Below are 144,179 nucleotides of genomic sequence, written 5' to 3'. Positions count from 1 at the left end.
CAAGGCAAACGGGGTTAAGTGGCTTGCCCAAGACCACACAGCTAGGTAATTATTAAGTGTCTGAGACCGGATTTGAACCCAGGTACTCCTGACTCCAGGGCCGGTGCTTTATCTACTGTGCGACCTAGCCGCCCCCTATAAAAGGCTTTTGACAGGTAAGTGAATAACTTTTTTAAAGTCTTTCATATCCTCATTTCTCAATGCATCTTGAGTATTTCTAAGCCCTTTCCCCCCTTTATTTAAAGGAAAGAGAACAGACTTCCATATAACATGAGATATTGAAAGACTGACATTTTTTCTTATTCTAATGACCTCTCAAACTCCCCAAACTGAAACTATATATATATATATATATATATATATATATATATATATATATCAAAAAATAAAGCAATTTCAGTTTGCTTCAATTTCCAATGCCTTAGGATATAAAAATACAAAAGAAGGTAAAAAACAAAGAGACCCCAAACCCAATCCTCTCAAAAAAAATATCATTTGTCATATGGAATGGTTCTCAGGGAAAGGGAGAGGAAAGATACATGAGATATTACATCAGTGTAAGAAATAGAAAACAATAAAATTATTTTAAAAATAAAGGAACATGTTTTAAATGTGAAATTTCTTTCTCTAAACTCTTTTAGCTGTATAGAATAGAATGGAAGGTACTACCATAAATGTCATAAAATAAGACAAATATCAACAGTCATATAAATACTGAAGGGGATGTGGAAAATATATACTTGTTGAAGCTGTGAATTATTCAGCCATTCTGGAGAACAACTTGGAACTAGGCCCAAAGCACTCTAAAACTGTGCATTCCCCCAATGCTATTAGAGCTGAACCCCAAAATGGTCAAAGATAAAGACAAAGGATCCATGGATACAAAAACATTTATAGTTCTTTCTGTGGTGGCAAATAATTGGAAACTAAGGAGATGTCCAACAAATGGGATATGGTACATAGAGTTGTGGTATATGATGGTGATTGGTTATTATTGTGCTGTTACATACTGATGATGGGGAACCTAGAACTATAAGTAGATCACCTTTAAACCATGGAGTTGTGCTAAATTCACTAGAAAGGTCAAACCCATCTTAGAACTCAACAGTTAAATATTTCCCTATTCTATTCTCTTCTGGTTTGGGCCACCCTTAGGAGTGTTGCAGCCACATGTCACCTATGGTCATGTGTACATTACCTCTACTTTGTGCCAGTTTAAAGTCCTCAAACATTACCACTAAAATCCTAAAAAAAAAAATCTAAGTAGAAAACATAAAATATTGTGATATGAAAAGTCGAGAAACCTAGTATTACACAATGAGGAAAATAAGATTTTTTAAAATTATTTAAAAGGAATCAATCCTGTCCCCTGCTCAGGAAGCTTTAGTAGTTTCTAATTACTTATAGGATAAAACATAAACTCTTGTTTGTCATTTAAAGCTCCTCATAGTCTGGCTCTAGCTTTTATTTCCAGGCTGACTATATAACACTGTCCCTTTATGCCCCAGCCAAAATGGCATATTTGCTGTTCTTTGTACACAATATTTCATCTCCCTCCTTACTCCTTCATGTCTTATATTGGCTCTTTCCTAGGTCTGTTATTGCTCTTCTTTCTAGCTGTTCCAGAAGGTTTCTTGCTAGAATGTTCCATATCTTTCAAGAGGCCTTTCTATGTGTGTCTCCAGTGTTTTGGATACACTAAATATATTGTTCATTCATGTCCAAATCTTTGTGACCTGATTTATGGTTTTCCAGGCAAAGATACTGGAATGGTTTGCCATTTCCTTATCCAGCTCATTCTACAGAGAAGGAAACTGAGACAAATAGAGTTAAATGACTTGCCCAAAGTCACCTAATAAGTGTCTGAAGCCAGATTTCAACTCAGGAACATGAGTCTTCCTGACTCCAGGCTTTATCCACTTTATCTACTACACCACCTGACATCCAGTGAAACATACATTTTTGGACTTGTTTTTCCATTCATTCATTTGTTCATCTCTTGAAATTTCTGTTAATTTACCATTATCTCTATTTAATGCTGTTAAGTGAAATTAGATCTAGATTTGGGGGTGGGGAGAACTAAATGTCCATACCTTTTGACCCAGAAATCCCATTCTTAGGCATTACCCCAAGAAGGTAAGATAGAAAGCTCACATATATGGCTACAAATTTATTGAAGCACTTTTTGCAGTAGTCAAGAATTATAAGTAAATCAGTTGGGGAAAAGCTAAAGAAAATGTGGTATATGCATATGATGAAATATTACTCATTGTGAGAAACCTTGAACTTGAAGAGATCAGAGAAACATGAGAAGACTTAATTAAACTGATATAGAACAGGACCAATAAAGATATATGTATATATGTATGTATGTATGTATGTATGTATATAATGAATACAAAAATGTAAATGCAAAGAACAAAAACATGAAACTGTGCAATTATCTTAACTAAGTCTGATCATAAGGAAGACTGAGAAACTATACCTCCTTTCTTTCTTCACAGAGGCAGAGCCATAATTACAGAGGTCTGATGACAAATTATTTTATTTTCCTCTTGACAGAATGAAGATGCAAAATGAGACATATACTTGGACGTAGCCATATTTTTAGAAGAGTTTCTTCCCTGGCCCTAGAATTGTGAAGAGAGAGAGAGAACATGAAAGAAAAAAATAAAAACAAACTTAAAAATTATCCATGCTAGTAAAGGAAATGGATAATATAAACAATTCAAATCAATCCACCAATAAGCATTTATTTGAATGGTTAGTATGATATATAGCAGAACAATAACTAACCCAAAAGTCATTTTAAATGTTTTAATGTTTTGACACCTCAAATGCAATCACATTTAAAAGGTTCTAACTATGATCCAAAGATTTTAATTATACTTTTCCACCAACCAACCCATATTGATATCCAAATCTTTTTCTTATCCTAAAATTCATTTTTCACATCAAAAACAATGTCATCCTCAAAATATTCCTCTCTTCCTTCTTATAGATTTTCTCTAAAATCATTTTCATAGAGTCTCCTTCATACATAATACATTCTTTTTTAAAAAAAATTGTATTGAAACTTCAAAAACCATCATATAAAATTTAACTTTGAATGTATCCTATTTTTACAGTGGCAATTTTTGTTTTCATAATTATATTTCATTTAGTCTCATATTAAATTAGTTTTCATGCTTTGCACATATACCAGCCTGGTATGATAGGGGACTATACTTTCTGTCATACTAATTTTCCTTAAGCATTACTTTCATCATGTCATTCTCTAGCTCAAGAATCTGCTATTTATTCCTATTTGCTTAACTGTCAAATCTAAGTTGTTTTGTATGACTCTCAAGGTACTTCATAATCTCTTTCTGTTCTACCTATTTTAAAATTATTTTCCACTACTACCCAAAAGGTATGAACCACCTTTTGTTCCCTGAGGGTCAATCTTGTCAAAAATCCTTATTGAATATCCATGTGGTACAGTGAGTGTTCCCTGCCCACTCCCACCCCCATCCCTTCACTGATGCAGTACAAACCCCTACCTCCAACATCAAATCAGGTGATGAGGAGGGGGGAAAGGAACCAAGAAGGCAACAGGTCACAGTAACATAAGAACATTTAAGTAAACACAAACAACCAAATATTTAGAAAAGCATTGTAAACTTATGAATCTGGAAAGTTCCTTCTGCAGTGTTGATAATCTGCTGTTGAAAAAATTAAAAAAAATAAGACTGGTCTACCTTGTACCACTTCATATGAGAAGTCTCCTCTTCTCTCTCTTTTTCCTCTCTTTTCTCTCTCTTTCCCCTCCCCCATCCCTTCTCTCTCTCTCTCTCTCTCTCTCTCTCTCTCTGTCTCTCTCTCTCTCTCTCTCTGTCTCTCTCTCTCTCTCTGTCTCTCTCTGTCTCTCTCTCTCTGTCTCTCTCTCTCTGTCTCTGTCTGTCTGTCTGTCTGTCTCTCTCTCTCTCTCTCTCTCTCTTAAAATAAATGCACAAATGAGAGAGAAATAATTTCTGTTTCTAAAAGCCAATGAAGCAGGTGCTTTTGGTTTTCATGAAGAATTATCTGAATACACACATGGTACATGTCTATACTGTCTATACTGGGTAAGCTGGATTCCCTTGCTCTTTATTTCATTCATCAAAGAATACTGAACTTTGAATAAGGAAGACCTGACTTCAAATCCAGCCTTAGATACTTACTAGCTTATGACCTTGGGCAAATAACTTCCCCTGTCTGCCTTAGTTTCTTCAAGGGTAAAAGGGGGATCATAACCGTACCCCCCTTCCAAGATTATTGTGAGGAGATCAAATGAGATATTTGTAAAGTGCAGTTCCTAGCAAACAGTAGGGGTTTAATAAATGCTTTCCCCTGTCCCCACTCCCAATCTGTAGATTAATTTACAGCATGAAGACCTTAGATTAACTTTGAGAAATTTTTCATATTTCTGGTTGATAGCCCCATATCAGATAATATAGGAAACTCACTAGTATGCTGCCACAAACTTCCTTGCTTATAATTTTTTACAAAATTAGTAAAATTAGTAACTTGTTGGTTAAAAAACAATAGAATTCATAATGGAGCTTAGAAAATAAGTATACTTATCAAATATGGGTTACCATGAGAATTGGTTTCACTTAACTGTTTTTTGTTTGTTTCAAGGCTAGTGCATGTTAAACAACTAGCTCTCAAAAAAATTATATAGGCTACACTACATTATTAACATTTTCATGATCACTTTTTTGTTTGCTTTTTTAGTCTTCTTCTGTTTTCTAAATAATTTGGTTTTTGATAACAAAACCTCTCCCTTCTTCCTCTCATCCCTCCTACCACTCTCAATTGGGAATTGAGAAGAAAAACAAAACTTCTATTACAAACATGTATAGTCAAGAAAAATAAATTTATGTACTGACCATGACATAAATACCATGACAGGTATCTATATAGATATGCATAGATCTATACATAAATACATATATGTATGTGTATGTTTGTGCATGTATATATATGAGTAGATTTATATGTTTGTGTATATAAGAAAACATAAATGTGTATGTAAATGTGTAAATATATGTAAAAATATGTCTATATTAAAGTCTATGTCTGGCTCATTGAGCACTATGACTTTTTCATCTTCCTATTACAAGATGAGTAGCATGTTTTATCATTTGGAACTGTGGCTAGTCATTACACAGATCAGAATTTCTAAGCCTTTCAAAGCTGTTTTTCTTCGCAATATTTTTGTCATTGTATCAGTTGTTCTCCTGGAGAAATTTGGAACTACGCCCAAAGGGCAACAAAAATATACATACCCTTTGATCCAGCAATACCACTACTGGGTTTATACCCTGAAGAGATGATGAAAAAGGGTAAAAACATCACTTGTACAAAAATATTCATAACAGCCCTGTTTGTGGTGGCAAAGAATTGGAAATCAAATAAATGTCCTTCAATTGGGGAATAGCTTAGCAAACTGTAGTATATATGTCATGGAACACTATTGTTCTATTAGAAACCAGGAGGGATGGGAATTCAGGGAAGCCTGGAGGGATTTGCATGAAATGATGCTGAGTGAGATGAGCAGAACCAGAAAAACACTGTACATCCTAACAGCGACATGGGGGTGATGATCAACATTGATAGACTTGCTCATTCCAACAGTACAACAATCAGGGACAATTTGGGGCTCTCTGCAATGGAGAATACCATGTGTATCCAGAGAAACAACTGTGGAGTTTGAACAAAGACCAAGGACTATTACCTTAAATTTAGGGAAAAACCTGATATCTTATTGTCTGATCTTGCTATCACTTATATTTTATGTTTCTTCCTTAAGAATATGATTTCTCTCTCATCACACTCAATTTGGATCAATGTATACCATGGAAACAATGTAAAGACTGACAAATTGCCTTCTGTGGGGGTAGGGGGGGGGAGGGAAGTAAGATTAGGGGGAAAATTGCAAAACTCAAAATAAATAAAATCTGTAATTTAAAAAAAAATGTCCTCCTGGTTCTGCTCTCTTCATTCAGCAGCAGTTTATCAATTCTTAGAACACAATAGTATCCTATCAATTTATATAATATAATCAGTTCAGCTATTCCTTTTGATCAGGAATTGCTCAGATCCAAATCTTTGCCACCTCAAAGAGTTACAAATATGTTTGTTGATTCTTAAGTTTTGTTTGAGACTGATCCCTCCCTTACTCTTGTTGTCATTCAGTCATCATGTCCTACTCTTTTGTGGCCCTATGGACCATGACACGATGATAGTGAAATTTTCTTAGCAAAGATATTGGTTTGGTTTTATATTTATTTCTTCAGAGTCCTTTATTTTACTCTCCCTCTAATTCCCCTTTATTCCCCTTTCCTGCCTATTTTCCTATTGAATGAAATGTATTGTGTGCCCAATTCTTTGTTGTCCATTTCCTACACTCCCCATTCCCTCCTTCTTCCTTGTAAAGATTTCCACTTGCCCTCTCTGATGATTCAAAATAATTTCCCTTTTCTTTCCCTCCCATCATTCCAATGTATTTCTCTTCCTCTCCCTTTTTAAGCAGAACCATTCCCAGGCCTTCTAAGTATACTCCCTCTATGAACTCTAATAATTACGGGATTCAGAGAAGACAGAAGTATCATCTCTTCATATTATAATGTAAGTGCTTAATCCTTTTTGTTTGTATTTACTTTTTTATATTTCTCTTAATTTCCATGTTTGAGCTTCAAAGTTTCTACACAGTTGGGTCTTTTAACAAAAATGCTTGGGAGTCCTCCATTTCATTTAAAAGTCCTGTCAGGATGCTCTTAGGAGACACCCTGATTTCCAGAGCTAAAGTCCAACAAGCAGGTTGTACCTTGAACTTGACATAACAACAATCCTTTGTGCTCATCCTCTGGATGAGCTCAATCACAGCAAAATCCCAGAATTGTTTCATGTCAGCACCAGGTGTTCTTTTGACTGGGACAAGCACCTGTAATATCCAGATTCCAGTCATGAGACCCTGCTATGAATCAGTTTTCACATTGTTGCTGTCACCTCTCATTGTCAATTTAGCTATGCTGTCTTTGATATACAAATTGAGATTTGCCCCACATTAAAATGGGCAACTTTGGAATTCTTTTCAACTTTGAATTTCTGTGAATCCGTGAATAAAATCTCTTTCCCATTAGGAATCTTGAGATATTGTGGCAGATCTCAGACTGTTGCCTGGGCCTCCCTGTACTAATTTTCTTGTCCACTTAGAAAAATTGATTAGAGTCAGATACTATTTGCTTGGGATTGTCGGGGGCTAGATGCTGAGAAGCACCTCTGGAGGGACCCTGACATAATCTAATTTTCCTCCTTTCCTTGGAAGAAAAATCTATTTGCAAGCCCTTTCTCTCACAAATAAGTTAAACTTCTGTTTGATTCCTCACTCTCCTGTGTGGTTGCTCAGTTGTTCAACTTTGGCTATCCAAAGGTTAGAGACCAGTTCTATCTGGTTAACATTAAAGTGAAGTCAGAAGTGAGATTGGACACAGAACCAGACCAAATTCTTCAGTGCCAGTAGGAATGGACTAGGTGCCAGAGATCCAATTCATCCCCAGTCCCTCTGGTAAGGATCTCCATTCTCCATGTTCTGTTCCCCTACCAACTGCTCCTGCCTGATCAGTCAGATCCTGCTTTAGGCAATGACAGATGTGAGAGAGCACAGCAACCTATAATGATGGTTGCTAAATCATATCTGGCTAGGACTCCCTGGTACTTGAATTTTTTTTCTTTCTGGATGTTTACAGAACTCTTTACCTGGAATTATTATTATATTGAATTGTATATTACATATTAAAGGGTAGGAGAGGCAATGAATAAAACACCAGCCCTGGAGTCAGGAGGATCTGAGTTCAAATCTGATCTCAGACACTTATTAGTCATTTGATACTGGGCAAGTCACTTAACCCTGCTTGCCTCCAAAAAAATTAATAAGGAACTATGTAAATGTTAGCTATATTTAATAATAATAATAATAATTATTATTATTGTGATGTGCAAGGTCATACAAGTAGGAAGAAGCAGAAGTAGCAGTGAAATCTAGGTTCTCCAAATCCAAGTTTTTTTACTAAACCACGGTTTCTAACTTTTTATATGCTCTTTCTAACTTTTACTTATTTACCTTACTTATTTTGGCTTTTAATTCTAAGACCTAGCTGAAATTCCAATTCTTCTATGAAATCTTTCCTGAAAGCTCTAGTGTGATTTTCCCTGAAGTCTCTAGTGTTCATTGCTCTCCTTTGAACTCTAGAACTCAATTGCATTTATTTCTATTGCTTCTTATGGTTCCTCATTAGATTTTTAGCTCTTTGACAACAGGAACTAGTCTTATACCTTAATCTTATGCATCTCTTATAGCCCATGAATGTTGAGTATTTGATATCTATTCAAAAAGTATCAGAATTATTAATTGATCCTTAGACAGTACATATGCCTAAAAATCTGTAGTGCTGAGTATCAAAGGACAAATAAGTTTTCAGTGTGACAAAAGTTAACTGCTCTACATAAATAATTGCAGCATCCAACTATGAAAATTTAAAAGGTACAAAACACTGAGCTAAAAAGGGAATAAAATCAGTGCAGGGAGGAGGCCCAGGCAACAGTATAAGATCTGCCACAATATACCAGGATTCCTAGTGGGGAAGAGATTTTATTCACAAATTCACAGAATTTCAAAGTTGGAAGAACCTCAGGGACCACCTAGTTGAATGCTTGTATGAACAGGAAAGGGCTATACTTTCAATATAGACAGACCAGGATAAAGGATAGCCAGAACCATTGTCTTTTTCCTGATTCATCACAAAAAAAAATTAGAATTGATGTAGTTTAATATATTGCATGTTAAGATCAATGATAATAATGATGATGAAAATGCCTCTTTTTGTATTCCTAGCATTTAGGGCAGAGTCTGGCAATAATAATAATAATGATGATAATAATAATAAAAATGTTGATTATTAGTAGTAAACATTTATTAATTTTAACATAAATATTTTATGTTTTCCAATTATATACAATAGTAGTTTCTACCAATCATTTTTTTGCAAGGTTTTGAATTTTACAATTTTCCCCTCCCTTCTCCCCCCCCCCCCACCAACAGAAGGCAGGCTGATAGTCTTTACAGTAAATATGTATTATTGACAATGGAAATAATAGCAATCATTTATTTTTTATTTTAAAGTTGGCAAAGTGTTTTTCAAATACTATCTCATTTGATCTTCAAAACAACCTTATCAAGTGAGTCCTATTATCTTCATTTTTCAGATGAGGAAACAGACAGAAAGAGGTTAATGCACTTTCCCAGGGTTGTATAACCATTAAGTACCTGAAAGTGAATTTGAACTCTGCTTTTTTGACTCCTAGTCCTTCACTATCCATACCAAATGCAGTCTCTGACAATCACTGATCAGTTTACTGAATTGGATGAGCCAAGCAGACTCTTGTCTTTATTCCATGAACCTACTTTTTTTTTTTAGGTTTTTGCAAGGCAAATGGGGTTAAGTGGCTTGCCCAAGGCCACTCAGCTAGGTAATTATTAAGTGTCTGAGGCCGAATTTGAACTCAGGTATTCCTGACTCCAGGGCTGGTGCTCTTTCCACTGCACCACCTAGCTGCCCCACCATGAACCTACTTTTGTGGGGACAAAAATTACAGAAACTGAAGACCCAGAAAAACAACTTCTCTTTACTAAAGTCTTTTGCACTATCAAATAGTTTGACATTAGAAACTGATAAAATGTTATCATTGGGCTGAGTGAGATGAGCAACATGGGGGTGATGATCAACCTTAATGGACTTGCTCTTTCCATCAGTGCAACAATCAGGCATAATTTTGGAGTATCTGTGACGGAGAATACCATCTGTATCCAGAGAAAGAATTGTGAAGTTTAAACAAAGACCAAAGACTATTACCTTTAATTTAAAACAAAAGTTATCTTATGTAATTTTGCTATCTCTTATACTTTATTCTTTTTCCCTTAAGGATATGATTTCTCTCTCATCACAGTCAACTTAGATCAATGTATACCATGGAAACAATGTAAAGACTAACATACTGCCTTCTGTGGGGGTTGGGGGGGAAGCAAGATTAGGGGGGAAATTGTAAAATTCAAAATAAATAAATTTTTGAAAAAAGTTGTCAGTGGAAATGACATTAAAGAAGATGCATCATCATCATCTACATTGTTGCTGCACAGGTGCTTCCATTTGACTTGCCCCTGAAACTTATGGAGGTTATCTCTCCATTTGTATGAGAGTTCCCGAGTCTCAGCTTTTCTATTTGCATCTCTAGTATTCATCACAGAATTTTGATAAATGCTTTTTCATTCATTCATTTACTGCTTGGCCTGATCCAGCCATCTCTAGAGCTTCACTTCAGCCTCTTCATGATCTAGGCTCTGCACCTGAATCCTTCAACTCTGAGATTTTTTTTTGTTTGCTTGTTTTTTTTCATTTTTTTTAAAAGCATTTCTTCAATTAGAGAAGGTAAGATTGGTACTTTGGAGTCAAGTCTCCATAGATGAATGGAGTAGAACAATGATCTGGAAATTCAAGATATAGTCATCGTGTTTGTTTGACCTACCTACTGGTAAGATTGCCTAAGACTCACTGCCATCTCTGAAGTTTTATAAAGTTTTGGTTAATAACAGCCTCATAATTCATGTATACTAGACTTCATAGAGATTGTGGAAACAAATACTCCTATGTAAGGGAAATCAAGGACTTTTGTTTTGATCTCTCTGAGTGGAGAAGGTAACCAATAAAAAAAGCAAGCTACATTTACTTGGTGCCAGCTAGGTGTAAAGGCGGAATCAGGAAGACAGCTTGGTGAGTTCAAATCTGCCTCAGTCACTTCCTAGCTGGGTGACCCTGGGCAAGTCACTTAACTCTGAAGAAACTAGTAAACCACTCCAAGGGGAGTCCACGTTGGTCACCGAGTCGGACCGGCTGAAATGACCGAAGACACATCACGTTGGAGGCACGGCGCTTAGCGCTAAGGGTACAAAAAAAGTTAACGAGGGTCCTGGCTCCATGGATGTGGAGGCCTTATGCCAGGGAGGTCGGCGTCATAGCATCTCAGGGTGCTTGAGGGCGGGGAATCTGGAGTTAGAAAGCCGAAAAGGCAGTTAAGGGGCCTGGGTACAAAGGCGTCCTAGGCTGGAAGATCCAGTGGGACTTCGGGGTCCGGGCTACACTGGTCTAGACCTGGGCCAGGCCAGTTGATGTAACAAGGACAAACATAGAAGGGGTGAGCCAGTCTCTACACGCCGCCACTAAACAAAGAGGGACACTCTTTACAACGGGGCGGCCTTCGCGTTTGAGGGTTTGTCAGTGGCAATCGGGGCCGGGCCCGGGCGGCCAGGAGCGGCGCCGCCCGCCCGAGACACTGTAACTGGGCCAGATCAGGGCTGCGGCCCGGGGCCCGGCAGCGCGGCGCGGGCACGTTCTCTTTCCTCTCTCCCTTCCTGCAGCGCCCTCACGCTCCCTCCACAGCGCCCGCCCGAAGGCGCGCCCCAAGGCGCTGGGCTCGAGGACTCCTCCCCCACGCAGGGTCGGCGCGGGGACGAGGGCCCCGGACAGTCATTGCCCTGGAATGACTCCGCCGCGCCGGCGGGCGGGGCCGCGAGAAACAGGGGCGGAGGGCGGGGCTTGTGGAGGCCCCGCCCCGTCGGCCGATGCGGGAGCGCCGGGTGGGCGCTGATTGGTGGTCACCGAGGAGGGATGAATGGGGTGACCGCGGGAGCTCGGCGCGGCTGGAGGCCCAGGAGGGGAGGGGGCAGGGAGTCAGCCCGCGCGCCTGCGCAGCAGGAGGCTGTCGGTCTAACGGTCCCCGCGCCCCGCTGGTCCTCTGGGCTTGTGGCGGGCGAGGCGGAGGGGAAGGGAGGAGGGCGGCCTCCTGGTTCTTCTGGGATGCTATGGCCTCCTCCAGCCCTTTCGGAGCAGCCGGAAGATCGGACGCACCCCCCCCCCCCCAAAAAAAACAACCAAAACGCCACAAAACCCGACAAAACAAAGCAAAAATAAACTGAGACCGCTCGTTCCCAGGGCGCGGAGGCTGGCGCACATATCAGGGGCTTGTTTGACTTCATTCGAGTCCCACCTTCTGAAGGGTTCACCTTTTCCTAACCAAAAATCTCGGTGGAGACAAAGCTATAAAAGCGGGCCTGGATGCTCGGCATCAAAAAAGCCACTGAACTTAATCAGACGGGGTCAGCTTCCTATCTGTAAAATGGTGATGCTCCCTCCTACCTCCACCTGCATGCATTTATTGTTAAGCAGAGAAGGCTGAACTTGGAGTCTGCAAGACCCGAATTAAAATATTTGCTGAGAAACTGCACTGGCTGTGCCACCCTGGGCAAGTGGATTACCTCCCACCCTGAGTTTCCTCCTTTTCTAAAAAGTAGAGACGTTGCACTGAATGACAGAGGACTAAGTGATATGTGTCATGGACTCCTTCAAGTCTCATGAACCCTACTTGCTCATTCACACAATTAAGAACATAGGATTCCAAAAGAAACCAGTTATATTCAGATTCATGTATGGTAAGAACCCTTGCTCTAGGCCCTGGGGTGGTCTTCACTCTCAAGTTCACATTTTACTGGAAGACTACAACACGATTTGTGTTATTTTTGTATAAGGCAACTGTTGATTCCTACCAGAATAATTTACAGTTTTACAAATAGATTTGGCTAAACAGGTGGGATCTTTGAGTTTATCAGAAGTAGGTGTGCAGTGGATAAAGTACTGATCCTGGAGTCAGGAATACCTGAGTTCAAAGTCAGCCTCAGGCAATTAGTAACTAGCTGTATGGCCTTGGGTAAGCCACTTAACCCTACTGCCTTGCAAAACACTTTTTTTTTTTTAAAAAAAGGTTTATCAGATGTTGGGATATTGTGTTCATTTTCTTCTGTGTAATGTATGCCTAATTCTTTTGGTCATTGTCTCCCATTTCTTACCTAGTATAAAATGTTTTAATGATTACAGCTTTGTTGTATATTTTGAGAGGTGGCCCCTTCCCATTTTTAGCATGTTGATTCCCTGGATATTCTTTTATACCTTTTGTACCTCTAGATGAATTTTGATAATTTTTTCAAATTCTATAAAAGTAATTTGATAAGGTATTGGTATGTTGTTTAGAAATAATATACAATAATTACAGAGACACTAAGAATTGGAAGAGTTAGGAAAGTTTTCACTGGAAAGGAAAGAAGTTTCAAGAGCCAAGGATTTTTTTAACTTCTTGGGTTATCAAGATTTAAAAAAGACAATTTATGTAAATCAAATGGCAAACATATAAATATGAACTATTATTAGAACCCTTCCTTGTCCTGAAATTAGCTGTCCCAGGAAAATCACAAATGAATCAATGACATGACCAGGCCCCTCAAACTGCCAGGGAGCTTATAAAACATTTTATAAAATTCAATTTTTTGTTCCAAATTCTTTAAACACCCAAGCAAATAAGAAGACAAGAACAACAAAATCCATTACAAATATGTATTGTTATGCAAAACAGATTCTTATGTTAGCCATACCTCCCCCACCCCCCCCCAAAAAAAGAAAAAAGAAGCTTCAATATGCACTAAGTTCTGTCAGTTCTCCATTTGGCTGTAGATATCATGAATCCTTTAAACTGTAGCTAGTCATTATATTGATCAGAATAAATCAAAGTTGATTATCTTTATAACATTACTGTTACTGTATATTGTTCTGGTTCTATTTACTTCATTTTGCAAGAATTCATAAAAGTATTCCTTGGTGTGGTACACAGGAAAGAATATTGGGAGCCTGGATTCAAGATATAAGTTCAAATGTGACATCATACACACTAGTTGTGTGACCCTGGTTTTGTTCAAAAGTAAAATAGGAATAGCAGCACGTACCTTAATATTTGTAAAGCTTTTAGCACAATGCTTGGCACAAAGAAAACCCTATAAAAATGCTTATTGACCTCCTTTCCTCATTCCTTCATTGTTTCTTAGGAATAATAGTATGACATCAGTTATGTACCATAACTGATTCACATATTCCCCAATTGCACCCTCTTAGTTTCCGCTTTTTTGCCCACAAGAAAAGAGATGCTATAAATATATAGCTGGGTAGTATTGCTGGATCAAACTGAATGCAGTTTAGCGAGATTTTTGAGCCTAGTTCCAAATTACTTCCCAGAATGTTGACTAGTTCACAGCTCCACCAGTGCATAAATGTACCTGTTTTCCCAGTCTCACCAGCATTCAGTTATTTCCTCTTATTTGTTTATGCTATCACCTATATTTGTCTATATCATATAACCATTTTTACAGGATATGTCCACAGTCCAGTAATTTATTTTAAATTTGAGTAATTTCAAATTGCACATTCAAAACTGAACAGCAGTATTTTGTTTGAATTCTCTCTTCTGTACAGTGATCTAAAACACCACAATATCCAACATACACAAACTTCAGGGAAGGGTTATACACATGGATTGGAATCATGGTGTTCTTTGTTCCTGAATGGAATGGTCCCACAAAAACACAGGATACAGCACAACATAAGGGCATCTGTTACATATGAATACCTAAAACAACAAAAATTATATGATTATTTCAATAGATGCAGAAGCTTTTGATGAAATATAACACTGATTGCTGTTAAAAAAAAAGAAAGCAAAACACACTAGCATTTCTATATGTGTAACTTTAAATCTGCATAGTTAGAGGGCCTTTTATGTTCATTTTAAAATATCAGGGAAAGCTGTATGCATTTTGAAGTAACTTTGAAGAGCTATACAATTCAACCATTGTAGGAGATTCTGATTAGTGTTGTCTGTTGTCATTGGCAGTACTGCATGATCAAATATTGATTTTTGCTTTTGCGTTTCTTTGAATATACAATAAGACTTAAATGCATATAAACAGTACTTATTTTAAGCTACTCAAATACACTGAATTTAAGAGATCTGATATTAGAGTTGTTTCATATATCCATTTTGAGTTAATCTTCATGTATGCAGTGAGATGTTGATCTATATCTAGTTTCTGCCAGAATAATTTACAGTTTTCCCAAACAGTCTTAGTCAAATAGTAAGCTTTTGCCCCCAACTGGGATCTTTGAGTTTCTCAGAAATTAGGTTATTGTACTCATTTTCTAATGTATATTGTGTGCTTAATCTATTTCCACCAATCAATCTCAATTTCTTTTCCAGAGCTAAATTGTTTTGATGATTATACCTCTAGAGTATAGTTTGAGATCTAGAACTGATAGAATCCTCATTTTCCTTCCCATTTTTCCATTGCTTCTCTTGATAATTTTTTGACTTTTTTGCTCTTCTAGATGAATTTTGCTATTTTCTCTAGCTCTAGGAAAATAATTGTTTGATACTATCATTTTTTTGTTTTTTTTAAACTTCATCTTTATTTTCTTTATGTAGTGAAGACCTGGATGATGAGTTTAACTATAAAACTGGACAATGGATACTCCAAGTACATCAAGTGATTAAAAACAGATTAAGCAAAATTTCAACTTGATATCTTGATTGAAGTTAAGTGATTACTCAAGGAAAGAGATACAAAAAAAAATCAGCATTTTCTGGTCCTAATGAGTATAATGTTTATAAATGTTAATTTGAGGGAAAAATCTTAAAAATGTATTGATTCACCTATTTAGTCTTATCAACCAGGAATCTGTGTAAAAAATGTGTGCATGTCTACTAAAGCAGACAAAAAGTAATTTTTAGTGTTAGTAAATTCCTTCAGAAGTCATCCCTTCAAAATTTCCTAAAGACACCCACATAGTAGGCAGATTCATCTCCTAGGAAAATTGACCAAGATTGTTCTTCTAATCACTGCAATATGAGTGAACTTAGACCTCCAGACTAACACTGTCCAGGTACTAAGGAAAATGCTCGATGCAAACTAAAATGCTGAAAAGTCCTATAAGGCATTAGAAAATTGTGACTGAAAATTACAAAATATTTACTAACTAGAGACTTTCCTACCCTTGAGTATGCAGATGTCTCATTTCAATGGACAAGAATTCTCTGTGCATCCAAAGAAAGAAGTGTTGACACCACAGTCAATAGCAATAATTGCTTGAAGTCCCAGGGTATTATACTGTGGCTAATAGCTGAATCATCTTATCACATCTCTCAAAGGAAGTCAGTCAGATCATTTGAGTTGTGAAACAAATAAGTTATAAAAAACATTCTTTTTTTTTTTTAGGTTTTTGCAAGGCAAATGGGGTTAATTGGCTTGCCCAAGGCCACACAACTAGGTAATTATTAAGTGTCTGAGACCGGATTTGAACCCAGGTACTCCTGACTCCAAGGCCAGTGCTTTATCCACTACGCCACCTAGCTGCCCCAAAACATTCTTATAAATTACTAAATTTGGACTAAATGGCCAGTAAACTCACTCCCTTTTAATGTGAAAATCTGTGATTTTTGACAAAAAAAGTTGATAATTTTATATTTTACAATTCTGACTGCCAAAATTTTATTAGAATAATTTCATACTAGACAGCTGCTCCTGAAGATTTGCTTTTGTTTTGAATGATAGGTAGTTGTGTTTCATCCTTGCTGTTATTTTACCAAAGTCAAGTCTGAATAATAAATTCAAGATAAGACAATCAAGCCAGTTATAATAGACTGAAGCTGTGTTGAAGTGTTGTGCATATGGGGTTGTGTGTATACACACACACACACACACATACACACACACACATATATATGTATGGGGGGGATACACACAAACACATACACACTTTGCCTATAATTATCTAATAACTGACCTTTTATATTACTTTGACAGATTATGAAATCACAATAAAAATGAACTATGTAGTTAGAAAAAAAATTATTTTAGTCCAAAATAGGCAGCAGTACATTCACAATATTTTTTTTACAAAGTAATGGCAAATTTGTCCTTTGAGGATACTAGCAAAAATATAGCATCATTCATTTCTCAAAAATATATTAAAATTATTAGTTTGCTGGAAAAATAATTATACAAACAAAATATGCAGTCCACTGAATTATGGTTGTTAAGTTTCATAGTTAAGATGCACAAAGAATAATTAATATATCTACATATATATGCATTTATATATGCACCTATTACAAATATGCTATAATTTTTAAGTCTTGCTAGTTGAACACCGTATCCCAAAGTATTCAAGAAGGTTTACATGCAAAATCCATTTAAGTTATTTTTGGCATAAGACTCTGGCACATCAGAACAGAACCACATCCAGCTGAAGTTTTGCAGATTTAAGACATATAGCCAAGTAGATTTTTCAGTTAAAATGCAGGCTTGCTCATATATTCTTCCATTGTCTCCTGTAACATATCAGTCTTCTGTAGCCTTGACAGCAGTTTTCTTTGAGGTTTCCTGGATTTCTCCTCCAATTATAAACTCATCAAGGATAAAATATGCCTTTTTGAAATTAAATATAATATCCAGTTCACAGACATTTCCAAAATACTTGTCTAGTAATTCCACTTAACGATGTACAATCTCTAGCGTCAACAGTTCATTGTCCTGATTTTCTACTGCACAGCAAAAATATAAGCTAGCATATCTTTTATAAACAATTTTTAGATCCTTCCAGTCAACAAAACTGCTCATCTTTTGACCACGAGACAGAATCATCTGTACAATTTCTCGGGTGATCTTTTTTCTCTCTTTATCGGGGAGTGTAGTATATCACTTCTGCAGTCTTAATTTCCCTTGTCGATTGAACAGCAATATGAAATGGATCATGTTGGGGGTCCGGGGCAGCCACGCAGCACGCAGCGGGATGGGCCGGCCGAAGGGGAGCACGGGCTGGGCCAGAAGCTGGAGGCGCCGCCGGCCGCCGCCCTGCCAGGAGCCCAGGTGACAGGTAAGGGTGTCTCAGACCATGGTTGTTTCCCACAATGCTCTCCAATACTATCATTTTTACAATATTGGCTCGCCTACTCATGAGCAATTAATATTTCTCCAATTACTTAGATCTGTCTTTATATGCATGAAGAATGTAATTGTGTTCATTCAGTTCCTGTGCTTGTCTTGGCAGGCAGACACCCATGTATTTTATTCTAAATGAATTTCTCTTTTTAACTTCTTTCTCCTAGATTTGCAGAAATTCTGATAATTAGTTAGATTCTACTTATCACTTTAAGGAAAGCTCCATTTATTCCTTTGCTTTCTGGTGGGTTTTTTTTGCAAGGCAAATGGGGTTTAAGTGGCTTGCCCAAGGCCGGCAGCTAGGCAATTATTGTCTGAGACTGGATTTGAACCCAGGTACTCCTGACTCCAGGGCCGGTGCTTTATTCACTGCGTCACCTAGCCGCCCCGGTGTTTTTTTTTTTTAACAGGAATCAATGTTATATTTTGTCAAATGCTTCTGCATCTATTGAAATAATCATATAATTGTTGTTGCTTTAGGTATTCATATGTCAATCATACTTAGTTTCCCAAGTATTAAACCAACCCTGCAGCCTGGTCACAGTGTATGATCTTTGGTGATAATATTACTATAATCTTCTTTATTTAAAATTTTTATCAGTAATCATTAAGATATTTATCTGCAGTTTTCTTTCTTTGTTTAGACTTTCTCCAGTTTAGGTATTGAGACCATATTTGTGACATAGAAGATATTTGCTAGGACTCCTTAATTTTTTAAAAAATAACTATATTAATGTTAGAATTTGTTATTGGTATTATTTGGTCTTTGAATGATCAGTTATAAGTCCATGTGGATTCTGGTTTTTTCCCCGTTTGGGAATTCATTTATGGATTGTTCAGTTTCTTTTTTTAAGATAAGGTTATTTAGGTATTCCATTTCCTCTTCTGTTCATTTGAGAAATTTTTATTTTTATTTTATACATATATAAACAGAATATTGTAAATATTCATCTATTTCATTTATATTGTCAGTTTTCTTGGCATATGGTTTGGCAAAATAGCTCTAATTGCTGTTGTTTATCTTCATTAGTTATAAATTCTCTTTCATTTTAATTATGGTAATTTTGTTTTCTTTTTCTTAGTCAAATTGTATAATAACTTATCTTTTTATTTTCAATTTTGTTAATCTCTTCTTTGGTTTTCAGGATTTCTATTTTGGTGTTTAATTGGGGAAGGTCATAATTTGTTGGTTTTCTTGGTTTCTTTATTTTTTTAGATGTGCATCCAATTGGTTGATTTACTCTTTCTATCTTTTATTGATATTATTTCTCTCCTAATTATTATATTAGCTATCTAATTTGATCCTTACCACAATCCTAGGAGGTAAGTACCTGAGGCAAAGAGATGTTAAATGGTTTTCCCAGCATTAAACAGCTAGTAAGTGTCTGAGCCAGCATTTGAACTCTGGTCAACAAGTTTTTAATATTGACATTAATTGTCCATGGTACCTTTTTTTAAAAAATTATCATTTCCCCCTTCTCTCTTTTCTTTTAGTCAATTTTTGCTATTGCTCTGCCCATTTATTTATTTATTTACTTTATTTATTTATTTATTATTTACTTTACCTCTGCCTATTTTACTTCAACTGAAGTATAATAATTTCTGATCTAGTCCTTTACTGTAACTCTGTATTTTTCTATTTCAAGAGTATTTCTTTTAAACAGTTGGCTTTTGGATTCTAGTTTCTACTTTTCTTTTTCTCTTTTATGAGTGAATTCATGTCTTTATCCCATTCATATATAAAGTTTTGATTGTCTACTGTTTATTTCCTTCCAGCCCATTCTCTTATTTTACCTTTTCTTTTAATCATTAAGAATCCATTTTGCTTCTGACTCTTTAATCTGCCCTCCCACTTATTCTTCCCTTTCACTTGATTCCCCCTTCTTCCTATTTATCTGTTGAATAAGATGTTTTTCTAAGTTCAACTGTGAATATATGCAAACTTCCATTTTAAGCAGTTTAAATGACAAGGTTCAGATGTAATCAGCTAAAACTCTCTTCATGTGTGATAACTTTCCCCATTCTTCTCCCTTTCCCCTTTTTTCAGTGCATCACTCTTCCCCACTCATTCCAATATTTTGAGAAGATCAAATACAACAGAATCACACTTAAGCTCTCTGGATAATTAGATTTCTATAATCCCTGATGATGATAAAATTCTGAGGGGCTATCTGTATCATTTCTCCATATAAGAGGGTAAACCATATGGAGACATATCCAACATGGTAGAGTCAGAGGAAGTAATGCAGGAAATCCTCTTCACAAACTCCTCTCAACAGACTAAATAATGATGAGGAATCCAGAAAAAGATCACAGTGAGTCATAAGGAGACACAGGAAAGTCTTATATATCGATCTGGAGACCAATCAAGCTCAGGAGAACAGTATATGTGGAGCACTCCAGTGGCCAGGCAGAGACTATGCCCAAGGGAAAGTAAAGGTCTTAGACTGTATCAGAGCATCCCCCAGACCCACACGGGGCACTGCAACTGGGGAAAGTCAACCAAATGGCAGTTTTGTCAACCATTACCCAGTCCCTGATCACAGATCTAGGGTAGTGTAAGAATGAGGCAGGGGTGGGGGGGAGAAATGGGGAGAAGACAGAAAGAATACTGTATAGAAAACAGAAAAAGCGAACAAAGAAAGTTCAGAAGCCAGCTGAAGCAGACAAAAGCAGTAGTAGTAGTAGTAAGTAGTAGTAGTAGTAGTAGTAGTAGTAGTAGTAGTAGTAGTAGTAGTAGTAGTAGTAGTAGTAGTATGTCCCAGATCTCAGGTAGAAAGCAGGGTCTTTATTTTTTTCCAATTACAAATAAAATAGTTTTAAATTTTTTTGTAAGATTTTGAGTTCCACATTTTTCTTTCTTCCCTTCCTCCTCCCCATGACAGTGAGTGATCTGATATATTAAGTATGTACAATCATATTTAACATATTTACATATTAGTCATTTTGTGAAACAAGAATCATAACAAAAGGGAAAACATGAGAAAGAAAAAAAAGAAAAAATAATATGCAATGGTCTGAATTTGGACTCCATAATTTTTTCTCTGGATGTGGATAGCATTTTCTATCACAAGTCTTTTAGAATTGTCTGCTCCTTGAACCTTCTGAGAGGAACTGAGTCATTGATCCTACACAATGCTGCTATTTCTAAGAGTACAATGTCCTTCTGATTCTGCTCACTTGAACTAGCATCAGTTCATGCAAGTCTTTTTAGACTTTTCTGAAGTCTGTTTGCTCATAAATTCTTACAGAAGAATAATACTCCATCACATTCATATACCATAATTTATTCAATCATTCCCCAATTGATGGGCATTCTCTCAATTTCTATTCTTTGTCACTACCAAAAAGAGCTGCTATATTTTTGTACTTATAGGTCTTTTTCCCTTTTTTATGTTCTCTTTGAGATACAGAGCTAGTTTCAGTATTGCTAAATCAAAGGCTATACAGAGTTTTATAATCCTTTGGGCACAGTTCCAAATTGCTCTCCAGAATGATTGAATCAGTTCACAATTCTAGCAACATGCATGTGTCCCAGTTTTCCACATTCCCCTCCAACACTTATTAATTTTCTGTTATATTAGGGAATCTGATAGGATTAGGGTGGTACCTAAGATTTGTTTTAATTTGAATGTTTCTAATCAATAATGACTTAGAGTATTTTTTTCATACTACTAAGGACAACTTTAATTTCATCATCTAAAAACTGTCCTTTCACATCCTTTGACCATTTCTCAATTGGTTAATGACTTGTTTTCTTATAAATTTGATTCAGTTCTATTTTAGAAATGAATCCTTTATCAAAAATGCTAACTATAAAAATTGTTTTCTAGCTTTCTGCATTCCTTATAATCTTGGTTACAATGTTTTTGTGAAAAAACTTTGTTATTTAATGTAAATAAAATTATCCATTTTGCATTTTATAATGTTCTCTACCTCTTCTTCTCCATAGATCTGACAGATAAAACTATTCCTTGTTCTAACTGGATTAATGCATCATCTTTTATATCTAAATAATGTACTCATTTTGACCTATCTTTGTGATAGGACGTGAGATATTGGTCTATGCCTAGTTTCTGCCAGTTTTCCCCCAGTTTTTGTCAAATAGTGAATTCTTATCCCAGAAGCTACATTACTATTGTTTGTTTTGTACCTAATTTATTCCAATGATCCACCACTCTCTTAGCCGGTGCCAGTTTTGATGACTGCTGCTTTATAATACAGTTTTAGATCTGGTACCTTCATTGCCATCTTTCTTGTATTTTTTTCATGAATTCCCTTGACATTCTTGATCCTTTGTTCCTCCAGATGAATTTTGCTACTATTTTTTTAGCTCTATAAAATAATTATTTTGATAATTTTATTGGTATTGTTGAAGTTTGCATCTGAAAATATTAGGGTTTGGCATTGGATGTCTGAGAAAGAATTCACAAGACACAGGCTCTCTCCCAGGCAAGTAAGCATTTTATCGGACACTGTGATGACACAGTGGGCTGAGAGTTGGGAGATATTGCAGCAAGGAGAGATTTGACACACTTTCTTTTATATAGGAGAGGAGAAATAAATGATCTCAGATAATTGAATCTGTTTGAAATAGGTCTGGATGTCAGAAGTTGACACCACCAAGGACAATTAGAACTTATAATTAAGTTATAAACTTGTTTGTTAGAGGACTTTTGGCTATCAAGGAAGTCCTCAGGTACTGAAGTCTCTAGGCAGGCCAGACCTGGATCTTCACATAAAAGTTAAAGGTCAAGGATGACTTCACTTAGATCAGGAACAGAGAGCACTGCTAGCAGGAGACCAAAAGATGCCTTGGGCAAAAGCAGAGAGAGAACAGAGCCAGTAATTACATCATAGCTAGAATTCTTAATTCTAGCAAGAACCCAGGTAAGACATTTAGAGCAGACCTTGAATGATAGGGAGGAGGCTCATTAATTGTGACATCTCCCCCCATAGATATGACACTGAATAAATAATTTAATTTAGGTAGACTTATTTTTATTATATTAGCTTGATCTACCCATGAGCAACTGATATTTTCCCATTGTTTAGCTCTTATTTTGTATGTGTCTTTGTGTGTGTGTGTGTGTGTGTGTGTGTGTGTGTGTGTGTGTGAAGTGTTTTTTAATTGTGTTCAAATAGTTTCTGGATTTCTCTTGGCAGTAGTATTTTATGTTATCTACAATTATTTTAAATGGAATTTTGCCACCTCTTGCTCCTGGACTTTGTTGTAATAAATAAATAAATATATGTAATATATTGTTGGTGATGATTTATGTGACTGCAACTTTGCTAAAGTTGTTAACTGAGAAAGCAGGGTCTTTTAACATCTAGCTGGTTGTTATTTGTCCTTCATTCTTGAAAAGGACCCTGAAAAAAAAAAAGGACCTTGGTACTGGGAATGTGATGCCATGACATACAAATGAATTGGGATTTAAGTGAGGGAGGATTATCCAAATTACCAGCCTCACTTTTCTCCAGCCAGATGGGTCCAGGGGCCAGATATGGATCAGGACAAGTGGAGATGGTCCTGGATACAGTAGGAGATGCTAGCTTTTTTTAAGGTAAGGTCTTTAACAGCTTTATCTGACTGAGGCAATGTCCATTCAGCGATTAAAGATAATTGAGAAAGAAAATGAGACAGAGAATGACTTCTTTAACCTAGTTTTTAAAAAATATCAGTCTTGGAAGGGAAGACCCTCAGGGTTTCTGGCCAAAAGCAGAAACAATTTCTATTTACATTCACTCTTAGTCAATCTGGACACAAACAAGAACCAAGTGGGACTTGGCCTGGGAACTATTTTTGTTGGCTAATTGATGAAAGCCAGAGTGACTTGAGGGCTGTAAACCACAAGATATCTTGCCAGGTATCTGCAATCCAAACAACTTCTAAACATTTAGTCCAACCTGCAGAGGAATAACAGGGCAAAAATCTGGACCAAAAGGTGCCTACAATTCTATTGCTCTGAGACTACAGAGCTTTCCAGGTGGCTAAGTGGGGCAGAGTTCAGTAGCAGTGTAACTCTTGTTGAGATGGAAACCCAGGTCAGGAATTTGCAGAGCTCAGACCAGGGAGGCAGCATTCAGACTTTGTCCTAGATCAGACCACTTTGAGAACACTGAAAACTTATAGGTCTTCAGCCTATCCCTGAGACTCTGGAATAACATAAAAAAAGTTAAGAAAGCAGCAGCATGAGTCTAGACTGTCCCTCCAGAAATGCAACAGAACTTGGCTTTTAACATTAATCCAAAGCCAGGAAGAATGGGCAAACAACAACAAAAAGAACTCCACCATAGAGGAGCTATCATGGTGGCAAGGACTCTCAAGACACAATCAGAAGGGAATGATTCCAAAACAACTACAAGCATTGCATCAGGAAAAAAAAAATGTGGGTGCCAAAACCCAGACAGAATTCCTGAAAAAGATAAAGCCAAGATATTGTTTTGGGGTTTTTTAAAGTTGAAAACTGGAAAAGAAATGAAACCTATGGAAGAAAGAATTTGGAAAGGAATTAAGGATTTGGCACTAGTTGTACAAAATCATGTCCAAGAAACTTAACTCCCTGAAAATTCAAGTGGACCAAATAGAAGCAAATGATTCCATGAGGCAGCAAGAAATATAAAAGTCAAAAAAAATTTTTTAAATAGAATATAAGGTATCTCATAATAAAAAAAAAACTGTCCTGTAAAACAAGAAGAAAATATGTAAGAAATTTAACATATAAGTGGCATGAAGAATTGATGAAAGGTAACCATAGAGGGCAAAGTAAGAACAGATGGATAAGGATACCAGGAAAGGCTAGAGTTGCCACCTGAAGTAGGTCTTAAAGGAAACTAGGGATTCTAAAAGTTTGAGATTGGGTAAGAAAACATTCTAGTTCAAGGTAGATAATTTGCATAGTAGAGTATAATAGAAAGGAGTAGAATATAAAAAAGATTGGAAATGTTAGAAGGGACCAACTTTTGAAGAGTATTATATAATAAAGACCTTTATATTTGACCCTGGGTGGGGAGCAGGTAACTTGGTCAGACCTATACTTCAGGAAAATCTTAGCAGCTTATTGAAAGTTGGATAGTAGTCAAGGGGACATGAGGCAGTGAGAATAATTAGAAAGCTATTCTTAGAGAAATGAATTAGGCTAATTAGGCTATAGCTATGTGAAAAGTTAGAAGGGAATGTATTCAAGAGAAATTATAATGAAAGGAATGATGAAGTTTGTCAACAGATTGATTATGTAAAGTAAGCAAGAGAGAGGATTCTGATATGGCACCAAGATTATTATTATCAGGCAATTGGTTATTCAGGACTGAAGCTCAGGAGAGTGAATGAAGGAGTGAGGTTTGAGCCAGAATTGAATTCATGGGAATGGAGAGAGAATTTTCTCAGAATCAGTAGGTAATAATTATAAAAATCTTGCCTGAGTGTTAAATTTGGATTTAATGAATTTCAAAAAAGGAGAGGTTGCTATAGAATGAATATAATAGCGGTAAGAGAGATAAGCATTATTCACTCTACCACCATGACCAATGAAGGGAAAGGGGGAGATAAGTGAAAGTAAAACCAATACTGGTTGGAAAGGGTGACAGGAGGAAGTCAGATCTCAAAGACTGCAAAAGATGAAAGAGAGAAAAGGTTTAATATGAAATCTCTCTGAGTCTCAGTTTCTTCATCTGTAAAATAAAGAGATTGGACTAGATTACTTTTAAGGTCTCTTCTAATTATAAACTTACAATTTTATTATATATGAATCTTTTAGTTTTTAATCTATCCTTTTGTTTAGGGTTCATATAATTTTCTGGGAGTCATAAAGGGACAATGAATCTGTGTTGTGTTTAGATTTTTCTTTAACTTAGGACTAGTTAAAGAGAATTTTTACATTTCTCTAGCATTTTGAAGTGTTTTCCACATCTACTGTTGTGATGCAAAAACACTTTGGAGGTGGGTCAAAAAATAATCATTTTTTTTTATATGAATCAGCTGAAGCACATGGGGTGTTGCGATTTGCTGAAGAGCATCACAAGTCTCCAGGAAGGCCTCTGGACACCCAACAAGCTCTCTCACCAAACCAAGAAAGTCAAATTAGGCCCAGCCCTTAGCAAAATATGATTTAGTTCAAATTAGTTGCTGGCTCCTCCTCCAGGAACCATTCTAACAGAGAATTCTAATAATTTGTATTGGCTTTAAGATTTGTAAAGCTCATTACAACTATTTTATACTCATAACAATCCTGGGAGATAAGTACTTTCAGTCTCTCCATTTTACAAATGAGGAAGACAGAAAGAGTTTAAGTGACTTACTCAGAATCACATAGCTAAGTAAATGTCTGAGACTGGATTTGAACAAGGTCTTTCTAATTCCAGCTCAGCACACTATCCATTCTGCCAATTAATATCCTCTTCCCTGGCCCTATATCTTCATGATTATCTTGAATTGAGAGACCACTTAAGGTGCTTTCCCTAAATTTAGCCTCCATGAATTGGATTTATCCTTAATCCCTGATCCCCCAATAAGATTGTGTTCTATATATATTGGTTTGTAATAGTCTTAATTAATTTGTGGTAAATAAAGTACTAATTGATAGAAAAACTTGCATTTTTAAACAGGTCCCCATGCCTTAATCCAAAAGACTAATATAAAAATTTGGGACAAAAAGAAAAGCTATATTTATTTTGGGGGGGGGACAAAAAGAAAAGCCATATGAATGAGAAGGAGCTATTTCTGGACAGGGTCTATTTGAGTCCTTAAATCCCATCACATAGAAAGCAGCCTACTCCTGTTTTAAAATGTTGGCAAAGATACTACCTCTGGTTTGCTTTATGACTTTGGGATAGGGAACAAAAGAATTTTTTTCCTTTTTTTCTACCAATCTTTTTTTTTGTAGTTTTGAGTTTTATATTTTCCTTCCTCCCTCCTTTTCTCCCCTCTCCCCTTTATAGTAAGCAATCTAATATAGGCTATACATGTGTAATTATGCTAAACATAGATCTATATTAATCATGTAAACATAATTTCTAAAGAAGTGAAAATAGATTTCACACCAAAGAAAATGGAGAGGTGCATGGTAGGTGTGAGGCAGTTACAAAAAAAATCAATGAGAATTAAAAAAAATTTTTTAAATCGGTCTTTTTTTTAGTTCCATATTCTTTACCTTCTACCTACTCCTCTCCCACTTATTGAGAAAGCTAGGGGAAAAAACAGGTTAAAATTTTATCAATCAAAATAAATTTCCACTTTAGCTATGTTTCCCCCAAAACATATCCTTCAGTCAGCACACTATCAGTTCTCCATCTGAAGACAGCATGTTTTATCAAGAGTACCCCAGAAAACTGATTAGTTCCTTTGTATTGATCAGAGTTCCCAAGTCTTTCATAGTTGTTTGTCTGTACAGTATTATTGTATAAATTGTTCTGGTTTCTCTCATTTTATTTTGCATAAATTCATACATATGTCTTCTCAAGTTTTTCTGAAATCATTGCCTAAATAATTCCTTATAGCACAATAGAATCCTATCGTATACATCCATTCTCTGTTGGGTATGCCCATAGATTCCATTTCTTTGCCAGCATAAAAAGATTTTCTATAAATGTTCTTGTACATATATATATGTATATATTAATATTTTACTTCTTTGATCTCTTTGGGTTATAGACCTAGTAATGGTGTCACTGGATCGAAGGATATGCACAGTTTAATAGCTTTTTTGGATATGGTTCCAGATCCATTTCCAGAACAACTTAGACCAATTCACAGTGTCACCAATAGTTCATTAACGTAGATTTTTCTACAGTCACTGTAGCATGTCATTTTTCTTTTCTTTTATCAGCTTTGTGAGGATGATGGGTGTGAAGTTGTTAAAGTGCATTTATATGTGATTTTGAGCATTTCATCTTTGAAAACTGCCAATTTATATCCTTTGACCCTTTGTCAATTGGGAAACAGCTCTTATTCTTTTGAATTTGATTCAATTTGCTATGTTAGAAATGAAACTTTTATTTAAGAAATTTGCTGCAAAGATTTTCCCCCTAATTTCCTTCTTCTGATTTTATATGCATTAGTTTTGTTTTGTATCCTTTCTGTTTTTTAGTTATAAACTCTTTTTGTAGGACGCCCTGAGTCGAACTGAAAGGACAATATGGATAAGAGATACATAGGATGGACTGGTATGGATGGGTTCATCTTTAGAGATAATACAGTGAGATAACAGACCTAATTGTGTACTTGAGAGTACTTCCATTGGATATGATGAAGTGGTTTTATACTCATGGAAATTGGTATGAAAACAGGGCTTAGAAGCTATAATGCTGATATAGTTATCAAAAGCTATGTAAATCTTGCATTCTGTTTCCTGTGGTGTAGTGTAAACTAACTTCATTTCACTGTTTGCACTTGTGATGGAATCTTAGTGGCTTAGAAGTATTGATACTATCGCAATGGAATTTGCAGATAAAAAATTAGAGTAAACTCCTAATATCTCACAATAAAACAGCAGAGATAGACTTTTTGACTTCATATATTGACTTAGTGAATAAATATTTTATATATTAAAATAACATATTTGTATTGCATTTGACAGTTTTTAAAAGTGCATCCACATTATCAGAGTGGCAATATGCAGTACAAGAACATAATACTAGATTTGAAATCAGGATCTTCATGCCAGGAAATCACTTAATTTCTTCATTTCTCTGGGTATTTTACCTCTGTAAAACACACACACACACACACACACACACACACACACACACATATATGTGGGGGGGTTGGCAAACTAATCTCTAGATCTTTTCAGCTCTAAATGCTATGATCTGGTTTCATTCTCATATAACCACTCTTAAGGAGGTAGAGTAGGTATAAACACACCTTGAGGTCAGGTCCTGACTTATTTTTGTATTTGTCTTTTCTCCCCCAATTCTATTTCCTTAGCTATTACCTTGTACTTAGTACAGGAGTTTTATAAATGATTGCTGAATGTTTGAATAAATTTATAGATGATGGTCAAGTGGCTGATCTAAGGTTACATGGTGTCTTGGGATGGGGGGAATGGTGGTGTGTGTGTGTGTGTGTGTGTGTGTGTGTGTGTGTGTGTGTGTGTGTGTGTTATACCCGCCTTGTTTTGAATAATCCAAAACTACCAAAAAGGACATGTTCTCTTCCTAAAGTATATTAAGGAAGACCAGAAAGTGAGACAATGAAGAAAATACATGTAGATTGATGTAGACTTAATCAACAATGTGATATTAGCATTATAACAGAATTTAAAGCTAAAAGAAACTGTAAAGATATATATTCTTATTTTATCAGTTTACAGAAAAGAAAATTGAGACTAGAAACAGATTTACTCCAGGTCACACTGGCAGTAAGAAAACAGAGCTTGGATTTGAACCCAGACATTCTGACTAAAATCCATATCTCTTGAAAATTACCATGAGTGATGAAAGTGGAAGTTAATTGATATATTTCATAAATTTAATTTCACAGTTGATAGAGAAGGCAGTTATTTTAATAGGTTAAAGAACAAAAGAGTTAGTAGGTAATATTAAAATACCAAGAAACCAAAAGGCCAGCTTATTAGGTTCAAATGTGATGAATTGGGTCTTGTAATGTGTCTACTTGGAACAGAATTGTGCTTCAGGTATAAATGCCTTTTTGTTGCAATATGATTCAATTACATCTCCATTTTTAAAAATTGCATTTGACCTATCCCTACTCTACAACCACCTAGTCAAGCTTATCTTTCTTGGAACCCAGTTTCATCATCAGTAAAATAAGGAGGTTGGACAAGATAATCTCTATTATAGTCTTTTCCAATTCCAGCATTCTATGACTTATGATCTATATGTCTGTTCTTCCTTTAGCATCATTTCAAAATTAATTTAGATTGCTTAGACCAACAATTTCTGACATACACAGAAGCAAGTATAGAATTTCTGGTGTACAAAAGAGAAGCCTAATAAAACATGGAATTATGAATTGATGCAGGCATGCAAGGTATTATCTGACATAGAATGACTAATAACTTGATTCTATTTTTAAAGGATTCATTTTATAAATGATAGAACTGGAACACTCTCATATGATATACTGTATTAACTGCAGAAATAAAATAAAGAATGTCCATGTAAATAGAACACATTACTTTAAAAAACTGATGTTCTAAAACAAAAATGATATAGGAGCATGTATTTTTTAAAAGCAAAAGTATTTTTACTATCCTTTTTCTGGCTTAATACCCTCAAATGATAGGTTGGTTATATGTCAAAGCTAAAAATCTATCAGGGGACAAAAAAGGGACAAAAAAGGGAAAATGCATTAATGGTTCTAGGGGTGTGTGTGTGTGTGTGTGTGTGTGTGTGTGTGTGTTTGTGTGTAGTTTAGCTAGCAAAAAAAATAATGGGATGAGAAATTGAAAGAGCAGTATGTTCTAACCTTGATCCTGTCAATAGCTATGGAATGTGGGGTAAGTCATAGGATCATAAAATTTGGATGGGAAAATGAAATTTTAGATAATTTGGATTGATTTTTAATCTATGGTCCATAAATTCCAAAGATCAGAGGTGGTCTGGTAAATAACTACTTTTTTGGGGGAAATTGTGTCCATTTAAGTTTAATCTACATTACTGACATTTTCTCTGTCACTTAAATCTAAGCAATTAATATTATAAATTATGACTTGTATCTTGCCAGTATCTAAGGTGTGAATATGAACACTAAAAATTTAATAATCAGCTGCCAGTAGGAGTCTGTGGACAGATTTCAGGGGATTTGTGAATTAGTTTTTAAAATGTTTTAATAATGTTTTTAAAATGTTTTGATATAACAGTATAATTGGTTTCCTTGATAATCCTATGTATTTTATTTTATATACTCAAAAACATTCTGATCCTAGTTCCACTAGATTATCCAAAGTGTATATGATACCCCAAAGGCCTCTCAAACTTTATTTTACAAATGAAGAAATTGAAATTCAGAAAGGTTAGTGATTTGTCTGAAGTCACTCAATTTCCTAATCTGTAAAAAAAAAAAGTGATACCACCTATTTCTCAGCACCATTATAAAGAAAAAAATAAAATAATGTATGCAAAAGCATATATTATTTGCAATTGTAAAATTATAACTTGAAAATTAAAGATGTATTTAGAAATAAAGCTTATTTTTAAATAATTGTGCCATTTAATTAAATTAAGCTTTGGATTTGTCATGGTAGATTATAGAAAAAGTGCTTGGTATATAAGAAAAATGATTTGAAGGAAAAGCAGAAGAAAAAAATTTGTACAATTTTAAACAAAAGCCCAATTTCCTTTTCCTTCCAATTTGTATTCACTGACTTTCCTCTTCATCTGTACTTTTGAAACAGAACATACTCTAGAAAGAGAATTAATATTTTTCAGATGTTCATACTTCAAAGAAGTATGATAAAATAAATTGAAATTTATTTTAAAGTCTAAATCTAGATAAGTTTTTAAATTTATATTTAAACATGTTTTTATCTTTGCTGCCTCTCACCATTCACAATCAAATTGAATAATTTAAAAAACAAACCTTTCACAACAAACATATATAGTTCAGGAAAGCAAATACTCAAATTGACTATGTCCAAAAATGCCCAGGCAGTGGTAAAACTCTTCATCTTTTTTAGCCAGTCACTTCAACCTCCTTGTCCTTGTGTATATGTGAAAATCTAGGCATCTAGCTCACATGCAATTAGTGAGAACTTAAGTAAACTATTGAATTGAGTTACATCCACTCTTCATTTTCAACCCTCCCCCCATCCCCCACCCTACCCCACATACATACAGAGCCTGGTGGAGATGCCAGTGACAGTGAATTAAATGGGGCAAGAAAAGATCCTAGAGTCAACAAATTGTTAACCAATTGATGCATAACAGAAAGCTGAATGTAGACACAGCTGTTTCTTGGAAAATGATAGGAACATCAGGGAAGTCAGTCAGGTCACAGTGGCAAAGGAAGGGGGAAAACTCCGACATCTGAGAGTTAAAGAGAACTGGGCTTTTTTAAAAAATTTTTTTCATGCTGACAAGATCATGTAATACTTATGGGAATGACACTAAGGATGGAAAGATAATGGACAGGAGAAAGAAAGGAAATGTATATGACAGTTGATGCCTCTTCTTAGTCTATGGGAACTTTCCCTTTATCAACAAAGTTAATTGATATATTATCATATAATTGATAAATTCTAGGGAATTGTTAGAGGCAAGTAAGAGATTAAGTTACTTGCCCAGTCATATACCTAAAAAGTTTCAGAGACAGAATTCCAACCCAGAATGCCCACCTCAGCACTCTACACCACAGTAATACTGCTACAGATACTGAGCAGCCAGATGATATAGTAGGAAGAATGCCGGCTTTGAAGTCAGGAGGATCTGAGTTCAAATCCAACTTTCAATTTATTGGTTGTGTGACCTTGGGAAAGTCTCTTAACCTTGCTTGCTTCACAAACAGGGCTGTCTTCAGTCTTCCTGATTTTATAAGTGGTCACTGAACTCAAGATAACCTTGGAGGAGAAAATGAGGTTGGGGATTTAGCACAACAATCCTTTCACTCAAATCCAATTCACTTGCATATTATGATGTCATGGTCCTCTTTGAGAACAAAGGACAAATATCATCACATGTACAGTCAGTATATTGTAGTACCACACCATTGTGTAATATTGCTACATAGGATTACATAGTAATCCTATTTTATACCTAATTCTAAAATATTGTGTAATCTAATTATTCAGAGGCAAGCAGTCTAGTTAATCCATTCTCAGATAATGTGTCTCTTGTATCTCTCACGTGTACCTTGGACACATACTGTAAAATTAAGTCAAATAATTCTTGCTAATTAGAACAATACTGTAACTAGTCTTTTTGTTGTTTTCCTTGAGTCAACTCCAACAATATAACAAATTTCTCAGTGTTAGATCTTTTTTTCATTATTCCAAGCAATAATTCTGAAACTTGAAAAACATTTGGATTAGTGATATTAAGATTTACAACAATAGGTAAAAACTGATACTGGGGAGGAAGGGTTGGACCAGGCCATTGAAAACTATATATTTATCTATATAGTTTAAGTACAAATTCAATTAAGCTAAATTCAACAAGCATTTATACATTTAATTTCATTTTTCATAATTAAAAATAGCCATTATAGATAATAGTTGGTTTTGCAAAGGGGAAGTCCAAACTAGTTATTCTTTTTCTTTTTTAATTTTTATTTATTCTTATTTTGTACAAATAATTTCTTTATACATTACTAAAATATTCTTGTTTAAGAATAAACATAATACCCTCTCCCCCCAAGAAAATATAGACCCACATAAGTGATAAAGTAAAGGGGAGAGAAAAAGTTAAAATTGAAATTAAAAAAAAAAATAATAATTGTAGGTATGGCCAGGTGGCACAGTGGACAGAGCACTGGCCCTGGAGCCAGTAGCACCTGAGCCCAAATCCAGCCCCAGACACCCAACAATCACCCAGCTGTGTGACCCCATTGCCCTATAAAAACCAAAAAAAAAATACCCAAAATAAAATAAAATAGTAATAATAGTAGGGGTGGCTGGTTGCCTGACAGATCACTGTCCCTTGAGCCAGGAGCACCCAGGTCCAAATCCAGCCTCAGACACCCAACAATCACCCAGCTGTGTGGCCCCAGGCAGGCCACCCATCCCCATTTGCCCTGCAACACCCCCCCAGAAAATAATAATAATAATAATAATAATAATAATAATAATAATAATAATAATAATAATAATGCTTCAGTCTATGTTTCAACACCACCAGCTCTGTCACAGGTAGATCACATTCTTTAGGATAAGTCCATCACAAAAGTTACTTCCATATTTTTCCACCATTGCCATTGCTGATCATAACTCCTTCCATTCATACTTCTCTATTACCATGAACTATATTTTCTCTCTCCTTTCACTCTGACACTGCTGTAGGGTAGTTGAGTGGCATGGCAGACAGATCCCTGGCCCCGAACCCACATACCACCCCTTACCCAGCAACCACCACAATATATCTTCAAATTCAGTTTTCTCCCGTGCTTCATCTATAAAAGCTCCTTTTACCTGCTCTATTAAATGAGAAGGTTCATATGAGTATTATCAGTATTATTTTTCTATCCAGGAATACATGTAGTTCATCATCATTAAGTCCCTCATATTTTCCTCTTCTCCTCCACTATCTATGCTTCACCTGAGTCCTGTATTTGAAGATCAAACCTTCTGTTCAGCTCTGGCCATTCCAACAGGAACATTCAAAATTCATCTTTTTCCCTGGAAGAGGATGCTCAGTTTTGCTGGGTAGTTGATTCTCAGTTGCATTCTGAGCTCTTTTGCCTTCCAGAATACTATATTCCAAGCCCTATGAGCTTTTAATATAGTTGCTGCTAAGTCCTGTGTGATCCTGACTGCAGTTGCACGATATTTGAATTGTGTCCTTCTGGCTGCTTTGTAATATTTTCTCTTTGACTTGGGAGTTCTGGAACTTGGCTATAATATTCCTGGGGGTTGGTTTTTTTTTTGGATCTCTTTCTTGGGGAGATCAGTGGATTTTCTCCATTTCTATTTTGCCCTCTGCTTCTAGGATATCAGGGCAATTTTCCTGTAATAATTCTTTGAAAATGATGTCAGGGCTCTTTTCCTGGTCATGACTTTCAGGTATTCCAATAATTTTTTTTAAGGTTTTTGCAAGGCAGATGGAGTTAAGTGGCTTGCCTAAGGCCACACGGCTAGGTAATTATTAAGTGTCTGAGACCGGATTTGAACCCAGGTACTCCTGACTCCAGGGCCAGTGCTTTATCCACTGTGCCACCTAGCCACCCCAATTCCAATAATTTTTAAATTATCTTTCCTCAATCTGTTTTCCATATCTGTTGTTTTTTCAATGAGATGTTTCACATTTTCTTCTAATTTTTCATTCTTTTTTGAAGTATTGAGTCCTGATTGCTCATAAAATCAGCAATCTCCCTGAGTTCTATTCTTTGTCTGATGGATTTGTTTTCCTCAGAGAGCTTTCTTATCTCCTTTTCCATCTGGCCAATTCTGCTTTTTTAAAGCATTGTTCTCCTCAATAACTTTTTGAACTGTTTTATCCATTTGACCTATGCTGGGTTTTAACCTGTTATTTTCTTCAGCATTTTTTTGGATCTCCTTGACTAAGCTGCTGACTTCATTTTCATGTTTTTCCTGCATCTCTCTCATTTCTTTTCCCAGTTTTTCTTCTATCTCCCTCACTTGATTTTCAAAGTCTTTTTTGAGCTCTGTCATGGCCTGAGCCCAATTTCTGTTTTTCTTGGAGTCTTTAGATGCAGGAGCTTGTACCTCCTCATCTTCAGATTGAGTGTTTTGATCCTTCTTGGGATCACAGGCAAAGTATTTATCAATGGTGTTCCTCTTTTTTCCTCTGCTTACTCATTTTCCCAGCCTGTGCCTGGTTTTGGAGTGCTTCCTGAGCTTTTGGGACTCTCCCACAAGGATCTCAGTGTGTGAGGCTCTGTCTTCCCTCCTGGTCTGTGAATGACCACAAGCACACCCCTCTACCATGGGGTTGAGGTGGGGGGGGGCTGCTGTTCTATGGGGGGGGCTAGACTATGATCAAGATCTGAATGTGGTCAGAGCCCCAGAATCCTGCTCCAGGGATAGAGGACAGAGCTTGGCAGTCTCTCTCCACTCCCCTCCCTAGGCTCAGCTTGCTAATGCCTTGGGAGTTCTTGCTTACTGGTTCCGCCTGCTTCTGGTTCCTGGATCTGGGCTGCTAGAGCCATGCTGCTTGCTGTGTGTCCTGAGGGCTGGGCTTCACATGCTTGTTCTGACAGAGGTCCCCCTGCTGTTCCCCCAAGTTGTGCCTGGTACTCCCTGGCGTCTAGATCAGGAAACTGCCCCCACTGCTGTGAGCAGCGGCTCCTAGTGCCCTGGGGCTGCTTCTGGGAGGCTGAAGTTCCTTTGCTCTGGCAGGCCACCCTCTGGTGGGCCACCCCTCCGACCCTGTGGAGCCAAGCCTTCCGGCTCTTTTCCAGGTTACCTTGGATTGGAGAATTTTGCCTCACTGGATCCCTCTGTGGGTCCTATCTCTCGAAAATGTAGTTAGAGTCCTTAGTTTATAAGTTTTGCTCCAAAGCAACTAAGAGAAGGTCCTCTCCTGTTGCCATCTTGGCTCTTCCCCTCCCCCCAAATAAATCTAGTTATGCTTTTTCTAAATTTAAATTTGAGAAGGAAGATTTTTTTTTTAGGTTTTTGCAAGGCAAATGGGGTTAAGTGGCTTGCCCAAGGCCACACAGCTATGTAATTATTAAGTGTCTGAGACTGGATTTGAACCCAGGTACTCCTGACTCCAGGGCCGGTGCTTTATCCACTATGCCACCTAGCCACCCCCCTGAAGGAAGGAATTTCAAGGGATGAGTAAGTGGTAAGGTAAACAACACAGGCTACATAACATAGACAGTAATGGTCTCAACATTCTTTGATGCGCAGTTTACCATAATACATGACAGTTTCTAAGACAGCCATATAATGGTTCTCAGACTAATTGGTCAACACTGGAAGCTATCTTTTGATGAGTCTGATATTATATCTTATCTGCTTACCTGTGTCAATTTGAAAAAAAATTAAAGGGAAGCATTTCAATTCTGCTTCTTCCTTTGTTAGGTCCTTAGCTTTTATGATGGGTTCAATGTTATTCTCTCTGCAGGTATAACTCCAAAATCATTGTATCCAGTCTGAAAGCACTTCTACCTGTAGAATACTGATATGCCCTTTGGGGCCTTGTTAAAATGACAACCAATAACTTGCTTAGTCACTGAGATTTAATATTTTTTCATCATCTCACAAGAGCCAATGAGCATAAACTTAACTTTGCTACTGAACTTTAGTGGCATTTTACTGCCTTCTGGATTTTAATTGATGTTCCTTGATGTTTGAGACATGTCAAACTCAATATGTCTAAAAATAGACTGATATTTTCTTAAAAATTTATACCTCCAACACTAATGCATTGTTGATAAGAGTTACAATTGGAAAAATGCTCTAAGGGCAATCAAATTGTACATATCCTTTGATCCAACCATACCATTACTAGGTCTGTATCCCAAAGAAATCTTAAAAAAGGGTAAAGGACTTCCACAGATAAAAATATTTATAGCAGCCCTTTTTGTGGTGGCAAAGAATTGGAAATTGAAGGAATGCCCATCAATAGTGGGTGGTATATTAATGTAATTGTATATTATTGTACTTTAAGAAATAATAAGAAACAGGTTTCAGAAAACCTGCAAAGAAGTACATGAACTACTGAGTGACATGGGCAGAACTGTGAGAACATGGTACATAGTAACAGCAACATTATGTGATGATCAACTATAATAGACTTAGCTCTTCTAAGAAATGCAATGACCCAAGACAATTCAAGAAGGAAAATGCTATCCACCTCCAGAGAAAGAACTATGGAGTCTGAATATAGATTGGAGCATACTATTTTCACTTTTTATTTTATAGTTTTTCCCTTTTGTTCCATTTCTTCTTTCACAACATGACTAATGTGGAAATATGTTTACATAATTGCACATGTATAACCTATATCCGATTGATTGTTATCTTAGGGAGGGAGGTTGGAAAGAAGGGATAAAAAAATTGAAATTCAAAATCTTATAAAACTGAATTCTGAAAACTACATGTAATTGGAAATTTTACCAAATGTTTACCAAAAAAATAAAATCATTCCTCCTCCAAACTTCTCTATTAACTATTGATGAGACTACTATTGTGCTTTACATATTCAGAAACTTTAGTCTACTAAACTAATCAATTGTTACAATGTTAATCTTACGCCACAACATTTCTTATATTTACCTCATCTCCGTTGATACATCCTCCATCCTAGTTCAGGTCCTTATCTTTCATTGAAATTATTTCAAAAGCTTATTAACCTTTCTCCCTGACACTAGTCATACAATCCTTCATATCTTCACATGACCAGCAAGCTAATAATCCTAAAACATATTTCTGACAATTTTAATCCCTATCTCTTAGTCAAAGTTGTAACAGTTTCTCTCAAGGATAATATACAGAATTTTAGTCAGCCTTTATTAAAGAGCTCCCCAGTTCAAATAACATCTAACTTTCAAGTCTTATTCCATACTATTACTCTTCATGTATTCTCCAGTCAAATTGGTCCATTAGCTATTTCTTGTAAGTACATTTTATCTCCTTTCTCTGACTTGTACAAGTGGTTTCTCAGGTCTAGGATGTACTCCCCTTCTCACTTCTACCTCTTTAAATCTCTAACTTGCTTCAAAGCACAGTTCAGATGCCACATCTTACTCCATTTCTGTTCTAGTTATTACCATCCTCTTGAAATTTGTCCATTTAAAATTTATCGACTTTATATTTACACTTAATCTCCATATATTTTGTAACTTCCTCTCCCTCAAGAATAAAAGTTTTTTGGGGGCAGGGACTGGTTCATTTTTGTTTTTGTATCTTCAGGATATGGTCCTTAGCACAGAGATACTTTACAATAAATGTTTAATTGACTTCATGCTTAAACTTGTTACTACATCAATAAGAACCAACCCCCTCAAGATAATGGGTATGAAATACTGTATTCTCAGATTCAGCTGATATATTGGTATTTCTGATTTTTCTTTATTTTTTATTGTTATAAGTGCTTCTTGGGTAGGACAGAGAAAGGGATCTACTCAGAAAATGGAGATCATATAAAAAACACTTATCAATAAAATAAAATCTTTCGGTCTGCTAAAGGTGTCCTAGGTATTCTTTCCACCACATACATTCCACAATTATAATAACAAAAGCAAAAACCTTCCTTCTCCATATATGAACCCTTATTCTGACTGGAGCCAAAGTAAGCAAAATGCAATTATGTTGTAGAAATGGCTAATGTTTATTGCATCAGAGAACTAGTCCAGAGAGATAACTTTCTGAGACAAGTTTGAGAACAAAGTAGGAGAGAGTATAAGCTGTGATTGTTGATAAGTTGATAAGTTGTAATGAGTGATTTCTGTAGAGAAGTAAAGAAGCAGGCTTTTAGAGAAACTGTGAAATCAAAAAGGATGAGGAAGCTTATATAGAGAGCAGAAGATTGTTGGGACAAGACCATTAAGGAGCAGCTTGTGGTAGTGGTTGTGAGCCAATCCAAAGGCCACCCTAGGTCTGACAATCCAGGAGAGTCACATATTGGGTATTTCAAGTGGTTTGGAGGAGAGGAATATTTAGGCATCTATTTTGTGGCAAAGCCCTATGCTTGTCAATGAGGGAGATAGATAATGAAGAGGACAGTTTGATTATCCAAGTAACAAATCTGATATCTAAGGCCAGAATTATTTCAGCTCCTATGTTAACTAGGGTTAACTAGAATGCAGATGTTGCAAGTCCTATGAATTTTACAAATGAAGATACCACTAATAATATCCTGAAAAAAGTGAAGTTAACTTGTCCAATAGGTCGCATATTACTATGTGATAGAGACAGGATTCAAAAGCCGAGTCTTCTGATTCCAAATCTAATTTTCTTCCCAACTAAAAAGAAACATGAGAAATAACTCTAAAGGCTTTGACACCTCTAAAGAAAGGTGATGATGGAGAAGAGCAAGCCGGAATTCCGTAAGTGATGGAAGCTGAGATTTACTCAAGTGGTAGCAGAAGATACCCTGGGCCCAATTCCCCCTCAGAAGGGCGACCCTTCTCCCAGCATCCCAGGCATCCCAACATAGGAACGTCTGCCAAAAAATCCCCTCCGACAATAGTGTCAGGGCAACGGCAGACAGCGTTTTCTGAGTGCGTTTGCGCTTTCCCTGGACGTCCTTGTTTTGCGATTAAAAAGCCCTTTGGCTTCGGCCGACTCCAGGTTCATTCAAAGCCCGAAGTAGCGGGGCGCTGCCGGGCGCGGGGGCGGGGGTGGGGGTGGGGCTGCCCTCCCGCCGGGCATGCTCAGTGCAAGGGCGGCTTCTGGCTGGACTCGGAACGCAATCCCGCATTCTTGGGGATTCAGACCCTCTGAAAGAGTTCAGGGCCGCGGGAACTTCATTGCTGCTACTGCGCAGACTCTCGTTTTCACGCAGGCTTATTGGGCAGAAAACGGCTCAAACTGATGGTAGACACGTGAACCAGAGCGGACCACCCCTCCCCCCGGCTCGACTGCTTGGGATTCTCAAATTTACAATCACGAAAGTTCTATTGTCTCAGGATTGGCCCTCAGTGACACATGACATCATAGAAGTTGATTCATCCTTCGCCTTCCCATTCGTCCATCTCGCCATTGTGACGTCACCATCAGCCCACGCTTGATTGTAGGTAGCCGCCTGCCTCCCCGGCTCATCCCCGCGGTTGCTCCCGGCCTCGTCCCTCCCTCCCACGGCCTCCCGGGCTCTAGCGTGCCAGCCTCGGAGCCGGCTGCCCGCTCCAGCCTCGGCCGCTGCCCTAGCTGTCGCTGCTCTCGCAAAGCCGCCGCCTCCCGGTCTCAGGTAAGCTTCCAGCTCCGGGAAGCTCGGTCCCGGACCTGCGCCCTGCCGCGGCCGGGGGGAGCCAGGCAGGCAGCGAGGGGCAGGACCGAGCCCGGCGGCGGCTCGTGCGCCGAGAGCGGCCGGGCCGCGTCCGCCCTGCGGCTGGAGGAGCCGCATGTGGCCCCGGCCGCCGCCTCGGGGGTGGAGCCGCGGCCGGGCCCGGGCGCGGGCTGTGGAGCCGCCCTCCCCGCCCTTCGCTGCATTGCCCCCGGTCTCGCCCGGAACGCCGATGCCCATCGCACCTGTTCAGCTAGTGGCGAGCCCTCGGCGGGCTCCCCGCGCCTAGCAGGCGCCGCGCGGTGTGCGGGCTCCGCGGCCGCCGGGGGTGCATGGCTTCGCCGCGGGGCGGTCGGGGGAGGTCGGGAGCCGCCGCGGCTTCCGTTGGGGTGGAGGGCGCTGCTTTGGAGCAGGGTCGGAGGCTGGAGACAAAAAAGGAAGAAAGGAGCCAACAGCTCGAGCCCGTTCGTGCTCCGCGGCCGGGAAAGAGGCGAGCGTTGGGTCCTCGGGCCAAGTGGAGCTTGGGGGCAGGGCACGGAGGGGCTGGTTGCGGGGTGCGCCGCCCTCCCCGGGCCCCGGCTGGGAAGCCCGCTCCGGTCTAGGCAAACGGAACCGCCGCGGCTTTGTGATGAGCGGCGAGAAGGATGAGCCCTGGCCCCGGGGGAGCGGCCCCGCCGGCCCCGGCTCCCCCGCATCAGCCCGCGAAAGAGGCGGCGTGTGTGTGTGTGTGCGTGTGTCTGTACGTGTCTGTACGTTTGTATGTGTGTGTGTGTCTGTGTACGTTTGTCTGTTATGTGTGTGTGTCTGTGTGTGCGCGTGTGTCTGGAGCAGACCGCCGCGAGGGGCGCGGAGGAAGGGCCTCAGAAACTTGAGTGCGGGACGGTGTGGGGGCTCGCGGGGAGGGGGCGCCTTGCACTTGGTGAGGCTCGCGCAAACCCCCTTTTCCTTCTCGCCCCCCCCCCCCATTGGATCTCTTAGGCGGGACTTGTACTGTGAGAGGGAGGATTCGCCCCTTGACTTGTGAGGGAGCCGGGCCGGGCCGGGCCTAGGAGCCGGTGGGAGGGCGCGGAGGCCGCGGCCGCCGGGGCTTCCCTCGGAGCAGTGCCGCAGGGCCGCCGCAGCCCCGCCGCCCGGCCCCGGCCCTCCGCGGTGCGCGCTTTGTTCCGTTAACCGAGGTGAAGGCGCAACTGCCGACTTGACCCTGGGTGTTGCCCAGGAGAAGCTGCATCTCACCCGGAGCACCCTTTAAAAGACCTGGGAGCTTAGCTCAGCGAGTCACCCCTGGGACAGAGAAGCCAACACACAAACAACCCCCCCCCCCCCCAAGAGGGTATAGGAGCTGCCGGGAGGGAGGGAAAAGGCCAGTCGGACGCTGCCCTGGTCAGGCCACGGCCGGATTCTCGTGCCCCGCTCTGGGTACCACAGTCCCGAGTGGCGCTGCACGCAGCTCATAGCCTTGGGGAAGGGAGTCGGGAGAGGAGGGGAACCAGCGGGACCCTCGGAACACAGGGAGACGGCCCGAGGGACTGGAGATAGCTTCCAGAAAAGACTTTAAAGAGGGGATTCGGTGGTTAAAGAAGTCATTTGTAAGGTTGTTATGTCAAAAAGCAATTAGAGTCGTTCTGCCTGGCCCCGAGTGAACCTAAAAAAATGAGTTTATCAGACACTTAATCTGGTTCTCCAGAGAAGCACCACCGTGAAAATGCCTGCTTCGGGGTGTGACTAACTTCCTCTCCATAACCTAGGTGTTTGCCTCTTCCTTCCTTTTGCCTCTGCTTCCTTTTGTTTGCTTTTTGGTCCTCTGTCTACATGAAAATTCTGGTCAGCGGTTATTGATAAGTAATTTAAGAACTTTTGTCTTTTGCCTGAAGATGGAAAAATCAAAAAATATGCTAAAATTACTGAAAACTGCAAAATCTATACCTATAGTGACTTCACAGACTTTTTCTCCCCACTTTCCATCTTCATAAAAATAAAACCCCCAAGATACTTAATTTTGGAAATAGGAGTTAGAGGAGGAGAATTATATGAACTTGGCTTTTTTCCAGAACTTCCCTGGGAGGTTCATGATCCAGAGTAAAGGAGCTAGCTTAATTTGGATTTCCTCACCTCTATGAATCCACTTTGGCAGATAAGGTTATAAAAAGACCTATCTTTATACTTGCCTCTTGGTGTTTGTAGAAAACTTCAATCTCTAGTTCCAACTATACCACCAACTGTACCCTGATACTAGTCACTTCACTGGCTCTATCATTTTCTTAGATAAAACGAAGGGATTGGATCAGTTTTCTCTTAAGCCCCTCTAACCAAGACTGACTGATACTGTGGTTTTCATCCTCCTTGCTCTCTCTGGGGTCTCTGTGGTGTTTGTTCAGGCCACTGTTTTCTCTCATCATACCCCCCCCCCCTTTTGTCTACTAACCTGAATCAGACTGCTGAAAATAGTGATTTTTTTTTCATTTCTCTACATTGCAACTTGCTATGGTACTGAGGGTAGTTAAAACTTTACTATTTTGACCTTGTACTTCTTAGGTGCAGTGCATCTTTTACATAAGACTTCACCTATCAAATTATCTTTCTCTTGCCTACCTAGTCTTTGTTGGCTACTGAAAACATATCCCCTACCAGAGTGACCACAGTACCAGAATCAGTCTCTCTCCAAGATGAAATCACTGGGCTTTCCTTTAAGTCCTTGAGTGAATTGACTGCCTCTACAGGGAGCTCATTGTACTTTGGGATAGTTCTATTAAGAGGTTTTGACTTGTAGACATGAAAACTTGGGTTCGAATTCTATTTCCCCATACGAGCATGAGAAAAGTACTTTAAACTCAGCCTCACTTTGCTATAGAATGGGAGTAATTATATATTCATTCCCCATGGGGTTGTGATAAGGAAATCACTTTTTCATACCTTAAAATGTTAAATATGAACTGTACATTATTCTTTTTAAATCAAATAAAAATATCCCTCCTTGAAGCTTCCATCCAATGCACCTTGTTCTGTTATCTGATGCCAGGCAAACTATGTTTAAGCCCTTTTCTATGATGACAGCTCTTTAAATGTTTCAGTACAAACCTATCATGGGGGTACAGAGGATAGAGCAAGTAATCCAAGGAATCAGGAAGACCTGAGTTTAACTCTAACCTCAAATACTAGCTGTGTGTCCCTGAACAAGTCACTTAATCCTGTTTCTCAGTTTACTCATCAGCATAATAACCAGGAGAAGGAAATGGCAAATGGCTTCAGTATCTTTGCCAAGAAAATTCCAATTGGGGTCACAGAGTTTTGGGCATGACTAAAAAATGACTCAACTACATGTTCTCCTTGAATCTTTTCTCTTCATTTCCTTCAATTCATCATCTTGTCATAATTTCCATTTTCTGAACCATCCTGCTTGTGCTCTATTAAACATTCTCCAACTTGACAGCATCCTATCTAAACTGGTGTCTAGACCTAAGCACACCAAATTCCAGATATAGTTGGGCCAGTATCTCAGAACAGCACCTCTCATTGTAACTTAAAGTTGCTTTAGTCTTTTCGGCTTTAACAGTCCAGTAAGTGTTATGTGCCAGGTGTTACTGATTTCATATCTTTAAAAAATGAATCATTGACTTTGCAGTCCACTAAAACTATAACTTCTCCATAGCCACCTTGTACTTGTGAAATTGATTTTCTTTAGAACCCCAGGTGTAAGACTTTACATTTATGCATTAAATTTCATCTTATATTCAGCCTGTCATTCCAGCCTAGCAAAATCTTTTTTGAATCCTGATTTATCGTTCTATGTAAAAAATAATTCATCCCTCCCAACTTGAAGTTTTTGCCTTAATTTCCAATTCCCTCTGTTTGACTTTGTTCTTTTTAAAATATAACTTCCTATGTTGGGAACATCCTTTGTGTAGGCTTACCCATTTTCCTTCTCTATCTTCCTCAAAATACCTTCATATATGTCTTATTTTTTCTAAATAAAATGAAAATTCTTTTTTTGCTTTTTTTAAAAAATACAAATATAAATCAACATGTCTATAAATTCATTTATATTATTCACAATATATATAATCTCTTAGAGGAGTTTCCACTTATTTTTTCCCCTGTGATTTTCTTTAGGTTTTGTGTCAAAAACTTATCATTCCTCTCCTCAGAAGTAGGTTTTTATAAACTTATACTGTGACAAATAAAGAGGGTATTATTGAACTATTAATTATAGTAAATTTTTTAATTTTTTTATTTGATTACTTTGTGGTTTGATTTAGACTACATTTCTCTATAGCTGTCTTACATAAAGTCTAAATGTGATCTTTGGTCTGTTATTCAACACACACATATATATATATATACTTTTATATATGCTTAATTTATTATTTTTATAAGAATGTCTCAGGAAGATTTGATTTCTATAGGCCTGGGATTTTTTCATGTATGACTGGTTTTATATCTTGTCATCTAGAGATTTATTCTGCAAAATTTTTCTTCTTGTGTTAAGGTATTAAGCTAAATGTAAGGGACTGTCAGATAAATATGTGACAGATCTCGCCCTCAAAGCACTTGTTTTCTAAATGAAGAGACAATAAACAAAATTAACACAAGGGTAGAAAATCAACATTTTAGTAGGAGAGGTTAAGACCAGGGACTATGGGAGTTCAATGGAAAGTTGTTTTTTTAAGTAGAGAGATCAGGAGAGGGCTTTGAAAAACTTTAAAGTGAATATTATCATTACTTTTAATAATAATTCTTCATTGAAAAGATGATAGCATTTTAACTAGGCTGAGGGAGGAATTGGAGGAAAAGAAGCACCTAGTATGTCAGGAAAGATTAGTCTGGTTGAGTTTAGGTTAAGTAAAGGGGAGAAGTGACAAAGCACTAATGCAGTTGTCCTTTATTTGAAAGCCATTGAAAGTTTTTGAGCAGGAGATTGACTTGACCATTGAATGGCTTTTTGGGAAGTTTACTTATACAGTGAGTGTTAAATAAATTGGGGGATGGGGAATGGAGAGATAGTGGAGGAACTACCACTCAACAAGCATTTATTAACATCTCCTTACTGGTGAGGCACTGGGGAGCAGCTGGTGCAGTAGAGAGATCTGTGGGCTCAGAGTTTGAAGATCCCAAGTTCAAACCCAACTTGGACCACTTAGTGGTCTTGGGATCCTTTGCGTGTTACTTAAACTCTGTGCTTTGGTTTCCATGTATGTGGAATGAGGAGGCTTGGTCTCAGTCTCTAAAGTTCCTTCTACCTCTGAATCTGTGATCTTGAAAAAAAAAAAGTCCTCCTTTAGGACCCTTAAGTCTCTCTTGGTCAGATATCCTGAACATAGAGTAGCTTAGGCCAAAAGAGTGGAAGTGATTGGGAGTCATGGGGAGACCTAGAGAGCAGCTAGGGAATGAAGAAGTTATCTTATATAGAAGATTTCAGGGGAATTCGGGAGAAACAGGGCATCCCAGAGTAGAACCACAAGAGCAGAATCACAAACCCTTACTACATAAGAAGGGAACAGGTCTGGCATTTCCTCTGATGGCACCTCACCTTACACTCATTGGTACTCACTTTGGTTGCTTTGGCTTCTCTGCCTTGCCCCTGTACTGGTCATCTTCCTCTTCCCTCCTTCCCCTTTCCAATTTTTTTTTGCATGTTGTTTTAACTCCCATTAAATTGTTAGCTCCTTGAGGACAGTCAGCTTTTTCATGTTCTTAACCCCAGCATAGTGCTTGAAACAAAATAGGTGCTTAATAAATAACTAAGTGTTAACGAATTAATTGGGGGAAGAACATAGATGTACATTTTGTAAAGGGTGGATTGTATGATGGAGAGATTTGAGGTGAGGAGTCTGTTCTAATGGAAATAGGTAAAGGGTGATGAGGCCCTGAAAGTAGTTGCTCCATGAGCAGAGAGAAGGGAACAGAAGAAATGGAGCTAGAAATGACAAGATATGGCAATTAACTGGATGTTGGAGGGGGGGAGGATTCAGGACATTGAGATTTCAAATTCAAGGGTAATCCCTTGAGAGATGAGTTTTTGTTAATGTTGTTGAGTCGTTTCAGCCTTGTCTCATTAGAACTCTTGGCAAAAATAAAGGCTTGCCTTTTTCTTCTCTGGATCATTTTACTGGTGAAGAACTGAGACTATCAGGGTTAAGTGAGTAAGTAAACAAGCTAGTAATGTCTGATTTCAGATTTGAGCTCATGAAGATGCATCTTCCTTTTCTAAGCCTATCCACTGTGCCATACTACCCAGAAAGGTAGTAGTGCCCTTAATAGAAATAGGGAAGTTCAGAAGGAGGGGTGGATTAGGGAAGAAAGATACGAGTTGTTTTGAAGAGTTGAATTTGATATGGTGGTCTTGGTATAAGGAATGCTTAATAGTATTCTGCCTCAGACACAACTTAGCTGTGTGACCCTGAGCAATCCTAGGTCAGCTTCAGTTTCCTCCTTTTTAAGATTGAGGATAATAACTACTTATCTCAAAATGTTGTGAGATCAAGTAGATGGCGGCATTCTTTGTAACCCTCAAAGTGGTATATAAATGCTAGGTTTTTTTTATGTAAATGTTGTTAGGACGTCTGGTGCAGAATGGCCCAGTAAGCCATGGTTGCAGCTGGGACCAGAAATATAGGTCTAAGGTCCTTAGCATAGAGAAAATAATGAATTAACACTAAATGAACTGATGATTATTAAGAAAGAGAAGACAAAAAGGGGGGGAGGAACAAAGCCTTGGGGTTCACCGGTAGGTGGTGTGTTGTGGATGATGAGCTATCTATTGTAGGAGTCCTGGCCATGACAATGACAGCCTTGATCTGGGATTGAGATACAGAGAATGGAATATTACAGAGATAACAAAGATATTGTGAAAAAAATAATCTACAAATTTTGATAGCTGATTGGATGTAAGAGTAAAAGAGATGAGAATATCAAGATTTTGAACCTAAGAAGATTATGTTGGGGCCATTATCATACACAGACATCAGAAAGCTCTGGTTGGGTTAGTGGAAGTACGACATGGAGATGACACTAATTTTGAATTTGGTGAATGAGTTGCTGAATTAGATACCTAGATGAATGACTAGCATGTTGGAAATGTAAGATTAAATCTCAGGAGATATTAAATCTTTTCTCCAATCCCCTAGTTGTCCAACATGTGTCTGTTGCCTTTATTCTGACTTTTTTCTTCTCTGTCATTATCATCTTTAAAATCATAGTTAAATTTTTTCTGTAGATCCATAATGTTGATTTGGGAGAATCCCACAAAGCCTCAGTTCTTGGCTTTGTTTTCTTTCTTAGTACTCAGTGCTTTGAACACATTAGGGCTGGATAAATGTTAATTGAATTGAAGTAATGTCTTCAAAGTTTAAACTGTCTTGACTTCCTTTTAGTCCAGTGGCTAAGATGATAAAGTAATCATAAGAATTTATGTTTTTGTAGAGCAAAGGGTCTTGTCAAATTGCTTGCTATGTTTTGAGAATAGTTTTCTAATGCTGTCACACACAAGTGTCCATTCAGTTTGTTCCCTTGGTATCATTTGATTATTATCCTGCCAATATCAGTTTGGTGAGTTGATCACTCCTCAGTATCAGTTAATATTAATTAACTTTTACAAAGGAATGATTGCCTAGAAGGTATAGCAAAGACAGGAGTACAGAAATATCCCTGAAAACCTGCAAAGGAAAGGGTCACTCTTCTTTACACATCGTTAGTCCCTGGGAGTATGGGCTCACACTTAAAAGTGGTGATCAACAAACTAACTGCCCACCAGGTTCACTTCTGATTATGGACAAAGGTACCTTGGCATCTGGGTCAGGTCAAACATGGATACCAATTGCTTGATCTCTGGCTCTTCTGATATGTTGAAATTCACAATAGAATGGCTAATTCTATTTTTTGCTTAAATCAATAAGCACAACAGAGAAAAGACACATTTGAGTTAATTCTATTTTTTGCTAAAATCAGTAAGTACAACAGAGAAAAGACACATTTGAGCCTTTGTTCATGTCCACATTGTGACAAACTGAGCAAAAGGCAGTGTTCCATCCTCAACCCAGATGCCCATAACAGTTCTTGCCTTGTTCACTCAGCTTGTATCACCACATTAAGATTTGAACTTACATGCAGGGAAATAGCTTAAAGACCCTCTCATCTCTCATTTCCAGAAGTAGAATCACCAGCTCTCCTGGTAGAATACTGAAAAGTAGAGGATATTATATTGTAAGGCCTGGTTTTTCCAGCTTCCACCCTACAATAGCATTTAATTTTTGGCTGTAAATTGCCCACTAGTATACTGGTAGTTTCAGCCTTTGGCATTTCAAGGGGAAGGCACAGTTGTTATGGAGGATGTCTGAATGCTTCACAGCATCTGGTGTTACATTCTGTAGTATCATCCTTTTCTAGAGCGTCTTGCCTCAAGGCTGTTTATTTGGAACAGAAAATAAGTTATTACCTGTAGGTTCTAGATTAGTAAATAAGATAGGTAAGACAGTCGTTTTTTCTGTTAACGAAGAGTAAATTGGAAAATTTCATGGACTATTGTAAATATTTGTGTTTTGTTTAATAACTTTCAGAGAATATATTTGTTTTTCATTGATTTATCCTAGTCATCTAGATTCAAAGCAAATTTAATAAAAAAAAATAAAACAAATAAAAAGAAACTTATTGCTGGAAATAGTAATAATAGTAGCAGGCTGATACTACCAGACTTTTTTTTAAGGGGAAATTTTTTGTCTCCAAGAAGTATATATTGTACATGAAAATGAAAAAGGTCTGACCTAATTAAGTTTCCTTTTCATAGTAGAACACATCACCTGACTACTCTCTAAATGTTATTCCCAGGCTGTTCAACTCCTACTGAACTATGGCATGTTCCCACTGTGGGAACATTTTTTGGTTGATTTGTGTCTATTTGTTTTATAATTATATGGGCCTTGTATCAAAAAAGTATCTGACTAGTACATTTTTAGAAACATGAAATAGCCAACGAAATTCCATGCCACCTCTAGTGGAACTGAAGCTGGAGGCTTTTAAAAAGTAGAGCCACTGCTGCTACAGAGGAATGGAATTAAGCCCAATAGGGACCTGTGCTGTTGGTTTTTGACAAGAGTCCTAAGTGACTGAGTTTTACAGGATCTATTTTATCATTTTTCAGTCATGTTTGAATAAATGACTCCTTTTGAGGTTTTTCTGGCAAAGATTGGAGAGGTTTGTCATTTCCTTCACCAGCTCATTTTGCAGATGAGAAAACTGAGGCAAACAGGGTTAAGTGACTTTACCCAAGGCCACACAGATTCAGGGGGATAGTGTCTCCTTTAAGAGTGATGCGTTGAGGGGCAGCTAGGTGGCGTAGTGGATAAAGCACCGGCCCTGGAGTCAGGAGTACCTGGGTTCAAATCCGGTCTCAGACACTTAATAATTACCTAGCTGTGTGGCCTTGGGCAAGCCACTTAACCCCATTTGCCTTGCAGGAAAAAACCCCCAAAAAACCTCAAAAAACAAAAAAAAACCCAAAAGAGTGATGCATTGAGCCTAATGGAGAAAATAAGTTTTCCTAAAATAGAGCTGTAGTTAAGGCTCTTAGCTATGGAATTAAACTCCACCTACCCATTCTAGTATAGTATCAATTGCTTTCTCCCTACCTTCATGAATTGGCATTTCCCCTCCCTTGCCTTTGCCCTCATCTTCCCTATCCTGTAAAAAAAAACTGGTCATTATTTTCTGTTATTGTCATAGGATTATAGATTAATAAGGGAACCTTATTGATCATTTAGTGTAGTGCCCTGATATTACAGGTAGGGAAACTGAGGTTCAGAATAGTAAAAATGATTCATCCAAGAAGACAGCTTTTAAGTAGCACAGCTGGTATTCAAAACCTTCTGACTCTAGATCTGGTGTTCCTTCCCACTGTACAGTGCCAGGAATTATTCCTGTGAAGTGATTGTTATGAAATTCTCCTTCCCCAAGGAGTAGTTCTCAGGATACCAAATTCAGTAATTATTCATTTGTGTCCCTAAGGGGTGCGATAGCTGTCTGGTATGCTATTCCTATGGGTAGTATACCTCTGATCCTATCTTTAGCACTCTTTGCATTGGTCTGTATTACTAAAGAAGAAATTACTTTAACTTTTGAAGGAAAATTTTTAGAAACTGCCTTCCCTGGTGTTTTTAACTAATCTCAGCTTTTTGTAAATCTGAGTTTCATACAAAAGGTTTCTCAGCTTTGCTCCACATCTTTTAAGTGGTGATAATCTAGGAAGTTCTGTGAAGGTAGGAAAGTTCTTTTCTCTATGATAGGTGTATCCCTATCATTGAGACCTAAGCAATTACTAGAGAAGCAATAAAGTCTAGTAGAAAAGTGGAAAAGCTCAGTTCAAGTTCCAGATCTACCACAGCTTTTACTGTTTAATATCCTTGAGTCTCAGGATAATGCTTCTGGGTAATGTTCCTGAGACTCTAAGGATATCATGAGCATATATGTGTTTTCCCAATGTAAAGTACTAAATTTGATGGTGATAATGTCCTTTTAAGTAGGTTTTTCCTACCTTAAAAGCTTTGTGCCCAATTTGTCTTAGAGTGACTCTCTGGTCCTAGTCTACAGGTGAGGTCAGTCATGTTGACTGAGCAAGAAATAATTGGGGTGCAGGAGGTATCATGTACTGTAGATACTAAGAGGAAGTCTTTCAGTGGAGGGATTCCTGGATAATGAGAGAGAGTAGCACAGGATGAGAGGGGGTCCACTTTTTGTGGGAGGGAGTCCTCTAATTGAAGATCACACATATCCATGTAAGTAGTTTTAAGTATCTACAAGCAAATTTATAGTCTTTTCTGATTGCTCCTGCAACTCCCTTACCTATACCTCAGAAAGGAGGCTATTTCATTTATAAGTGTTCTTCCTGTATAATTTTTGGCTTTAGAACTTTATATTTTATGAATTTTACATTTATTTTCTTATCCTTTCTTGTCTTTTTCCTTGTTGAATCTGTATAAGAAACAGACTTTTCAATTCTTTTTTGATAATGCTGACTTTTGAATGTTTTTGAATGTTTTTTAGGAAACATTCAGAACCCTGATTGTTTAGGGTGAGCTCGAATTATCAGTGATAATTTTGTGGAAAAGCTTTTTAGGTAAACCTATTCACATTTGCAGCATTTGTATACTTTGAAAATTCAAAGGACAAAACTAGCCTGCTCCTTATATGTATTAAACACACACACACATTCAGATAATGGTATATTGTTCATTCACTTAAACTTGTGTCTAACTCTTCATGACCCTGGTAAAATAGGAGGGGAAGGGAGGAGATTGGAGTTCTTGACAAAAATTATGGATTGGTTTGCAGTTTCCTTCCCCAGCTTATTTTACAGATGAGGAACATGAGTCACACAGTTTTGGAGGTCAAATTTAATTGATGAAGATGAGTCTTCCTGACTTTAGGCCCTTCACTCTATGCATGCTAGAGAGACAAGCAGATTTGTGTGTGTGTGTGTGTGTGTGTGTGTGTGTGTGTGTGTATGTGTGCACAACTAGCCTGTCAACTCAAAATTAATTACATAATTTACTACTTATTTAACATTGACTTCCTTTCTAATTTGATAAAATAAATTAAAAAAAATTATTTTGTCTCTTTTCCCTTCATAAAATATCTATATGCTAGATACTATACCAAGAACTTTAACTTTCGTAACAAATACTTTTAATCAAACAAAAGAAATTTCTACAGTGGTTATGTCCAAATATGTATTGTCCCATTCTACATATTAATCAATTTCCTCCCTGTCAGGAAGTGGTCGGCCTTCATTTATCCCCCAGAATCATGGTTGACAATTACTTGGTCTTTTAAGTGTTTCCAAAGAATTTTAAAATGGAGTTATTTTTCTCATAGTATATCCTAACACTTGAAAAAACTAATAGTATTGTTAATATGGCCCAGACTATATTTATTCAAAAAATGAATTTCATAATTTACTGGGTGATTTTCTGTGATTTGAACACCTGACTTTTTGTTAAAACAACTCTTGTTAAAATTATATTATGAGAGGTAATTATATCTGCATTTGATCTTCTTTTAAGAATCATGCAGTTCTATATGATGTTTAAATTTTCTGTATAAAAGGAAAACCAGCATATATATTTGAATACATTAGGAAGTGAGATTGAGTTTGAAGAAAGTAACTTGGTGATATAATTATACTCTCTTCCTGTCCTCTCCCAGCCCCTGCTATGAAGTGAAATATCTAGTATTTCTTTTAGGAAAAGTTTAATGTAACATATTTGTGACTTTCCTTCTTTGGGAATGCATTTGTTTAGAGTTTTTAGGTTGCTTCTATTTTGCACTTTGGAGATTGGAGTATGACTAATTTAATTGCACATTCAAGTAATCTCATCAGGCTTTAATCAAGTAAGATTTATAAGTGATTTAAAATTCTGATTAAAAGCCTTTGCCATATCTGCCTCTCCCAGTTATTATCCATAGTTTGTTCATTTAAAAAATTCTAAATGAGGGGCAACTAGATGGCACAGTGGATAAAAATATCAACCCTGAAGTCAGGAGGACCTGACTTCAAATGCAGCCTCAGACACTAATAATTACCTAACTGTGTGACCTTGGACAAGTCACTTAATCCCACTGCCTTGTCAAAAAGTTCTAAATGACTTTTTTTTTTAAAAAAAAAGAACATTGTTCTCTATCTGGAAATAATTACTTTAAAATGGAGGAGCCATTCTTGGCAAATTTCGCTGTAGACAAGAATGCCTTTTAACTATTGTAATGTTTCAGCTTTTAAGATGATTGCACTGGAATCTAGACTGCCATATTAGATTCCAATCCCAGAATCTCTGAGATATTAAAGACCAAGAGATTATAGGAACATTCTAATAACTTCTATTTACATAGCACTTTACCTTCAATTCGATCATTTCCTATTTGCCTCCCAAGAGAGTACAATTTGGCATAGACTCAAAGGACAGCAGCTAGGTGGCTCAGTTGATTAGAGTGCTCAACCCAGAGTCACGAAGTTTCATCTTCCTGAATTCAAATCTGGCCTCAGACACTTACTTATTAACTGTGTGATCATTTCACCCTGTTTGCCTGTTTTCTCTTCTATGAACTGAAGAAGGAAATGACAAACTACTCTAGTATCTTTGCCAAGACAATCCTCAGTGGGGTAACAGTTTAACTTTACTGAAACAATCAAACGGCAACAGTTGCTTAAAAATTTGTTATCTCATATAACAATCTCCCAATTAACTTCCCTATCTCAAATATGTCCATCTTCCAATCCATTCTCCACACAATACTTAGGTTTTTTGTTTTATTTTCATTTTTTTCAATTAACAAGCATCTATTTTCTTTCTCCCCCATTTTCTCCTCTCCACTGGAAAAAAAATAAAATTCTTGTAACAAATATACATATATATATATATATATATATATATATATATATATATATATATATTCAAGCAAAACAAAGTCTCACTAAGGTCATTTCCAAAAAAAAAAATGCATGGTTCATCCAGGTTCATCCTGTCACAGAAAATTCTTTATTATCATACCTCTGGTATCATGATTGGTCATTGTATTGATTGTAGTTCTCAGGTTTTTCAGAGTTGCTTATTTTTACAACATTATTGTGGTTCCACAGTTAATTATCCTAAAGCACAGGTCAGTAAACTGTGGGTCCTTATCACATACAATACATACAGGATCAAATACAATTCTTCTGTTTGGTATTCAAACCCTCCATGATTTTGTTCCAGACTTTTTTTATATAGGTCTTTTAGTATTTTTCCTTTTTGCATATTTTACAATCCAACCAAACTGTCCTTGCTGTATACATGTGCATTGGGGGTTGCTCCCATCTTATACCCTGGAAGATAAGAGTTACTAGGGAATTTAGGAATGTGCTTTAGGAATTTTAATGATGAAAAGTTCAGTTTGATTAGAATATAAGATAGATACATAAAGGTGTTATATAATATTAATATTGACCTTTCTAGTTTTAAATAATTGCTAATAATTATAACTTAGTGTTACAGACTTTTTATTTTAAGTCCATGACCATTAACTTGTGATAAGGGTATAATATTTGTTTTAAAAGGTTAACTGGACCAGGATCAGGAGGTTTTTGGATTTTGAATTGTTCAGTACTTTTCAGCCCTGTTCAACTCTTCATGACGCCATTTGGGATTTTCTTGGCAAATATATTGGAGTGGTGATCATTTTATAGATGAGGAAACAGACAAATAGGGTTAAGTGACTTGACTAGGATCACAATGGCTGAGGTTAGATGTAAACTCAGAAAGATTAGTCTTCCTGGATGCAGGCCTAGGAGACTCCACTGTGCCATCTTGGTTTAAATCCTGACCTTGGGCAAGTCCCAATAAAATGCTCTCTGGGCTTCAGTTTTCTCATTTGTAAATTGAGGAATTTGGAGTAAATGATTTCTGAGTTCTCTTTTAGCCCTAAGTCCTATGAGAAAGGGCAGTAGAATTATATCATTATAAGAGTCTTTGCCTGTCATTATAAGAGTCTTTGCCTGTTCCTCACATTTGTTATTAAAAAACAAACACCCTGTTGATATGTTTCATTTGTTATAATCTGATCTTCCTTTGAATAACTATGATGTGAATTAGACTATTTAATCAGCGTCCCATATGCTTCAGCATGATATATTTGTAACAGATTAAAATAACAACAGTTCCTTTTTGTCTGCATTTTAATTAGTTTTAAAAATTAATAAGCGGTTATTTTTCTCCTCCCTTCCCTACTCCCCCCCCAAAAGACTTAAACCTTTGTTACATGCATAGTTAAAACAAACCCCTCCTTGCTATATCTAAAAATTTTTTTTCGTTTTGCTTATTGAGATATTCACCCCTGTGTCAGCATCAGTCCTCATTTTGCATGTTGAGAAATTCATCTCTGTGTCAGCATCAGTCCTCTGGAATCATGGTGATTGGTCATTGCATTGATTAATTTTTTTTTTGTATTTTAAAAAATTTTTTACAGTATTGTTTTTGTTGCATAATAATAGTAGTATAATCTTCTAATTCTGCTCACTTCACTCAGATGTTTATAAAACTTAATCATGTTCAAGGCATTCCATTCATCATATATATATATATGTATATATCATAATATATATTCTATTTAATAGTGCATTTTTCACAAATAGTAATTTTGATACTAGCCTTACCACAGCCATCACTATTTAATCACTAATCATTGCCATTCTACTACTCCTATCACTGATGGGATTATATGTATGGTGTCCCAGTACTTTTCTCCATACTCAATGGTATCTGCCACATGTAACTTTAGAACCTTATCATTTTGAGTTGAAAGGGACAATGAGAAAAAAGACAGCATAATGAGATTCATATGTGGTTTCTGGAGTCTTTCTCAGAACCATGTTAATAATCTGGTCCAGTAAAGGAAATGAGTAGCCTCGGCTTTTCTTTCCAGTCTTATCTAGCTAATCTCTGACTCTTCTCTCTTTTCTGCCCTTTGATGGTATTGATTGAAGTTATGCAAACCTTGCTTTAAAGTGGATTTATATGTCTTATGATTTTGGAAATGACTCAAAGCTGATAACCATAAAAAATTATTTTTTTACTTGATCCACACACTAACTACTTCTGTATTTCCTTGTACTGTATGCTGACCTAAAATTTAGAATGTTAATGAGTCCTTTCTTGCTATCAAAAGGTTCCCTAGTGAGATGGTCTGTTCTCTGTAATAATTTTCAGCACCAAAAAGTCAAACAACATTTCTCAAAAAGGAAAAATGCAGATGTAACCTGATCCTATGTTTTTTGTTTTTCATTATTTCACAACAAGTATGAAACTCAAAAGAAGGATTACTGTTTTAAAGTAAGGCCTACTTTTCTTAATAATAGAAAGCATTCCAGGAAAGGTGAAATCTCTATTTTTTATGAATTGAATTGGTGTGTGTTCCTCTAGTCATTTGAAGGGGGGGGAGAGTTATGTTGGCATTGACCTCTGTTAGTGGAATGTAATAGATGGCATGTTTAAAGTACTTTTTTGCATTGAAACCTAGTATCTAGAAAACCAGCATATGTCTCTCTTCTACTTGAGGTGGTAGGAATGGAAAAATGGGACCTGAGAATGAGTCATTTAGGCAAGGAAATGGAAAGTGAGTCTAATAAAGTTTTAAAATATGTATATTTTTTTATTGATGCTCTTTTTTTGTTCACATCTTTGTCACTTTCTTTAGACCCCTTTGAATCAAATCTCTGAGCCCACCCCACCATGGTTAGATAGCTCTTTTGTAACTAGCAAGGACAATCAAACAAAACAAATCGACACTCCCAGCAAGTGTCTGACAACCTGTGCCTCATTTTTCACCTTCTGCAAAGAGGAGGGAAATCATGTTTACTCTCAGTCTCTGAAATCGGGATTGGTCTGTAAACTGATTATAGTTCTGATATCTTTCAATGTTTTCTCTTATTCAATAAAAAGCAACCTCAGGGTTTTTTTCAGTTGGTCCCAGAACATGTCTTGTTGTCACAGTCTTACCACTGTGAAGTCTGACAATCTCAAGTAACATTTTGTGAGAGAGAGGCATAGAGAAGGAGGAAGTAATGAATTGTTTTGGAAATTGACCCATTTTGCTTCCTAGCATTACATTCGGTATTTTACATGAATGAAGTGAGAACAAAGATAAGGTGACAGGGTCGAGCCTAGGGATTTGAGGTTGAGAAATTTCATATTTGAATTAAATGAACATATTTTATCTTGAACTTGACAATTATCTAAAAAGTGAGTGTTTCAACTTTCAAGGGATGGGGAAAGAATTATATATAAAAATGAATTTTTGTATTGTTTGCATTTTTAAAACTATTTGAAATTTTACAAAATTCCTTTTAAAAGTGAAAAAAAGTTTTTAATTTTATTTTTTTAAACTGTCCTGTTGTTTTCTTCACCCAAATTGCTTTCTAGCCAAAAGGTTAACTTTATCAAAAAAGGTAGAAACAGCTGTTAAAGTAAACAAGCAAAGAATCTATAGCAATTAAATCAACCACAGCTTAAAGAATGGATCTGGATCTGGAGTCAGAGAGAATAGCTTCCAGGACCTATAATCAGAATAGATGGCCACTAGAGAGTCAGACTGTTAACTAGTTAGGTGATTGGTGCAGATAGGTGAATAGAAGTACTAAACATGGAGTCAGGAGTAATCATCTTTCTGAATTCAAAACTGGACTCAGATACTTATGATCCTGAACAAGTCACTTAACCCTGTTTGCCTCAGTTTCCTCAACTGTAAAATAAGCTGGAGATGGAAATGGTACTGAGTATCTTTGTTAAGAAAATTCCAATTGGGGTCAGGAAGAGTTGGACACTACTGAATAACAATAAAAACTTAAATATTTATGTGGGTGGGGAGGAATCTTTTGAAACCGTTGGCTGGAGTCCTTATTGTCAAGGGAAAAGGGTTTTAGAAAGGTGAGTTCAAGATACTTATAACATGAAGGTTAATAAAAGACTTATGTAGAAGATCAAGATTAACTATTAAGAATTTTGTAACTTTTTAAAATGTAATTTTGCTTTTTTTTAAAAACTTCTTTTCATTTTAATTACTGCCTAACAATAATGGTATCCAAAGGGAAGTCCTGTGAGCTTTTGGGGGAGTGAAGGGAGGAAAACAAAAGGGGGGGGAATCAACCTAGGGTTTAGCACTGTGTGGGGGGCACTTAAGGGCTTAGTGACTTGGAAGGATTGAATAGAAAAAATAGGACATTTTAGGTTAAGATTCATTTATTTAAATGTAAATATTTGTAAAGTAAGTTTGGTTGTATTTATGTTCAGTCTCTCCAAATTAAAAAAATAGGCCTAGTTGCTATGGTAAAGGAACCCTGACTCAGATTGGTGAGAGACTATTTAATATGAGAAAAATCAAAAGGGGGGGAGGGGAGATCCTAGTTAATCAAGCTTTGATTCTTGCCAATGGAAGAGAAGCATAGGTTCTTTTCAAATAGTAGCCTCTGATTTCACAATCATTTATACTTTATCGTTATTATTGTTTTCTCCCTCTAAACTTGGTCTTACATCAGTGAACCTGACTGATGAGCCCTTGCCCCTACTCTAGATCAGGAATCCTCCTGTGATTAGTACTAGTCTTCAGGAAAAGTAGAATGGAAAGCCTGAGTGCCTGCCCATCAGTAATTCTAGAAGCAGAGATGATTTTATCTGCCTTACCAATCTAAGTGTGATTTCAGGTAGAAAGTGCTGATAATTAAAAAAAGGGAAACACAAATGATGTGAGCAAATAAGATATCCCTTTAATTCTGGTACCCCCTATGGATTATCTGCCCTCTATGGAGTCTGATTTATTTATTCTGTATGTATCCTTTTTGTAAATTTCATGTATTTCATGTTAGGGCAGGAAGGTGGCTCAGTCAGGTTTAGTCTCAGGTGTTTACCCACTGTGTAACTTAACCTTCGTTGTCTCAATGTTCTCACTGTAAAATAGAGATAATGACACCTACCTTTCAAAGTGGTTGTGAGAATCAAATGAAATAATTATAAAATCCCCTGCCATATTGTGTATTTTTTTTGTTGTTGTCATCGTTGTCGTCATCATCTTCCTACTAGCCTGTGTGCTTCTTGAGAACAAGGACTGTCTTTTGTCTTTCTTTGAATACCCAACATTTAGCATATTTCCTGGCATGTAATAAGTGCTTATTGACTGACTATGTAAATCCTAAGCCTCTGTGTAAATATCAGTTATGATTGATTTTTACTTTAAAATTGAATAGTGACTAAATATAATTTATAAATGAAAACTGAATTTACTAATTGTTGAATATTGAACCATTTAAAGGAAGGTTTAAAAGATGCCTTACATTTCTGGTATTGTGAACTACTTTGCAGAAATAATCATGGAAACTCACTTGGTGAAAATGTGATACCACGATAGCAGGACAGTAGAAAATGTAAGGGTTATGACAGGTTCCAGTAAGAAAAAAATGGACTTGGATCAGACTAGTTCAACTCTGCATTTCTAAATAGCTTTAGTGTTTGGGTTGAGAGGTTTTAGGTAAATGATAAGGAAAATAGTTCTAATGACTTTGTTGCAGGAAGCATTCTCTTTTCTGTACTTGTTTTTAAAGACTGGGCTGAACTAAGACAATAATTTCTGGAAAAGTATATTTTTGCCATCCCTATTGGGGGAGGGCGGAGGAGAAGGGGAGGAAGAGGAGAGAGAAGAGGAGAAATGCAAGCCATACAGCAGTTAAAAGAGAGACCAAGAGATCCTTGGACCAAATTCTGGAGTCAGCAGAATATTGTGAAGTTCACCATATTCTTCTTTAATTAATCACAGTAAGTTCCTGTAGATCCAGGGAACTTAACTTTATTTGTATCATGAATCCCTTTGGCCATGGGTTCCTCATCAGGAGAAAAATAGTATGAGATGAGATTCTTTATAGCTCTAGATTCATGATTCTGTTTGTAACCCCAAGGGCTTATGGAATGTGTCACATAACCACACTGAAGATAATGTAACCATTTCTAAGGTGATTTTTGCCCTTTAGAATGCTTGTTTGAATGGAGTGGGCTACAGTGACTTCAAAATTCTGAGATTCTATGATACTAATATAATAAAGCTCTGGAAAGTAAGGATAAATTCCTTGTGTTCACCTTACCTTGATCATATTTTTATTTTACTCATTACTTATAAACAGCAGTAAACATCAATGCAACTGATTTTAGACTTGCTCTGAAACATTTTTCCTTAGACAAAATTAATTTCATCACATTGTCTCAATCTCCATCAGTAGTGTCTGTTTATTTCTTATTGCTTATTGCTTTTTTAAAAAACTGTAAGAGTAAATTTTGCATGAGAGATTATGCAAGAGTCTCTATTAAAGAGTATATACCACCTCTCTTCTAAGAGACAAACACGTATATTATCATGGATTATTGAATTCAGTTTTGATTCTGATGTTTTGGAGGCTTATTTTTATTCTCTCATTGTGGTCCATGTATTGTTTATTTTATCCTACCTACATCAATTCATACAGGTCTCCCCAGAATTTCTGGATGCCTTATTGGTTTTTCTTTCAGTGTAATAATATTCATATACCATTATTAACCCTGACTGATAGAAAGCAATCTAATATGTGTTTAACTATGTTAAGCATATGTCTCTATTAACCATTGTAAAAGAAGAATCAAATCCAAATAGTAAAAAACATAACATATAAGACAACTTTTAAAAATTGAAAATAGTAAACTTTGGTCTGCATTTATACTCCTGTATATGGATGGTATTTTCCATCACAAGTCCTTTAGAATTGTCTCTGATTATTGTACTGCTGAAATAAATAAATCCATCATAGTTGATCATCACTCAGTGTTGTTTGTTAGTGTATGTAGAAAGTTCTGGTTCTGCATATCATCTTCTGGTTCATGCAGTTTCCAGGCTGTCCCGTCATGAATTCTTATAGAACAGTAGTGCTCTATCACATTCATATGTGATGGATTTGTTCAACCATTCCCTCCAATTTCCAATTCTTTGCCACCATGAAAAGAGCTACTTTAAATATTTTTGTACATGTGGGTTTTTTACTCTTTTTTTTGTAATCTCTTTGGTATATAGTCCTAATAGTGGTATTGCTGGATCAAAGGGCATGCACAGATTTATTGCCCTTTGGACGTAATTCCAAATTGCTCTCCAGAAAGGTTGTATTAATTCACAGCTCTACCAACAATGCATTAATGTCAAAGGCAATCTGAGATTCTTTTTTCTTTTGCAAGGGTTAAGTGACCTGCTCAAGGTCACACTGCTAAGTAATAAAGTTTCTGAGGCTGGATTTGAACTCAGGTCCTACTGCTGTATCTGCTGCTCTATGCCACCTAGCTTCCCCAACTGAGATTCTTTTTTTGTTTTGTTTTTTTTATATTATTATAATAATCTTTTTGTGAGAGTAATCATAACTCCCCCTCTCCCCACAAAATGATGAGAAACCTCAAGAACAGTGTTAAGATTCCAATGGCTCTGTTTCTAGGATGAGTTGCCTTCTTTATTATGAGTCCACCAAAGAAGGTGCTTCAATATTTTTCCCACAGTTGCTACCACTAGCTGTATTTCCCTTCACTCTATTCCTCCCCATTCTCATCTATTCCATTCTCTCTTTCCTTTCATCCTGTCCCTGTTCAGAAGTGGGTTATATCTAAGTGTATTATATCTAAGGGTTATATATATACCCTCTCCCACAATCTTTCCTCTCTTCTATCACCTATTTCCTCCATTCTCCCTAATCCCATCTCTTTCCTCTCATTTTTCTCTAGGGTAAGATAGATTTCTATACCCTATTGTGTGTGTGTGTGTTATTTCCTCTCTGGGACATTTCTGATGAGAATGAAGGCTCACTCATTCCCCCTCACCTTCCCCCATTCCACTCCATTGTGAAAGCTTCCTCTTGACTCTTATGTGAAATATCTTAGCCCCTTCTTCCTCTCCTTTCTCTTCCTTCCAGTACTTTCCTTTATCACCCATTGACTCCATTTTTTTTTTTACTATATCATACCATTATATTCAGCTCCTTCCTGTGCCTTGCCTATATATGCTCTTTCTAACTGCTTTTATAAATGAGAAGGTTCATATGAAGTATCAATATCTTCTTCCCATGCAGGAATACAACCAGTTCAATATCATTAAGTTCTTCATAGTTAGTCCTTTTCGTCCACCCCACTATTGTTTACCTGAGTCCTGTACTTGGAGATCAAACTTTCTGTTCAGCTCTGGTTGTTTCAGCAGGAAAGTTTGAAAGTCCCCTGTTTCATTGAAAGTTCCCCTGAAAGAGGATGTTCATTTTTGCTGGGTAGTTGATTCTTGGCTGTAAACCAAGATCTTTTGCCTTCTGGAGTATCACATTCCAAGCCCTATAAGCCCTCAATATAGATGCTGCCAGATCCTGTGTGATCCTGACTATAGAGCCACAGTAGTTGAATTACTTGTTTCTGGCAGCTTTCTGCTCTTTGACTTGGGAGTTTTGGAATTTGGCTATAATATTCCTAGAACTTTTTCTTTTGGAATTACTTTCAGGGGGTGACTGGTGAATTTCCTCAGTTTCTATTTTACCCTCTGCTTCTAGGATCTCAGGGCAATTTTGCGGTATTATTTCTTGTAAAATGAAGTTGTGACTTTCAGGTAGCCCAATAATTTTTAAATTATCTCTCTCTTGGATCTGTTTTCAAGGTCAGTTGTTTTTCCAATGAGATATTTCACATTTTCTTCTAATTTTTTTTTTTTGGTACACTTATTTATTCCTGAGTTCTGACAAAATTATTGGCTTCCTTTAGTTCCATTCTGCATTTGAAGGAGTTATTTTCTTTAGAGAGCTTTTTTTTTTTTGTTTTTTTGCAAGGCAAACAGGGTTAAGTGGCTTGCCCAAGGCCACACAGCTAGGTAATTATTAAGTGTCTGAGACCGGATTTGAACCCAGGTACTCCTGACTCCAAGGCCGGTGCTTTATCCACTACGCCACCTAGCCGCCCCTAGAGAGCTTTTTTAATTTCCTTTTCCAGCTAGCCAATTCTGCTTTTTAAGATATTCTTCTCCTCATTTGCCTTTTGTATTGCTTTTTTCCATTTGGCCTAAACTGGTTTTTAATGTTATTTTCTGCAGTATTTTTTTTGTGTGTGTGTGTTTCTCTCACCAAACTGTTGACTTGGTTTTTTTTTCTCATCCACAGCCTGAACCCATTTTCTATTTTTCTTGGAGGTTTTGAATACAGAAGCTTCAACTTGGTCATCTTCTGAGTCTGTATTGTGGTCCTCTGTGGGAGCAAAGTAATTTTCTGTGGTCAGAGACATTTTTCTGTTGTTTGCTCATTTCCTCAGCCTATATATAACTGATTTACTGCACATCCAAGAGTGGGTTTTGGGGGGGATAACCCTGTGAGTTATCCCAAGTTCTTATGACTGCTCTCTTGGTCTGTGTTCAGGTCCTCCCCTCTGCCTTGGAGCTGTGAGAAAGGTCCCTGCTCTGCTTTGGTGGTGTTGTGGGGGCCCAGAATGCAACCTGGATCTGAGTGTGGGCAAACATTTAAGTCTTACCCAAGGGAGAGCAGGGAGAGCTCTGGATGTACTGGGTGGCTCTGCCGACTCCCAGGGCAGATTCTCACTGTAGGGTTGCTCTGAGGCTGGTGCTCTGTTCCACACTCATTCTGGTGTGGCAGGCTTCTCTCATCTTACTATTATTTAGATAGAACTTTTCTTTCTATTTAGGCAGCACAGCTTTCTGAAAGTCAGAAACCACATAGATCTGACTGCTAATGAAGCAAGGTCTCATGACCTACTATTTGGGAGCTAAATATATTAGGACCCAAGTAAAGTCTATCACCATTGTGTAGAATACTGCAGAGATGAACTGTCTGATATTTTTCCTGTTTCTTCCCACGTCTCGAAGGGGGCAGTGGGAGGCACAGATGAGTTGACCTTGTTTGTATCTCCATCACTCCACTGTGCCTTTTTTCCATTTTACCTTTCTCAGAATGGTTTATGGTTTATGGGCCTTGAATTAATGGTGTTATGTTCAGTTCTGGGAAAGTCACTGGTTAAGCTGGAACATGCCCAGAATAGGATGACAAGAGAGTGAATGACCTCAAAATCTTGCCATGTGAAGGACTGTTGAAAAAAAATGGGGTCTTTAACCTGGTAAAAGCATAGAGGAAACATGATAATTAATAATTTTTCAAATCTTTGAAAAGGTTATCTTGTAGTAAAATGATTAAGCTTAATTCTGCTTGGCCTTAGATGTATAAAGCAATTGGTAGAAGTTGCAAAGGAGCCAGATATAGATATTTGACTGATTGTGGCAAGGAGTTGATACATGACCTGCTGCAGGGAATGACGGGTTTCCCCTTTCCTAGAGATATTCTGACAAGAGACTGGATTCTTTGGAAATGCATGGGAGTTCTTTTTCAGGTAGGGGCTAGACTACATGACCTAAGAGGTACCTTCTACCAGATAATTCTGTGGCCACAGGTTGTGACCTTTAATAGTAATGTTACACAGTCCAGGGCTTCCTTCATAGGGTAGGAGTTACTGAATATCCAGTCATATTCAGAGGAGAGCTCTGAGACCATAACCATAACCAAACCATAACCGTTACTTTTCCCCCAAGCTTGGGGTCCTATGTACAAATGCTGAATTTAAAGTCTGTGTGCAGAAAGATCCATAGATTGAGTAATTAACACAAATAATTAAGAGTTTACTATTGTTGAAAATTGAAATAAAAGATTTGGTTGAGCAAAATCTGTTAAAAGCAAAAGTTTTTTGATCTCTCCAGAATTCTTTCCCTAAAGTAACTCAAACTGGGGCCTTCTTGGATATTTTACCTAAAAGAGGTCAGCCCCGTGAACCTCAAACTTAGGGAGTTAATGAGAGTGTTGTATTATCAATGAAGCTACCACCTTCCAAGTCTGCCAGACTTCACATGTTGGTGTCATTCTAGACTTTTCACTTTTTCTCACCACCCACCCATATACTTTTCCAAGTCTCAACAATTCTACTATTGTAACAAGCCTTGTTCCCTCCTCTGTTTGCTCTGTTTACTTGTCCCTGTCTCAGGGCTCTCTGTCTGCAGTCCATCCTCAATCCTCTCACTCCCCTGGTCTCTAGGCCTCTCCATCTTTAGAGCATTCTTGCACCCATACTTTCCCATTACATGACATTGGACTCCTTTTCTGTTCCTCCAGCACATTCCATTTCCTGACTCTTCATTTTCACTAGGTATCTCCCACAGGCCTGGACTTCTCTCCCTCATCATTTTTGCTGCTTTATTGGCTTCCTTCAAGTCCTGACTAAATCTCACCTTCTACAATATGCCTTCTCTGATATTCTTTAATAGTACATTCTCTCTGAGATCTTTATTTAATATATTATATATTCTTTGATATAGTTGTTATCTTCTCTTAGACTGGGCTCCTTGAAAGTGAGGACTGACTTTTACCTTTCTTCACATCCCCAGGTCTTAATGTATTGTAGGTGGTTAAAGGAGGCTTGTTTATTGACTAGGTGAAAAAGTGCTTTGTTTTGTACAATAATAGCTAGCATTTTTATAGCTCTTTAGGATTTGTAAAGCACTTTACAAATATATCACTTGACCCTTTAACTTGGGGGAGAGTAGGTGTTATTACCCCCACTTTATAGATGAGGAATCTGCAGCAGACAGAGGTTAAGTGACTTGTCCAGAGTTCAACAGCTAGTTAAGTGTCTGAGGCAGGATTTGAACTCAGTTCCTGACTCCTCAGTGTTCCCTATATAAGGGGAGCTGTGATATACTGAGGTAAAGGGAGTTGGGTGTAAGAAATCTAGTCCCCAAAAATCTGTACTTGTACTGTGAATGGTAGTAGTAAATCCTCTCTTAAAAGCAACACATTGAGTATGGTGGATCACATTTATTAGGCCACCTCATCCTTTTGCTTGTTGAGTAGTCAAGTAGAAAATTGTAAACAGAATAATACAGAACAGCTGCCTTAGGTTTATACTGGTGGTTATGATAAATTTTTACTGAAGACCATGGTGGTCTTAATATGTGACCTTATCCACTGGCAGTTGAATTCTCTTAAAAACTTTGTTGGTATTGCTGACTTTTTTTTTAAGAATTGCTTTTAAAAATTTATTTTGGTGACTTTCATCTTTACATCATAATCAATTCATTCTAATTTCCCCTCCCCCTTCCCCACATTAATCTGTCTCCCTTAAGACATAGAAACAGAATTCTAGAAGATCCAGTATATATAGTGGCCATCTTAAGTAATGTATTATTCACTTTCTTTTGTTACTCAACCAGGAGGGAGGAGAGATCCATGTTCTGTTCTCTGGTATCTGGGACTTTCAATGGTTTTTCAGTTTACTTGGTCTGATTCTGAATTTTTAATATGGTCATAGAGCCAGGTTTTGTTTTTCAAATGTTTTACATTTTCATAATAGGAGAGGGATAAAAGGAGACAGTGAAAAAACCCAAACTATTGCTTTACCAGCCAACTAAAACTTGACCATCTGTCTCCTAGACTGATGTCTGTCTTCTCTTTTTTAGGCCTATAGAATCTAGAAGTTTTAAAGCTCAAAGTTCTCCATCAAATCTAATCTAAAAGTAAGGACAAGAATTAAAAATTCTTAATTAGAAACACATTCATGTGATAGAATGAAAAGTACTCTTCTTTCATGACTAGAAGTACAGAATAGGACTGGATTGGGCACTATGGCCTGTCAAAAACTTCATATAGGGGAGGCTAGGTGGCGCAGTGGATAGAGCACCAGCCCTGGAGTCAGGAGTACCTGAGTTCAAATCTGGCCTCAGACACTTAATAATTATCTAGCTGTGTGGTCTTGGGCAAGCCACTTAACCCCATTTGCCTTGTAAAAAACTAAAAAAAAACCAACTTCATATAGAGCTGTTCGTGCTTTTAGAATCTCGGCTTCGGTGTTATTGGGGAGGAAGGGAGGAGAGGAGACAGCAGCATGCCCTTGATTTTTCTTTTTGTAGGGGACTCTCAGAAAGCTAAGTCTTCCAGTGCTGCTCAACAGTTGCTCTGCAATTTATAACTTAACAAAGTTGTTCTGGCCAGTCTCATTTCTGGTATTTAACCCATCCCAGTCTTTTCTGATTCTAAAGCTGCCTCTTGTTTCTGTGTGTGTTTGGTGGAAGACCTCAAAATGTCTTTGTTCCTCTCCCTTGCCCCTCCTTTCTTTATTATACATACTTTCTTCACTCCCTTATAGATAGATCCTCCTTCCCCCTTTTCAGCTTCCATTTGTGTTCTGTCTTCCCCTATTTTAGAATGTCAGATCTTTGAAGACCTGGACTATCTTTCTTTTTACTTATACTTGTATTCCCAGTACTTGGCTCACAGTAAATACTCAATAAGTGCTGTTGATTTGCCTTCTCTAAGCTAGGGAAATCAAAGCTCACTATTTTCAGTACTGGTTTTCACTTAAAGTAGGTAACCAGAATAATGCTAATTGTAGTTGATAGCATTAGCTCTGCATTTTTGTTTTTGTTTTTTTTTGTTTTTTAGGTTTTTGCAAGGCAAATGGGGTTAAGTGGCTTGCCCAAGGCCACACAGCTAGGCAAATTATTAAGTGTCTGAGGCCGGATTTGAACTCAAGTACTCCTGACTCCAGGGCTGGCACTTTAACCACAGTGCCACCTAGCCACCCCCTAGCACTGCATTTTCAACAGAAAAATGGATGGGATGTGGATGCTGCTGATTGAGATTTAACTGGTATGTAAAACAGGAACATTTCCTTCACCTGATAAATTTTAACCTTTCCAAAATAGATATCTGTGTGCAGGCTCTTCTTTAAAATCTGCCTTTTGAGTAACAAAAAGCCCATGGCTCATCTATGGCTCCACATCTCCTCATTGTGCCTGACACTTTTGATCATGTCACTAAAATGATCATAGGAATTGGACATGGGAAATATAACACATGACTTTGTGGGGAGAGACCATTTCCTGTGTAGTCTTGGGCAAGTCCCTTGACCTTTCTGGGGCTTTGACTTTTACAACTTTCTCCTTTTTTTTTAGATTTTTACAAGGCAAATGGGGTTAAATGGCTTGCCCAAGGCCACACAGCTAGGTAATTAGTGTCTGAAACTGGATTTGAACCCAGGTACTCCTGACTCCAGGACCAGTGCTTTATACACTGTACCACCTAGCCACCTCGACTTTTACAACTTTCAATGACTGGGTGGGATTCAATGATCTCTGCAGTCCTTACTGGTTCTGATCGATGGCTCCAATTGGATATTTGATAGATACAGTCTTTCCTGTAGGTGAGCATATATATCTTTTGGTACTAGAGATCTGAGTCCTACAAAGTTCCTACATCCCATCCTGTCATCCTATTTTTTTCTTCTTGGGGACTGTGATTCAGTAGAAAGAATTGATTTGGAGTCAGAGAATGAGATTTGAATTCTGGTATTGCCACCTAACTGTGTGTGATCTTAAATTACATAATCTAATTGGACCTCAGGATCCTCAAATATAAACTGAAGGTATTAGACTAGATGACCTCTTTTTTTTTAATTTATTTTTTATTCTCATTTTGTACAAATGTTTTTTTACATTAATAAAATATTCTTGTTTACAAGTAAACAAAATACCCCTCCCCCCTGAATATAGATAGACTTGCTTGGGTGAAAAAAGTAAAGGGGAGAGAAAAAAAATTAAAGTTAAAAAAATAATAATAATAATAATTGTAGGTATGGCCAGGTGGCGCAATGGACGAAGCACCAGCCCTGGAGCCACGAGCACCCGAGCCCACATCCAGCCCCATAGACCCAACAATCACCCAGCCATGTGACATGCAAGCCACCTGATCCCCATTGCCCTGCAAAAACCAAAAAGAAGAAAAAAAAAGACCCAAAATAAAATAAAATAGTAATAATAGTAGGGGTGGCTGGGTGGTAGACAGAGCATTGGCCCTTGAGCCAGGAGCACCTGGGTCCAAATCCGGCCCCAGACACCCAAAGATCACCCTGCTATATGACCCCAGGCGGGCTACCCAGCCCCACTTGCCCTGCACCCTCCCCCAAATAATAATAACAAAAAATGTGCTTCAGTCTTTGTTCCAACACCAACAACTCTGTCACAGGTGGATCACATTCTTTATGATAAGTCCATCACAAAAGTTACCTCCATATTTTTCCAATGTTGCCATTGCAGATCGCAACTCCCTCCTTTCTTATTTCTCTACTACCATGTACTATATTTTCTTTCTCCTTTCACTCTGACTCTGCTTTAGGGCCGCCGAGTGGCGCAGCAGACAGATCCCTGGTCCTGGGGCCAAGAAGCCCTGAGCCCCCATACCAACCCTTAGGCCTAGAATCCATCTGTCCCTATGGTCCTGGAGAGGCCTTCCAATCCCAGCCCCTTGCAAGAAGTAAGAAAGAAAATGTGTTATATCTGACCACTCTTCCCCCCATGGTCCATCCTCTCCTCCTTTATTCACATCCCCACCCCTTCCCCCTGCTCCCCCCTCCTTACTCCAGATGTCTATACCCCATTGAGTATATTTGCTGTTTCCTAGCCATCTCTGATGAGAGCAAAGGTTCCCTCATTCCCCCTTGCCTCCCCCCTTCCATATCATTGCAATAGCTCATTGTAATTTAAAAAATCTTATTATGTGAAATATGTTGGACTATTTCCCCCTCTCCTTTTTATTTCTCCCATTCCATTTCCCTTTTTTCTATTGACTCCATTTTTACACCATATTTTATCTTTGAATTCAGCTTTCTCCTGTGCTTCAACTATAAAATCTCCCTCTACCTGCTCTATTAACTGAGAAGGTTCATATGAATATTATCAGTATCATTTTTCTATACATGCAGTTCAGCCTCAGTAAGTCCCTCATATTTCCCCCCTCTCCTCCAATCTCCATGCTTCACCTGAGTCCTGTTTCTGAAGATCAGATCTTCTGTTCAGCTCTGGCCATTCCAAAAGGAACATTTGAAATTCCCCTGGTTCATTGAAAGTCCATCTTTTTCCCTGGAAGAGGACATTCAGCCTTGCTGGGTAGTTCATTCTTGGCTGCATTCTAAGCTCTTTTGCCTTCCGGTATATTGTATTCCAAGCCCTACAAGCTTCCAATGTAGTTGCTGCTAAGTCGTGTGTGATCCTGACTGTAGCTCCACGATATTTGAACTGTGTCCTTCTGGCTGCTTGTAATATTTTTTCTTTGACTTGGGAGTTCTGGAACTTGGCTATAATATTCCTAGGGGTTGGTTTTTTGGGATCTCTTTCTTGGGGGGATCGGTGGATTCTCTCCATTTCTATTTTGCCCTCTGCTTCTAGAATATCAGGGCAATTTTCCTGTAGTAATTCTTTGAGAATGATGTCAAGGCTCTTTTCCTGATCATGACTTTCAGGTATTCCAATAATTTTTAAATTATCTTTCCTAAGTCTGTTTTCCATATCAGTTGCTTTTTCAATGAGATATTTCACATTTTCTTCTAATTTTTCATTTTTTTGGTTTTGAAGTATTGATTCCTGATTTCTGGTAAATTCATCAATCTCCCTGAATTCTATTCTTTGTCTGAAGAATTTGTTCTCCTCAGAGAGTTTTCTTATCTCTTTTTCCATCTGGCCAGTTTTGCTTTTTAAAGCATTCTTCTTCATAACTTTTTGAACTGTTTTATCCATTTGACCTAAGCTGGTTTTTAGCATGCTATTTTCTTCAGCATTTTTTTGGATTTCCTTGACTAAGCTGCTGACTTCATTTTCATGTTTTTCCTGCATCTCTCTCCTTTCTTTTTCCAGTTTTTCATCCAACTCCCTCATTTGATTTTCGAAGTCTTTTTTGAGCTCTGTCATAGCCTGAGCCCAATTTCTGTGTTTTCTTGGAGTCTTTAGATGCAGGAGCTTGTGCTTCCTCATCTTCAGACTGAGTATTTTGATCCTTCTTGGGCTCATTTGCAAAATATTTCTCAATAGTCTTCCTCTTATTTCTTTGCTTGCTCATTTTCCTAGCCTGGTCCTGGTTTTGGGGTCTTTCCTGAGCTTTTGGGGCACCCCCGCAAGGATCTCAGTTTGTGAGTCTCTGTCTTCCCTCCTGGTCTGTGAATGACCATAAGCACCCCCCTCTGCCACAGGGCCGAGGTGGGGGGGCCCTGCTGTTCTATGGGGGGGGCCTAGACTGGGATCAGGAAATGAATGTGGTCAGAGCCCCAGAGTCCTGTTCCAGAGGCAGAGGACAGAGCTCTGCAGTGTCTCTTCACTCCCCTCCCTGAGCTCAATGGGCTGATGCCCTGGGGGCTCCTGCTTAGCCTGCTTCTGTTTCTGGGTCTGGGCTGCCAAAAGACCCAGCTGCTGGCTCTGTGCCCTGAGGGCTGGGCTCCATGTGCTCGCTCTGGCAGAGGTCCCCCACTGTTCCCCCACTTTGTGCCCGGTGACCCCTGGGGTGCAGCTCAGGAGACTCCCCCACTGCTGTGAGCCGTGGTTCCCAGCGCCCTGGGGCTGCCTCATTGAGGCTGAAGTTCTTTCACTCTGGTGGCTGCCCCTCCAACCCGGGGAGCAGAGCCTTTCTTCTCTTTTCCAGGTTACCTTGAGTAGGAGAACTGCCTCACTGGGTCTCTTTGTGGGTTCTGTCTCTCGGAAGTTTAATTAGAGTCCTTAGCTTATGAGTTTTATCAGAGAGCTCCTAAGACTGGATCCCTCTTGTTGCCATCTTGGCGCCACCTCCTGGATGACCTCTTAAGGCCTCTTTTTATACCTATGATGATTTGGATCAGAGAGCCATGTTTCAGGGAACAGCCTTCCATTAGATCGTGCCACTGGGATTGCAAATTCTAAATTGACTGTTGTCACCATAGAAAGCATGGGAGTAGTATATGCTGAGCATAGGGGAAGCATTGCTTTCTAACTTCTGTATCCTACTCCAGTAATATATCCCAGGAATCACATTAGTTATTTTGGCAGTATTGCTGACTCTTTCAACTTAATACCTTCAGGTCTATTCATGAGTCTTTTTTTTTTTTTTTAGGTTTTTGCAAGGCAGTGGGGTTAAGTGGCTTGCCCAAGGCCACATAGCTAGGTAATTATTAAGTGTCTGAGACCAGATTTGAACCCAGGTACTCCTGACTCCAGGGCTGGTGCTTTATCCACTGCACCACCTAGCCACCCCCTACTCTTGAGTCTTTCTAATGTTACCTTTTCCTCCTAGTTTGTTTTGAATCACTTGATTTTTTTCTCTGTACCAGTTAATTCCTTTACCTTTTTCATTGTTGAAAAATCAAAAGATTAGGTTTACTTGGTTAGAAATACTCATGGTAATCAGTAGCTCATTGTAAATCTGATTGTGTATATTTTTTATTAATATTGCAGAGGCCATTACTGGCATATATTTGCTTTCTAGATGAATGAGTATTATGGAAATGGAACCAATATCATTCTGGATAAATTTGCAAATGTGGACCTACTGATGTGTAGGAGTATTTAAAATGACCACTTTCTTGTCACATACTTCTAGGCAGAACATGCCAACTAAATCAATCCACTTATAAGGTCCAGATAATGAAAACTGACATTTGTATAGCAGTTTACATGTCTTGCCTCATAACAGAAAGCTTAAATGAGATGATGAATATAATTATCATCATCACTTTATGAATTACAGCAACAACCCCAACCTGGATCACTGGAGGGGCCGAAGTCAGTGAGTTCCTTTGCACCCCCTGCCTCTGGGCAGTGGTCTAAGGAGGACTGGATCCAGCTTTTGTCTCCAAGATCCGAAGAGGTCACAGTCTGTTATAGACTTGGTGCTCAGAGTCACTCCGTGGTGGAATGACTTTGCATTTTTGAATGGTTTGTTTTTATGTTATATCCTCAGTGTCTGGTTTCTCTTTCCTAGGTGTTTGGGCAGGGTAGGATTACCTTTTTCCATTTTTGAAAACAGATCTTAGACTTTACTTTTTTGAATAGTTGTATTAAGTCAAGAGAAGGGGGGAGGTGATCTTGAACCTACTGTGTGCCAAGCCCTGTGCTTTTATTATTTGATCCTATAGCACTCCTGCAAGGGGGAGGCTATTCCAGTTCTTACAGATGAGGAAACTGAGGCAAACAGAGTGGCTTGTCTAGTCTGACTGGATTTGAACTGGGGTTTAGGTCAAATCCTGATTCTATCCTTAGTAAAATGAAGGGGGTTGGACCCTCAAAATCTATGATCCTATGATTAGATCATTAAAAATGTTCATCTTTAAGCCTGCTAAGTATGTCTCCCTAGGTAAAATACAGACATACTGCCATAAACCTGATGAGGAGAGAACCTGCACCTCACATATGACCTGAAATCACTAAACTGCTGTCTGAAGAGTAGAAGTATAAACAAACAACAAATTGTTTTCTTCTTTGCTATAGACATTAATTGGATATGAGTTGTAAGAAATAATATATTACATGCCCAACTAATGTATATCTATGAATGTAAATTTAGTGTTTTTTCCTAGAAAAAAGATTCTATTAATGCATTAAACAGACAATTTTAATATATTCAAATAATCTGAGGTCTCTTTCCAATCTAGAACTATGATCCTATGCATCTGAAATAGAATATTCTAAGAATTTAGATTCAGATCAGCAGATAGTTTATGAAGCACCTGCTGCATGTGGTTGTAGTAGGCACTGTGTTTATATGAAAACACAAAAGGCTCTGTTGTCTAGGACCTTATAGGAGGAGCTGAAAGGAGCAGCATTTGATGGGGATTAAGGATGACACCTGAGCTAAGCCTGGATGGACGAGGATGGCTCTGCAGATGCAAGGGCACAAGAAGGAATGCTGGGTTCAAAGCATTAATTCAATATCAAGTTGTCTGGTCTGACTGGAACAAAGAATGTGAACAATGGGCTGTCAGCCTGAGAAAGTTGTTGGAGGGCCTTAAATGGCAGACTAAATTTATATTTTTATCCTGGATACAATAAAGAGACACTGAATGGACATATTCAGATCTATATCTTAGGAAAATTGTTTTGTCAGTTGTATGAAGATGTTGTATTAGAAAGAGAGGAGACACTCCAACTTAGAAGACCAACTAGAAAAGCTGTTACACAAGTGGAGACCAAGTATACAGGATGACTTAAACTAAAATGGTACCAGTGTAAGTAGAGGAAAAGAGATTTAAGTACAGAACTTTATATATATATATATATAGAGAGAGACTTGACATCTGAATGTGATGAGGTGAGGCAGAAGGAAGAGACAAGATTGAATTAGAGGATGAAAACCTTAGGTGCCTGGGATATTGTGAAAATGCTGCTAATGCCTTTGACAGAAATAGGGAAATTTGGAGGCGGTATAGGGGAAAGATGGAATTGTACTTTAGACATGTTTTAATTTCTTAAAACTTTATTTTTATTCTGTAAAGCAAAAATTGTCTATATATAGTTCTTGTTTTGCATAATTCATTTTATGCAAATTTTATTGCATATAAAGAATTCAGAAAAAAATTCCACATTTCAAAAAAAACCCCAACAACCCACCTATGTTAACTTTATGTACTGGATTATCTCTCTGCTCCTGCCACTTAGCTTCTCATTCAGTGCCTTCTCAACCCCCAGCCCTCCCCCCCAAAAAAAAACCCCTCCAAGAGAAAGTAGAAGAATAGATATGTAGAGATCCCTGATCAGGGATCAAGACTTCCCTCAGAGAGATCATCTTTGCCATTCCCTCCTTCCCCAATCCCCCTCTACCATTGTGTCACTCTTCAGTCAGTCTGTGCTGGTGTGGCTGTCCCATGACCTCCTCCTTCCATTCCCTGCCTCTCTTTCCTATGACAGCAAAATTTACTTAGTGTCCACTTATGTAAAGTGAGAACTTATGTATATATAATGTACATACAGATAAGCCAAAGATCACTGTACATGAAACTGCAGAGGAGATGGCTGGCAGATAGTTGGCATTTTAGGACTAGAGGCTTGGAAGAGTCTAGAGCTAAGTATGTAAATTTTAAAGTTGTCTGCATTAAGATAAGTGAACCTGCTTCTCCAAATTTCCCTATTTCTGCCAAAAGCACCATCTTATCCCAGTCCAGCTCAGTGAATTAAGGACAAGAGCAACCACATTCTTTTGATGATTAGTGACCTATTTAGTGTAGAGACATTGTAATTTGCAAAATATCACAGTTCCCTAAAGTCTGTACTTCTTACTGAGCCCATCTGGCTTAATGCTTGCTCAGGCTTATAGTGGAGGGCAAAACCATCCCCAAACAAATTGATGCCTTCTATCCTAGCTTATGTTTTGTGTTAACTCGGAGAATGAATGACTTACTTGCTCAATCACACAGCTCCTATATGTCAGAGGCCAGATTTCAGAGGCCAAGTCCTGCTTTTTATATGTACCACCTCTTTGTTTCCTCCATATGGCGTGTTACATGGTTATTGGGATTCAGGAACAGTTTTGATAAAGAGAAAAATCTGACATAGCATCAAAGATTTAGAACTCAACCTTCCAGGTCATTGAATTCCAACTCCCTCATTTTACACAGAATCTTCTCATTCTGAAACTGAAGAACAGAGGTGTTCAGTGACTTGCTCAGGGTGGTCAGAGCTGGGCACAGCCAACCAGAGTACTTGGTTGGCAGTTTGGAGCAGTTTAGAGATTCCTGCCTCCATAAAATGTCATCACCCCTGCATCCCACCACTCACACAGACTCCTCGAGGGTTGTAGAGTCATAATACCAGTTGTCAACAAGTTTGAATCCTTTTTTTAAGCATTCTAGCTACTTTCAAGAAACTGAAGAGTAGGTGACTTCTTTCTAATCTCTGGAACTATTGCTACAGAATCCCATTCCAAATGAAGTCACAAGTGTCTTGGACTTTTGGAATGCTCCAGGTATACTTTGAAGTCTAGCATCAGCATCAGTGAAATAAGCTTTGTATGAGAGATATCTGTCCACTCTTAATGAGAAGAAAACTCTTGAGCTGCTCCTTAAACCTTTAACTAAATAAAATTATCACATAGTCCAATGATGATTTGGCTTGCCTGTGTTAGAACAGTGCTTTTTAATCTCTTTTCCTCTTCAGTGAAATAAGGTGAAATGCTAAGCACACTGTCATAGAAAGTAACATTTTCATTTTTTGTTTTTCAAATCATCCAAACAAGTATAAAGTACAAGGCTTTCTTCTCCCCGTCCCACTAGTTTCTTCTTGCCTTTTGTCTAATAATCAGCATTTCCATCCCCCACACACATACACAAAACTATGTCCTATTTTAATTTTTCCTAATTTCTAGGGTTTCCTTCCCTCTCACCTCCACTCCCCACTGTTCTATACAATGTTCTGTTATTTTATCTAATAACCAAGGGTTTACCCCAGTTTACCTAAGTTCTATTTTCATTTTATCTAATTTTTACCTGGTACAACGATTTCATTATTGTGGGAAGTGCCTTGGGTCAGTAATTCATTTGTAATCATGGAGTATTATAATTATCTTAACCTTCCACTAAAGCAGTTAAGTGATTAGGGTTTGTACCCTTAGTCTTCTTGATTGCAAGGCTGACCTGACTTGGCTATACCATTCTAGTTTTATAAGAGAGAGCAGTGGCAAGTAAATTAACTGATATAGAAAATTTAATTAGGCAAGCTACTTTCAGAGGATAGGACAGTCTGGTGTCACTGCATTCTTTTTTTTAAGGTTTTTGCAAGGCAAATGGGGTTAAGTGGCTTGCCCAAGGCCACACAGCTAGGTAATTATTAAGTGTCTGAGGTCGGATTTGAACCCAGGTACTCCTGACTCCAAGGCCGGTGCTTTATCCACTACCCCACCTAGCCGCCCCCTGACTGACTTATTTTTGACAGGCTTAAACCACCCTTCTCAATACACTTATAAGACTAAAAACCAGGGAGCAAGTATATAGATTAAAACACATAAGTCAAACTGGAATTCTTGGAAACCATATGCAAATTTCATTGATAGGATACACAAAAGTTTTAGGGGACTCTGCCCAATGAGATCAAGAAGAAATCTCAGCTCATTTGGGAAGAGAAGGATCCCACCCATTAAGTCTACTCTTAGTCTCTGGGCTTACTGATATGCTATCTTTTCCCCACTTTCCTACAGTTGCCGATTTCACCAGTTCACCTTTTAAAATCCTTGCTTTACTTCTTGCCTTTTTTTCCCTTCTGTCTCTGAAGTCTCTTTACCAATCAGTGATCCTATTTCCTTACTACAAACAGCAACATTGGACTGCTAGAATTATCCTTTAAGGCGGGGTTGTCCAACCTTACTTTTAAAAGTTTTTATTGAAACAATAAATATGTTTTGATTTGCCATTTTAAATGAGAGCTCTGTGGTAGCTCAGCTTTGTCTACTAAAGTATTTAGTAAACCCATAGGTGGGCTACCTAAAATCATCCTGTGGGGACATTTTGCTGCTTTAGGGGAATAACCCTTTCAGCTCCAACAAGTTGCTTCATATGAGCCTGAAGCACCTTAACTGTTTTCTGGTTATTCTGAATTTGAAATCTTATACTATGGATATTACAAACTTTTTGTTGTGTCTGAAAATAGATAATGATTTATGAATAGTATACATATATGCATCTAGCTAGCTAGATAACCATGCAGATTATTTCAGAATAGAATTTAGAGGCCATGAAGAAGAAGGAAAGAAAAGCATATATCTCTAGGGGGAAAAGCTAGTGTTTTGGAGTTTTTGTTTAACCCATCAGCCATCAAAAGTAATTGAAACAAATAACAAAAAGTGAAAACTACTTGAATGTTCCTTAAATATTTGAAGCATTTTTATATTGCTGAAACCATAATAAATTCAGAAACCGTTAGTAGACCTTTCCACATCTAAACTTGGGAAAATTCATAAAACAGTTTTCAGAGTTTCCAATGGCTTCAATTAGAGACACAAATCCTGATGTTTTAGAGTCATCATCCAAGATAGTAGTGTCACTGTAGACAGCTGTACATCCTCCCTGGCTTCCCATCCCCATATAGGACAGCTTTTTTTCTTGCCCCTTTTCAAAGGAACTATGTTAGAGCACATCTGGTCACATGAGGACTGCCTCTGTTCTCTTCTGACATTATTGCTATTTAAAAATGAAGCTTATTTGAATTTTCATCCCAGGGTACTTTCTCCTCCAAGGTTACCTTCCATCTATTCTGTATTTATCTTCTAAGTTTACTAGTCAAGGACATCTCCTCTATTAGACTGTATGAACTTCTTTGAGGTCAGAGAATGTTTTTATCTTTCTACCTCATTCGATTTTCGTAACTACCCTGGAAGGGAGGGAGGAACTGTCATCCTCATGTTACAGTTGAGGAAATTGAGGTAGGGTCACACAACTCTTAAGATCTGAGACCAGATTTAAACTCTGCTCTATGCGCCACTTAGCCGTCTGTGTATATTTGCATATACAGCACTCATGTAGAGATAAAACACATGTATTTTGTATTTATATGTGATATATATATGTATATACATATATGAAGTTCAAACAATAAAAATATCCTTTAAGGACTTTTGTTGTTGTTCATAGTGGTCATCCTTTAAAGGAATAAAAAGATGATTTTTTTTTTGTTTTATATTGTGAGGCCTCCCCTTGAAAAAGCTCCCTCCACTTGAAATAGATCTGACTGCTTTGTAACTTTTAAGTGATTTACCCAGTGCCATAGTTTAAGTAGAAGGAAAAATTATAAAGGGAGAAAGGTACAGGTTTTTGGGGAGCAATAAATTCAGTTTTGGATGTGTGGGGGGACAACTCAGAAAGAAAAAAAATCTAGGAGACTATAACAGATTCCTGGAGCTATGATAAGTAGAGATGAGTGGAGATGAAAGATTTGGGAGTCATCCAAAATCATTACAAGTATCATTACAAATGATAATTGATGCCATGGAAGTGTGGATGAGATCACCAAGGGAGGAGAGAGGGGGAGTATAGAGGATCAAGGATATAACCTTGGGACCAGCATCTTTTAACAACAAAAATGATTTAAAAGTGTTTCTTTTTAAATTATAGTGTAAGTGTATCAGTACTTGTTCCCTTTATGATATGCAATGACTGAAAGCATTGATGATGAAGAATAGAATTCATAGTTTGAGGGATGTTTTGTCTTTGATATCCCCCAGCCTTCAATCACTTGAACCTTTCTTCCCTAGCTAAAATCCTCCAGTGTCAGGGATCTTTTTATCAGGTTCTTTTGATCTTAGGACCTCTTTACACTCTTTAAAAAGTATTCAAGACCCCAAAGAGCTTTTGTTTATGTGGATTTACATCAATATTTATCATATCAGAAATGAAAATGGAAAAAATTTAAAATTTATCAATTCATAAAAACAGATTAATCTTAACATAAACATTTTAATGAAAAAAATTATAATTTCCTGAAAAAAATTAGTGAGAAAAGTAGCATTGTTTACCATATTATTGCAAATCTCTTTAATGTCTCAATTTACAGAAGAGAGCTGATATCACATCTGCTTCTACATTAATCTATTGTGATATATTGTTTTGATTGAAGTATGTGAGATAATTCAGCCCCACACAGATAATAGAAAAGGGAAGGAGTATTTGAAAAGTATCTGAGGCCAGATTTGAGCTCAGGTACTCGGACTCCAGCGCTGATGCTCTATCCACTGCACCACCTAGCTGCCCCAAAGGAGTATTTTAAAAGATAAACAGTAGTATTAAATAAAAATAGTCTTGACTTTGAACTCTCAGGAGTCTTTGGACTGCACTTTGAGCACCCTTGCTCTTCTCCATCTGGGTAAAGAACATGGTCAATAAGAGATAACAGAAACGTCTGCCACAATTTTCACCCCTGAGCCTGGGTCTGGTGCATCTGTTGAGCACTGTCTTGAGAACTCTGAGAAGTAAACACTACAGTAAACACTGTTTTATTTTAATGAGTAAAGATTTATTTTCTCTCCCTCCAAGTCTCTCCTCCCATTGGGGAAAAAGATAAAACTCAAATAAGATTTGCAAAGATCTGCAAAACAGATTCCCATACTGACCATGTCCAAAAACATATTTCAGTTTGCACCTTGACTATCACCTCTTTCATCATCAGTCCTCTGCAATTTTGGTTGTCTCTTAGATTGATCAAAGTTAAGTCTTTCATTGTCTTCAGTCATTGTATAAATTATTCTTCCCTTTACCCTGCTTCCTTCAGCTCTTAAAAAAAATGGAAAACTTCATAAACAGCATATAAGAAAGAGAGCACTCATGAGTATTTTCTGACCTTGATTTTAGAGAAAGCTAGGAACCATTTAATAATTAGTGCTATCTCCACAGGATTCTAGTCAAAGGGTACTGTGTACATAATAGGGTATAAAGTAGGCATAGCCAGACTTGCTGCTAATGAAAGCAGCATGTTGTCTTCCAAAATCTGAAAGCCCCCACACATCCAGAACTTTTATGCTTATTTATCCTTATCAGGAAAATAGGTGAAACATATGGTACAAAGTAGAAATCTATTCTATCCTCTATGAGGATAGCGTTTAGCCCTTTAGAAGGACATTGTTTACCTATTTACACTCTGTGATCTCCAAATGAAATATGTATGTTCCACCATGAGAGTACACAAGAGATCCTTTGGGATGTGAGAAAGTATTAGAACTTCTAATTTATGGCATAAGTTTCACAGCAGGGTGGAACTGACACATGCTCTCCTCACTTGTTCAGTGTAAGTTCCTTGGTTTATTATGATTTAACAAATTATGTAGTCTTAACTAAACTAAACCACACAATACTCCAACAGCTTAAAAAGATGCCCACAAAGAGTCTGAATCTTGGAGACAAGACTAAGAGTGCGGGCATAAGTGTATAATAAGAAGATGTCGGAGCTGACAGATTTCTTGCTCCAAATTTTAGGTCTCTACCTGCCATGATTTGCTTTAAAAACAATTTGACAAGATGATAATAAAAAAATTTAAATTATCAAGATTATATGAAATGGCATTTAAATCTACTGCCATTGATTTTGAGTGTCATCCTAATAGATTATTTAATGAAGGTATTAAGCCATCATGATTGGTAAGACATTTTTGTTGTTCTGAGCTTGATAAACCAAATAAAACGAACATTTCTACATATCATGGGACAGGAGTTGAGGTTTGTGCATGAAACTGGTAAGACATTTAAAAATTTGTTAAAAATAATGTACGTGACCCCTAAAGCTTCATATCTGCTCACTAAAAAAAGAAATTGAATGAACTTATGACTTCATTGGTCAAGGAAATTACCACGTGAGGAAATTCCCTCTGTTCCCCAAACGGTGAGGCACCTTTTTTACAACTTTACAGTTACCTAGAGCATTGCAAGTGATTTGCCTAGGGTTGTATAACATAGGTAAGACTTGAACCCAAGGCTTCAGCCTTTGAGGCCAGCTGTTATACAGTGCTGCCTCTAATGAACTTTAGAAAGAATAAACTTGAAAACAGAATTTTATAATCTATTTAAAAATCTTTCAAATGTTGAATTTTCAGAGGATTTTGAATCTATTTGTTAAAAATAATATCAATACTTTCTGATTAGTTCTGATTAACATCAGGGAAGATGGAAATGTACTAGCTGAATTTCAACAAAAGCCATTGAATAGGATTGAAAAAGGACTATTATAATTAAGTACAGCCTTTGATGCATTTCTTCCAGCATCTTTGTAGAGGGATCCTTTTCAAATGAGGCAGCCATGAAAACCAAGTATTAAAAAAACAAAACTTCAAATCATATTTTCCAATAGTGTATTCAGTCATATTATTTGCAATAAAATTATTTTAAATAATATTTTTCATGAGGACAAAAAGTTTGTTGGGGTTTTTAACTGTTAATAAAATTGAATTAATATTCATATTGCTTATTTTATCACCCTTTTGGTTTAATATTTTTGGTTTGTATTTTATAATGCACATAATATATTGGTACAACTATAGTTGTCAATATGTATTTAAGCCATTATGTTAAAAATGTTATGCAATTGATGTATATGTTCACATCCCCTGTTATTAATTGATCAGGTGGCATATCTTTAACATGAATATTCTTCTGGTACAGTGCAGAAACATACAAAACCCTTTGTTTCAGTGGGGTTTTTTTTTTTGCAATTTGAGATTTTATGTAGTAGTTTCATAGCTTTCAGAATTGAAAAGATTAGGAGATTTATTTAATAATACATGATCCTCATTTCAATTTTATTTTTAAATTTAAAAAAGTAATTTCACATTAGTTGGACTGTTAGTACAGACAACTATATTTGCTTAGTAATCATTTGCATTTAAATGAATTTCAGTGCATAAATTATCATAGTACTATTACATTTATTCCCAGAATAGCTTCATCAAGAACAGGTCACGCCAGACTAAGCTCATTTATTTTTCTGACAGTGGGGGGGGGTAATGCTGTGGGTGTGATATGTTCTAGCAAAGCATTTGATTAAAAAGTCTCTTATCTTCTTGTGGAGTGGATGGAAAAATAAGGATTTTCTGATAAAAGTTATGGATTCAGAACTGGTTGGCTATGCAGGTTGAAGAAATATTAGTGGTTCAAAGTCACCACAATAGTAAATCTCCAATGGAATAGCCCAAAAATTTAAGATTGGTCCTATATGATCATTAGCATTTTTATCAATGACTTTGATAAACAGAGTGTAGTTGTCATGCTTATCAGTTTCCAAATGAAGTATTTTCTGTTGTCCAGAAGTCTAATAGGTTCCATGTTCTAATTTTTTTTTTTGAGATAGAAATCATGAATCTCTTTTGAACCATATCTTGGTAAGTGGTTTAAGATTTTGATCTAAACCCAATTACTGTCAGACTACTTTCCAACTTTCCCAACAATTTTTCTTAAATAATGAAGCTATCTCCAAACTTAAATCTTTATAGCTGTCAAATCCAAAGGTTACTGTGATCCTTTACTACTCTGTATTGTATGTCTAATTTTTCCCAATGATCTATCATGCCTCTTCATCCATCAGGATTAATAATACTGAAACCTTTCATTTCTCCTGGTAACAGGAAAAACTGGGCAACCCTACTATTACACAAAAGACCAAAAAACACAATCATAACCAACAATTTACCAATTTGGGGAAAATGCCTAGGATTTATTAACAATCTTATGATATGACTTAATATAGAAATATGCTTTGTATTACTTTACAAATATAATGGATATCCATGTTAACTTGTCCTTTCTGTGAGGAAAGGGAGGGATTAAGGGGGAGAATTGGGAATTCAAAATTTTTTAAAGTAAATATTAGAAAATTTAAAAACCTTCAATCTTATGTTAAATTCAAGTTATATTTATACCACAAGAATGATAGAAGCAAAGTATATTTGCTCTCTAAATTTGGGCACTTAAAAACAACTCCCCCTGCCTTCTTGCCTTCTTCCTCTTCCACTTTGGTTGTGGATGAATAGATTACTATATGTTATTGTCAACAGGCCATAAGATCCCAGGATTTAGAGCTACAAGTTTTCCCTGTTTTACGAATGCAGAAACAAGGAGCTTAAAGGGACAGTGACTTGTCTAAGATCACACAGGTATTAGTGTCGAAGCAGGTATCTTAGGGCCTTCACAAATATCTCATTAATAGCTAACAACTATCTAGGAAGGTAGCTGCTAGTCTCATCTCTGTTTTACAGTTGAGGAAACTAAGGACCAGGTCTTAATGATTTCAAATACAGTGTACTATAAATACCCTTTGGATAGAATGTCAAGCTCCTAGAGGGAAGGGGGATAGTTCATTGTCCATAACCAACTGATAGAGTGGTAAGGGCAGGGGTATGAGAGCAGTACAACTGGTATTAGAAAGAATGACTGTGGTGATAAAGGATGAAGGGTCCTCATGAGTCAGAATGTCAAGTAAGTGGGAAAAGAAAAGGTTTAAGATGCAAACTAGTTTTGTTAACTATGGAGCAGACATTCCAGAGAGAACACAGTGGAAGGTGTGGGTAAATTTGGAGTTAAAGAACTTTGGAAGCAGAGTTGGGGGTGGGTTTTAGGGGTAAGAGAGCAAGCAGTGGGATTTGTACCTGGGGTTCCAAAGAGTGTGCTTACCACTGAGGAATGAAGCCTGGCAGATTGTCTGGTGGCTAAAGAACTGCCCCTTGAGGAAGTCAGGAGCAAATGAGGATTCATTGATTCAAAGTTAGAAGAGACTTTAAAGACTTTTTTTTTTTTTTAGGTTTTTGCAAGGCAAATGGGGTTAAGTGGTTTGCCCGAGGCCACACAGCTAGGCAATTATTAAGTGTCTGAGGTCGGATTTGAACCCAGGTACTCCTGGCTCCAGGGCCGGTGCTTTATCCACTACACCACCCAGCCTCCCAAGACATTCTTGTCTAACTAAGAGAATAGACTCAAGATAAGTGTCACCCACCCACCCATGCCCCCCTTTCTAGTCCCCTGGTAAAACCAGTTGTTCTTAACTCCAGTTCCAAGGCTCCATGGCACCATTCTGCTCTCAGGCATAGATTATATAGAAAGACAAAAGTAGCATGAACATTAAATCTGTACTCAAGTATGAAGATCAGTCTTTTATCTAATCATATTCAGCTTGGAGTAGTTGGGAAGAAAATTTCAAAATAATCTAGTCAACCTAAACAAAGAGAAACTACATAGATAAAACCATTGGGTCAAAAACAGCAGGGGTGGGTTGGTGTGGGTTGTGGTTACACATCAATGATTTCATTGGTGTGGGACATGTCAAACTCAAAGAAACAGATCCCTACAGACCACATATTAATTAGGAAACCTATATGTTAGCACTGTCTATCTTGTATTTTAGTTGAACATTTTCCAGTCTCTGACATAGGAAACTACATTGCTGCAGTTTTTGTTTTGCAACTTCTAGACCCAGAGAAGTAGCCGGGGGTGGGGGTGGGGGGCCGGGAGTGTCACACAGCCAGCCAGCCAGTCAGTATGTATCTTTTTCTAAACTAGAATAAATTGGGAACTATACCTAGATCCTGATCTAAAATCCACATTTCCAGCTTTCTCTCCAATTCTAGTGGTTTGTGTTTAAAATGAGAAAACCCAAGGTCAAGGTTCAGACACTTTCTAAGTAATCTGTCACTCAGTGGCAGTTCCCTTAACCTCTCTGAACCTTAATTCTCTGATCTCTCCTGTTTTAAGTAGGGACTACTTAGCTGACATCCAGATAGCCTCCCATAATCTGGCTGCAGTCTTCCTTCCTTTATACTTCATACTCTGACATTCCTGCTTTGTAGCCCAGATTATTCATCATCCCTTTAATTGTTATAGGAAGAGAAATTGAATGTTATGTTAAATCTAACCCCCTCATTTGATAGTTTAGGCTTAAGAGGCCTAGAGAGGAAAACTGATTTGCCCACAGTGAACATAGATAAAAGATGACAGGTAGGATTTGACCTTGGAATCTTCCTATTCCAAATTCATTAATTTGACACTTTACAGTGCAACCCCTCTCTCCCCTTTGTGGTCCTCCAGGGTCTCATAGCATTTGTTCTTTTGGCTAGAAAAACCCTTCTGTGATATCCTGAACAAGTGATCATCCAGTCTTTGCTCAAAAACCTCTGATGATTCCCTGAGCTCCTTAGCTCTAATTTCATTTGAGACTGTGGCCCTTTGTTTCATGGCCGTCTTCAACCATCAGCTTCTCCTGTGATTCTGCTCTCACTAAATGCTTCTCTTTACGGTCCCTTCACATGGACTTGAAATTGTACTGGGATATACATACATGTACCATCTCCCCTACTACATTACAAGCTCCCCAAAGGCAGGAATTGTCTTGTTTCATATTTGTACCTCAGGAATGGACACAATACCTTGAATATAAGTTTTTAATGCTTTTTTGAATGCTGAATGACCAACTCCTTAATTGAATTGTTATGATAATCAAATAGGACTGTATTTTAAATCAATTTATAAATATAAAGCATTTTATAAACTTGATTTTTTTGGTATTTAAAGATTTTATTTATTTTGAGTTTTACAATTTTTCCCCAATCTTACTTCCCCCCCCCCACAGAAGGCAATTTGCCAGTCTTTACATTGTTTCCATGGTATACATTGATCCAAATTGAATGTGATGAGAGAGAAATCGTATCCTTAAGGAAGAAACATAAAGTACAAGATAGCAAGATCAGACAATAAGATATCAGTTTAAATCTAATTTTTTTTAAAAAAAATTATTGTTGAATTCTTTAGAAAAATAGGGATGAGAGGAGGAAGAGCTAAAGAACCTCAAGGGTTGAAATTCTGAAGACATTTTGCCACAGAAATATTTTCACACATGTTGGTTTAATTCTGTAGTTGTATTAGCAGAGTACCACATATACTGTCTGTTAAGTAGCCTGTTAGTTTAGAGTGCTGACCCTTGGAGTCAGGAAGACCTGAGTTCTGATTCTGCCTTTGATAACATACATGAGCAAATCAGTTAACCCCTTTGGAACACAGTTTCCTCTGTGATATGAGAATGGTTTTTATAGCTGTAGTATTTCCCTCAAGTGGTTGTTGTTTGTGTAGCAAACTTCAAAGCCCTTTTACAACCTCTTCATCATTTTCTAATTCCTTCACCGCTTCTCCTCACCCCTTCTCCACTCCCTAATCCTAGGGACAGTGAATAACATAATGTACTTCCCCTTGGCCCTAACCTCTGGGAGGTGCTTAGATCCTGGGGGAGAGGACAGGTGTTTAATGAGGGCAGAATCATAGAAGTTGATGGTTGGTCATGAAAATCAAAGGGCCATAATCTCAGATGAAAGTGGAATCTTGGGGCGGCTAGGTGGTGCAGTGGATAAAGCACTGGCCCTGGAGTTAGGAGTACCTGGGTTCAAATCTGGCCTCAGACACTTAATAATTATCTAGCTGTGTGGTCTTGGGCAAGTCACTTAACCCCATTTGCCTTGCAAAAAGTTAAAAAATAAGTGGAATCTTGAGGATCATCATTATGAGCAAAGACTGGATAAGCACTTGATGTAGAGGGGCATTTTGTTCAAATATGATTGGGACTAGATAAGGTAAGGAACACCATGTGAATCAAAATCTGGGTCAAAATCAAGAGCACAGTCAAATTCAAAGGGAAGGAAAAAGTAAGACGGGAATTTCTCATGTTTCAGTGAAGGAAGAATGGTTCAGTATCAGGATCATCATCACAAGGTACAGTGCTAGACCAGGAAGTGTACAATTTACCCTCCTTTTAATGGTGCCTAATTACAAACCCTGCTTCTCTCCCCTGAGTCTCTGCTCCCCCTTCAACCCTTCATTCTCTCTTCTCAAGGGAGAATGGGGTGGGGGAGACCTAGGGACACCATCTCAGATGATGTTCTTAAATATATAACATAAAATTTAGGATTACAAAGGCGGGTAGTGTACTCTTTACTTGAGGACCAGCGCCTCCTGAGACCCCTCCTCCTCTTTGCCTCCTCTCTGCAGACCCAAGTTAAGAAGTTTTTCCTAGCCTTCCCTAATCTTACCTCTTTCCCTCTTATGTTATCTTTGCTTTGTCCTGTACATGGGTACATTGTCTCTGCTTAAGAGCAAGGATTGGCTTTTGCTTTTCTTTGTATTACCAGTGCTCAGCAAAGCACTTGGTACATATGATAGTTGACTATTTATAGGAATTTGTATCAAAATATTTTTTAGAAAATAAGTTGCCTGTGCCCCGGATAAGGATTCCTGTTTGAGACTACATTCCTGACTTCCCACCTAGCCCTCTATCCAACAGGCCACCTAGTTGCCCCAAGGATTCAATCCCTGCATAAAATATAACTCTCATATCAACCATTTCTACTTTAGTGCCAGTAAGCCCCATGCCCCCCCCCCAATGAAAGAATAATAAGTTTCTGGGTAGCTGAGTTGGTGACTGCAAAGCCAGAAGCATGAACACACTTCATTTACTTTGGAGTTTTATCTGTGACAGTTGTACTCGGAATTATCTTCCTAAGAACAGAAACGGGCTTGCACAGACCTGTCCTGACTCATTCATTGTTTCTCAAATTCAGTAGTATATATATATATATATATATATATATATATATATATATATGTTTTCAAGATGTCTCATTAGAATGTGGCCTGTGAATATGGTAAAGGCCCCCAGAACCCATGATCTTGGCCTTATGGGCACCATGCTTTTCCCTGAGTAGCCCTTCTTTTCAGATATTCCTCTCTATCTGATTGAAATTTAGAGCTTCTTCAGTCTACAACATAAACAATAGAATATTTAATTATTTTTGAGGATAGATAGGACACCTAAACTGGCCTAGAGGTTAACATTGTGGACATTTTAAACAAGATTATGACAGTGTGTCCATGAATTATCAAACCAAGAGAGAGGTAGAAATATTTGCGAGACTTTTTTTTTTAGTAGCTTGATCTAATTCATATTTTTATGTCTTTGAATATCAGTATTCTAGAGAAATTGTCCCATCACTTCACTTTTGTTTAGAGCATCTTGACCATTTTTTAGGTAATCACATGGGTGCTCATACACAGTGTCTTTCATTACACCTATTAATATGTGTTTCACCTCCCCCACCAGTTAGATTATAAACTCTATGACCCAGGTCCCTAACCTCAGGGAGCAAGTATAGGGCCTGGTTCTTTTTTTGTGTCCCTTCTAGTACTTGGCACAAGTTTCTCTCTCAGATTGGGGAGTAAGGAAATATTTGTTGAATTGTGCTACTGACATTTAACTAATCCTGGAAATGAATGATACCTTCTGTGTTTGAATATCAGAATAAAATATGGTTGATTGACCCCCCCCCAATACAAACACACACACACACACACACACACACACACACACACACAATCTCTGTTCCCCCCCCCACCCCCACCCCCACTAGCTGCTGTTTGCAACTTATAAACCTTTGAAACCTCTGTTTTAAATTCAGGAACCTGTGTTGGGTCTACATGGTTGAAACTGTTTAATTTTTTGGCATCATTGGCAGCAGAGTTAAAGAATGTTCCTGTGCCTACTTGTAACAAAAGCAGACTGTTTTTAAAGGGAATGAATTTGAATGAGAAGAGAGGAAACCAGAGAGAAATTTCATCCCTACCTCTCTCTCCTCCCCCACACTACCTTCCCCCTTGTAAGATCAATTCTATATATCTCATTTTTAACTTAACCATGTGAAATGCAGAAGTAACAAAGCAGGTTATAAGGAAAGTGTGTGGGCTTTTTTGTAGAGGTCTGTTTCTAAAGCAACACCATTGCCAGTCTCATGGGAAAGGGAAATTTCTTACAAGAAAGTCTTGTCATGAAGAACAAAACTACTCCAGAAAATTTCTTTAACTAGTTTATTCCTCCTCTTCTTTTCCTGTCTCCTCCTCCACCAGTAAATAACAATTAGCATTTATATAGTACTTAATATTTATAAAGTCAGACCACATGAAGATGCAAATAAATGCAGATACTCACCTTTAAGGTACAAAAAAATTATTCCATTGCAAGTTCTTAACCTGGTATTCTTTTAATACTTTGATAACTATTTCAATACAATTAGTCATCTTTGTTTTTCTGCAATTTGAAAACATTCTGAAAAGAGGTCCTTAGTCAGACTGCCAAAGTCATCCATGACAGAAAAAATAATTAGCATGAATAGTTGAACTTTAGAGAAGCATGGAAAGAATTATAGGAACTGATGCTCAGGGAAGGGAGCAGAACCAAGAGAACATTGTCATTGATAATAACATTTTGGAGGGCTAGGTGGTGAAGTGGATAGAGCACCGGCCCTTGGAGTCAGGAGTACCTGAGTTCAAATCCGGCCTCAGACACTTAATAATTACCTAGCTGTGTGGCCTTGGGCAAGCCACTTAACCCCATTTGCCTTGTAAAAACCTAAAAAACCCCCAATATTTTGAGTTGATCAGCTTTGATAGATGCAACTACTCAGAAGTTCAGAGAGCTAAGACAATCTTGGGAGACCTGTTATTTATGAACAATGCCATCCACATCTACACATCCAACAAACTACAGAATCTGAACACTGGGTTCACTTTTTAAAAATTTCTCTGTGCTTTTCCTTCTTATCCCATGGTTTTCTTTCTTTTCCCTTAGTGTCCCAATTCTTCATACAGATGATTAACATCTAAATATGTACAACATTCACTATACTGTTCACCTCTATGGGGAGGGGTGGGTGGGTGGGTGGGTGGGTGGATAGGAAGAATGGAAGAAAATTGTTTAACTTATAAATATTCATGTGGATGAATGTTGAAAAACTCTCCTAACATGTAATAGGAAAAATCCAAAAAACCCCAGAAAAAAAAATGGTTTAAGACCCCCTAGTGAATGACTATTGACTGACTTAAGATCAGACTCCTTTCATATGCTGACTCTTTTTTTTAATACCTTTTTCCTTGTTCTTTAAAAACAAATCTTACTGATGGTTTTTGATTTTTAGATCACCTTTATTTCCTTTAAATATATCTTCACCCTGAACAGTGAGATTTCTGTTCAAGCAAAGATTTTAAAAAAATAAGGTGGGGGAGGACTAAAAAAAGCCCAGCAAATTAAGTCCAACCCATCACCTAGTATATGCAATATTCCTCATTCTTCCTACCCCTCCAGTGATTAAGGGACAGAGTTGCATTTTCTCGGCTTCTTAGGGCTCAACTGGGGCAATTATAACTTAGAGGAATAGTGTCTCAATCATTTAATGACATCAAGGCCTCCTGCTGGTAGATTTCTTACTTCCTTGATCTGTCTTCCTAAGCCATTTAGAGGGAGGGTAGGGCTTTTGTACTTACTAGAAAAGGTGGAAAGGAGGAGGGAAGAGAGAAAATAAGCACAAGGCTTGTTGTGTTACATCTCCTCCAACATGATACAAGGGTCTCTTTGATGCTGGCTCAGAGTGAAAGCAATTGTCCTTAACTGCACAGAGATGACTCTGGGAACATTATGCAGGGGAGATGTTGAACAAGGATTTAGATGGATTTTCCTATGTCTGGCAGTTGTCTTTGAAGAACTGGGTTTTTACCCAGAATATTTTGTGTTCTGTTGGCATTACAGTATTTCTCTCATTCTACATTTTAAGATGCTATGGTGTGTAATAAGTCTTTCTCTTTTTTCCTTATGATGGTAACATTTGATGTGTTACCTGTCAGTCTATTGTTGAATCCATTTTTTCCAGACCATAACAATATAAATTCAGCTTGTAGGATAATGGACATAGAGCCAAAAGGGTCCCAGAGGTCATCCAGCACAACTACTTCATTTAACAGATGAGGAAACAGGAGGCCCAGAGAGATTTAGTGACTTATCAAAGGTGGGTAAGCAATTGGATTCAGGCTTCCTGACTCCAGGTCCAGGTACTTTTTCCACTGCACATGCGCATCTGCACATCCCTGACCATCCCTAACGGTTCTCCCATTATGTAATACTGTGGTAATATGGCAAAACCATGAACTTCAGCCTGTTGCTCAAGGCACAGTTTGAATAAGGATAATGGTAATGATCTGAATTAGTTCTTAAGTACTATTGGTTTTTTAGTCCTCTTGAATCAATGTATATGATATATATGGGGAGGGGGGAGGGGGGATCAGAGAAACTGGGCCATCTAAGCTGTGGAGAGGAGAAAGCTGTATCTTTTGTGAGTAGCCCTCACCAGCCTCTTTACTATCCTGGGACTCCTGTAAAAAAGGAGAAATAGCAGCTGGGCTAAAGTTGTAAGTCTTTAACCTAACAATATAAATTCAGGTAAAATCTCTTTGTAGAGCACTGTCTTAGGAGAACCAGAAAGAGTGGGGTGGGGGGAGATTGAGAGAGGAATCTTATTTTGAGGAAACTTTGACTGGGCAGCTTGTATCCCTGAGGAAGTCTTAAGTATTAGGTGTGTCACAGGCTCCCCAAGGTCTTAAGCACAGCAAACATGGAATAGTTTGGCACTTATCAAGCTATGGGAAGGTTAGCAGGAATTATGTGAAAATACCTTCTTGTTCTAATCGCTTTTTGAGTGTGTCAGAGAGTGAGGATAGATTCCTCTGCAGAGGACACATTCTGAGAGTAACTCCAATATTAGTGAGACTCTCCTCCCCTCACCCAATTTTCCTAGGCAGTCTGATGGAATTTATCCAGAAAAAGGAGGAGAAAGAGAGGCAAGAAGAGTTACTTAGTGTGGTGAAACATCTGGGGTCACATTATCTTTGCCTGAGGCCACTGTTGAGAGATTGTGGCAGCTTGGTGGAGTAGATAGGGCATTGGCCTGGATCTACCTCAACCACTTGTGTGACCTTGGGAAGTACACTACCTTGCTCCAAGTAGCTGCTTGATGGTTGCTGAATTGAATCAGTGTTCATTGGAGAATGCCTGTATTAAAAGCCTACTACATAAACTAAAAATTTAATAGGATAGAATTAACCCATCCCTCATGCCTCTATATTTGTTAAATCTTCTGGAGACCTGGAAAGACATGGACTAGAATCCTGCAGGATGAGAAGCCAAGGATAAATTGTGCTATGAAAGGAAGTAACCCCTACATGCATGAGTTCATGGGCATGCTTTTAGCCTGTAATCTCGGTGTTGATTAAACCACTGGCATGCTAAGGCTCATGACACCATTGAAGCAGGATTTAGCCTGTACCATAGATGCCAATCATGTTAATATCATACCAGGAACATAAAACAATGTATAATTCCCATTTGGTTAAGAACAAAGTTAAGAAATAGCAGAACTTTTTCCCACAAGTTGTTTAGTTGGAATATACCCACAGTTTGCTGCAACAGAGTCCTCAGTACATACACATCTCAAGTATCTAGTAATGTCAGGATAATTGCATATTCCTTTCATTTTCAAACTGATGAGGCAACTCTGAGGTGGTTTTGGAAGGTGCTAGAATATTACTAATATCTCAACATCAATTGAATTCTGAAACCTAAGAAGAAAACATTTGAATATTTGAAAAGCACTTTCTATCCCTTATCTTATTTGGTCCTCACAGGAAGCCTATGATATAAATAAAGGCAGGTATTAGCCTCCTCATTTAAGACCAGTCTAAGCTAGCAAATATCCTCAAGCATTTATTAAGTGCCTACTGTATGCTAGGTATTAGAGATGTAAGGAAAAGTTCCTTTGCTCAGGAAACTTATATTCTATGTATACACACACACACACACACACACACACACACACAGAGTATGTGGATGGTACAGTGAATAGAGCACTGAACTTGGAGTCAAGAGGATTGGAGTTCAAATCCAGCCTCAGACACTTCACTCTTTTTTTTTAAGGTTTTTGCAAGGCAAATGGGGTTAAGTGGCTTGCCCAAGACCACACACAGCTAGGCAATTACTAAGTGTCTGAGACTGGATTTGAACCCAGGTACTCCTGACTCCAGGGCTGGTGCTTTATCCACTGCGCCACCTAGCTGCCCCCAGACACTTCACTCTTACTAGGTGTGTGACATTGTGCAAGTCACTTAACCCTGAACCCTGATTGCCTCACATCCAGGGCCACCTCCAATCATCCTGATCCATATCTGATCACTAAACCCAGATGGCTCTGGAAGAGAAAGTGAGGCTGGTGACTTAGTACAGCACTTCCTCACTCAAATCAAGCTCATGTGCTTGTCATGACTTTACCTTCCCTGATTTTGTGGTCTTCTTAGAGAATGTAGGACAAACATCATCATCATCATCATTATTACACACACACACACACACATATGCAACTGAGTGATCTAGTGGAGAGAGTAGGTCTGGAATCAGGAAGAATTCTCTTCTTGTGTTCAAATTCATCCTTATGCACTTATCAAGTTGTATGATCTGAGCAAGTCACTTAACACTGTTTGCCTCAGTTTCCTCCTGTAAAATCAGCTGGAGAGGGAAATGGCAAACCACTCTGGTATCTCTGCCAAGAAAACTCCAAATGGGGTCGTAAAGAGTACTGAAAAATGATTCAATAACAAAGTTTTTATGGAGATGTAGCATTAACAACATAGAACATAAGGAAAAGTTTCATATAGGAGATGGTATTTGACTGAATTTTTATTTTAATTTTTAAAATAAGAATTTGACAGTCAACATACTTGAATATCTCTGTGTACAAAGACCAAAAAAGAGGATCACATGGGAAATCATGACTCTGCCAAGAATAGTTTATTGGACTTTTCAAAGTATACATCAACTTTAACATGATAATTATCTACCCTGCCCTTACTGTCTGGGTCCCCCTCAGAATCTCCTTCTGTTCTCTATTTTTTTTTCTGTTTTATTGGTACAGCACTTGGCACAGTGCCTAATACATAATAGGCACTTTCTATAAGCTCATTGAAAGAATGTAAATGACTTTTAAAAAAGTCAACATCATTTCTTTTCATAACTGTTCTCCCCCAACAAATCTGAGCTAAACAGAAGCATCTGACACAGGATTCTCTATAGGTTGCCACTTCCCTAATACACATGTACCCCACCTTATGTTTTGTAGCTTAGGAACTGTAAGGGACCTTACATGTTCTCATTTTAACAGCTGAATTGTCTGCAGAGTCACACATGCTGAACTCAGGTCTTGTGATTCCAAATCAGAGAGCTTCTAGAAATTAAAATGTGGAGACAGGTGGTCTAATCTACTAAGGGAACCTTCAAAAACTGAGTCAAGTTACTAAGGAGCAAGTCTTTTTGCCCAGTCAGGTTTGACACTTCCAGTACCTACAATGAACCAGGATAAATTGCTGAAGCCCCCCGGGAGTTCAAGATTCTGGTCGATGGTAGAATAGGGCTTAGGATTGAAGAAGAGAGAAAGAGGTTTTGCCTCTAGGTAAAAGGAATTGCCCAGACCTGCCAGCACCTCCTGATTTCCTTACCCTCACCCAAGTAGAACAATTTACCTTTTTAAAAAATGAATACTTGCTATTTTTACATCACCTTCATTTTCTGATATGTTTCTCTGCCCTTCCTCTCCTAGAGAGTCATCCCTTATAACATAGAAAGGGGTAAAAGTCCACCTTACATGCTGTGTTCTTCATCCATTAGGGTCCCTCTAATTTCCCTGTGTTCAGTTTTTTTAAATAAAATTTTACTTGAGTTATAAAGCTTTTGTCATTTTTTTTCCTCCACAATTCCTTCCCCAACACTGAAATAGAAAAAAAGAGTCAATTTCCATATAGGCAGAGTCTAAAACCATGTGACTCATTCAGCTCTATGTCAGTAACATTCATCATTATTGATCCTCCAGAATTATGGTTGTCATCACACTGATCCCTGATCTCTCACTGATCTCTCTTAAGCCTTTCAAAGTTGTTCATTTTTACAGTGTGGGTATTTTAGTATAATTTTTTTTTCCTGGTTCTGTTTATTTCAGTCTGTATCCATTCTTACCAGTCTTCCAAGGTTTCTCTGATCTTCATTTCTTACTGCAAACACTAGTAATCTATTGAATTGATACATCATAATTTGTTTAGCCATTCCCCAAAGGGAGGGTATCTCCTTGGTTTCCTCTATTTTCCCATTATTTCTGGACCAAAAAAACAGTGTGTTTCTCCTTGGTTACCTGCATTTTCCCATTATCTCTGGATCAAAAAACCAGAGTAATCAGGTGTCTCTAGCAACATCTCTGTGGATAAAATTATGAACTGGTGGCCTTGAATGATTAGAACCAAATATTGATTTAAATGGACTTGATGTCAATCTTCAGGTATGTTATAAAGAGATTGTCAAATCCTAGATTTTAGGCGAACCAGACCAATGCCTTCAGTATATAGTTGAGGGAACAGAGACATAGCAAGAGTGTGGCTTGCCCCAGGGTCACACAAGGGATGGATTACTCCAAGACTTCCTCTATTCTATAGCCTTGTTCTGTTAAACATTTTTCCTATTGATGACCAAATAGTAGACTCAGCAAATTTTTGGCTGCTGTAAAGCATTGGAGATACATCTGACAGGCTGGATTAGGTTCTAATTAGGTTCTAAAAATATATGGACAGATTAAACCAGAAAGCTAACTCTCATAAGATAAAATTTAATTGGGATAAATGCAAAGCAGTTTTAAAAAAGGTCAATTGCAGAAGTTCAAGACAAGGGAGAGAGATATATCTCTTGACAGACTTGGAGACATCCTGACTGATTTGGTGGAACCAAAATCCAGTCATCCACAAAAAACAGCAACCTGGAGTTGGCATCCTATAAACAGAATAGGTTGGGAATACAGATCAGGATCTGAGGAGAAACAGACACAGCAAACAGGAAGCCAAGTCAGATGCTCAGAAGTTAGTTAGGGTTTGCCAGGCCCAAGTCAGTACCAGAGGTCAGAGCTGGAATGGATAAGAATTCTTGGGGATGCATCATAGAATGTATTTAAGGTAGGATTCAGAGCAAACACAAAGGTTTGAGAGAATACAGTGAGTGCAGCATCCTTCAGTCTGGCTATGAATTACTTTTATGAAACATTTTTATACACAGAGAAGAATGGGGGTTGTATATAAAACCACAAAAATTAACATATATCACAATTCGCACATAAACCAACCTTCTTCCATATACCCCAACTCAGTATCTGGATGAGATCCTGGGAGGAGCATATTATAAGAAAATGCATAATATATAACTTTTTTCCCCCTTAAATGTATTTTTATTTATTTTTTAAAATAGTTTCCAATTACTTTTTTATTTTAACATTGATTTTTTTTTTTTAAATTGAGTTCCAAATTTTCTCCTCCCTTTGTACCTCTCTTACTCCTTGAGAAGGCAACAATATGAATAACAACTTTAGATTTTTTGGTTATTTTTTGCAAGGCAAAAGTGATTTGCTCAAGATCACACATTATATTAAATATCTGAGGCTGGACTTCAACTCAGGTCCTCCTGACTCCAGGGTCAGTGCTCTATCCATTGTTCCACATAGCTACCCTGAATAATAACTTATTTTAAGTTGTCCTCATTATCTCTTACATTCTGGCCTTCCTTTTGTTTGTTTTTTTACTAGGCAATTTTTTGTTTTGTTTTGTTTTTGTTTTTTAGGTTTGTTTGGTTTTTTTGCAAGGCAATGGGATTAAGTGGCTTGCCCTAGGACACACAGCTAGGTAATTATTAAGCGTCTGAGGCTGGATTTGAACTCAGATACTCCTGACTCCAGGGCCGGTGCTCTATCTACTGCACCACCTAGCTGCCCCTTACTATGCAAGTTTTAATTGATGTTTTATTTCAATTTTCCAATTGCATGTTATGAAAGTTAGTCAATATTCATTCACTTGCATATGCATATTTTTAATTTACATAATTTTCTACCACCCCACTTTCCACACATTCCCCCTCTCAGTGGTGAATATTGAACCATACCCATTTGTGTTTAACATGTTACAGACAAATCATTTTTGGCATGAGGAATTAGGATTAAGAGAAAAGAAAGAAAACCATGAAATAGGAAATAAATACATAAGAGAAATTTAAAAAAATGAATGTAATGTTCATTTAGATTCTGTAGGGTTTTGTTTTGGTTGTCCTAGCTCTCTGAACTGCTTAGAGGAGCTGCATCACTATATATTTTTAAAAAGTCTTCACTGACTCTTTTTTGGAGGGGCAACCCTAGTCCCACTCTCCTTACCTTCCCCCGCAAATACTTGTAGCATACATAGTCAAACAAGATAAACTCCAGTGTTGACTATGTCCAAAAGTAGTCATCACTGCATCTCGGGTCCATCATTTCTCTGTTAGGGAGGTTAGGTGGGTGCATTCTTCATAATTTAGGCCTCTGGAATCATGTTTGCTAATCCTTATTTTACTAGCTGTCTACACATTGATCAGTTTTTAGTATAAATTGTGAACCTTAGAGTTATCAAATAAGTCCTGTTTATTCTCTGCATACTTTTCAGAGTGGTGAAGCATTTTTTAAATCAGATTTATCAGGTGGGGTGGTTATATGACAAGGTTACTAAAGCTAATTACAGAAAGGTTATGTATTTTTTGCTGTTTTCCCATTATCTTTGCCTTCTTTCAGTTCTGTCTTTTGTTTAATGCAGCCACCTCTAAAAGACTGAAAAACTTTTAGCAGTATGATCATATATAGAAAATCATGAAGTTGTCTGTGTTTATGAGTGTGGGATAGAATATTCCTTCCTTCCTTCCTACTTCCCTCCCTCTTTCCTTTCCTTCCTCCCAACCCTGCATTTGAGAAGGCTAATAATCTCTATCTGTGTAGTCCTACAAATACATATTTTCACGAAGCAATTTTTTTTCTCTGCAGGTAGACAGCATTTTCTTTTATAAGTCCTTCATAGTTGACTTTGAATGATCATATTCAGAATAGCTTAGTCATCCAAAGTAACTGTACAATATTTCTGTTAACCTGTATACAATGAGCTGTAGGAAAGGAGTAGCTGTGAAGAGATTATCTCTTGGTTCTTTTTACACTCTGCATTATGTCATACGAGCCTTTCCATGTTTTTCTCAAACCAATCTCTTGTCATTTCTTTTAGCACAGTAGTGTTCCAGATTGATTTACTTTAAAAATAAAATTAAAATGGACAGTTTGAAAGGAAAACTGAGAAGTCCATTATGAACTGATGCAAAATAAAGTGAATAAAGAGAACAATTTATGCTATAAACTATAGAGAAAAACAACTTTGAAAACTTTTGAAATTCTGGTCAGTATAATACTGTGTCACAGATTAAGAGCGGACTATAGAGGAAACAGGCAGTTTCACCTCTATCTCTGGACATAGAGGTGATTGATATAAAATGCAGAATGAGACATTTTCTCTATAGCCAGTGTGGGTATTTATTTATATTTATTTTGCTGCATTATGCATATTTATTTGTGTATTCTTTCTTTTTATAATTGTTCAGTGGGGGGAGCAGTGAAAGAGAGTGAATAAATTCTTGCAAAGATAAATAAATTCATTTTTAACAAAAGTCCCACTTTTGGGGACATATTTCTTTTCTATTCTCTTGGTAGTCTATTTCCTGCTCCAATGAAATTTAAGTCAGGATTTTGGCGTTTACAGTAGAGCTATATCTAAAGTTTTTTTTTACTGTATTAAAGAGACATTATCTAACTAAGGTTTTATTTCCAGATAATTTTAAAGGGGAGAAAAGACATTTTGAGTGAAGAATAATCAGTGTCTATTTTGTTTCTCTTAATAGATTAAAAAATGGAAGCCTTTGATGCATCACTTAATAGTTATATGCAGACATGGCTTGGACCAAGAGGTAAGGTGTAAAATTTTTGTTTCATTCTTAGAGACACTTGTATAGCTATGTATAAGGAACCATTTGAATACTAGACTTGCTTCAGCCTGAAAAAGACAGGTTCATTTCTGAGTTCAGGATGAGATAGTCGTTATGGGCTTTTGGAAATCCTATAATTTAACAAGCTCCATTTTTTTACAAGGTTGTCAGAGTAGGGAGGAAGTCACAGCTACTTCTGATTTTAACTGAAAATCAAGGTTAGGCCCCCGAAGTTTGTGGCTCAACAACTTTGACAACTGTAGCACCATTGCCACTGGGGATTGTAGGTTCCAGGTTCAGTTCAATGAATTCTTTTTAATATTGCTGAATGTCCTGTCCAGGTAAGTCTTCTGTGGGGCAGAGCCTTACAGACCAAGAGTTTGAGTGAAGACATTTGCCAACTTTTCTAATCTTTTCACTATTTTATTTTTTACAACATCCTCCCCATTTTAGATCATGGCAAAGATATAGACTGTCACCTCTCATTCCCTGTTCCTCTTTTCCTGTCCTAGTGTTTTATTTGCCAATATGTGTTTGAATGTATGTATGTATGTATGTATAAGTACATAAATTCAGATAAATATATATGTATATATACATACATACACATTTACATATATATGTATATTTTTTCCAGCAAATACACATAAACCATCTCAACCCCATCCCCTTATTTTTTAAAAATTGGGAAATAGTATTCATTAGTAAGACATTTTCCTGATTTTTGACAGCCTTATTAAAAATTTCTTAGGAATAAGAGCAGATTTAGATCCCGGAAGGACCTCAAAGATCATCTAATCCAACCCCCTCATTTTAAATAGGATGCCAAGGTAATTAAGTGACTTGTCCAAGGTAACATAGGTAGTAGTAGAGGGAGTAAGAGTCTAAACTGCAACCCAGAAGTTCTGACTCCAGATCTAGTATTCTTTTGTTATATCATAGTGATTTCTTACCCCCTCCCCAACTTCCTGTGGGGGACCTTATCAAAATAACTTCAGAGGAGAAAATAACCAATTTCATTTTGGGGGGGGGGACCTTAAGTTTGCAATTTGACACACTGAACTTAAATTAAGTTTTTCTTTGAGCTGTAGAAAATGAAGGAATAGCTGTGAAGAGATTAAAATACCTTCCAAACTTAGGAAGGGTCCTGAAATCTCATTAATAAACAGTTGGAGCAGCTGGGGAAGGGGAAATGACTTGACTCAGGCCACACCCCAAGCAGAAGCTTGTTTCAGAACCAGGTCTTTGGGCTTCAGTAAATCATCACATCAAACCACATTGTCCCCTCTGTCTCTCTCCAGTTTCTTCTCTTTTTTATTGCTTTTAATCATTCAGTTCTGCCTATTTAAAATATTCTATTTTTCTGCTGCTTCTTTTGAATTTCTTTTTCTATTTTCACAATACCTGCTCCTCTTCTATTTACAGTAACCACATCATTCACCTTAGCAGTACCTTCCCCTCTTGGGTTTGACTTTTCTGACCAAACAGAGATAGTACCTGCATGATCAACTTCTGAATTCCAAAGGCTTTTGTCTTCCCTCCCGCAAGCAGTTCTAAAGACCTAGTTTAGATGTAGTATTTGGCCCTCTCTTTAATTTACTTTAAAAAAAATTTCTTTAGAAAGGAATGTTTGTTTTGGATGAATTATTTCTCCTAGCAACAAGTTTAAATAAAAGCTCCATTCCCACATGTTTCAGAATCCACCCTGAAGAAGTTTGTTGTCTACAAAACTTGTTGGAAATTGACCTGGTAAAGTATACTCCAGGTGGTGCTTTTTGTTTGATCCCTATAGCAGGTCATCACAATAAAAACAGTCTAAATAAAATGGGTCATAAATATTCCTTTCTGAAGAAATATTTCACATTTCCACTATTTTAATATCTGTACTGTTTGTTTCCACTCACTAAATGTTTTTTTTTTATTCTATTTCAGATTCCCGTGTAAAAGGGTGGTTTCTTCTGGATAACTATATACCTACTTTTGTCTTCTCTGTCTTATACTTATTAATCGTATGGCTAGGACCAAAATACATGCAGAATAAACAGCCAGTCTCCTGCAGGGGCATTCTAGTGGTTTATAACCTTGGACTTACGCTGCTGTCTCTATATATGTTTTATGAGGTAGGAGATGGGTTGAGATTTTATTTTTATTTCTGACTGTTACTCTTGACTCCCTCCTGTCTGTCTACATATTGCTGACCTGAAAATGAAAGGGAAAAGTAAGCAGAGGGAAGTTGTCATGCTAATGAAATATTTATTTTCAGTGGTTTTATCCAAATACCCAAGGGGTCTTTATATAAACAGGTTGGAACTTTTAGTTGGCTAATGATTGACATCAAATTTTTAGGGTTCAGAATCTTACAATAGGTTGTTCCAAGAATTTTGTAGTAATATCAGTGAGAAGAAGAGAAAACCTGAGCATTGTATTAATAATACCAAATAAGTTATTGTTGCTTGCTAATTTCATTTTAATGGCATTTTGGAGTTGGGTTTTTTTTAAAGATATAAAAGAATTATGGGGAGGAGGTATTTTTTTGGCTTGACTTAGTTTGATGAATGTGAACACATTCTAACTTAAGCAGATAAAAGTAAATTACTTGTGATTTGACTGTTAAGATTAATGCCCTTTTTTTAAAGCTTGGATAAAAGCCTGATTTTAGGTTTTGCATTCATTGGATATGTGGACTGAGTTCAGTTCAGATTTGGTTATTTCTCCTACATCACCAAGGGCTCATCAGATACAGTTGTTCCTGAGACAATGCTATAGCTTAATGGAAAAGGGCAAGTCCAATCTAAACCCACCTTATTTCTTCCATTCCCTGATGTTATGGAATGTACCTATATGCCTCTGAACCCCAGGGGCTGGATAATTTGCTCTCTGTGACTCCTAGGACAAGAGTAAATAGTCTTCCACTCTCTTGGAAACCTTCAGAGCTCTACCCTCTCTGTAGGTTTATGAAAGACTGTCCTCCAGCCAGCATTTTGCAATGGAAAATGTATTCAGTACTTCCATTCCTCACATTCACATTTTTATCTCCTTTGTAGTATGATATTAACTCTTGAAGTTAAGATTTTAAAGGAGAGGGTTGGAGTTTAATGTGATATATGTTGTTGGAAAATGGAAATTTCTATAATTTGTCTAAGTTGGCTAGAGAAAAAACCTTCCCCATGTCGATAGGTCTCTTATTGAACCCCAGTGTAAAAGATTCCTTTTTAATTAAGAAATCACATTTTTCCATAGATCTTTTCACAGACACAGTCTAACCTGTGTGGTTAGGGTATGAGTAGCTATTGTCTTTTTTTTTTTTAAAAGAATTATAACATAGAGTAGATTTCTTTACTTAAAACAGCTAAGTTTAATCGAACACTTAAGTAAGCAGAAAAATGTTAATGACTTTACAGTCACATGTATTATAAATGACAGATAATTTTAAATAAAAAGACAGGTGTCTTTGTTTTACTGTATACTCTCATTTTGTTGGTATTTATTATAACCCCATATAACCTTATATTGTAATTTAATATGAGCTGTTAATATCATGTAAAGCCCTCACCTTTTTTTGCCTTTTTTCCTTTTCTTTGTCCTGTTCTAGAACAAAGGAAGTTTAATTATCCTCCGTGATGGATGTTGGAGGATTGGAGGCAGGGGCTATTCACAGAAATGAAGTTCAGGGACTTCTGGCCTCAGCAATGTGTGCAGAACATTGATCAGTATACAAGTGACTTTACAACAATACAGTCAGATTCCTTTGAGTAAATGCTTTATTTTTCCCATTTACATAGATGATAGAGCCATCTACTTAAGGACATTTTTGTTTATGTAGTTCAAAAGATAGTGTTCTGTTCTTTGTACAACAGTATTCTGCAACTTTTAAAAATACATAGTCAGATTAAGAAACCAAAAAAACCAAGATGTTATTTGACATACTTTTTCCTTAGTATAAAATTTGGATTTTTTTCTCTTTTTATAAATTGAGCATTTTTTATATTTTGCCAGTATCTTTTAATAAAGGCTTCGGATCTTAATTTTAAATCAGTAGCAAATTAATGCAATAAATATAAGGTGGCAGGCAGGTAAAAATATTTGACTTACAACTTTATAGCTCTCCAATATTTTTCTTACAGAATCTCAGAGATGGAAGATATTCCAGAGACCAACTTGTTCAGCCCATACTGAAAAAGGATCCCTTTATTAAATACCCAACAAGTGTTCATCCATCCAACTTTGGCTTATTTATAGCTTTGGTTAGAGACAACCCTTCTGCATTTGTATAGTTGGAATCAGGAGGAAGGAAATTTTTCCTTAACATCAGTCAAAATTTGTTTCTGTAACTTCCACCCAGAAGAACAGAGCCTCGAGGGGTTAAGTGGGTTGGTCACACAATAATAGTAAGTGGTGGACCCCCTCAACTTAAAATCTGGCACTCTTTCCACTTCATTATCTATATATTGCCTCAACTTAAAGACCACTGCTTTTGGGTAGATACTGTTTGTTACTGGGAGTCTGTTCTTGGCAGAAAGAATGGAAGTTTTTTTTTATTTTATGCTTATCAGTATTATATATAATCTATGTTTGCACTGATTTAAGGAAAAGAAATCTTAAAAATTTAACTAAACTGAGTTAACCTAAGGTTAGTCATTTGTCAATTCAAGAGGGGAAATTGAAACTGCAAGTTAATATAGAATATTGTATGCAGGAGATTTGTATTTAGGAATGCCTAAATAAGTATACAGAGCAACCATGAGGGAAAAATATATACTACAAGTACTTGAACCCCATTTTTACCTGGAACTGTTGTTCCAAAGATTTCATTAATTAAAAGCACCAAAGTATGTGTGTTTTCTTACTCAAGTAATTAACATGTAGATAACAAGATATAAAGTAATTTTCATATAGCATCATGTACATACTTTGTGCTGGCACTGCAGACACAAATACAACTGAGATGGCCCCTGCCCTCAAGAAGCTTACATTTTCTGGTTTGAGAAGTTCTTAGATCAGTAAATACAAATAAGCACAATATTACTTAGGGGTCACATTCAAACAGAAGAATTAGGAAAACCTCTCTTGAAGGGAATGTACCTTAGCTTTGACCCTTGGTAATTTATGAATAGAAATGAGAAAGAACAATACAGATACATTGTGGGGAGGGGCTAGCTTTTGCAAAGGCACAAAAATACAAAATGAAAATATTTGCATGGGAAATAGCAAGTAAGTCAGTTTGACTGGAAAGGTAGAGAGGATGGTGAGAGTTATGCCAAAAAAACAGGTTTGATTTTTTTTCCAGAAGAAAATGTGATTTTTCACCTCCCAAAATGTCAAAAAAAAAAAGCATAAATGTTAATATTTTAAATGGAAATCTTTGATCATATGAGTATATATAGCTAAACCAAATGGCATTCTTTTATAGCTTTTTCTTAAGATTTTGTGAAGTGATTTTGTTTATTGTAAAACAAGAAAATTGGAACATTTGATGGTATCCATATTTAATGGGTTCATTGGTCAGTCAGGTCTATCTCTGTTCTTTGAACTCTTGAGGACGTACAGAGATATTAATAGCAGTCCATTAGTACTTGCACAAAAGCTCTTTTAGACCAAGCTGACAGGCCATCCTTTTTATTGCATGTTTTGAAAAGGTATCATGATAGAATTGAGCAGCAGTAGCTCAGGAAGCTTACTGTTCTCTAAATTGACTTGTTGGTTTTCTGGCCTTTCCTTTTGGTCTTCTTAAAATAGCTACAGCAATTTTAGGAAATTCAGATTTTTCAGTATTTAAAGAATTTGATATATGATGAATTCTTGTATCTACCACTGCTACTTTGCTGTGGCAGAAACACACATGTACCAAGTATACAGGTTTCAGCACGGTTCTCATTCTCCCAGCTCTTTGAAAGGCCAGGTAATCAGACCTCTTCCATTTTTATTGGTTGCTGCAAAGACATGATTATGAGTTGGATGTGTCATGGGTGGGAGGGGGAGTTCTTGTTTAGGTGTAGATGAGTCCTGGTGGTCCCAAATGTCTCTTTATTAACTCTTTGATTATTGAATTTCTTAGAAGCAGAAATGTAAAGGTCAAAATTACCTCCATCAAACCCATCCTTTTATAAAAAAGGAAATGAACACCACAGAAGGATAAGGACTCACTTAAGGTTACACAGTTAAGAAATGGTGGCATATAGCTCAGGCCCTCTAACTCCAAATCTATTGCTCTTGACCCACATACCTCTATTAATGGGGGTGACAACATGCAAATATATATACAAAGTAAGCTATATACAGGATAAGTGGGAAATAACAGAAAAAATGCTAGAATTAAGAGGGATTATAAGTATTGGTCTGATCATGTCAAATCTATGATTTCCAGTGGCACTATTATCCATTAAATCAAATATAAAGTCTTCTATTATTATTTTTTTTTTGCAAGGCAAATGGGGTTAAGTGGCTTGCCCAAGGCCACACAGCTAGGTCATTATTAAGTGTCTGAGACCGGATTTGAACCCAGGTACTCCTGACTCCAAGGCTGGTGCTTTATCCACTACATCACCTAGCCGCCCCTAAAAATATTTTTAATTATATTTTGAAAAGTGGATTTTAACGGTCAGGCAGGGGATGGTAAGAAGTCTAGTAAAGGCTCTCCAGATGTGGTCTTGTGGATCTGAAATTGGAGGTCTGAATTCAAATTTTGACTGTCATTCAGTAGGTATGACCACAGGTATGTCCCTTAACTCCTTTTGGGCCCTAGATTATTCAATAGTAAAAATGAAGGTGTTGGACTAGGTAAGCCTATAAGATCTCTTCTAGGGCTAAATCTATGACTCCTCTTTTCCTTTACAGTACCAACCCCATGTCCTTCACCTTTAAACCAAGTTCAACCCTTAGCTTATTAAAAAACAACTCATTCTGATTAATGAAGTTGGAATTTTAATTTATTAAGGGATTTTTGATAGAATAGTAGAAAGACTAAAGGGAAAATGAGTGCATTGAGCTGAGTTTGGGTAAGGAGAAAAGATTCTTTCTGTCACACTAAATATATAGATTTCATAATACTAGATTGGAGGTCTATCTCTCGACTACCTTTCCTCCTACTCCCTACCAAGTACTCTCCAGGCCAGTGATTCTGGCCCCTGCTATTCCATGAACAAGATGCTCCATTACTCCATTCTGGATATCTTCTGTTACTGACCCCCCCCCCCCCCCCCCATGCTTTCCCTCCTTAGTTTACCTGTTGACTTCCTTGGCTTCCTAACTAAAAATACTATCTTTTATAATCCCTCTTAATTCTAGCATTTTTTTTCCTGTTATTTCCCACTTATCCTGTATATAGCTTACTTTGTATATATTTGCATGTTGTCACCCCCCATTAAATCATAAGCTCCTGGCAGCTGGAAGACTTCTAATAAATGTTTATTGATATTGATATATTGAGAGAGATTTAAGAGCATTTCCAAATTGGTTCACATTATCTATGTTACTTTTGAGGGATGAGAGAAAATAGGTAGACAGGATTCCTCTCAATCATTTTCTTATCCATTTGCAAGACAGGAGACAATAGGTGAACCGGGTCTCTCATTTGTTTTTTTACAAAAGAATGTGTTTATTGTTAAGTGTAGCAACCACCACTTTAAACCCTGAATAGACAAAGAAGCCCTAGAGGACTATTCACTAATGGGAAACAAGGTCTGGAAGCTAGGAAGCTCTAAACAGAAAGCCCCAAGTATTGCATCCTGACTGCCTATGAATCAAGATACCACACATACCTGATTCAGGTTGGGCCTAGAAGACATGTTTCTCTGGGCCTGGTTCTAAAGACCTCTAATAGAAAACCCAGGCCTCAGGACCTGCCAAAATGACTTTCAGTTATGGCTCAAAGGAGTTCCTGAAAACAGAAAAACCAACCCTCCATTGGGCCACTGGTGCAAAAGGACATTAATGGGCATCTTTGTGTACCTTGGGCAAGTTACTTGTAATTTAAAACCTCCCACCCCACCTGGATTATTCTTTAGTGGAGCCACCAAAGTTCCTTTGCTTTGTTTACTTTAGAGGAAAATTTATATCAGTAATTTGATGTGATTGATAGGCTGCCCCATCAAGATTTCTACTAAGGGTGTCAGTCACTGATACTTGTACTAGTGTTGGGCAGCATGGCTTGTAAGGGCATGTTTTATAGAAAAAAGCTGAGGCCAACTGTAGACCTGCCCAGATAAGTAGAGACAATGAGTATCTGAGTCATCTCAAGGCTAGGGACTCCTGGCCTGGCCTACCTTTCCTGGCTTTTCTTCATCTATTTGTAAATCACTTTTTTTCCTTCCTATATCTTGGTTTCCTCAAATGTAATATAGAAGTGGAGTTGGACTAGCTAAGATCCTTTCTAACACTAATGCAAAGGCACACTGCTTAGTCGTTTCATGGCACCCCTTTCTGCTTCTCACTCGGGTTTCTCTTTAGGAGCTTTTGCCTTGTCCTCCTGACAGCCTCCATCTCTGGAACCCAGAGGCTGCAGACAGAAGCCAACCTGCTCATGGGACCTTGGTGCAGCTGGGCTCAAGGACTTTGTCCCCTCTGTCATTCTGAATTCTTAAATGACCTTGCTTCTTAAGATGACTTTTTTTTTTGGTAGCATTACAAGAAGTTCTGAGGTTTTTTTGTGTGTGTGTCTGTAGCTCTCAAGCTTGAAAAATCCATTTGATTTGTCCAGATGCCAAGCAAAAAGAATCTTAAGACAGAATGAGTACCCAAATACCCAATGACTTCATTTGTGGAGAAATGAAATGTTAACTTTAAAATGCCCAGCTCTCACTGTAGCAGATGTTTGAGTTCCGTTCATCAAATCCCAGGCCAGCTGTTATCCTTTAAACACCAGAATGCTCCCAGCCATCATTGATGATCTAATTTGACACATCAGAAGAGGAGAAATGTGTTCCAGGTTTAATGATAGACTCATCACATCCACTAGTACCAGTTAAAGCAGGCTTTACTCTGGCAAGATTGGTACCTCTTGACATATGGCTGAAAATAATCTTGGTTCATTGGAAAGAAGAGAGTAAATAATAATTGCTGAGGTATATGTATGTATGTATTTTGTTTTTTTAATCAGTTCTGCAACCCTGGGAAACAATATAGCCATAATGGGGGAGCAGCTGCTCCAGCCTGCTTTGGGACCACAATGGTGCTTTAGCCCTCCTCCCTGAAATTTCAAGGCTGTAGAATCCTCCCTTGTTTTCTGTGGTCAGAGGGGTTCTGTGGAAGGGGAGATTTTAAGCCATCCAATCTAGACCACCATCCCCTGCAAAGTTACTCTAAAGAAACTAAAAGGACACCTTGAATTTGGACCATCTTATTAGATTGTGAGTCTTTGAGTCTGAAGGCCATTTCTTTCAATAATCCTCTCAACTCTGTTGTCTTTGTTGTTATCATTGTTAAGACTATCCAATTTCTGTCCATTTCTTCTTGACCCTATTGACCATATTGTCCATTGGGTTTTTCTTGGTAAAGTCACTAGAGTATTTACCATTTCCTTCTCCAGTTGATTTAGTGATTAGGCACTTAACAGAGGTTTAAGTGACTTGCCAGAGTCACAAAGCTATTAAGTATCTGAGGCTGGATTTGAACTCGGGTCTTCCTGACTCTAAACCCACCTACTTGCCTCCTTCCTTGCTTATCTACTCATTCATTTGAGTATATGGTGCAACCCTCGCAAAAAACCCTGCCTGCCCTTAAGTAGTTTCCATTCTTCAGTGTTTACACAGATAAGTAAAATATCAGTATTTTGAGAAAGACAATAGTTTGCTGGCTCTGTTCCTTTTTTTAAATGAATCTTTTGTCTTTATTCAGTGAATAACTGCCTATTTTGCTCTCTCCAAGTCTATTTTTATAAACAGTGGCTTGACCATCAATCTCATATCTGCCATTTTCTTTCAGCCCCTAAGGATATAGTTCACCTGGGCCAGGTGATTACAATTCATCAGGAACAACTCTTACTATCTTTTTTTTTAAGGTTTTTTTGCAAGGCAATGGGGTTAAGTGGCTTGCCCAAGGCCACACAGCTAGGTAATAAGCAGCTGAGTCTGGATTTGAACTCAGGTCCTCCTGACTCCAGGACTGGTGCACTATCCACTACACCACCTAGCTGCCCCTCTTAACTATCTTAATCTTAGATTTCCTATATAAGTGTTTAACAAAATTCTTGTGGAATGAACTTCCTGTAGACATTTGTGTTATCAGCAAAAAAGTAAGAGTTGAACAACTCTGCTGTCTTGGTTATCATTGCCCTACCCACAGTAAGACAGATAGGCTTTCTGTCTTTTTTTAAAAATCTATCTTGGTTCTTCTGAATAGAAGAACCCATCAATTTTCAGTGAAATCTATGAGGTGTAAAATATATGTCCAATTTAGCAGTCTTTGTCAGACTTCCTGCCATCCCTCACTTTTCATTTGTTGTCCAGAAATCAAAAGTCCCATTCTCTGACACCACCTTCTTATCCAGCTGCTTTCTTCCCAAATCAGTTTTTCTATCTTTCAGTGAACAACAGAGGAACAACACAGCCCCTCTAGTCTTGAGTTTCTGGCCCCAAGACCTTGTTGGTTCTTTCTAGCTCATAACCAGAATTTGGGGAGCTATGTGTTTGGACAAGCCTTGGAAATTTCCTGTTTACATCTTGTGTCACATCCCCCAGCCTCTATTGTTGTCTAAAAATGAAAGCTTCAGTCATTCCTGATGAGGGCCCTCATCTTCCTCTCACCACTACTAGATGATCTCTCACTTGGTAGGTCTTATGTCTATATCTCCAAGCCAGAGGAGAACTGTATCCTCCCAAGAACATCCAGCTTCCCCATTGTTTTTAATCTTCAAATGTATAGTTGTCCTGATTACCTTCCTCTATTAGAGGATATCCTCTCCTACTTTTTTCTCCTTTTAGTTTGTTTCTGGTAAATTGATTTACAATGCAAGCAAATTTTCCAAATCCTATTCCACATAGCTTGATTTCTTGTTGTTGTTTCATTCATGTCCCACTGTTTGTGACCCCATTTGGGGTTTTCTTGGTAAAGATAGTGGAGTGGTGTGCTTTTAAGGCAAACAAGGTGAAGTGACTTGCCCAAGGTCACACTGCTAGGTTCTGAGGCTGGATTTGAACTCTGAAATGATGAATCTTCCTGACTCCTGTGCCACCTAGCTGCCCAGTCTTGTATTCAGCTTATCTTAAATGTCTGGATTATTACAGAACCCAGAGGTATCTAGGTGGGGCAGTGGATAACAGCAGTGAAACTGGTCAGGAGGACCTGAGTTCAAGGTCTGGAAGGCCCGAGTTCAAGGTCATCAGACACTTAATACTTTGTGTGACTAAGTCTCTTGTCTGCCTCTGTTTTTACCCAGCTATAAAATGGGGCTAATCATCACTCTACCATTGCTAAAATATCTGCTGACACCTAGTCCAACTCTTATTTTATGGTGAAGGAAACAGACTTGGAGAAGTCAAATGATGGACCTAAGCTACTTAGGGGTAGAATTGGGGCAAAAATTTATTTCCTAGTATACTATACTGCAATCTTTGATCAGACAATTCTGGCTAGTCCATTACAGCCTGGATGCCAAACCAGAGGGAGATCTGCTGCCTATTTGACCCTTACCAAGTCCCTTAACTTCTCAGAGCCATCTTAAGGCAATCTTAAGATCAGGCTGTATTAGCAAAGGGAATTTGCTGTCCCTGCATTAGTGAAATCACAAATAGAGATGACTGCACTATATTGTGTAGAAGGCATTTCAGGAGCAATGCAAGAGGTGTAAGGTATTGCTCTTTCCTGATCCCACTTAATGCCAGCGCCTTCCATCTGTTTGAGTACCTCCAATTTATCCTGTAAATTTCTTTGTACATAATTGTATTTCATATTGATAGTCCACCCTTACCCTTAGACTGTGAGCTCCTTGAGAGTAAGGATTCTTTTACCTTTCTTTGTACTGCTAGCACAAGTAATAGGCACTAATGAAATATTTTTTAACTGGAGACTGGTAGGGTTATAAAATCAGACAAAAAAAAATAATCCCACAATATAAACTAAAATACCATGAGGTCAGGCTCTGTTGTAAGTGGCATGCATGTCCTAGAATTGCACATTCCCCCATGTCAGTGTAGTTTCTAGAATCTCTTAGAATGCAGTGTCTCTGCCTCGAAATAAGAATAATAAGATTTCCAGCACCTGCCTCACAGGGTTATTGTGATGTCAGTTGAGATCATGTTTGTAAAATGTTTGCAAATCTTAAAGCATTTATATAAAAATATCAGCTATTAATATAACTCATGAGCTTATGGGCTATTTTTTTTTTTTTTTTTTTTTTTTTAGTTAGTAACAGGAGTATGGGAAGGAGAATACAATTTCTTCTGCCAGGACACTCGCAGTGGAGGAGAAGCAGATATGAAGGTAATTTATCTTTTTGTTCAATACTGTTCAGATTGTTTCATTTATCTTTTTGTTCAATACTGTTCAGATTGTTTCATCCCTGCCTACCCTAGCCTTCCCCCACTCTTCTTGTCTTCCTTCAGAGATTATCTTCATTCACAACACAGACAATCAAGAAAAAAAGAAAGAAAGAAAGATGTTTACATTTCTTAAAAAAATTATCTCCTCCTTAGAATGTAAACTTCTTTTGTACTAGGACATTCTTTGTTTATACCTGCAGGTTTAAGTATTAATACCTTTTTGATTTGTTTGTTTTTTTAGTCTTATTCAATTCTCATGACCCATTTGGGGTTTTCTTGACAAAGATACTGGAATGGTTTACCATTTCCTTCTCCAGCTCTTTTCAGATGGGGAAACTGAGGCAAGCAGCAGTGACTTGCCTAGGGTCTCACATACAAGTGTCTGAGATCAAATGGGGGGGGCAGAGCCAAGATGGTGACAGGAGAGGGCCTTGTCTTAGTTGCTCTGGAGCAAAACTTAGAAACTAAGGAATCTTAACTACATTTTCGAGAGACAGAACCCACAGAGGTATCCAGTGAAGCAATTCTCCAACTCGAGGTAACCTGGAAAAGAGCAGAAAGGCTCAGCTCCACAGGATCAGAGGGGTGGCCCACCAGAGGGAAAGAACTTCAGCCTCCTGGAGGCAGCCCCAGGGCACTGGGAGCCATGGCTCACAGCAGCGGGGGGAGTTTCCTGATCTATGCCCTGGGGAGCACAGGGCACAACTTGAGGGAACAGCTGGGGACCTCTGCCAGAGCGAGCATGTGAAGCCCAGCCCTCAGGGCATACAGCAAGCAGCATGGCTCCAGCAGCGCAGATCCAGGAACCAGAAGCGGGTGGAACCAGTAAGCAGGAGCTCCCAGGACATGAGCAAGCTGAGCCTAGGGAGGGGAGTGGAGAGAGACTGCCAAGCTCTGTCCTCTGTCCCTGGAACAGGACTCTAGGGCTCTAAGCATATTCAGATCCTGATCATAGTCTAGGGCCCCCCCCCACCTCAGCCCTGTGGCAGAGGGGGGAGCTTGTGGTCATTCACAGACCAGGAGGGAGGACAGAGCCTCACACACTGAGATCCTTGTGGGAGAGTTCCAAAAGCTGAGGAAGCACCCCAAAACCAGGCTCAGGCTGGGAAAATGAGTAAGCAGAGAAAAAAGAGGAACACCATTGAGAAATACTTTGCCTGTGATCCCAAGAAGGATCAAAACACTCAGTCTGAAGATGAGGAAGCACAAGCTCCTGCATCTAAAGACTCCAAGAAAAACAGAAATTGGGCTCAGGGCATGACAGAGCTCAAAAAAGACTTTGAAAATCAAGTGAGGGAGATAGAAGAAAAACTGGGAAAAGAAGTCAGAGAGATGCAGCAAAACCATGAAAATGAAGTCAGCAGCTTAGTCAAAGAGATCCAAAAAAATGCTGAAGAAAATAACATGTTAAAACCCAGCATAGGTCAAATGGCTAAAACAGTTCAAAAAGTTATTGAGGAGAAGAATGCTTTAAAAAGCAGAATTGTCCAGATGGAAAAGGAGATAAGAAAACTCTCTGAGGAAAACAAATCCATCAGACAAAGAATAGAACTCAGGGAGATTGCTGATTTTATGAGCAATCAGGACTCAGTACTTCAAAACAAAAAGAATGAAAAATTAGAAGAAAATGTGAAACATCTCATTGAAAAAACAACAGATATGGAAAATAGATTGAGGAAAGACAATTTAAAAATTATTGGAATACCTGAAAGTCATGATCAGGAAAAGAGCCTTGACATCATTTTCAAAGAATTATTACAGGAAAATTGCCCTGATATCCTAGAAGCAGAGGGCAAAATAGAAATGGAGAGAATCCACCGATCTCCCTGAGAAAGAGATCCAAACAAAACAACCCCCAGGAATATTATAGCCAAGTTCCAGAACTCCCAAGTCAAAGAGAAAATATTACAAGCAGCCAGAAGGACATAATTCAAATATCATGGAGCTATAGTCAGGATCACACAGGACTTAGCAGCAACTACATTAAAAGCTTGTAGGGCTTGGAATATAATATTCCAGAAGGCAAAAGAGCTCAAAATGCAACCGAAAATCAGCTACCCAGAAAAACTGAAGTCCTCTTCCAGGGAAAAAGATGAACTTTCAATGAACCAGGGGAATTTCAAATGTTCCTGTTGGAATGGCCAGAGCTGAACAGAAGGTTTGATCTTCAAATACAGGACTCAGGTGAAGCATAGAGAGTGGAGGAGAAGGGGGAAAATATAAAGGACTTAATGATGATGAACTACATCTATTCTTGGATAGAAAAATGATATTGATAACACTCATCACTCATATGAACCTTCTCATTTAATAGAGCAGGTAGAAGGAGCTGTTATAGATGAAGCAGAGGAGAAAATTGAAGATATATTGTGTAAAAATGGAGTCAATAGATAAAAGGGAAATGTAATGGGAGAAAGAAAAAGGAGAGGAGGAATAGGCTAAGATATTTCATATAATAAGATTTTTCTTTATTACAATGAGCTATTGCAATGATACAGAAGGGGGGAGGTAAGGAGGAATGAGGGAATCTTTGCTCTCATCAGAGGTGGCTAGGAGAGAAGACAGCATATATACTCAATGGGGTATAGACATCTGGAGTAAGAAGGAGAGAAGGGGGACAGGGGGAAGGCGGGGGGGGGAATGTGAGTGATGGAGGAGAGCATGGACATGGAGGGAGAGTGGTCAGATATAATAACATTTTCTTTTTTACTTCTTGGAAGAGGCTGGGATTGGGTGGCCTATCCAGGACCATAGGGCTGGGTGGATGCTGTGTAAGGGGTAGTATGTGGGTTCGGGGCCTCTCGGTCCCAGGGCCAGGGATCTGTCTTCTGCTCCACTCAACTACCGTACAGCAGAGTCAGAGTGAAAGGAGAAAGAAAATATAGTTCATGTTAGTAGAGAAGTATGAATGGAGGGAGTTGCAATCAGCAGTGGCAATGGTGGAAAAATATGGAAGTAATTTTTGTGATGGACTTATCCTAAAGAATGTGATATACCCACGACAGAGCTAGTGGTGTTGGAACACAGACTGAAGTACATTTATTATTATTATTATTATTATTATTATTATTATTATTATTATTATTTTCTGGGGAGTGTTGCAGGACAAATGGGACTGAGTGGCCTGCCTGGGGCTGCACAGCTGGCTGATTATTGGGTGTCTGAGGCCAGATTTGGACCTGGGTTCTCCTGGCTCAAGAGCCAGCAATCTGTTGGCCACCCAGCCGCCCCTACTATTATTATTACTATTTTATTTTATTTTGGGTCCTTTTTTTTTGTTTGTTTTTTGTAGGGCAATGGGGTTGGGGTGGCTTGCATGGGGTCATACAGCTGGGTGATTGTTGGGTGTCTGGGGCCGGATTTGGGCTTGGGTGCTCCTGGCTCCAGGGCCAGTGCTCCATCCACTGTACTACCTGGCCATGTCTACTACTACTACTATTATTATTATTTTAATTTTTTCTCTCCCCTTTACTTTATCACTTATGCAGGTCTATATTTTCTTGGGGGGGAGGGGGTATTATGTTTATTCTGAAACAAAAATATTTTAGTAATGTATAAAAATTATTTGAACAAAATAATAAACAAACAAATAAATAAAAAAGGAAAAACAAGCGGTCTGAGATCAAATTTGAACTCTGTTCTCCCTAATTCACCTAATTGCCCACACTTTTCAGTTATTGATGTGTATTGGTGTCTCCAATTAAATCTCTTTCCTATTGTCATTTCTTGATTTTCCTGCTGTATTCTTAAAGTTACGAGCTCTGGAGAACTGACTTTGTAGCTCTAACTTCAGCTCTGGGAGTATTTCACCATTTACTAAATGCTTTTAGACTAAATTGAAATTGAATATGGGTGATTGATGCATGGTGAGTGAATGGTGCCAAGATTCCAATAGAATATACTATGTTCCTTGATGAGGTTATGTAGGGACTGGTTCACTTTTGCATTCTTGGTTTTTTGATGTTTTTTTTTTTAATTTCCAGAAGTCTAGTATGGTGCCTGGCTTAGTTGATTATTTAATGAATGTTGGCCTAGGAGCAGCTTGGAGACACAGTGGATAGCATACCTTCTCTGTAGTCAGGAGGACCTGAGTTCAGATTTGGTCTCTAACTCATGACTCTTACTAGCTGGGTGACTTTGGACAAGTCACTTAACTTCAGTTGCCTTGCAAAAACCCCCAAATTTTCCTATTTTTCCTATATAGAGAGCTGACCTTAGAGTAAAGATTGCAGGCTATGAGATCCTTGGCAACTCCCTAAACTCTTTCTGGGAACCTCTGTAAGACTCTAAGTCACAGACCAGCCTATGTTGCCAGGGAAGTTTCTTCCCTACCAAGAATTCCCTATACTTGTGAAATCAGTGATTGGGAGCATCCCAATTAATGAACCTCCTTCCTGTCATTCAGATCTACTCTGAGTGTCTTATCAGGGTTCTTGCTAGAACCAAGAATTCTAGGTAAGACTTAATTACTGGCTTCTGCTTTTGCCCTAGGCCTTTTTCTTCTGGTTGCCTATTAGCAGTGCTCACTGTTCCAAGGTCTACTTGAGGCCATCCTTGTCCTTTACCTCTTATGCCAAGATCCAGATGTGGCCTGCCTAGAGACTTAATTAACTTTTATCAGTATCTGGATGTCTTTGATAGCCAAAAGCCTTCTAACAAGTTTATAACTGTATAAGTTCTAACTGTCCCTGATGGTGCCATCTTCTGACATCCAGACATTTTTCCACCTCTTTTCTTCCTTCTTTCCCTATATAAACCAAAATATATCAGATTCCTCTTTACTGCAGTATCTCCCAACTCTCAGCCCACTATGTCATCACAGAGCCCCCAATAAAATGCCTATTTACATGGGAGAGAGCCCATGTCTCATGAATTCTTTCTCAGACATCCATCCAACAATTCTTTCTCAGAACCTTGACAACAGGTTTGGACTATTGAGCACCTCCTATAAAGAGAGTTATGGAAGAAGAAACAAAGGTGAATTGTATCTAGAACCTGCCCTCAGGGAGTTATAATTGTAGTAGGGATAAAACAGGTGAAAACTAACCTTGTAATATAAAATAGAAGCATGTGATAAATCCATAAATGTTGTCTAAGGCTTTATGGAAGAAATGGTATTTGAATTGAATTTGGATTTTTATTTATTTTATTTATTCTATCTTCAGAGAATGCTCTTAGAGGGCAAGGATTATTTAATTTCTTTGTTATCTCTGAGCTAACATAGCATCTGGTATATAGAGGCACTTAATAAATGCTTATTGATTGAAAGATAAGTTAGATGGACAGAGCTTGAGATTGGGAGGGAGACATTCAAGATAGAAGGAAAAGTTAAGTTGGAATCAGATTATGGGAAGCCTTTTTTTTAAGGTTTTTGCAAGGCATTGGAATTAGGTGCTTAATACTGCTTACTGCAAATATTGATATAATCCACATAAACAAAAGCTTTTTTATTTTATTTTTCTTTTATTGATATTTTATTTATTTAATCCTTTATTGAGAATAATTTTAAGCATAGAAAGGAACTTGAAGACTGCAAGTGTCTGAGTTCGAATTTGAACTCAGGTTCTCCTGACTCCAGGGCTGATGCTCTATCCATTGTGCCACCTAGCTGCCCCTCTCTTCCCCTCTTAAAAGAAATCAGTTCCAAGATTGAAGTCAGCAGTCACAGACTTTGTTCTCTGTTGTTGTACTTCTTATTCTGAAAAATCCTGAAAGATTAGGACTCCCTTTTTTTTTCTGTCATATTTCATTCACTGAAATCAAGGAGTCTTTTCTTATATTGATTATATTCAAAGGGAATCCAAAGAGCCCATACTTTTCAATTTTTAATGTGGGTGTTGATGACCCCTTTTAAATATCTTCACTTATTGTCATTTCTCGCTTTACTGCTGTATTCTTAAAAAGTTATAAGAACTGGCAAACTTAACTTGGTGTCTAAATCTTCAACAACTCTTGAGAGTGATTTCACTACTTTAAAATCACTGAAGAAGCAACCCCCTATTCAAAGCAAGAATTCCCTTCCTCTCCTATAGACAGAATAGTAATTCTATGCTACCTCTGCTTGAATACTCCAAGGGACAGGGAAATCACTACCACATAAGACAATGCATCATACTTTGGGATTGCTCGAATTATTGGAATTTTTTTTGGCTTGTTTCATCTGTTGATCCCACATCTGTGGGATCTTTTAACTGTGGTTCTTCTGTCTATCAAATAGAAAATAATTCCTCTTTCATACAGTTAAGTATTTAAAGATTGTGACCATATTTTCTCAGTCCCTAAGTCTTCTGTTCTCCAATTTCTTTAATTTCCTTCGAGGATTCTCATGATATCTCAGTTATTTTCTTCCAGTTATATTCAAATTTGCTAACATGTCAAGCAAAGCACAGTGGTTCTCAAATATTAAAGTATATGTATTGATCATTTAAAATAAGCCATTTTAAATTTTTAAATGAAAAATAACTATTTTCTAAGATAAAAAAAGAAGTTAGAAGAGTTTTTTAAGTATATTTGTGCAAATTTCTTTAATGTCTGCCATAATTTTAAAAATAGCTAGATTCTTACCAGCTTTTGTGCATTCAACTTATTGTAACATTGTTTTGATTGAAGCATTTATGAAGGCAATTAAGCCTTCCACAAAAATGTTGTTGGGATAGGAAGGAATATTTGGGGGGGGTTGCAAGGCAATGGGGTTAAGTGGCTTGCCCAAGGCCACACAGCTAGGTAATTGTCTGAGGCTGGATTTTAACTCCTGACTTCAGGTCCGGTGCTCTATCTACTGCACCACCTAGCCACCTGTAGAAGGAATATTTTAACTTCAAATAACCTTAATGTTACTGTGAAAATTATTTTGACCTTGTAGACTTCCTGAAATGAACCTCTCCACCCCCAGGAGACTACAGAACCATTGATATAGTGGAGAGTCCCAGATTTGTCATTAAATGACTCAGGCTCAAATCCCAACTCTGTCTCACTTGTAGCTCATCTTTATGACCTTAAGCAAATCACTTCTCTCTGTACCTTAGTTTCCTTTGAAATGAGGGGATCTTTTGGATACACTCTTGAGGTCCTTTCCATATGTGTCCCTATGGATCTTTACCCAGAGTAGAAGACAGTGGAACCATCAGCTTCCTGGTTCTGGGCTTTAGGCTCTTAATGCAACTGGAGATCTTGATTGGTTGGTTTTATTTTGGTTTTGGCAGCGGTATGATTCTCTGTTGATTCACATTGAGCTGATGGTTTCCTCCCTTTCCACATGAGCATCTATTGAGCCTGGTCTTCTCACTTCTGTAATTCTGTATTCACCTTGCCAAACACAGGACTTCAAAGCCATAATGGAAGGTACTGGCCTCCTCCTTTGTATCTTTGTTAGACATTAACAGACACTCTGTGTGACTCTTTTGAGGGCTAAATAGAAATTCAAGATGTCCCAAAAGTCATAGTGCAGTTTTAAGTTAAAATAAGCTATTAACAAAGGTGAGAAATTTGTCCCAAAAGTTACAAACTCTAGCTTAAACCCACACTATGACTTTTTTTTTTATTTAAGGCAATGGGGTTAAGTGACTTACCCAAGATCACACAGCTAGGCAATAATTAAGTGTCTGAGGCTGGATTTGAACTTGGGTCCTCCTGACTCCAGGGTTGATGCTCTATTCACTGTGCCACCTAACTACCCCTGCACTATGACTTTTAGGACCCCCTGTAATATCCACAGCAAGACAACTTTGGAAAGACTTCCCAATAACCATGCCATCATCCTCTTTCTTCTCCACTTCTTCTTCTTAAAGGCAGGTAGGTAGTGCAATATTAGAGCACTGGACCTGGCATCAGGAAGTTTTGTTTGATTCTTTTCAGTCATGTCTGATCTTGTTTGGAGTTTTCTTGGCAAAGATACTGGAATGGTGCTCCATTTCCTTCTTTAGCTCTTTTTACAGATGCAGAAACTAAGGCAAACATGGTCAAATGATTTGCCCAAAATCACACAGCCTGTAAGTTACTTGAAAGATGAGTCCTTTTGACACTGTCTCCATTCTCTCTCCACAGCCTGGGTAGGCCTGTTCAAATCCAGCCTCAGACAATTGTTGTGTTACCCTGGGTGAGTCATTTAACACATACCTGCCCTGGTTTCCTCATTTGTAAAATGGAGATAATAATAAAACCTGCCTGTCCAGGATAGTTGTGAGAATCAAATGAGTTAATATTTGTAAAGAGCACTTGACAAATCTTAAAGCTGTGTATAAATGAAAGATGTTTATTATGGTTATTGTTGTCTATTATTCCTGTTAGATCATCCGGGTCCTCTGGTGGTACTACTTCTCCAAACTCATTGAGTTTATGGACACCTTCTTCTTTATTTTACGAAAGAACAACCATCAGATCACTGTACTGCATGTGTACCACCACGCCTCCATGCTGAATATCTGGTGGTTTGTCATGAACTGGGTGCCCTGTGGTCACTGTAAGTATTATTCAGATTGAAATGACTTTGTCAGATGCATGTGCAAAGATGGCAGGCTGAATCTGGGAGCATTGGGTGAGGGGTGACTGCCTCTGCCTGTTTAAAATGGCTGAAACTCAAGAATTTGGACTTTGATGTCTTATTTGTCTAGAGCAGGTTTGTGTGGACTAGGGAGAGAGGGTAAAACTGAAATATAATCATCCCCCCCCATAATAATTATTCTGTACTAATTTGGCAAATTAGCTTAATGGAATAAATAAGAGAAGACAACCCAAACTGGGGAGCTTATAAGAAGTCTAGTCTTATTCTAAGTCAACTAACTAGCTATGTACTTGCTGACCAGGGATCCCCTGAACGTCTTGCTTCTTTCCCAGATTTTTTTTTCTCTTTCCCCAGGGTTAATCCCCTTCTTCTTTAAGGTGATTTGGGGGGATTTTCTTTCCCTTCTAAACTGTGTTTGAGTCTCAGAAGAGTAGAGTAGACCTGGCAGCACAACAAAAAAGCACTAGATTTGAAGTTAGAGCACCTGGCTTCAAATCCTGTCTCTCACAGTCACTGCTTTCCACCATTAAATTCAAGATCCTATGAACCTAAGTTATTGGACTTCAGTTTCTCTATCTGTAAAATAAGGTAATTGAACTAGCTCTAGATATCTCTCTCTCTCTCTCTCTCTCTCTCTCTCTCTCTCTCTCTCTCTCTCTCTCTCTCTCTCTCTCTTAAATCTCTACTCCCATGAGCTTGTGTCAACCAACTTCCCTGAATCTCAGTGTACATATCTGTCGAATGAGAATGTTTAGACTAGATGCCTGCTAAGGTTCCTCCTATTCTAAATCTGTGAACCCCTGAGTAGGCCAGGTTAGCTATAGCATAGTAAATAGAGCCAGTAGACTTGGAGACAAGATGAGTTCAAATCCTTTCCCAGGTACTTAGTAAGTTGCATATCCTAAATCTCTACTAACCTCTATTTTCTCATCTATAAAATGGAATAATAACATCTACTTCACTGGGTTGTCTTGGGTATTAAATGAAAGAATGTGTTGAATGCCTTTGCAGACATTAAGCACTATATATAAATGCTTCTTGTTTTTATTATTATTATTTTCATAAAATTGCACTTTAAAAATCCCACTTATATATTGTATAATCCATGTCATTTTTCCATTAGTATGTGTATAGTTTTCATTTCTTGATAGAATTTGAAAACTGAAAATGAAATCTCGTAGACAGTTGTCTTTGTTTTTGCTGAGGGGGGGCTTCTGATTTTCACTACACAAAATATCAGCCTTTGAGTTCAACCAGTGCTTAGCCCAGAACAGCTATTCCTCTTGATAGGAATCTCATTATGCAAAAAGGTTTAACAAATAACTTAATTTAAAATTTCTAACCCCCCTGAATTTTGTTTGATGGTTGCCTTCTGGCACATTCAGTCTGGCTGGTTTCTTTAGACTTCATTTTTCATAGGATCATAGCCTTAGAGAGCTGTAAGAGGCTTTAAGAGATTATCCAAGTCTATCCTCTCCCAATACAGACAAGGAAACTGAGCAGGAGGTTAAAAGATTTGTTCCATAGGGACTGAATACCAGAACTAGGATTGAACTTGGATTCCTTGACTCCAAATTCATTGCCTTTACCACTTCATCATACTGTTTCCTTTTCATGTCATTAATTACTGCCTTTCTCCATCAGTTCAGCATTGACAAAGCTAGTCCCTGAAGGATTATCCCCATTTTTCACTTGATGCTGAGGTTCTAAGAAGTTAACATGATTTGCCAATAGTCACACTCATATTTATTGAAGATCTTAGGTGGGATTGGAACCCAGGACTATTGATTCCATGTCCAGAACTCTTGAGATCACCCATCCAGTTAGTAGCAAGGTTGGGGGCCTAGAGTTGAGGTTCCTCAACTCTTGAGATTACTGTTGCTTCTACTATATAGCAAGGCTGACTTTTGCATGTAATTTAACTTTTTAAATTCCCAATAGCAATAATACCATCTTACAGATTTTTCAAAGAAATTCTGTCATTGAACCCTGTGAAATACAAGGTCTGACATGTATGACCCTTTCCATTTGACTTATAAGGATTCTGAGGCATAATGACTTTGTGACTTTCCCAGAATTGGCTTAGGGGTAAGACTAGACCTCAGCTTGAATTCCCTGATATATAGAGGCTTCATACTCTTCCACCAATTCAATCATAGTCCATTTCCTAAGCTTTATGATTTGAGTGCCCTGTGGGCCTCAGTTTCCTCATCTTTAAAATGAAGATTTCAAGACTAGTTGATCTCCGTAGGATCTTAATTGATGACCTGTAAAGTAAGAGTGAGCTCTAGCAGCCCTGAGAATACATTCAGCTTAAAACTATATGGTATATGTTTATGCTGAGATGGTTGACAAGGCTCTTGCTTAGGAATTCTCTCTTGTCTTTCAAGTTTCCCAAGCCTGGTAAATTTTTTAACCTATGACATGAAAAACTATGATGACATGACCTTCCCATTTCTCTCCCCTCCAACCTCTACAGCCTACTTTGGTGCCACCCTTAACAGCTTTATTCACGTCCTCATGTACTCTTACTATGGTCTGTCTGCTGTTCCATCCATGCGCCCGTATTTGTGGTGGAAGAAATACATCACTCAGGGACAGCTGGTGAGTGATTCTAGCCTCTTCTGGTTGTGGCTGTCCTCCGAAAGGCAGTCCTGCTAGCTGCTTGGCTGGATGTTCTTTGTCTGGGCCCTTGTGTGAGTTGGGGTGGGGGAGTGGGGAAGGTGGGGCAGTGTGGGCTTCTAAATCCAAGGTGGGGAGACTCTGGGCTTCAGCAGCTTCCTCCTCTGTAAAATGAGGAAGTTGGACTCTCTGACCTCTTCAGATCCCTCCCAGCTCTAATGTATGATCCTTATGTAAGCTCCCTGCCTATGCAGACCATTTCTTGTGAGTCAGACAGCTAAGAACTGTTTGCTGGGCTTTAAAAGTAGGAGAACTAAACTTCAATCAGCAGACATTTTTTGGAGAACCTCATTATATGCAAGGGTTTGTTGTTGAGCTTAGTAGCCCTTCATTGAAGGGCTAACTTGCTGCCAAAATTAAGAACATAATAAACACTTGAAGCACCTGGTTGAGCCTGATGGCTTACCTTACCTTTCCCAAAGAATTTCCCAGTGACCATTATCATTCTGGGCTCCTAAGACTCCCCATTAAATTAATAGTCAACTATATTATTCCAGTGGCTTATGAGATCACCCTCTCTGGGGGATACCTCCCTTCCACGTAGGTATTAGCTGTGCAATACTTCTGTGGTTAGAGGGCATAGGTTTGCATTAAACAGCCCTCAGGCTTATTGTACATGACCCCTTCCCTCAAGAAGTCTCCATTCCAGCCAAAGGTTCCCTGTTATTCTCTCCCATACCTTACATTCCATTCTTTTATCTCCTTGCCCTCGCCTATGCTTGCCTGTGGCCAGAGTGTACTCTTCCTTCAGAATTCAACTTGAGGGGCGGCTAGGTGGCTCACCGGCCCTGGAATCAGGAGTACCTGGGTTCAAGTCCAGTCTCTGACACTTAATAATTACCTAGCTGTGTGGCCTTGGGCAAGCCATTTAACCCCATTTGCCTTGCAAAATCCTAAAAAAAAAAAAATTCAACTTGAAGGCCACCTTGCTCCTAGCTCCTAGCTCCTAACAGGACATCTTTCGTGATCCCTCCAGCTGTTCTGCTTTGTATATGTTCTGTTTTAAATTATTTTTCTGACCTCAAGTAGCCAGCAGTATAGAAGAGGGACAACATGCATCCTCAGTAACTATTCATAACATTACCCAAATATCCCAGAGGTGAAACTAGGGGAAAAAAAAAAGGAGAGCAATGTACTTTAAATAAGCTAAGTGAATGCAGAATTCTCCAGACAAATCTTTAATTGTTAAAGATTTTTCTTAGAAGTTTTTATTCAAAGTAGGCTTCCTTAATTTCCCCCAGTTCTTTTTTACGAATATGTTAGATACTGTTTGAAATACACAGTATTTCAGGGTAGCAGCTCCATCCTCATGGACTAAGGGGAAATAACACATAGGCAAGTAAATAGAAGATATGTAAGGATGAAGTGCCTCTAACATTAAGTGCCTTTCAGAGGATAGCCCTCTAACATTTCTTCCCTGATAGAATGTTAGCTCCTGGAGGGCAGGGTTATATCTTTGTATTCTTGGACCTTGACACAAAGTTGGACTGGTTCTTTATGAATGCTTATTTTTTTAGTTGTTTGATCATCTAAAGGGGAAAAATAGACTTAATTGTGTAGCAACGTCCAACAGAACAAAGATCAGAACAACCAATTCTCCAGTTTACAGAATTCTAATGATCTTTTGGAAACTCAGGTTTGTTGAGGGACCTGTATTTTTGGAAGCAGGAAAGACCTGCCCGTAATTTCCCCTCTTTTTTTATTTTCAGAGTTATTCTAAATGGATTCACTTTAATGTTATTTTTTAAAATAAGTCTTCAGCAAAAACAGCCTCCTACACTGTTATTAATTTGACAGAATTTAAACACTCTGTAGCAGCAATATATTGTTTCTAGCATTTTAACTTTTTTCTGAGAGCTGTTTCATGTAGTTTTCATTTAGCTTAACTTCCTCCTCCCCGTAAAATTTCAAGTCTGATAGTGCCTTTTCCTAAAAGAAATATTCAGGCATGAGAAGTAAGAAACACTCTATTAGCTATTTTTCACATTTCCTGCTATAGCAGGAAATTTCCATATTACACTCATTCCCTTCCTCTTCCCCTTAAAACAAAATTTTTTTTAAAAAACCCAAACTAAATATGTATTCATCAATTCAGTATTTATTTATATGTGTGTGTATATCTATATATACAGATATATAGAGAGATATATAGATATAGATATAGATAGACCATTCTGTAAAACCTCTATATATTTATTATTTCCACTACTAGATACTGGGGATTCAAAATGAAATACAGCCCCTTCCCTAAAGGAACTTATGTATTCTCTCAAGTTACAACATGTTAGAGTTCACTCCATTTGCTAGTGCATTATTATCATCATTTTCATCATCATCATCATCATCATTTTATTAATTATGATTATGATCTTAGAAAGGCTTTTCATTGGATTATCTAGGTATTTATAGAGGTATGTTATATTCTGTATCATGTTATGATAATGAATTATGAAGCTAATTCTTTGTGTGCTTTCCCTCTTCCCCCATTTTTTCCCTTTCCCCAACAGCTCCAGTTTGTGTTGACAATCATTCAGACTAGCTGTGGTGTTGTGTGGCCTTGTGCGTTTCCTCTGGGCTGGTTATACTTCCAGATTGGCTACATGATTTCATTGATTACCCTCTTCACAAATTTCTATATTCAGGTAAAATCACTTTTAAAACAATAGCAATAACAACTTGTATTTGATATAATTTGGGCTGATTTGATGCTATATCTAGGAAGATTTTAAAGACATTTCTCCAATGCTTTTTGAATTTAAATACTTTATCAGTACCTCACCTTAGACTCCAGATTAATAACTTGTAAAAAAGAAGGGGCTTCATGAAGGTTTTCGCTTACATGAGTTCTCTATTCTGAAGTAGTTCTATAAAGTGATTTCCACTCAAATCTTATGACCAGAATCCTCAGGGTTCCCACTTGAGAGCTGCTCATCAATGGAAAATTCTCATAGTGATTAATAGGAAATGATCCTTGTAAGGTTCTAATTAATATAAGTGTCCTACAGAAGTGTTGCCTCAAAGTTGGGAAAACCTGAGTTCAAACCCTGCCTCTGATATACTTCTGATTCTTCTCAGTGACCCAATTAGTTCCCTAAGACCTTTAAGTTGTAAAGCAGGACATATCTGCCCTGGTAAAGGGAGTTTGCTTATTATGCATCTCCTATACCAAATTTGTGGTGCTGCAAGATTCCTTTGACATAGATACATAGGCATTTTTAGATCAGACTTGTGATTTCATTGATACAGAGAACTTGCAGAAAATAGCTTTTATAATTCAATCAGTACTTACTTCATACAGTGAATAGACTGCCAGGTCAAGCAACACTGATATTTCTGAGTTCAAATGTGACCTCAGACATTTAGTAGCTGTGTGACTCTGGGCAAGTCACTTCACCCTGTTTGCCTCAGTTTCCTTATCCTTAAAATGATCTGGAGAAGGAAATGACAAACCCCTCCACTATCTTTGCCATGAAAACCCCAGAGAGTCGGACAATAACCACTACCTGCTTTGTAATTTGTTGTACTGAGAAATTATATTATTATCAGTATTTTATAGATAGGAAAACTGAGGTTCAGAGGATAAGTAACTTGCCCACAATCACTCATCCCAAAGATGTTAGAGACATAGTTTCAAATCCGGATCTTCCATAATCCAAAGCCCTATACCCTCCCTACATTACTACCCTGCCTTCCAGTGTGTTGGGTGGTTACTGACCTCAAAGGTCATTTCACATTATAATTTAAAAAGAAAAGAAACAAATCCTCCCCCCCCAATGGATTTTTAGATTTTTATATCAACATCTCTATCAGATGGTTTATATAGCCTTACCCACCCTCCTCCTTTCCCAAGAGAGGTCATTTTGGCCACCATATTAAAATCCCATTTACCCTTGTACTCCTCAGACTTACAATAAGAAGGCATCTGCCCGAAGGAAAGACTATCAGAATGGGTCCATGACTGCAGTGAACGGGCACACAAACAACTTTTCTTCTCTGGAAAACAATGTGAAACCAAGAAAACAAAGGAAGGATTGAAGACCAAACATTTAGAAACCCCAGACAACAAAATCATCTGATTGTAAGCACAATGTGAGTTGTGCACTGATACTCCTAACAGCTACTGTAACTATTCCTGCCTGCAATAGTGTGATTTATGTAGGACTTAACCAGTGCAAACTAGAAAAATTGTATAAAGATTATTAAAGTAGGCATAAGATTTTTTAATAATTCTGGGCTCTTACTGACCCTGCTCTAGACTGTGGAAAGGAGTATTATTATAGTAAATGACACTGCTGTTGCCTTATTAGTCAATATGATAGGTGCTGAATTGTGATTCACAATTTCCAAACACTGTAATCCAGTCTCATTTTTTTTTAACTGTAGATCATGCATGTGATTGTAAATGTAAATTTGTAAGTTGTTTTGGTAGAGATAAACACACATGCCTTAAAAGTTTAACAGAAAAAAAAAAGCAGGGCCCAAAGCTTTTCAGTTTAAAATTAAGGTTATATTTTAAGGGTTTTTTTGTTTGTTTTTGTTTTTAAATTGATTTTCTTATATGTTCCATTTAGAAAGACCACAATTCATGAGATGAATAATGTCTGAAGCATAATTTTAAGTGGCTTGTGCAAGTTTCAGTGAAATCAGCAATGGCACCTCCAGTTTTATAATATTGGCTTTCTTTAAGCAGGCCTAGATTCTAATGGAGCAATCAGTTTAACTTTTTAACAGATTGTATTTTTTTATTTTGCGTGCCGCTATTAATGTAAAAAAATAAAAATAAAAATGTGCGCTAGAGCAACCATGACAGGAGATATATACATATATATATATACGTGTAGGGGTGTGTGTGTGTGTGTATATATAGCTTGTCTTTAAGGTTTAAAGAAGAGTGTGTGGTGGACCGACTGTTGTTAATTTCTCAACTACAAATTGCTAAGTGGCTTTTATACAGGGGAACAATGCTGGTTTTGTTTCACACATCGAGGGTAGGATACATACCTTTCCAAAAAGACAACTGAATACTTTTGACATAACACAGTCCTACAGATGATCTATATAATTGGTTGGCAGGGGTCATATTTAGACTGGTTTCTGTACTGCTATCTGTTCAGATGCAAAATAGTTTTTTGTTTTTTTTAATGTACCTAGATTGCCAAAAAGAGAAGAGAGAACCCTTTTCCAAATTTGGGGTTTGTTTTTTTTTTTTTAAGGTAAAATTTAAACAGATAGCTACAGTAGAAGAGAGAACTGGGAAATTTGGAGATGATTTTTTTCATGTAAGTCTTCTATATCACCTGTAATTTTTCCGCTTGGCATCTAAAGATTTGTTTAGAACTGCTTATTTAAAAAAATGATATACTGCTTACTGTAAAAATCTTGTCTTGCACTCTTTAGTGGCAAAAATAGACAAGAGCTACTATATATGTCTTTTAAAGTGTTGGAACTTAGCCTATAAATAAATACCTTATTCACTGAGCAGCAATTACATTTAACCACTCATGCAATATGTCTTAGAGAATCATGGATCTAAATGTATAGACTGTTGGTTTGATATTTATGTAAATATCAGTTTACCATGCTTTAATTTTGCACATCCATATCTTAGGAGAACTACTGAGTTCTCTTAGTCTTGTGGGTTTTCTTTACTTGTTTTGAAGAAGTCATGGCATCTGTTTACATTACCTTGTCAAAACTAGAGAGTGTATGTGTGTATGCATATGTCTTCATTCCTAGGTACCAGTTTGCAAAAGTCTTTACATATTTCAGTACAGAAGCTATAATACTCAATAGTGCTAAGTGTGCTAGAAATAAATCTTTAGCTCATCTGGATATACCCACATTGTTAAACAATGTCAAAACGTTAATCATTAAAACATTTTTGATTATCTGTGCTTGAGTTTCTTGGTGTTTGTGCGCTCTCAAATTGGTGAAGGGGCCCCCCAGTGGGTGCCAGGGCTACAAGAGGTGTTGGTACCCCTTAGAATGCAAAGGATACTTGGGGGGGGTGAGAGTTAAATCAAAGAAGGGACAGGAATACATGAGGTGGACTGGATAATTGTAATGGATAAAGAAGACAGAACTAATGATCTGTTTTGCTTCTGTTTTCTTTGTCAAGGAGAGTGATCTTTGGACTAAGAAGGCTAAGGTGGTTAACAAGGCATTGAAATGCAAGATAAGAGCAGCAATAGGTGGAAATTGCAAAAAAGAAAAAAAAAAGACTGGGTCAAGAAAAAACTTCCTCAAAAATTAAAGTGTCCAAAGGCAGAATAGGCTACTTCAAGGTAGAGCTATAGTTAACTAAGACTGGAAAAACAAGAAATTAAAAGACCCTAGTCTGTGCTCCAGTTTTTTAAATTATTATTTAATAAATTACATAATTTAAAAATACATTATTTACCTTTTAGCAGTCATATGTATGCCTATTGAATTTAGCTCCTTGTTATAATATAGCAAAAATTATTCAAACTAGGAAGCTTTCTTTTTTTTTGTATTTTTTTTTTTTTGGTTTTTAAATTTATTTATTTTGAATTTTACAATTTTCCCCCCTAATCTCACTTCCCTCCCCCTACCCCCCACATTGTTTCCATGGTATACATTGATCTAAGTTGAGTGTGATGAGAGAGAAGTCATATCCTTAAGGGGAAAAAAAAAGTATAAGAGAGAAAAATTACATAATAAGATGACGTGTTTTTTTTTTTAATTAAAGGTAATAGTCTTTGGTCTTTGTTTAAATCCCACAGTTCTTTCTCTGGATACAAACGGTTTTCTCCATTGCAGATACCCCCAAATTGTGCCTGATTTTTGTTGCACTGATGGAATGAGTCAGTCCATTAAGGTTGATCATCACTCCCATGTTGCTGTTAAGGTGTACAATGTTCTTCTGGTTCTGCTCATCTCACTCAGCATCAGTTCATTCAAATCCTTCCAGGCTTCCCTGAATTCCCATCCATCCTGGTTTCTAATAGTGTTCCATAACATACATATATACCACAATTTGTTCAACCATTCCCCAATTGATGGACATCCACATCCACTCAATTTCTAATTCTTTGCCACCACAAACAGGGCTGTTATGAATATTTTTAAACAAGTGATATTTTTACCCTTTTTCATGATCTCTTCAGGGTATAGACCCAATACAAACTAGGAAGCTTTCAAAGAGAATTCTTCCTCCCTTTATCCTGGATCCTGGCTCACATCTGGGGAACTGCTCCTTTCCCAAGAAGTAGCATCTTCAAAAAACACTGTTCAGTGTCCTGGATCCCAAGTTGGACTGGTAATCTAGACTCTCCCTTCCCTTTCAAATGAATTTGTATTAATTTCACATCTTGAATTACAAAGTTTATTATAGAGGGAGTTTTTGTCTGCAAGCTCCAGGAGCCTAACCAGCTAGTTACAGCTCAGTCAGTAAGTAGCTAGAGGTCTCCTAGTGAAGCTGGATCACCATTTGTCAGAGATGTTGTCAAGAGCATTCCTAACTGAGCCAAGACTAACATAAAGTAATCTAGGGATCTCTTCCAATTCTGAGATTTGTGGTTCCATGACTAAAATCAGCTGACACCTAACCAAAGAAAACATATCTTATGGGATAGTTGATGGAGATTAGGTGGTCCTTTCCTTCCCCCACCCCCTCTGAAAGTCTAGATTACTAGAGGAAATGATGTGTTTCTGAATGCTCCAGTGGGCATCTCTACATCTGACCTTCCTGTTTAAGTGGAATAGAACAAACAATAGAATGCATTTCCCAACCCTTTGATGTAGCAGAATTGCTAACATTTGTCAGATATTACACTATATATATGTCAGATATTACACTACGATCATATGATTTGATAAGTATATACAGAAATTTATGCAGAGTAAATAATAAATATGAAGTAGTTAAATACAGGGTTTGGACAGGGTGAGGCCTAGCAATTAGAGGGGATTTGGGAAAGGCTTTTGATTGTGTCTTGAAGGAAAAGGAGGATGCTGTGACTCAGAGGTAGGGTAGGGTAGGTATGGGAAATGGCCAGTGAAAAAACTCGGGAGACAGATCATGAATTATATGTGAAGAACAGAAGAAAGGCTAGTTGGGCTGTATTGCAGAGTTATAAAGGGAATATGATTGATTGTTCCAGTGGCATTATGGAGAATCAAAAGTGAGTGCAACCTTGATAGAAAAGTATACTGACCCTGTAATTTTTCTTTTTCTTTTTTTTCAGGTTAAGAAAAATTTTCTCTCCTTTCCCCCCTTTCCACTGGAAAGAAAACCAAGGTGGGGGGGGGGGAGAAGCCTTGGAATAAATAGTGAAATATTTCCGAATCGGTGGAACCTGTCAGACCATTTATCAGAGCATCTTCTGGAGTAAATTCTGTTCTCTAATTTTTTCCATTTTTCTCATAATCTTTCTGGAGTCTCCTTAGGAAGAAGATTATAGTAGTCTTATACTCTATTTTTAACCAAAATTTCACCTCTAATGTGATCTTTTACTTTTGGTATCAAAAACAAAAGTGTCCTTCACTGAAGGTACATTTATTTTCTAGTCATCTCCACATCATCCTACAGGCTCCTTGTCTTAACACCTCCATATCTACCCTTTAGAACTTAGATTGATAGGCTTCAGTAGGTGACATTTTTGCTTTATTTTTCCAGATTCAAACCTTTATACTCCTTCTTGGAGTATACCCCTCACCTTTTCTAGGTTCCCTTTCTATTAAGAATATAAACTTGTGTTAGAATGTAAACTCCTGGAGCAGCTGGGGGCACAGTGAATAGAGCACCAACTCTGGGGCCAGTAGGAGCCAAGTTCAAATTTGACCTCAGACAGTAATTACCTAACTATGTGACCTTGGACAAGTCAACCCCAATGCCTTAAATAAATTTTAAAAACTATAAACTCCTTGCTAGAATTGTGTCCTCAAAGCTTAGCATATAGCTTAATAAATGTTCTATTGACTATCTAGCCATATCAATTGTCTATGTCTCCTTATTCATCTAGCTATAGCTGTCATCTATATCTATGCATCTAGCTATATTTAGCAACCATTTCTATCTCTTCCTACCCATCTAACCATATCAATCATTTCTCTTCTATCCATCTAGCTATTTCTTGCAGTCATGTATATCTCTTCCTATCTATTCATCTAGCTATATTTATCAGTCATATCTCTTCCTCTCTAGTATTTTTCTTTCATTATCTAACTCTACATATCTTATTTTGGAATGGGAGAATACAGTGGAAAAAGCACTAGCTTTGACTGGAGTCAGAATACCTGGGCTTAAATCCACCAATGTTTACCATCTGTATACCATTGGACAGATCACTATAACCTCCCTGGACTAAATTTTGTTCATCTATAGAATGAGGAATTTAGCAAAATCTCTTTTATAAAGATGCTGGATTTTATATGGATTGATAGATGGTCTCCAAGCTCCTTTCAAACTTTAGTTCTATTAATCTATGAATTAAATTAGGTTTTCACACCATTCTTTATTTTTTGAATTTATTTTGAATTTAAAATTTTTCCCCTAATCTTGCTTCCCACCCCACCCCCCACAGAAGGCTGTTTGCTAGTCTTTACATCATTCCCATAGTATGCATTGATCTAAGTTGAATGTGATAAGAGAGAGATTGTATCTTTAAGGAAGAAACATATAAGAGATAGAGCAGAATTTCATAATAGGACAACTTTTTTTTAAAAAATTAAAGGTAATAGTCCTTGGTCTGTTCAGACTCCACAATTCTTTCTCAGGATACAGAGGGCATTCTCCATCACAGATAACCCCAAATTGTGCCTTATTGTTGCCCTGTTGGTATGAGCAAGTCCATTAAGGTTGATCATCACTCCCATGTTGCTATTAGGGTATACAATGTTTTTCTGGTTATGTTCATCTCACTCAGCATCAGTTCATTCAAATCCTTCCAGGCTTCCCTGAATTCCCATCCCTCCTGGGTTCTAATAGAACAATAGTGTTCCATGACATACATATACCACAGTTTGTTCAGCCATTCCCCATTGATGGACATTCCCTCAGTTTCCATTTCTTTGCCACCACAAACAGGGCTTCTATGAACATTTTTGTACAGATAATGTTTTTAACCCTTTTTCCTAATCTCTTCAGGGTATAGACCCAGTAGTGATATTGCTGGATCAAAGGGCATGCACATTTTTGTTATGCTTTTGGGCATAATTCCAGATTGCTCTCCAGAAAGGCTGGATGAGTTCACCACTCCAACAGTGTATTGGTGTCCCATTGTCCTTTCTGGTCATATTGGCCAGTCTGTTTCACACAAACCTTAATTAGACCATGTAACTATCCAGATTGATTTCATTGCCTACAAGAATAGCAGCTAATGCAGTCAATCCTTCCCAAGGACAAGCACCCATTCTTTCAAAGGCATGGCACCTTGAATTTTGAGGTATGCCATTTCCCTAAGATGACTTTCCCATTTCATATTGCCAAGCTTCTACTCATTCAATGAGAATGCCTACTAGGCAGATGCCTACCATGCACACAGTAGGCATATACTGTGGAAGCTTGTATTGTGCTAAGTTCTGGAGATGCAAAGAAAAAGAAAAATGCAGAGTATGTGTTTGTGTGTGTGTGTGTGTGTGTGTGTGTGTGTGTGTGTGTGTGTGTGTGTGTGTGATTGGAGGTAATCAATGCTAAGAAGGCATTATCTTTAAGGAGTTTTTGACAGGAAGTGGGATTTCCTCTGGAACTAAAAGGAAGCCAGGAGGCACAGATGAGGAGGGAGACCAACGAAAAGACAAGAGTGGGGGGTTACAGTTTGTGCAAAGAACAGGAAGGAGACACATCACTGGCCTGCAGAGAATGTGGGATAAATGAGGGGTAAAAGACTGGAAAGGTACGAGTACCAATCAAGTACCAAGTACTGAAAGAACAAGTATGAAGAATGAAGCAAAGAACTAAGTGTACTCTTCTAACAGCCTGGATGATTGAAAAATCTTACCCAGAGAACCTCTGACAGTTATCACAGATGCTGGAAGAGAAGTTTATGGTGCATTCTGCTGGTACAAGAAGTTCCAATTCAAACTACTCCAGGTCCTCTTATAGCTCTAGGGTCTGGTAAGTTAGAGATCAGATCTACATGGTCATAAGTCAGACTCTTCCTTTGCTAAATTCAAAGCAAATAGAAACTAGTCTCCGAGCACAGCTTATACCCAACAAGGGCAACAGAAAAGAGCCAAGGTCAAGGATGTTGTTGCTTGTCCTTGAAGGCTGCTACGATAGCAAGGAGGTGGAGCCATGACATGCAAGTGGATTGAATTTAAGGAAGAGGGTGCTATGCAAAGTCACCAACCTCACTTTGTCCTCTGAAGCTGTCAGATCCAGTGGCCAGACATGAATTAGGATGACGGCCCATTAGTCATGTAATAAAAGTGGAATTAGCACTAAGGAGAGGAAAAGCCTTGAGAAAAAAAGAAAAAAACTTGTTTTAAAAAGTGAACACAGTGTGCTTTTCTCTGCATTGATTTCATAGTTTTTCTCTGGATGTGATGACCTTTTCCATAACTTAGACCTGGGATTTTTTTAAAGCAAGGTCTGTCCCAGGTTACAGTTTGAAGCAATTCCCATTGTCTTAAGAAAATTGCACCTTTCCCTTGAAGAATTTGATAATTACTGAAATGACATGTGTTTTATTAGTTCTAGGCTCCTTACATAAATCTTTAAAGCCTACATATTAGTCTTTTCTTTCCTATGGCAGCTAGGTAATACAATGAACAGAACATAGGAGTCAAAAAGACCTGAGTTCAAATCTATCCTCAGACAGTGTAGTTATGTGACTGACTTGGGCCTCAGTTCCCTCATTTGTAAAGATAATGATATTGTAAAATGAGATATTTACAAATATTAGTTTTAAATTTTAACTTTAAAGTGCTGTATAGATGCTAATGGAGCATCTAGGGGAGCTCAGTGGATAGAGCACTGGTCCAGGAATCGGGAAGACTCATCTTCCTCACTACCTGTGTGAGCCTAGACGGGTCACTTCAATCTGTTTGCCTCAATTTCCTCATCTATAAAATGAGCTAGAGAAGGAAATAGCAAGAAAACTTAACATCTTTGCCAAGAAAACCCCAAAATAAGTCATGACTAAACAGCAACAAAAAAAGTGCCACCATCATTACTTACAGTTTACTTTTTTTAAAAGGTTTTTGCAAGGCAAATGGGGTTAAGTGGCTTGCCCAAGGCCACACAGCTAGTAATTAAGTGTCTGAGACTGGATTTGAACCCAGTACTCCTGACTCCAGGGCTGGTGCTTTACCCACTGTGCAACCTAGCTGCCCCAATACAGTTTACTTTCATGACATGCATACAGAATAGTTAGTTTAGGGAAAGCACAGGCAACTAGATGGCTCATAGAACACTAGGCCTGGAGTCAGGAAGACCTGAGTTTATATTGATCTACAGACCCTTAATAACTATATGACCCTATATGACTTAACCTCATTTTGCCTTAATTCACTGGAGAAGAAATGAATGGCAAACCAGTCCAGTGTCTTTGCCAAGAAAACTCCAGAATCAAACATAACTGAACTACAAGGAACAAGATCCATGATTTCTTTGGTTCAAGGAACTCCCAGTGAGAAAAAGCTCTCTACCAATGCAGATTGACACCCACTTTTAAACTTAACAATCTTAAGACAGTTGCTTGGGACCTGAAACAATATGTTTATTATTAAACTGATTTTAGAGATGAGGACATTGAGTCTCAGAGATCAAGTGATTTGCTATTGTCATATAACTATCTTAGAAATGGAATTTAAGCTATTCTTGGAATGCCTTTTATTAAAAAAAAAAACAAACGATCTGTGGTTTAATTGGTCTAGGGAGTGCTTTTTGTTAGAAACTCCTCTACCCAGTCAGGTCATCATTTTAGCAGCTTAGAGTGCCTCTTCCAATATAGAAGGGATCTCACTCTTCACTATATTATGTTGCATAGTCACTATTATAGGTCTTAGAGAAGACTAAGGGAGCCAGATGTAACAATGAAGTGTTGGACATGGAGACAAGAAGACCTGAGTTGAAGCTCAGCCTCAGATACTAACTGGATGATCTCCTAAAAGAGAATGGCCAAACAAGCAAATTGAGGCTTTTTCGAGTGCTGGGTGTAATCATAGACTCAACAGTTAAAAGGGCCTTGAAAAAATAAACTGAAACCTAGAGAGGTCAAGCAGACAGTTAATGGTAATCTCTATAGTCAGTTTCCTTATCTATATGGGGATAATAATAACCCCTACCTTCCCGGGTTTTTGTGAAGAGATTGTTTTTATAAGACAGGCAATCAGGTGGCCAGTAGTTAGAGTGCTGATTGAGTACAAATCTGACCTGAGAAACTTAACTAGCTATTATGACTCTCTGCAAGCACTTAATCATCCTGTTTGCCTCAGTTTTGTCATCTGTGAAATGACCTGGGGAAGGAAATGGCAAACCACTCTTATCTTTGCCAAGAAAACTCCAAATAGGTCATGGAGAGTCAGATGACAAAAGCAACTGAAAAGCCAATTTGTAAAGCAGGTTGCAAACCATAAAACACAAAAAAAATGCTAATTATTATTAGGAAACAATTTCCTTTAGAAATTTTGATTTTGAGGTCATGAGACAAGTGAAATATTTACATATAATTCGTAACATTGGATATATTTTATGTTCATATGCTTGCACTCTCTTTATTTGTTTCTTTCCTTATTTCTCTCTTGTCTTTCTCTACTTCTCCATATATGTTTATAATATATATAATATTTGTGTACAATTATATATAATATAAATATTTAATGGTTGCATACATTATGATATATAATATATATGGTGTACATATATAAAATATAAATATTATATATTTTATATATAATATATTATGTGTTGTGTGCCTAATATACACACACGTATCTCATATATAATATAAACAGGATGTTTGTAAATTATGTAATATATACATGCTGTTTATAGTACACATAACATACATACTTATTAAATATGTGTATATTTACACAGATACAGAATCTTTTTGCATATAAATATGCCTTTATATAGTTATATTTCACCTCTAAGATCTACCTGGAATCAGTTAACAGGAAATAAATAAAGCAAATTTATTAATCACGTACTGTTAAAGCTTCTAATTGTCCATTATAGCTGCTTATTTAAACTGAGGTTTATTATGGTTGTTATCAACTGTTAGCAAGAGAGTACTTCCTTAAGTAACTCAAATTGGCTCAGATCTACATACCTTTTAAATTTTGGCAACTGGGGACGAGCCTCACCCCAGGATTTTTATATGACAGTTCACAAATAAATCCTAACAATAGTTATCCAATCTCAAGTTCTTACTAACAATTTTCTCTTGCCATTAACTGTCTGCTTGACCTCTCTATGTTTCAGTTTATTTTTTCAAGGTCCCTTTTAACTGTTGAGTCTATGATTACACCCAGCACTTGAAAAAAGCTTCAATTTGCTTGTTTTGCCATTCTCTTTTAGGAGCATTCTCCCAAAACTGCATGTTGACATGTTTTAGAATACATATACATATGCTTATTTATCATCCACAAACATTTATTAAATGCTTACTGTGAGTCAATTACTCTGCTAAGCTTTGGATGTCAACAAACTTTTCAAAATATTAAGTGGATTAATATTTTATGGTTTTGATTACCGTATTTCCCCATCTATAAGATGTACCCTTTATAGAAAAATTGGGGATCTAAAATCTGGGAGTGTCTTAAACAGTGGCTGTAGATTTTTTTTACTTTCATTTCAGGCTTTTTCACACTTGTTTGTGCTCATTGTTTTGCATTTGTTACCAGTATATTAGGTTACATTTTGCCACATTCTACCCAGAAATGGCTCAGAAAAGATGTTCGCCCAGTGCTGAATTCAAGTTAAAAGTGATACAGTTTGCAAAACTGAATGGAGATCATGCTGCTGAACATCAGTTTGGCTGTCCTCCAACTAAAAAACAATCTGAGACTGGCTATGGGAAGAAGAAACCCTACTGAAAATGCCCTGGCAAAAGAAGGCCATGAGAGGTGAGTCAGCAAAAATGACCTGAGTTAGAGAGGGAATTAAACAGATGGATTGAAAAGCAAAGGGCCAGTGGAATTCCTGTGTCCACAAAGTTGGTTTAGCATGAGCCCAGAATTATTGCTAAAGAAGTTACTGTCCTATGCCAAGATAAGATCCAAATGGATACAGGTTTTAGACATAAAAAACATTATAAGCAAACTAGAAGATCAAGGACTAGTTTACCTGTCAGATCTATGGAAAGGGGAACAGTTTATGACTAAGGAAGAGATGGAGAACATCACTAAAAACAAAGTGATTTCGATTACATTAAATTAAAAAGCATTTACACAGACCAAACCACTGTAACCAAGATCAAAAGAAATGTAGTAAACTAGTAAACAATCTTTACAACTAATGTTTCTGACAAAGGACTCACTTCTAAAATATACAGAGACCTGAGTCTAATTTTTTTTTAAAAAAAGCCATTTCCCAATTGACAAATGGTCAAAGGATATGCAGAGGCAATTTACAGATGAGAAGATCAAAGCAATCCATAGTCATATGAAAAATTGCTCTAAATCATTACTTATTAGAGAAATGCACATTAAAGCTTCTCTGAGGTACCACCTCACACCTCTCAGACTAGCCAATATGACCAGAAAGGATAATGATCATTGTTAGAAGGGTGGTGGGAAATTTGGGACACTATTACTCTGTTGGTGGAGCTGTGAACTCATCCAACCTTTCTAGAGAGAAATTTGGAACTACGCCCAAAGGGCAACAAAAATGTGCATACCCTTTGATCCAGCAATACCACTACTGGGTCTATACCCTGAAGAGATCATGAAAAAGGGTAAAAACATCACTTGTGCAAAAGTATTCATAGTAGCCCTGTTTGTGGTGGCAAAGAATTGGAAATTAAGTGAATGTCCTTCAATTGGGGAATGGCTTAGCAAACTGTGGTATATGTATGTCATGGAACACTATTGTTCTATTAGAAACCAGGAGGGATGGGAATTCAGGGAAGCCTGGAGGGATTTGCATAAACTGATGCTGAGTGAGATGAGCAGAACCAGAAAAACATTATGCACCCTAAAAGCAACATGGGGGGGATGATCAACCTTGATGGACTCACTCATTCCATCAGTGCATCAGGGACAATTTGGGGCTCTCTGCAATGGAGAATATCATCTGCATCCAGGGAAAGAATTGTGGAGTTTGAGCAAAGACCAAGGACTATTACCTTTAAATTACAAAAAAACTGATATTTTATTGTCTGATCTTTCTATCTCTTATACTTTATGTTTCTTCCTTAAGGATATGATTTTTCTCTCATCACATTCAATTTGGATCAATGTATACCATGGAAACAATGTAAAGACTGACAAATTGCCTTCTGTGGGGTGTCAGGGAGGGAAGGAAGAAAATATTTATAAAAAAAAAAGAAAAGAAGAAGAAGTACTGATTTCAAAGGACACAATTGGTACTTCAGGTTCATGAAACAGACTGCTCTAAGCATGTGTACATGCACCAGACTTGCCCTAAAGATACCTGAAAGCTACGAGCAGGTCCCTGAATTTCATGATGAATAAAAATTTATTTCAGGCCTCAAAATTAAGGTGTGTCTTTTACATGGGAAATATGATGCTTTTTAAATTATACTGTTCAGTCCTGGACTACCACAAAAAGGACCACCTCATTTTTTTACTCCCTTTCCTATTTATTCCTACAATCCTATCATAGAGTGAATCTGAAAACACTCACTCCTTTAGAAACATCTTGTTAAAGATGTTTCTAAAACATCTAAAACACAGATCTGTGTTTACTTTCCCCACTATCTGTGGGAGAAAATTCAAATGATTTTGATTTTATTTTGATTTATTTTTTTTAAATAAGGATCTACTTAATACCAGGACTTGGAAAGAGGCAAGCTGGGAGTTACAGACAGGAGCATGACCAAGTTGTGAGTCAGTATGGTATTGTGGGAAGATCCCTCAACTTGAATCAAGGGTACCTGAGTTCAAATTCTCATTTTAGCATTTATTTGTTCAGTGACCAAGGCAAGTCTTTAAACCTAACTCTCAATGTTTGAATCTATCAAATAAGAATAATAATTACCAATACCATCTCCTGAGTTAATTGGCTAAAAAATGCTCCACAAACCTTAAAGCACTGTAGAAATGTGTGTTGTATTGTGGGTTTTTTTTTTTTTGCAAGGCAAATGGGGGTAAAGTGGCTTGCCCAAGGCCACACAGCTAGGTAATTATTAAGTGTCTGAGGCTGGATTTGAACTGAAGTACTCCTGACTCCAGGGCCAGTGCTCTATCAACTGTGCCACCCTGCTGCCCCTATTGGGTTGTTTTTTTTTTTCAATAAATCATGTATTTAGTTTATTTATTTAGTCATTAGTTTTTGTTTCTTTGTTTCACAATATAATTTACACTGGATCAAGATTAGCTTTGGAGGTTGAGGCAGGGAAATGGATTTTTTTTTTTTTTTAGTAGACCACTTTTGGATTTTCATAGTCCATACTGATTTCAATTTATTTTTTAAAATAGGATAGATTGATTAGGTCTGGAGTGGTTGAAATGTGGCTCTCATCTAAATGGTCACAAATGATTAAAATAACCTCAAGGTTTTTAACACAACCCCAGAAATTAGATAAAAAGTGATATGTAACATGTTCACACACACACACACACACACACACACACACACACCTTGTTAAAGGTGGTACACATGTGTGTGCATGTGTATAAATACACATATGCATGTGGGCATACCTATATATATATATAAACACATTTACATATATATTTGTATGTGTGTATGTGTATGGGAGCAGCTAGGTGCTGCAATGACTAGATTGCCAGATCTGAAGACTCACTTTCCTGGGTTCAAATCTGACTTCAGACATTTACTGTGACCATGGGCAAGTCACTTAACCCTGTTTGCCTTGGTTTCCTCATTTGTAAAATTCTCTAGAGAAGGAAATAGCAAATTATTAAAGTATCTCTGTCAAGAGATTAAATGTTGGTCATGATTAAAATGACTAAAAAATAACAAAGGAACATGTTTGCATATTTATATGGAAGCTGTATGTATGTATATGCACATACATGTACATGTCCTAAAAGTCTTCATTCAGCTATTAAATAGCTGTTTAATTAAATAGCTATTTAGCTATTAAATTTTTATACCCACATACATGTATATTTATATGAGTGTGTATGTGTCTTTAGCATAAAAAATAAACTTCTCTGTTTGGCATTTAAAGCCTTTAATAACTGGACTTTTCTTTAGCTTCCTAGTCTTCTTAAATCGTACCTTGTGATGAACTGGATGTGTGTGTGTGTGTGTGTGTGTGTGTGTGTGTGTGTGTGTGTGTGTGTGGTGTGAGATCCACTGTTGCTGTTCCTCATACAAGACCCTTCATCTCAGACTCTGGCTGTGCCCATGTCTGGAATGCTTTCCCTCCTCATCTCTCCCTGACTTCCTTCAAGTTCCAGCTAATAGCCTCCTTTTCACAGGAGGTCATTCTTCTTAATTCTTCATCCCAGTGACTTTAGTCTGTTGAATATGTCATATGTCTCCTGTAGATTATTTGTACATAGTGTTTGCATATTGTCACTACCATTGGACTAGGACCAACTTGAGAGCAGAGACTCTTTTATCTTTCTTTGTAACTTAGCATAGTACCTGGTATAAATAGTAGATACTTAATAAATGTTTAGGGTTAACTGTATATACATATATCATATATCCATACATTTTTATATGCATAAACACAGTTACCTAAAAATGCATTTGCACTCAAATACAATGCACACATGCACATATATATACACAAGATGTCTTTACAATGTATGCATGCAAGTTACAATAATATAATACAAAGTATATTGTAGCCATTCATGTGAATCATACATTTATGTATGCACTACACACAGTTACACACATACATGCATACACATACAATGTGTCTTGCAATGCATGCATGAAAACAACCGATGTACCACATATACAATATATAATGCAATGTCTACCACAACACATGCATGTATATTCACATGCACAATGCTTGTTGTGATGTATATAAGCACAATGCAAGCACATATGTACACCTATAAATACAGTTTCCACACACACACACATGCGCATATGTATAGAGGTGTACAAATAACCACCACAACATAGTATACAGCTGAACATACATGCCTTGCACATGGATGCACATATGCACAAGTACATGTACATACAACAGTCTTTGGGGATCTTTCAAAGATGTTTACTGAGGGCCTGGGGGCTGGGAAAGAAGGAAAGATTTCCAAGATGTGAGATAAAGGTCAAAGTAAAACTTTAGTAGCTGAAAATTCGGGAGAGAAGATCAAAGACTATGAGCTAGAAAAGACCTTAAAGGACCTTGCTGAAGGGACAATCCCTTTATTTTATAGAGATCAAAACAGGAACTGATAAAGAGGAAATGATTTCCCTAAGATTATTCAAGGTAGTAAGAGGCAGAGCCGGGATTCCAGCTATGTGATATTTCTAGAGACCTGGGCAAGGTTCTTATTTTTTTCATGGGTCGAAGCACTTAATACTTTTCCAAAGTCAAGTACTATGCTAAGTGCTAGAATAAAAATGCCAGCCAGAGGGGCAGTTCCTGTCCTCAAAGAGGTTATATTCTAATAGTGGAAGACCTGTTCACAAGGGAGTGAGTAGTGTTTAAGGAAGGATTATCAGGGCTCAAAAGCCAAGGTGATTGAAGTCATGGGGCAATTGATTGCCAAATCCCTCCTAGAAGTGTTAATATTGATTTGATTACTGTTCCCAGGTCCTATAAATTTTAATGGTTCTTTATCCATAATACCACATAACCCAAAAATAAATACCATGAATCACAAAATTCTATGACATTAAAATAGGTACATAAAAAGTTCTGCCTTTGACACATGCTGGTTGTTTATGTGATTCTAAACAATTCAGTTATGATCTGAGGGTCTCTGACAACCCTCTAATTCGAGAAAGGGGAGAACGAACATTAAGCATTTGGGAAGTTATTGTTCATCTTTCCTTCTCAAGAAGAGGATACCAAGGTCATCACAAGGGTGACATCTTGTCTTGCCCCACGAATTGTATTTTAGTGAAGCAGAGCTGCCATAAAGTCATCAGCCTCATCCTCTACTTCAGCTCTTTACAAATAGATCATTTAATTCTCACTGCAAATTTTCATATGTGTGTGTGTGTGTGTGTGTGTGTGTGTATAAAAATAAATTTTCAGATCCATACTTACACAAATGAAGTCACAGTCCTAAACAAAAAAATAAGGGTAATCTTAAAAATTTTATTCATTGCCTCCCTCTACCATACCACCCATGTCACACCCTTAGCAACTGCCCACCCCTAGACCCAGCTCTGCTGAAAAAAAAAATCACATCAGAGTGAAAAGTCAACCAACATTGTTCAAAAATTAATGATCTTCCCATCCCCCTCTATGCTTAATTTATCAACACTGCTATGGTGTAACATGCAGACTTAAAAGTGAAGACTGAAATAATTTAAGTGAACAGCATAGGAAAATTATTATTTTTAGAATCCTAGGACAAATGAAGTTTAACAAGAAGGCTTCCAGGTTAGGTTTATTGGACTTAATCACCTTCCAAATTTAAACTCTAAATATATATATATATATGTAGTTTAAGAATAATGGTCCATGGTGGGGAGTAAATTCAAGAAATATTAACTTGATCTCTAATACTGAGGTTCTTTAAAAAAAATCCACAAGCCACAAGCTCTTAAAGGGTTCATCACTTCCACTATGACAGACCATAAACATTTTACTGTTGAAGTATCAGCTAAGAAATTGGCACATCAATTAGCAAATCCACTATAATATAAATGCTTTGAGGGCAGGAACTTTTTATTTATTTTCATTTTTTGCTTTTGTATCTTTAGTGACTTAAGTATATACATAGGTTCTTAAGGTAACAAATGTGTGTTGAATTGAATTATTAAATATTATATAGAAAAACCTCTTCATCAATGGCAGTAAATAAACCTAACTTTATGGTTTAGATTTTTTTTTTCAAGTGTGGAAGAGAAAACTAGAAAATGACAATTCAAAAACTAGAATGACATAGCAAGCATTAAAGAATGGGCTTGACTGGCTGTGTATTTGAGCATTCATTCTGAACATAAAGGTCCTCAATTAGGATAATACTAAACATGTCATATATGGATAATCACATTACAGTGGTTTTTCATGACTTTGTAAGGAAGTGAGAATGAAACAATAGAATATAATAAACATTTATTGTCTGCTTTGTGCCAACACTATTCTAAGCACTGGGGATAAAAATAAGAAAAAGAAAGTCCCTGCCTTCAAAAAGCATCTAATGCAAAAAGATATTACACAAAAGAAAGCTGAAATGAAGTGAGGGG

The 144,179-nt window shown here is 37.6% G+C and overlaps 1 protein-coding gene and 1 pseudogene across 3 annotated transcripts; one reads left to right on the top strand and one right to left on the bottom strand.

The window, feature by feature from the left end:
- Window positions 1-17,260: 17,260 nt before the first annotated feature.
- On the bottom strand, window positions 17,261-17,903 carry LOC141523760 (AP-1 complex subunit sigma-3 pseudogene; annotated as a pseudogene).
- A 22,034-nt stretch (window positions 17,904-39,937) lies between these two features.
- On the top strand, window positions 39,938-128,508 carry ELOVL5 (ELOVL fatty acid elongase 5). 3 transcript variants are annotated; one of them, XM_074237207.1, is made up of 8 exons: window positions 39,938-40,270; window positions 98,987-99,052; window positions 101,003-101,190; window positions 111,407-111,484; window positions 119,830-120,001; window positions 122,523-122,647; window positions 125,233-125,367; window positions 126,629-128,508. In XM_074237207.1, the coding sequence occupies exons 2-8, from the start codon at window positions 98,995-98,997 to the stop codon at window positions 126,758-126,760; spliced, it is 888 nt and encodes a 295-aa protein (XP_074093308.1). In that variant the 5' UTR covers window positions 39,938-40,270; window positions 98,987-98,994; the 3' UTR covers window positions 126,761-128,508. The 3 variants fall into 3 exon arrangements, with proteins under 3 accessions (XP_074093308.1, XP_074093306.1, XP_074093307.1); XM_074237205.1 differs by having other exon boundaries at window positions 39,939-40,444; XM_074237206.1 differs by lacking the exon at window positions 39,938-40,270 and adding an exon at window positions 40,894-40,970.
- Window positions 128,509-144,179: the final 15,671 nt, after the last annotated feature.

The sequence above is a fragment of the Macrotis lagotis genome, chromosome 5 (assembly GCF_037893015.1).
Source record: "Macrotis lagotis isolate mMagLag1 chromosome 5, bilby.v1.9.chrom.fasta, whole genome shotgun sequence".
NCBI classification, from domain to species: domain Eukaryota; kingdom Metazoa; phylum Chordata; class Mammalia; order Peramelemorphia; family Peramelidae; genus Macrotis; species Macrotis lagotis.
The sequence above is the reverse complement of the archived record's forward strand: the minus strand, read 5'-3'. Positions and strand labels throughout refer to the sequence as shown.

What these genes read in the sequence shown, in the direction of transcription:
- ELOVL5 (XM_074237207.1), top strand. Translation starts at nt 98,995, where the DNA reads ATGGAAGCCTTTGATGCATCACTTAATAGTTATATGCAGACATGGCTT. An exon ending in CTCTATATATGTTTTATGAG is followed by an intron (nt 101,191 to 111,406) that starts GTAGGAGATGGG and finishes TTTTTTTTTTAG; the next exon opens with TTAGTAACAGGAGTATGGGA. An exon ending in GAGGAGAAGCAGATATGAAG is followed by an intron (nt 111,485 to 119,829) that starts GTAATTTATCTT and finishes TATTCCTGTTAG; the next exon opens with ATCATCCGGGTCCTCTGGTG.